A 130,505-nucleotide genomic window follows, 5' to 3' on the forward strand; every position below is an offset into this window, starting at 1 on the left:
AACAAAACAATGTATCCTAGGCTGGATTTAACATTTCTGATCCACTTGCCTTAACCTTTCAAGGACTGGGGTCTCTTTCTTAAGTGATAGAAACTGTAATTCTGAGTTTGTGTTTTAATCCCTCTTAAATATTATTTTTTTTTAATGGTTTTTCGAGACAGGGTTTCTCTGTGTAGCCCTGGCTGTCCTGGAACTCACTCTGTAGACCAGGCTGGCCTCGAACTCAGAAATCCACCTGCCTCTGCCTTCCAAGTGCTGGGATTAAAGGTGTGCGCTACCACTGCCCGGCTCGTGAATTTTTTTTTAAACCTGTGTATATGTGTGCAAGCAGAGTTCAAAAGAGTTCAAAGGACTACTTACTGAGAAAATATCCCAACCACAGGTCATCCAGTCTGTCAGGTTAAGCGTCAAGTTCCTTTACCCACCTTCCTGCTAACTCTTTTGTTTTTTTGAGACAGGATCCCATGTAGCCTAGGCTATCCTTAAACTTACTGTGTAGCTAAAGATCACCTTGACCTTCTGCCCCTCCTGCCTGCATCTCCCAGTGCTGGCCAGGTTTACCATCTTGTGCGAGCACATCTGGCTCCCACCCCTCCTCTCTACCGCCATGCTTGGCTTTTGGAATACTTTTCTTGAGTGGTTCTAAAGTTGACAAATGAAAATTCTTATTTGTTTTGTACGGCACATTATTTGGAAACTCATATAGCACAACCAAATGAAGTCTGTGTCTCTTTCTCTTTCTCAGTATGTTTATATGTTTATTGTATAACCTATTTTTTTTTTCTGGTGAGAAAATTGATCGGCTCCTGTTCTCCACCAATCCTGAGGGCTGAACCCGGGGTCTCAAAAATGCTAAGCAAGCACCTTTCAAATATTTTTTAGCAACGGTCTTACCTTTCCTTAAAAACATTAGGCAGACATTTTATTTCCAGTCCCATTAAGGATTATTACAAACATAAAGGAACTATCCTTCCAATGTATTCTAAATTGAACCAAAGACACATCATCCAGTTAAAGAACACTCCTGAGGCCAGGCAGGTGGCACACACCTTTAATCCTACCAATAAAGCAGCAGACGCAGGTGGATCTCTGTGAGTTCGAGGCTGGTTTAGTCTACAACAGTGAGTTCTAGGACAGCCTGGGCTACATAGATTATGTCTCAAAACAAACCATCCAAATAAAAACTATGACATGAGGAGTTCTCTCTGTAATATTTTTACCTTTTTTTTTTTTTTTTTTTTTTTGAAACCACTTTCAGTGTTTGGTGTGTGGGTCAGATTTTAGATTTTTTAAATTTTTTTTCAAATTAATAATTAAAAAAAAAAATCTATTCTTCTCTCATACAATACATCTCCACTGCAGCCTCTGTTCCCTCTACTCCTCCCAGGCCCCACCCACCTCCCCTCTTTTCCAAATCTACTGCTTCTTCATTTCTTTTTAGAAAAGGGCAGGCCTCCCAGGGATATCAACCAAACATGGCATAACAAGATAGAAAGAGACTAGACATATAAGATTGCCTCATATTAAGGAAGGGTGAGGCGACCCAGTAGGAGGAAAAAGGTCTCACAAGCAGGCAGAAGAGTCAGAGACACCACCGCTCCCACTGTTAGGAGTCCAACAGAAAACCCAGGCTAATGCTTTAAAAATACTTAATTATTTAACCAACACAATTTTAAAATGACAAAGTGGTTGGATTTATAGGATCTTGTTTCAAAAGTTACTATAAGATTTTAGAAATTAAACAGGGTGGTGTTGAGGAAATCGTATAAATATAGATCAATGGAAGAAACAGAGTCCATAAATAGACGACACACGAATGGGGCCAGCTGACTTTCAGAAAAGTGCAAAGGCAATTCAAGGTAAAAAGGACAGTCTTTCAAAAAGTGGTGCTGAGATGTACTGAGAACAGGCAGAAATCGCACAGTCACAAAGACCTTCAGTGAAAAGGGAACGGGAAATGGCTGGTTAATGGATAGCATAACAATTTCCATTTTAACCATGTATAAGTGTGCAGTCATGTAACATTAACTATGTGCACATGTATGCATGTAACTATCACACTATCCATTTCTAGACGGTTTTCATCATGCCAAATGAAAATTTAATGCTATGCAAATTTTACTATAATTTTTTTGAGTCATGTTATGTCTCCCAGGGTGGTCTTAAACTAATCTTGCCTCAGTCTCCCAAGTGCCAGAGTACAGGTGTGCCACTACATTCATATGGAGCATTTTGAGAGGGCTCAATGGGTGTCCTGGTTAGTTTTTGTAAACTAGACTCCACCTATAGTCACAGGGAAGGAGGGACCCTCAGCTGAAGAAATGCCCAGATTAGACTGGCCCATGCCAATAGCTGTGGGAGATTGTCTTCATTGATGATGGATATGGGTGGGTGCAGTCCACTATGAACAACACCATCCCTAGGCTATATAAGAAAGCAGGTCCACTATGAGCAACACCATCCCTAGGCTGTATAAGAAAGCAGGTCCACTATGAGCAACACCATCCCTAGGCTGTATAAGAAAGCAGGTCCACTATGAGCAACACCATCCCTAGGCTGTATAAGAAAGCTACCTGAGCATGAGCCACTGAGGAACCAGTAAGCAATGTTCCTCCATAGTCTCTGCTTCAGTTCCTGTGCTGACTTTCCTCAGAGACTGATTGTGTCCCAGATGTGTAAGCTAATAAACCATTTCCTTCTCCAAGTTGTTTTTGGTCAAGGTATTTATCACATCCACAGAAAGAAAACCAGAACAACAGGCAAAGATGCTTGCTGTCAAGCCTGGAAGCCTGAGTTTGATCTCTGGGATTCATACAGTGAAAGAGAACTGACTGACTCCTGCAAGTTTTTTTTCTGACCTCTATACCCAGTTATGGTATTGTGCATGGCCCTACCCTTAAATGCATGTACTAAATAATATTTTTCAAGGCTTTTAAAATGAGAGCTGGGGTTGTAGTTCAGTGGTAGAGTTCTTGCCTAATGTGTATGAGGTCCTGGGATTGATTCCTAACACACACACACACACACACACACACACACACACACACACACACACACTTAACTTTTTTTGTGTGTGTGATGTTAGGATTGAGCCCAGGGTCTCACACATATTAAGCAAACATTCTACCACTGAGATGTCTCTGAGTAACCAGACTCCCCCGAGGAAAAACATTTTTGACACAAAAACTAGAAATAAAATTTATTCATGAACCTTGAAAAGTAAAACTGTTGAGCTGAATGTGGTGGTATATACCTTTGATCCCAGCATTTGGGGGAGGGAGCAGGGGCAGGCAGATTTCTGTTCTCTGGGAGTTCGAGGACAGCCTAGTCTACATGGTGAATTCTAGGACAGCCAGGATTATGTAGAGAGACCCTGCCTCAAAAAAACAAAACAACCCCCCCAAGAAAACCAAAAAATAACCCCCCCAAAACAACAACAAAAAACCCCACAAATAAAGCAAAACCAACCAACCAAAAACCTGTTGGGAGTATAGCTGAGCAGCAGAGAGCTTACAAAGCAAATGAAGCTCCAGCACTGGGCAAATAGATGTCTAAGGAAGACAGGAGGGACAGGATCCAAAAGTATAAAACACAGGAGAAAAATTCTTTGGGACAGGCCCTCACTATGTAGCCTTGGCTGGCCTTGAACTCAGAACATAGATCAGGTTGGCGTCAAACACAGAGAGATTTGCCTGCCTCTACCTCTGGAGTAGTGGGGTTAAACTTGTGTGCTGTTGGGGATTGGTTCTAATGCTTTGATTTAATCGGGAATCTGTGTGTCCAAATGCTGAAGGTCCTTGTCCCCGATTGGTTTTTCTTCAATTAATAAAGATGCCAGTGGCCAATGGCTGGGCAAAGAGAGACGAGGCAGAACCCTTAGATTAGCTCAGGCTAGGACGAGGGAGAAAGGAGGAGAGACAGAATCGCCATGACTCAGGGGAGAAAGACAGAATCGCCATGACTCAGGGGAGAAGGATGGGACACAGGAGCTGCAGGACAGAAAACCAACCAGCCATGTGAGAATTCAGGTGGGTGGCCACTGGCCACTTCCCCCACTGGGCCTGGGGCAGCAGGGGAAGGTTTAGTGCCCAGCATTTGAGGTAGCCAAGGCATTTTAAAATTAGCTGTCATGTGTGTGTGTGTGTGTGTGTGTGTGTGTGTGTGTGTGTGTGATCCATCTGCAAATTCAGATAGGTCCTGGGCAGGTGTGCACATGTGACCTGCCAGGAGCCAAAGCAATGTAGCTAAACTCACCACTACAGTGTGCTGATACCAAGCGTAGAAACATTTTGTGACTACGATGTAGGTAAAGATTTCTTAGGTAGGACGCAAAGAATATTAACAATAATACTGAAAAAGAGAACTGGATTCTTTAATAGTGAAATGTTTAGCCAAGTATGGTGGCATAAAGCAGTAATCCTACGCCAGGATGAGACTAGACCACAGGTTCAAGAGCAGTGTGAGACATACTGGAACAGTGCTGAGATACACATGTGTACACACACACACACACATACACACATATATGCACACACACATACACACACACACACAAATGCCACACACCACACATACACACACAAACACCATACACACCACACATGCATATGCACACACGCATACTATACACACACGCATACACACGCTTGCACACCACACACCACTCCACAGTCCACACACACACATACATCACACCACACACCCACACACACACACAAACACCACACACTCCACACACACTCCACACACACACCACATACACACAACACACACACACACCACACACGCGTACACATACACAAATGCCACACACATACTCCACACACACACTACACACACACACACACACACACACACTCGCACACCACATACACGTTCATGCACACATGCATGCACACACACACAAACACCACACACTCCACACACACTCCACACACATACCACATACACACACCACACACACACCACACGCATACACATACACAAATGCCACACACATACTACACACACACACACACACACACACACACACATACTTGCACACCACATACACATTCATGCACACATGCATGCACACACACACAAATACCACCCACACACCACACAGACACAGAGACAGACACAGACACACACAGACACACACACACACACACACACACACACACAAAATCCACAGTGGGATGTGGTGGTGCACACCCTTAATTCCACCATTGCAGGTGGATGTCTGTGAGTTTGAGGCTAGCCTGGTTTATTTGGTCTATATATAATAAGTTCCAGGCCAGTCAGGGCTATATACTGAGACGTCTAAAATAAAACCCACAAGATTATTATGAAAAGGTGAGGCAAGAAATTATAGGTTTATTTCCTGTGTTTTAAAAATTACTTGGGGCCCAGGGATGGTGGCATACACCTTTAATCCCAGTACTTGGGAGGCAGAGGCAAATGGATCTCTTTGTTGAAGCTATCCTGGTTTACATGGTGTGTCTCAGGATAGCTAGGCCTATGTAGAGAGACTCTGTCTCAGAAACCCCAAATAAATAAATGAATAAAAATGATTTGGAAGGTTGTGAGATGGTTCAGTGGGTAAATGTGCTTGCCAACCAGCAATAACCTGATAACCTGAGTTTGATGCCTGGAACCCACAGGGTAGGAGGAGAGAACTGACTTCTGCAAGCTGCCCTCTGACCTCCACATGTTATATGGCCTAGAACTTTTAAAGATTTTTTTTTATGTGTATGGATGTTTTGTCTACATGTATGTTTGTACACTGGATATGTCCTATACCTGTGGAGGCCAGAAGAGGGCGCTGGATCCCTTGGGACTGAAATTCCAGGTAGTTGTGAGACACCATGTAGGTGCTGGGAATTGAACCAGGGTTCTCTGGAAGAGCAGCCAGTCAGTGCTTTTAACTGCTGATCCATGTCTCCAGCTCTGTTCTAGAACTGTTGATTCCCCTGCCTCAGTTTCTTGAGTGTTGAACTTCCCGAGAACAATATACTAAAACAAATATTTTGCAAAAGATACTTGGATGGCCAATATGCCCATGAAAAACATCTCAGTATCAGACCAAACCTGCTATTGGATAAGAACATGCACTATAGAAAGGATGAAGCCGAAGTCTTATGATACTGAAGAGAACAAAGAGGGGATGGGAGAAGCTGGAGTGTCAGTGTGCTGTCACTCCAGACAACCGCTGGGGCTTTAAGAACTTAGCCTGTATCTCCCTGCCTGCCATGCCAAAGTGTTGCGGCCCTCTCCACTCCAAGCTTGGTGGCCACTGTTTCCCAGCCCAAGCTGCTGCTCCCGTCTTCAGGTCAGGGGTGAGAGAGAGAGAGAGAGAGAGAGAGAGAGAGAGAGAGAGAGAGAGAGAGAGAGAGAGAGAGAGAGAGAATAAAGGGGAAGAGACACAAAGAATGGAGACAAGACAGAAGTTCTGATCAAGTCTCAAGTCTCATTTATTGAAGGGAAATCTGGGGTATTTATATGCTTTTGCTACGTGCCTTGCAGGTGTTGATATGGCGTAAGCCTTACAGGTGTGGATACCACGTGCACCTTATAGGCATGTATGGCATGGATAGCACGTGGACAGCACGTGAACTGCATGCCTTGCAGGCGTGGCTACCACGTGTGCCTTGCAGCTGGGGGCAGTAAACAGCAAAACAAAATATGTTGGATATCAGAGTGTGCTTCAGCTGTTGTAGGCTGTTGAAAAACAAGTCTCACGTCAGGGTATATGGCTCAAGATGGCTGCAAAGCTGATAGCCGCTTTCTGCTAAAAGTTGGCTCCCAACACCAAAGTCATGGCCATTCTCAGTACTGACCCAAGAGAAACAAGAAGTGTAAGTTTAGATCAAAACATACACAAATCTCCAAAGCAGTTTTACTCATAATTCTAAACTGGAAATAACTCCATATGGTGGTTTGAATAAGAATGGTCCCCAGTAGGCTCAAATACTTGAGAGTTGAGTTCTCAGTCGGTAGACTGTTTAGGGATAATTAGGAATTGTAGCCTTGTTTGAGGAGGTGTGTCACTGAGGGTTGGCGCTGAGGTTTCAAAAGGCCACTGTCTGGTCTCTCTCCGCCTGCTGCCATGCTCCCCACCATAATGGTCATAAACTAACCTTCAGAAATTATACGCCTCCAATTAAATCCTCTTTTACGAGCTGCCTTAGTCATGATGTCTCTTCATGGCAATAGACCAGTAACTAAGACACTCAGATGTCACATACACAGATAAACAGATAAGCAAGCCAGGTAGGTGGTAGTGGCATATGTCTATAATCCCAGCACTTGGGAGGCAGAGGCAGGCCGATTTCTGTGAGTTCAAGGCCCAACCTGGTCTACAGAATAAGTTCCAGGACAGCCAGGGCTACACAAAGCAACCCTGTCTAAAACCAAAACCCCAAATCCCCAAACCACTCCCCCAAAAGAAAAAATTTATTATTTCTTTCTCTTCTCCCCTCCTATGTCTCTCTCAGTATGTGTTCTTTCCACCCTCAGCCCCCTAATCTCAGATCCATGTAGTCCAGGTTGGCCAGGTTTTCATACTTGTGGTCTTCCTGCCTCATCCTCCAGGGTGCTGGATTGTGGGCTTTCACTGAAATGAATAACCCCCACTGGTTTCTCTACTGTCTCTGTGGCTTTGAGGAGACTTACTTAATCTTCTTTGTTAAATGAAGACGATGACAGTGATTTTCTCAGCGATCCTGTGCCACTGAAGGAATTAATACATATAATATACTTAGGATGGCACATTGAGTGCCCAGCATAGTTGCTGTTGCTTATTTCTTCTTAACTCAAGCAGTTTTCCTCAAGCTTTGTCAAGATCTGGTGAAAACGTCCCTCTCTGTGAAATAGTAACCATTGCCTGCCCTTACTAGTTTTAGAGTGGGAACTATATTACCCTTTGTGTTCCTCAGGGCCACATGAAAGATGTCTTGGACTAGTGGTCCATGACGGAAGGGACACATCGTAGTTGCTCAGGATTCTCACATAAATCCAAGCTGAGTATGAACTTACAACCCCTGAAGCATCAAGCCTTCCCTGGCACTACCTACCTGTCGCAGTAAGGTACTGCAAAAAATAGGGCAGAGTCACAAACGGTCACACAAGAAAACTAAAAATTTAACACAGATACACTTGGAAAGACTAAGAATGAAGAAAACCTCAAAACCAAATTCAAATGAAAGCCAAAAAGTAAAATACAATAAATATAAAAACAGAACACGAAGATTTACGAGTGTACCATGTAATGTTTCTAAAAATACAACAGGATTGACAGTGAATTAAACACAGTAAAAGAGAGAATTACTGCTACGGAAGTCAGATTTGTGAAAAACATCCAGAATAAAAAAAAAAAAGCTTCAAGGTGGGCTAGGGGTGTAGCTTAGTGGCAGAATGCTTGCTCAACATGCATAAGGTCCTGGGTTCAATCTGCAGCACTACAAAAAGAGAGAAGAAAAGACTTCAAAAACCTCTGAGTCAAATAACTATCAGTTTAGGATTGCATGTGTCAAATAACTATCATCAGTTTAGGATTGTATGTTGGCTCGGCTGTCATTCAGATAATAAAGGTAGACTCAGGCATGGTGGTATACATCTGTAAACATGGCAAGACAGATCTGTAAGCCTATCACTGAGGCTGAGACAGGAGGATTACAAGTTTAAGGCCAGCCTGGGATGCATGGTAAGACTCTGTGTTGTAGTCAGTATTCTATTGCTGTGAAGAGAAACCGTGACCAAGGCAACTATTATAAGAGAAAACATTTAATTGGGGCTGGCTTACAGTTTCAGAGGTTCAGTCCGTCATCATCGTGGTGGGGAGCATGGCGGCGTGCAGGCATTCGTGCTGCTGGAGCAGCAGTTGAGACTTCTACATCCAGATCCCGAGGCAGTAGGAGGAAAGAGACTCTGGCCTTAGTATGGGCTCCTTGAAACCTCAAAGCTCACCCCCAGTGAAACAGTTCCTGGAATAAGGCCACACCTTCTAATCCTTTCAAATAGTGGTATTTGAAATCTACTAGTATTCAAATCTATGAGCCTATTGGGGGCCATTCTCATTCAAACCACCACACTTAACTGTCTCTGTCTCAAAAAAAATTTAACGAGGCTAGAGAGGTGGCTCAGCCATTAACTGTGTGTCTTGCTCTTGAGTTTAGGTTGGCTCGAAACCCTCTTCTGGTGTCTGGGGTACCTATGCTCACATGCAAAAGCCTACACACAAACACACACATATGCATAATCAATAAAATATCCTGAAATGTCAAACCGAGGGCAGAACAAAGATATTTTAATGAAATACAAAGCGCTAACATTACAAGACAGACATGGGACATTTCTAAGGGATGTGCTTTCAAGAAGATAATTGAAGACTCAGAGAACTTAAAGAGTGAGAAGCAAGAAAGAACAGCCAATGAGGAAACTGGCCAACATGAGGTGAAGTCTAAAGGAGCACTCACTGTTTGACCACAGGCGTGATAACAAAGATGGCTAATTTTTAAGTCAAACAAAAATTGGGCAAAACCGTATAGACTAAGAGAATCAACTGGAGCTTACTATGAATTCTTTTTTCTTTTTTTTTCTTTTCTTTTCTTTTTTTGTTTTTTTTGTTTTTGTTTTTGTTTTTTTGTTTTGTTTTGTTTTTGTTTTTCAAGACAGGGTTTCTCTGTGTAGTCCTGGATGTCCTGGAACTCTGTAGACCAGGCTGGCCTCAAACTCAGAAATCCACCTGTCTCTGCCTCCCAAGTGCTGGGATTAAAGGCATGCGCCACCACCGCCCGGCATGAATTCTTTTTATGATATGAAAAAGGATACTAATTAGTGTAATGTTTATTAACTATGTAATTTAAGTGTAGTTGTGAATCTGATAAGAAAGGCTGCATGCATCACTTCCAAAACAATGAGAGGAAGGAAAGGGAAACAACGAAAACTTGGACAGTTAAATAGAAGGTAGAAATGAAGAAGAGAGCTACACAGAGAAAGAACATCACAAAACGAATGATAGAAATGAATTAAGATGATCCCTGGACTGAAGAATGAATAAACAAAAGGCAGTACCTCTATCTACACAGTGGAATAGTATTCAGCAATTAAAAAGAAAGACATTATGAAATTTTCAGGTAAATGGATGGAACTCAAGATTATCATCCTGAGTGAGGTAACCCAGACCCAGAAAGACACGTATGGCATGTACTCACTTATAACTGGAGATTAGCCATAAAGTGCAGGATAACCATGCTACAAGCCAGAGACCCAAAGACGCTAAATAAGAAGGAAGGTCCAAGCGAGGGTGCTTGAATCTCACTGAGAAGGGGGAATGACATAGTCACACAGGGGCAGATGGAGGAAGGGAACTGGGTGAGAGAGGGCATGGGGAGGAGAATGGGGGAGGGACAGTAGAGATGGCCAAATGGCCATGAGAATTAATGGAAATCTGCAACTGGCGGGGGTGGAGGGGTGGGGGGCAATTTGAGGACTTGACAGACACCTGGGATATGGGAGGTGCCCAAGAATCAATGGGGTGACCTTAGCTGGGACTCACAGCCTTGGGGGTACAGAACCTGAAGAGAAGACCTCCTGTAGCCAGGCAGGAACCCCAGTGGAGCGATACGGACACCAACCCACCCACAAAACTTTTCACCCAAAATTTATCCTGTCTACAAGAAATGAAGGAATGGAGCAGAGACTGAGGGGATGGCCAAACAATAACTGGCCCAGCTAGAGACCCATTCCACGGGCAAGCACCAATTCCTGATGCTATTAATGATACTGTTATGCTTGCAGAAGGAGTCTAGCATAACTGTTCTCTGAGAGGCTCCACCCAGGAGCTGACTCAGACCCACAGCCAGACAGTGGACAGAGCTTGGGGACTCTTATGGAAGAGTAGGGGGAGGATTGAAGGCCCCAGGGGGATAGGAACTCCACAGGAAGACCAACAGAGTTAACTAACCTGGATCCTTGGGGACTCTTGAGACCAAAGAGCATACAAGGAAGGGGTGGACCTAGACCCCCACACATTAGTAGCTGTGTTTCCGGGGAGAAGGCTGGCCCAAAAGCTGTTGCCTGTCTATGGGATATGTTCTTCTAGTTGGATTGCCTTGTCTGGCCTCAGTGGGAGAGGAACTGCCTAGCCCCACAGAAACATAATGGGGTGGGGGCAGCAATCAGGATGTAAAGTGAATAAATTAATTTTTAAAAAATGATAATATATATATATATATATATATATATATATATATATATATATGTGTGTGTATGTATGTATATACAAATACTCACACTGGTTTTCATTCTTTAATGCTTAAAAACATGTATTACATGTATTAAATCTTAAAAAAAAGATTTCAAACGATTTTATGTGTAGGAGTGTTTTGCTTGAACTTTATGTGTGCTGAATACATGCAGTGCTTATTGAGGCCAGAAGGGGGCATCCAAACCATTGGAACTGGAGTTACAGATCTCTGTGAGCCATCCTGTCGGTGTTGAGAACTGAACTGGGTCCTCTCCAAGGGTTGTAAATGGTCTTAATCGCCAATCCATTTCTCCACACTTTATTTGCTCTGTTTTTGTTTTGGAGACAAGAATGGTCTGTGTAGCCCTGGCTGTCCTGGAACTCACTCTTGTAGACCAGGCTAGTCTTGAACTCAGAGATCCACCTGTGCACTGCTATGCCTGGCTTGTTTTTTGTTTGTTTGTTTGTTTGTTTGTTTGTTTGTTTGTTTTGTTTTGAGATATAGTTTCATTATGTAGTCCCAGTTGTCCTAGAATATGTCATTTTTTTTCCTCTTTCGGCTACAAGATACAGGGAAAATCTTCACAAACTGCACAAATACAAGTATTGTCCAGCCCATCTTTCCTGGACAGGAAGAAATCATTAATAGCTAGCCCGAAAATATATAGTCTACATTTGGAAATGTAAATAAGCATATCCTGTAATCCCAGAGCCAAAAATGTAACAAAATTTAAAAGTGAAATAAAAATATTACATATCAACACTATAACTCAAGTGGTAAGTGGAAATTAACCGTGCTGAATGTTTGTGAAGAACTTAGAAAAAAAATGAAACACTGGAAATGAATCAGATAATATCCAGCTCAGTGAGTTTAGCAAAACTAAAAAACAATGTAGAGAAAAATCAAGATAGCATAAAATGAAAGAACTGAGGAAACCCGACAAACGTGGAGGCTGACGTACTGGTGGTTGAGGAAGCCTGAGATACACAGCAAGACTCTGTCTCAAACATCAAAGACCCAAACGCTGAATCTTAAGAGATTATTATTCCTAGAAAAAGAAAAATCAGACTCAAGATGAGATGGAATATGAATATAGTTTTAGATATTACATAATCGAGAGTAATAAATACACACATGCACACACTCACACACTCACACAGACACACAGTGGGGATCTAGACAGTCAATTGTAGTCGGTCAATTTAGCACTCAGAATTTCACCTACTCCGCAGCAAGGAGGTCTGAGCTGAAATCCGGTGTAATCTTCTAGATGACGGTTTAATCTCCGGCTTACTTATATAGCAAACCAGCTGCGTTGCACTATGTACCAGGGCTTGGACACAGCAGATCCAGAGAGGCTAAGAAGACCTGTCTCAACAGGGAGCCCACTTTCTGGCAGGGAAAGACAGACGCTAAGCAACCAAAAAAAAAAAAGAGAGAGAATCACAGTTCTTTGAAAGACAATGGCAGTTTTACAAAAGAGAAACCAAATCAGCTGAAGAGAGCAAAGAAGCATGGGGTGAGGTGGGTTCACAAAGGGAGAGATGCAGCCTGGGAGAGGAAGGCATCTAGGAGATGGTCTGGGTGAGCTGAGTTAACAGGAGGGAGAAGGGTGTCTGCAGGAATGATGGATGGAAGGAAGGGATTCCCATGGATGGGGAAGACAGGCAAACAGAGGAGCCTACCGGCCATGCAAGGTCAACCAGAGGGTCAGTGGGTAGGGATGGAAGTATGGATCACAGGCCAGAGTAGACTTAGGATGTGGAAGGGCTGAGCATGGAGATTGTCACTGTCACTGGAGATTTTGGGTCTCCAGGGGATGCTTAAGCAGTGGACCCTTGGCAATGGCCCGGGGAGCAGCTGCAGGAGCAGTGGGCTGAGGAGACCGTTGGGTATTTGCTCCCAATCCCGTCCACATGCCCGTGCACTGTTCTGGATGCACTAGTCACTGATCTTTCTCCACCCCCAAGTCTTTTGAAGCCCTGTAACCGAAAGTGCACCAGGAGGTGGGGAAGCAGTGTGGATAGTCAAAATAAGATCTTTCCAGAATTTTGGCCCTGGTGAAAGGAAGGAATAAGCAAGCCGCCCTGGCATTTGAAGGTAGAGCCGAGGCAGTGCCACTTTGCTGGGGGAGATGGGGGTCTGATGGGCCTGAGGGAGGACAGCTGGAGTTGCTCAAGAGGCTTGGGAGAGGTAAGGAGGAACCTGGAGTTGTTCTCAACGAAATAATCGCTAAAACACCTCTGTCTCATTAATTCAACCTCGGGGAACCCATTAGGAAGACATCCATGTTTCAGTGTTTCTGGGCATTGCTACTGTTTACTAGGAAGCAGGTTGGGGTACTGTGAGATTCACTAAGTGTGGGCCAGCACTGTGCAGGCCACAGGCTTGATGTCACCCTGAGAGTGTGAAGGCTAGCAGAGGCCAGAGATTGGTCAGTCTGCAGGTAGCTGGTTAACAAAATGTGAGACTTTCGCCCCCAAAGCTTGGCAACCCAAAAGAGGCCACCCATAATTAGATTCACTCCATAAGGGGAGGCTTAAGGGCTCCCAGGAGGTCCAGTTTAGGGTAGTGAGCCTGAAAGGGTAAGACCTAGGGCTCTGAGTCCATTCAGGTCAAGGACATGTTTACAGAGTGCCCAAGGCTGGCCTGCTGCCTGATTGAGGACCTGAGATTCCTCCATTCCTGTCTCCTCACTGGTGGATTCTGGCCGTCATTTTCCAAGCAGGCAGCTAGTTTAGGGGAAAAGGAGGCTGGAAATAAAGATGGGTGGAGGTCCTGATGGGAGGGATTGGGTTTAGCCAGAGGGAGTTGGGACATGGGTCAAGGTGGAGAGGAAAGAGTCAAGGGAGGAAGATGTTAGAGAGTCCAGGGTCAGGAAGCAGAGTTTCCTCTCTGGGTTGGAACACAGGAAACCCAGCCCTGAGCTTCCCAAGGTGCTTCCTGGAGATAAGGGAGACTCTTTCCTCTCCTGCCCCTCTTACATCCTGCCCTAACCCCTAGGGTACCCTAAGTTGCACCATTCAGTCACACCTTGGGAGGGGCTTGGAGGTCAGAGCCTACTGGGGCTTCACTTCTTCAAGCACGGAGGGGTCCACCCAGGCTTGAGGGTAGCAGGGAACAGACGCACAGAAGGGCGCTGGAGACTTAGCTCTGCCGGGTAAGCGGGTAAGCGGTTCTTTTGGGAGGTTCTTTAGGGAGAAGACTCTTCCTCAAGGGGTAGTGCTGTGGGAGTGAGCCAGGTGGTCCATGGAGGACAATGTGTGTGGTTGCGATTGGTCAGAGAGCCCTATATGGAGTCATGAAACATTTTGGGAAGGTGGTGGATCCGTGGGGGAGTGCAGGCTGTTCTGGGGGGAGTCTAACCAATCACTGTTCTGTGTGGGGTGAGGGCATTTCTAAGGTGACCCAGGTGGTCAGGGGGTGGGATCTGGGGAGGCGCTATCGTGTATAGGACCAGGGCAGTCCAGGGTTATTCCTGGGATGTGCAGGAATAGCCAGTTTTGTGGGCGATCCAGGGTTGCTCACGGAGAGGGTAGGAGAGGCTGTGGCTGAGGGGATGCTTTCTGCCACTGGCAGAGTTCCCGGCCAGGCTGCTCCACAAAAGCTGTCCAGCTTGTGCCGCCACCTATGAGTGGCTCTCTGGGGCCGTTGGGGGTGAGGTGTAAGTCTAGGTATGCGGGAGAATGCAGTGGAAGGCAGTAGACCCTACTGAGAGTAGGGCAATTCATCCATTCAGGGGGTGCACCTTTCTGGGCCTTGGGAGCTGGGCCCCCGTGCCTTGGGCACTTCCGTGGCAGCGCCGGGCTAAGGCTGGCACGCCACGCGGGCGGCGCCTGAGTTGGTTCACTCGCAGCTCTCCCCTCCCCGCCCACTCGTCACCCCCTCCCGCCGTTGCCACGACAACGTGTGAAACTAAAATTCAGTTCCCCGTCGCAGGTGGAGACTAGTGGCGCCCCCTCCCCTAAGCCTTTCCTCGTAGGTCGCACCCCCAGCCTGCTGTCGCTAAGGTGACGGGGAGGGGGCGACCAGCTGCAGGGTTGGGCCAGCCAAGGTGAGGGAGGCCGCAGAGTCCGGACAGACTCCCTAAACTCGGTTGCGGTGGGGGCCGAGAGGAACACCCTGGGCGCGGTTAGAAGGGTTGGTTTGGGGGACGCTTTCGTGGACTGCAGCTCCGCCCTGCCCTCGCCTGGGGTCTGCAGCTCTCCGACTCCCACCCAGCACGGTGCCCGGGTGACCCCACCACCTCCTTGGGGTCTAGAGTGGGGTCGGCAGACTGGGGAGATTTCTACCCCAGGACACCAATTTTCCTGCTTGTCTCTCTCTCTCAGTCGGCTTGTGGGTTCTCTAGCCCCGACGCGTCCCCCACCCAGCTCCAGAACCCTCCGTCACCCCAGTACGGTGGTCTGCGACGCTCGCCTGCAGCGGAAGCGCGGCGTGCCATCCCCCCCGCTGTGTCAGCCACTCCCCCTCGACAGCCAACCCCCCCCTCCGGCGCCGGCCCCCGGCCCCCGCCCTCTGCACCACACGCCCACGCCGCCCCGACCCCGCGGGGGACCCCAGTTTCCCGGCCCCGGGCTTCCCATCCCCGCCTCCGGCGCGGCCCCCTCCCCGCCTCCGCTCCGCTCCGGGCTCGGGCCCCCTCCCCCCCGCCGCCCCCGCCCCCGGGGAAGGCAGGCGCCGCTCGAAGCCGGGGCCGATGCAGCTAAACCGTGCCGCCGTCGCCGCCGCCGCTGCGCCTGCGGAGCCCCCGGAGCCGCTGTCCCCCGCGCTGGCCCCGGCCCCGGCCCCCCCCGGCCCCCTCCCGCGTAGCGCGGTCGGCGGGGCTCCGGCGGGGGGTCAGGGGGGGCCAGGGCGCCGCGCGGAGTCCCCGTGCGCTCCTCTCTCCGCCGGGAACAGTCCGGGCCCGGGCGCAAGCACCGGGATGGACGGCCCCGGGGCCAGCGCCGTGGTCGTGCGCGTCGGCATCCCGGACCTGCAACAAACGGTGAGCCTTTGCGATCTCGCCGTACCCCTGTGTGGCCCGCTAGCGGTGACCCCCGCCGGGCGCGCCCTGCGCCAGGACCCCCGGCCGTGGCCACTCGCCCCTCCCCCGCCGCCTCCGCGGGACCCTCCCCATCGCCGGGGCGGGGCCCTGGAAGCCCAGCCCCGGGGCGGGGCCTCGGCCTCTGCGCCGTGGCGCGGGGTCCCTGCTCTCGCTCCCCAACTAGCCCTCCAAAGCGGGGCCCGGGGCGCGGTGCCCTGCGCCCGCAGGTCCGGGCTCACGACTCGCTCCGCTGCAGAAGTGCCTGCGTCTGGACCCAACCGCGCCCGTATGGGCCGCCAAGCAGCGTGTGCTCTGCGCCCTCAATCACAGCCTTCAGGACGCGCTCAACTACGGGCTATTCCAGCCTCCCTCCCGGGGTCGCGCCGGCAAGTTCCTGGATGAAGAGCGGCTCTTACAGGACTACCCGCCGAACCTGGACACGCCCCTGCCCTATCTGGAGGTGCTGGGCAGACCAGTGTGGGGGTGGCATGGGGCGCACAGGGTGTGATCTTTGAGCTCCTTGGCTGGAGCAGTGAAGGGCAGGCCGGGAGGAGTTGGCGACAGGAGCGGGGGTGGGGGGGGTGCTGTGTGCAGCCTGAGTGGTGTGCTGAGAAGCCGAGGTGGGTACACCGAGGGCAGTGGGTAGGGTGAAGTACGAGCTGCATGTGTGGTTAAGTGGTGTGCTGCAGCTTAAAGCGTGGAGAACGGTTGGGAGCACGGTGTGGAGAGAGCGCTTTCAGCAAGCAATATGGACAGCACACAATGAGCACGGGACAGCACGGGCACACTCAGCGTGTGTGGTGTGAGCAGTCCGAGCCCTGGAGGGAGAGGTGTGTGAAGGAGTGAATGCGTGAGGAGTGCACGTTTGTCTCTTGCCTCTCACTCCCAAGTCTTCTGAGGTTAGCCCAAAATCTTAACACCATTTGTGACATGTAAAGGTGATTTGAGTGCCATTCCATAGAGACTGAGACTTTTAGTCCCAATAGGAAGGGTGTGTGTGTGTGTGTGTGTGTGTGTGTGTGAACACCAAGGTCAAAGTTGGTCTGACCCTCATGGGTAGCACCAGAATTGGGTTATTTCTACTTGGAGTGGAAGTGTCTAGGAAGAGAAGCTTAGTTTTAGATCTTGGGAGAGCAGTAGAGTTTTCTAGGTCTTGGCAGTAGAAATGAGGCAGGCAGGCTGTAGGCCCGCCAGGCCTTGAGTTGGCCAAGTACTTCTCTGGACTGCACATTGTTTCTGTGTAGTAGGTGGTTGGTAGCTGTTGGTTCTTGTCTGTCCACTCTGTGTGTGTCTGGGACTTGTATGACGGTGTGCTACAGTGACAATGTGGACAGGAGGGAGGTGAGCAGTGAGCAGCACGAGGTGGTAGCCACCACTTGCTCACATGGGCCTGTGTGGGTGCCTTCTCCCCGCCTTTTCTTTATCTGAGCAGTTTCGATACAAGAGGAGAGTTTATGCCCAGAACCTCATCGATGACAAGCAGTTTGCAAAGTTACACACGAAGGTAAAGAGGCGGTCCCTGGAGGGGACTTGCCCTGCATGACCACTGCTCCTAAACTACCTTGGTTCAGCCTGCTTTCCCTGAAGTGGATTTCAGGACTTGGTCCGGGGTTGGGCGCACACTCCATGCCCATGACTTGTCCAGCGATAGGTTGCAGTTTAATCAGATTTTGGCTGGTATAGGGGTGAAAGCCTTGTTAGAAGTTGGGGGGGGGAATAAGGGGGCATGAGAGGGAAGAAAATAAGCATCCAGTGTGTTGGCTCTGAGGGCAAGAGGTTGAATGCCTAGTGTTCCCTAGTATAAGGAACATACAATTAGGTATCTCATTAACTCTCTTCCAGGAGGGATTTGGTATACATCTTACAGGTGAGACAGAGGGGTTGAGTCACCTGCTGTGACTGCCCAGTGAAGCTGGCCCAGATCTGTCTGACTATTTAGGCCCTGTGGCCTGGGTATACTTACTTGTCCAGTGTCTTTGCTTCTGGGACCTACTCCCTGTAGGGCCCGGCTCTATTCACTTTTTTTTTTTTTTTTGAGGGGTATACTAAACTCCTCTGGGTGTCCAAGAGGCAAGGTGGATGTCATAGCCCCTTTCCAAATCCCCCAGCTCCCGTGGGCCCATGGGAATTTGTTCTTGGGATATTTCCTTGTTGGTCTCTGGAGTTTAGGGAAAGGTCTTTGTGACGCTATCTGCGGTCCTAGATCCTCAGGCTTCTGTAGCAGACTTTTCTGCTGCCCCAGAGCAAGTGACAAGAGTCAGTGGCCATGGCTCTATGCTGGGTAGAGACTATGTCAGAGAGGTCTCTGTCTCCCTCCATTGGCCCTTGTGTGACCCCGCCACCCTGGGTTCTGCAGCTTTTTTCTTAAGACAAGAACTACTTGCTTTTCAGAAAGTCATTTTAGGATGGACCCGAACTTCTAACTTCAGCCTTGTCCCCTGGCTTGCCTAGGGTCCAGCTCTCTGTTACCTTGGGGCTGGCTAAGGTCTTCCTAGAGGATTTGCATAGTTTCTTATATGGTTTCATCACCCTGACCCATGATACTGGTCCACGAGCACCCTTTCTTGTCTATGGTACATGCTGCTTGTAGATTCTTGGGCTGGGACCCCTTGCCCTATGTGGCTGATACCTGTGCCACCGGACAAGCCAGTGAAGCTTTGCCGGGTGAAGGGATAGGAGGCACGGTCATGTCATATGTGTGCCAGGGGTAAGATGGGGTGGAGGAATAAGGCCAGAGTTGTTAGGATTTGACACCTGTCAGAATGGCCTCAGTGTTCTTTTAGGCTGAGGGAAGGGACTCAGCTGGGGTCCATGACTAGGGTGACCAGGCTGGGATGGGAGTGGCCAGGTTCAGGCTGACAGTTGTTGAGGGTTTGCAGAGAAAGGCCTTGAAAGCACATGGGTCCAGCCAAGCTGGAAAGGGACTTGAGGTAAGACTATGGGGTTGAGAATGAGCAAGCTGGGTGACAGGTTAGACATATTGGGGTTAGGGATAGTGTATGCCTTACAGGTGGTCTGGAGCTTGCTGGAGGAAGGGGGTGATGGTAAGATGACCCTAGCTGTGGCACCCAGCTGACTGGGATGGCTGATGTTCTAGGCAAACCTGAAGAAGTTCATGGACTATGTCCAGCTACACAGCACAGACAAGGTGGCCCGCCTGCTGGACAAGGGGCTGGACCCCAATTTTCATGACCCTGACTCAGGAGGTGAGGAGAAGAACAGGGAGGGGCTGCATTTTTTACTGGTTGGGACCCTAACCTTTATTTATGTCCAAACCCAGAGTGCCCTCTGAGCCTTGCCGCACAGTTGGATAATGCCACTGACCTCCTGAAGGTTCTTCGCAACGGCGGTGCTCATCTGGACTTCCGAACCCGAGATGGGCTAACAGCTGTTCACTGTGCTACCCGCCAGCGCAATGCAGGGGCATTGACGGTTAGTGAGGGCAGGACCCTGGTTTGGAGGGACTCAATGCAGAAAGCTGGGCTTGGCCATGGATTCTGAGGTGCCTTACCCTCAGACCCTGCTGGACCTGGGGGCTTCACCTGACTACAAGGACAGCCGCGGCCTGACGCCACTGTACCATAGTGCCCTAGGGGGCGGGGATGCCCTCTGCTGCGAGCTGCTTCTCCATGATCATGCACAGCTGGGGACCACTGATGAGAATGGTTGGCAAGAGATCCATCAGGTGAGCAGGGAGCCTATGTTGGGTCCGGGCTGTATGCAGGTGATGCTGGCCTCTGTCTGGGCTGCTTCAATACCTCTCTTCTCCTCAGGCCTGCCGCTTTGGACATGTACAGCACCTGGAGCACCTGCTGTTCTATGGGGCCAACATGGGTGCCCAGAATGCCTCGGGAAACACAGCCCTGCACATCTGTGCCCTCTACAACCAGGTACACCATGAGAGGGTCCCTCTGTGGTAAAGGGTGACTCCGTGTGTGGATGTCTGCACATAGGTGACTGTACATCCCAGCTTGTTTGGGATACCTATACTCTTATGTGTATGTTCTGTGCCCAGTCTGGTTACTGGGTGGTAGTTACTGGGTGGCCCACTTAAAACACATCTGTTCTCTGAGCGCACATGTGTGTCAATATATCCCCATATATGTTCTTAACAACTAGCTCTTAGGTGAGAGCTACCTGCATAATTCTACCTAGCCTAGGTATGCACTGAAGAGGTGTGAGTTTGTGTGTGAGTGATTCTTGCGCCCTGTACACCACATGTGTCCCCACCATGGCCTGGCCCTCCCTTTCCTGCTGCCCAGTGTGACTGATGGCTTATGCCTCCCAACAGGAGAGCTGTGCGCGCGTCCTGCTTTTCCGTGGTGCCAACAAGGACGTCCGCAATTACAACAGCCAGACAGCCTTCCAGGTACAGACTGAGCCGGGGGTTTGCTTATGAGTCCTTATTGTCACTTGACTTTGAACCCTGACTCTTCTTCAGAGGGCAAAATGGGAGTGCTGACTGTCAGGACCGCCATTGAAGGGGGGAGCTGTGAGTGGGCTAGTGTGGGCTAGTGTGGTGCCCAGAATTTGAGGGCGTGTTTGGTGTGGTGGTTCCTCCTGCCATGGAAAAACATCTTATGACTCCAGAACTCTGGGAAAGAGCCAGATGGAGAGGGAAGAAAGCCGAGATGGGGAGATGGGTGTGAGCTCTACTACACCTGACTTGACCCAGGTTATATTTCTGAGCCATTTGTCTGCCAGGCTGGTTGGCACTGCCTAACCAGCTAGCTGTCATCTCTGTGGCCTGGAGTTTTGGAGGAGCTGAATGGGGGATACATGGACCATGAAAGCAGCAGGGGAGGGGGTGTCTGTTATTTTTAGTTGGAGCAGAGGCCCTTGAGGACGTCAGAGAGGTGAGCTGCTATGGCCATGTCTGGGAGGGTGAGGCAGAGGATGAAGGTTTGAACACACCCAGATGTAGGTACGTCAAGGACGATTAGATGTCCGGATTTGGGGGACCCAGGAAGAATGAGGGCCGAAAGGTAGAGGGCTGCGACTGAGATAGGAATTGTGCCTGCATATGGGGGCAGATTAAACGTTCTACTAGTGCGAGCAGATCTGTTCATGTTTTAACTCTAAGCCTTGTGTCCCAGAGGTACCCCAGGACTTAGGCAGATGACGGTAGTGGGCCAACCCTAGTTACCGGCATCCTTGTCTCTTGTCTTTAAGAAGCGATGTTCCTGTAGACATTGTGGCTGTGACTTGAGAGGAGAGTGGCTTTGGGAGGACATGCTCCACGGAAGATCCCAGTAGGAGCAGCTGGGGTGGGGTCAAATCTGGGTTACCGAGTCTCCTTCCTTACCCTTCATGTCGCCCCCTCTCTCTCCCAGGTGGCCATTATTGCAGGGAACTTTGAACTCGCCGAGGTAATCAAGACCCACAAAGACTCGGATGTCGGTGAGTTCTGCCCCACTCACAGATCATTTTTCGTGCTGTGCTTGTCATAGGCAGTGGTGTAACAGGACACCCTCCCACACACACACACACACACACACACACACACACACACCAAGACTGTTGTCACCTAGTGACCTCTGCTGACACAGGGAACGAAATAAAAAAGAGCCTGTGTGGGCTGAACAGAATTCTTGGTCAGGGCATTGGGCAGGTCTGGGCTCTGGGTTGGGATAGCCTTGGGCCTAGCAGTTAGATCAGGGATTGTGCTTCCCATTAAGTGCTAGGAAAGATCTTCTGGGACCATAGGGTGGTGGATCTCACTCCAGTCTGGAACATGACTGGGTTTAGCTTCCTATGGCTTTCCATGTGACAAGATCCCATGAACATACCTGATGAGAAAAAAATCCCAAGAGTGAGGATGAAGACTGAATGGGGGTAGGTTGGTGACTGGTGACTTGGCCAGCAGGTTTGAGCTCCCAGGAGGCAGTGCTCAAAACAGACTTGGCATCTGTGTAAGTCCTAGCAGGAGGGGCAGGAGCTGCACATATAGCATTAGCTTTAAGTCAGGGAGGCAGAAGGGTCTGGCCTGTTTCTGTGTACGTGTGTGTGTACGTGTGTGTGTGTGTGTGTGTGTGTGTGTGTGTGTGTGTGCGCGAGCGCTTCCAGAGCCAGGCTGGTTCATACTGGGTACAGGTGACTAAGTGTACAGGGTACTGTGTGCCCCTCCTCCAGGATAAGGTTGCTGTGTAGCTTCAGCAAAGCCTTCTAGCTGTAGGGATCTCTTAATGTTCTGGTAGGCTTTTCTGTCTGTGACTCTTTCTGGAACACAGAGCCCCAGGCTTCCCTTTCTTCTGAGTATTATTTGAAGTGTCCCCATTTTTTGGTTTCAGTTTTCAGTGACATCGGGCAGCAAAAGGCTGGGGGTGGCATGAAGCTTAGAATATTCCTTCGTTCTCTGTCAGTCTAGCCTGGAGGTTCATTTTTGGATGGGGTTAAGATTCAGGTCAGTTTCATGCTTAGGGCTATTCCCTGAGCTGCTTTCTGCTAATAAGGCTTGGTTAGGAGCCCTTGAACCTTGTGAGGTGGGGCCATAGTGATGGTTGAACTGAGCGGGGGTGGCTCTCACAAGAGAGCTGAGTAACTTCATGATCCATGGTACAAAGCTGGGCCCAGGTTCATGTAGAAAGGGCAGGATATAGTTTCTGGGTTGATATAGGGGCAAGAGACAGGTACAGTTTGATTTCTAATAGAGAAAGTATTAGAGACAGTGTTTGCTAGGATCACCCTGCTTGTGGATATTTGAGGTCTTGATTTACCTGATTGTCTATCTTGAGAGTACTGTTAACAGCTGTGACGCCTCACCATGTCATAAGTGAAATATAGTGTCTTAGAGTTCTCAGAGTCTTTGTTCACCTTGGTCTCCTATAGCATTTGATCCTGGAAGGGTATGAATTCTAGGAAGTGGCCTGTTTGTTTCTTTCAAGGCACGAGGAGCTTATATAGTGTCTAGCATGAGGAGTGGAAATATTTCTCTTCATTCAGGGGTCACCAGCTGAAGCTCACTGTCCGTTTTACCCAAGTGCGCTGGCTCAGTTGGGGTTAGGCACATGGTTGCTGAATAGAGTGGGCATGTGTGTTATCTGGTCCTGATGTAGGTATCTGCTCTCATTGCTACACACTACTTGATGTTACATTTTGCTACATATTTTGATGTTACAAGCCCATCCTTGTTAGTTGTCTATTGTTGTGGTAGAACACCATGATCAAAAGCAACTTGGGAAGAAAAGGGTTTATGTCAGCTTACAGTCCATCATGAAGGGAAGTCAGGGCAGGAACTGAAGGCAGGAACGTAAAGGCAGGAATTGAAGCAGAGGCCATGGAGGAGTTCTGCTTCCTGGATTGCTCCTCATGGCTTCCTCAGCCTGCTTTCTTATATAATCCAGAACTACCTGCCTAGGGGTGGCATGACCCATAGTGGGTTGGGCTCTTCCAATCAATCAATCGATAGGTTGATCAACCAATCAACTAATCAATCATCATCATCATCACTCCACAGACTTGCCTATAGGCCAGTCTGATGGGGGCATTTTCTCAATTGAAGTTTCTTCTTCTGAGATGACTCTGGCTTGTGTAAAGCTGTCATAAACACCTAGACAGCATATAACCAGTTGTCCCTGTGTAGGATGGTTTACTTTGAACTTTCTTATCTCAGTTTACCTCCCCAATATCCTTTTGTGAAGCTGATTATTGGGCCTCTTTGCAGAGAAGGAAGCCGAATTTCAGAGGGTTACTGACAAAACCCATCCTTAGACGTGGGGACTCAGGTCTGTCATCTGCACATCTGCCCACTGCCATGTGCACAAACTCACTCCAAGGACATTTCTTAAGTGATAGTTGTGAGTTACTGTGTCTCACCCTGGTCTTGGGGCAGAAGCCCACACATGGAGAGCTGTGTGGATGTCTCTGCCTATCCATCCTCTACTTCCTTCCTCAGGGTAGTGTAGGGTAGGCACTAATGTCATGCTTCAAAAGACAGGACATGTCCTGTGTCTTGGCACTTCTCTTTAGGGACCAACAGACCTTGGGCAGGACTTTGTCCCGTCAGTGGCTTTCTCTGCTTCCTTCTGTTTTGGTCACTAGGCTATCCTCTTTCAGGCAAGCACCTGTGCACACGAAAACATTCTATGTATATATGTTCTCATGGACTGTCTGTCTCATCTGTGCCTCTGGAAACGCACCTCACGGTGACGTCACCTGGAGAGCATGTACAGGGTAGGTTCTGAGTCTGGGCCTGGATGGAGCCTGTGTTTCTACACTGGTCGTCAGCTCAAGGTGAAGCTTGCTCTGCTGATCCTGCCTCTACTTTTTAATAAAGCTAGCAGGTAGCCAGCCTGCCCACTGCGTAGTTGTTTTTAAATTAAAGTGAAATGTTCCTTACCTAAAACTGATTACTCTTATTGGCAATCCAGGGGCATTCCTTACATTTACAACCTTGTGTGCCAGTTTTGTTGAATACCTAAATATTTCCATTGCTCCAATGAATACCTCAGATATGTTAGGTAATTTTTCTGTGTTATCCTCTTCTGCTAACCTGTCAGCTGAGAACATAATTTCTCTTTGCATTTAGCCATTACCGCTGTTTCATATCCATGGGATTATAATACCACGCTCTGTGTTGGCTTCTTTTACTCTTTGTCTTTTTGAGCTTCATCTGCGTTGTAAGGTCGGTCACGTCACTTCGTTCTACCTTAAGGCTAAAAAACATTCTCTTGTCTTTATGCATGGTATTTGGTTTACCTATTTATTGTCGGGTGGATATATAGGTTGTTTCTACATTAAAAGATATTGTGTGTGTGTGTTCTCACATGCACATACCTGCATACATCACATGCATAATACAGGTACCTTTGGGGCCAGAAGAGGGTATTTGATTCCCTGGAACTAGAAATACAGCTGGTTGTGAGCTGCCCAATTGGGTACTGGGAACCAAACCTATGTCCCTTGGCAAGAGGAGCATCCACTCTTTCTTTAAAAATTATTTTTATTTTGATCTTATGCATAGGAGTACACAGTAGCTGTCCTCAGACACACCAGAAGAGGGCATCGGATCCCATTACAGATGGTTGTGAGCCGCCATGTGGTTGCTGGGAATTGAACTCAGGACCTCTGGAAGAGCAGTCAGTGCTCTTAACCACTGAACCATCTTTCCAGGCCCCTTTTGCTTTCTTTGAGAAAGAGTTTCCCTGTGCAGTCCTGGCTGTCCTGGAACTAGCTCTGTAAACCAAGCTGGCCTCAAACTCACAGAGATCCACCTACCTTTGTCTCCTGAGTGGGACACCACCGCCAGGCTGAGCAGTGTAGCCTCTTAACAGCTGGGCCATCTCTCTAGCTGGTTCCTGTTTGTTGATATTTGAATATTGCTATCACCACTGCAAACATGTTTGTACATGTATTTATATGAATACTTGTTTACACTTCGTTTGGGTTTATCCCAAGGAGTGGAATTACTAGGTGATATGATAGTTCTTACAGTTGTGAGGAACTTCCAAACTGTTTCCCACCAAACTTCTATCAGCTCTGCATGAGCTAGCTTTCTTCCTGAAGCCTGTCTGGTGCTTTTTTTTTTTTTTTTTTTTTTTTTTTAATTGTAGTTATTCTGTTGAAAGTGGTGTGATATTTCATTGTGGTTTTGTGATTTCCTAATGCCCAGTGATATTAAGGTTATTTATGTGAGTGTGCTGTACATTTGTGTGTCTTACTGCTTTATTTATTGTTGGATTATAAGAATTCTTTATATATTTTGAATGTACAATGAATATAGGGCCAGCAATTTCGCTTAGTGGTTAAAGGAGCTTGCTGCCAAGCCTGGCAACTAGATCAACCTCCGGGAGACCCACATGGTAGAAGGACTTTTACCTGTGGGCCATGGAACATGCATGTGTTCCATATATATACATACACAAATAAATAGATGTAACAAATTAAGAAAAAAGTATATATATTGGTGGGGTTTCATTATAGCCCAGGCTGGTGTCAAACTCTTGACAGTTCTTCTGCCTTAGCCTTTGAGAACAGGGATTACAGGAAAGAACTCCTCTATACTACTCTGTTTCTTGGCCAGATTCATTTTGAATTCTGGTCTCAGGTGATCTCCTGCCTCAGACTCTTGAGTAGGAAGGACCATAAGCACTTGTCTTCATAGACACAAAAACCTGCTTGTTTTTATTTTTATTAAAACATTTTTTAATTGCTCATGCTTTTGATGTAGCAAAGAACTCATTGCTGATACAAGGTCATATAATTTATCACTGACATAAAAAATGTAAGCATTTTTAAGTTTTTAAAAATATTTACCTTCTTTATTTTATATGTATGTGTATTTTGTCTGCATGCACATATATGTGTACCACAGGCACGCTTGGTGTGATAGATCCCCTGGAACTGGAGTTACAGACAATTGTGAGCTGCAATGTGAGTGCTGGGAATTGAACCTGGGTCCTCTACAGGAGTAGCCAGTGCTCTAAACCATTGAACCACAGAGCCTTGAGTATTCTGCAGCTCATAAGTGGATGTTGTACTCTGTGAAGGAGGAGGAAAGGTCATATTTGTAGAGACAAGAAACGCTTTTTTTTTTTATTTTTTTTTTTTTTTTTTTTTTTTTTTTAGTTAGTTAGTTGGTGGTTTGATTAGTGTGGTCTCTGGTTTCAGATGATGGTTTACCATTGACTTGGTGTGTTCGGTAGGAATTTAAAGTGCCAGAGCCACTATTAATTATGGCATTGCAATTAGATGATTTTGTAAAATTTATTATTATTTTTTTTGAGACAGGTTCTCATTGTGGCTGGCCAGGAACTCTCTACAAAGACCAGGCTGGCCCCAAACTCACAGAGAGAACCAAGTACTGGGTTTAAAGACATGTTTCACCATGCCTGGCACTTAGAACAAGTTATCTACTTTGACCAGAACTTGGGGCATAATTGTTACCATAATGTGTCTTGGGTAAGATGTCTGACTCAAACCATATTGTGAAGATGTTGAAGTTTTGTTTTTTTAAACTCTCATTTTTGGTGCGAGTATACTGTGAATGGCCATGGAGACACATTTGAGACCCTAGAAAGAATGTAGAACACTGGAGAATTAGAGGAGTATCAGGCAGATGCCCAGGAAATAGAGCATATTCTTAGCTGATGATTCTACCAGTCAATATATATATATATATATATATATATATATATATATATATATATAGTTTTTATTTATTTGTTTATTTATTTATTTATTTATTTTTGAGACAGGGTCTCTCTATATCCTGGAACTCACTATGTAGACTAATGGGCTCCAATTTACAGAGACCCATCTGCCTCTTCTTTCAAGTGCTGGGATTAAAGGTGTACACCACCACGTCTAGCTCAGGATAATTTTTCTACAGGATAAAAGCATAGCAAAGGCAAATCATTAGAATAAACAAAATCAGTCAGAGTCCAGAAAGGAGTTAGCCAAGATTTCTGGAGTTGAGCTCGAAGCTTCCTGGCTCACATCTCCAATGCCTGTATTTCTGGCACTGCGGGGATAGCTGGCCTCCCCTGGTGGCCAGCACTCTGAGGTAGGGTTATCCTCTGGAATCGTATCAATGTGTCTCTCTCCAGCTTCAGAGTTTCAGGAACAGAGCAGTTCCTGTTCTTAGTGATTCTAAGTTGGAAATGTGGGGGAAAAATTCAAATGGAGGAATATGGAAAATCACTATCCAGTTCGGTCTATAGGTAATACATAGTAGTAATAAAAAACATTTCAAAGCAGTTAGCAGGGCCACAGTCTCAGAACAGCGTGCTGTAGTTTTTCTCTGAAACATAATTTTCTCCTCCGTAGCCACCTCATTCTCTTGAACCTTAGCCTATTTATACTAATTTAGTAGGAAAGACATAGGACATAGTTAAATTGGTAGGCTCCCTGCCCAGCTATGCAGAGCTCTGGGTTGTATCACCAGGACTGAATAAGGCAGACACAGTAGAACACACCTATAATCCCAGCCCTCAAGTGGAGACAGAGGATCAGAAGTTCAAAGTCATCCTCATGAAAGTGAGTTTGAGGCCATCCTGGGCTACATGAGACTATCTCCTAGCAACTGCAATAACAACACAACAGCCCATTTAGTAAGGAAACAGTTAACCACACAGGTGCTTCCTAAGCTTGTTTTGCTGAAATGCTTAATAAGGAGCCTCAGTTTGGATTTTTAAACAAGGTTCAGAAATAAAGTCAAGACAAACCTCAGACTTTCTCAGACCTCAGTAATTAATTGTTTTTTTAGGTCTTTCAAATACCTTCAAGTTCCTGGAGGAAACCTGGCAAGAAGTGAGATTTTACTCACAGTAAGGCTTGGAACAGCTCTTGCAGGTTGGCATCCTATGCAGACTCTCAAATCACGTTCTGACCAGAGCCTTGGTGGTAGAATCAGTCCTTCCAGTTGAACTCTATTAAAAAACCAGAAGTTTCTTACTGAACTTGTGCAGACAATTATATTACCACATAATAAAATACCCACGACCAGCTTTTCCAATGCTGGAGGATCAGGTAGGGAAAAGGAGTAAATATTTCAGTTTTAGTTTTCAAAAAGTAACCAATAGGCCACAGATAGCCTAAAGGACAAGAGAAGCATATTCCATTAAATCTTGAACATTAAAATGAGAAAAAACTCAAATACACATACAATCATTCACCTCATCTTTTTTTCTTAAAAAACTTTATTTAAAAAGTTGAAAAAGATGGGCAATGGTGGCACACGCTTTTAATCCCAGCACTCGGGAGGCAGAGGATGGCAGATCTGTGACGGTACAAGGTTAGCCTAGTCTACAGAGCTAGTTCCAGGACAGCCCAGAGCCACGCAGATTGAACCGAACCGAACCGAACTGAACTGAACCGAACCGAACTGAACTGAGCCGACCCAACATATAAAAGTTTAAAAAAAAAATCACACACTGAAATTACCTGGACTCAGACAGACACAGACAACTTACCTGTTTTCCAGTCTGTTTCAATAACTTTTTCAGAAGTTATTACTTCTTTTTCTGCTTGTTTATTATTTTGACACAGAGTCTTCTTATTCTGCATCTTTGAAGGCCTGGACCTCACCTTCTCCAGGTTGATCTTGTGTTTATGGTGATCCTCTTAGCTTAGCTTCAAGTGTCAGGACTTGCAGGTGTGAACCATGATACCAGGCCCTTGTCCCAAGTCTTGTTTTGCTTGGACTTGGTTAGCAGTCTCTCCAAATCACCAGGTATTTTTCCTTCTACTTCTTTTTCTTCTCTTTTTTTCTCTCTCCCCTCTCTAATTTGCTTTTCATTTACCCTTCTCTCCTCTTCCTGCCCCCACCTCTTCTCAGTGTTTTTATATTGCCCAGGCTGACCTTGGACTCCTGGGTTCATGAAGTTCTCTGGACTCAGCCACTGTTCCTGGCTTTCACTTCTTCATTACAGTTCTGAAAATTCTTATTCAAGCTAATGGTATGGTCTAAATGTTACTGCAAACTTGTATTCCACAGCACTTGTCTAAGTGCAACAATCTCTTTGAAAGAGAAATAATTTTGGGCTGCAGCTCGCTGCACACACCTTTAGAGAAGAATGACAAGAATAACTGTATACTCCAAGATGGAAAACAGCCATGGTTGAAATCTGACAATGAGGTCAGCAGAGAAGCAATTGCGTTACTTCTTATGGCTTACAAGATTTTATCACAACCAGACTTACTACTGAAAAGATGATACCAAGACAGGTCAAACTTCTAGGAATTCTGTGCAATTTTAAAATGTTTGTGTCAGGAAAGTATGTGAAAATATGGTTTAAAATTTGGTAGCTGGAGGGTGTATGCCTATGTTCCTAGTACTGTGGAGGCGTAGGCAGGATACTGACAAGTTTGGGTCCAACTTGGGCTATATAGGAATTTCCTGTCCTTACCCCCAGCCTCCACTCCAAAGGGATGTTTAGTATTACTCATGTGACAATGTTTTCAAACAATTTAATACATTGAACAAGTTTAATTAATTTAGTATCTCTTAATATTACAGGGGTCTTTCTGGATTGTCCCAAAGTCAGTTTAGGATTAAAAACAAATCTAGGAGTCAGGATGCCCCAGTAATTGAGAGGCAGAGGCTGGCAGATCTCTGTGAGTTCCTGGCCTGCCAGGGCTACACAGTGAGACTCTGTCTCAACAAACATACACACAAACAAACAACAGCCCACACCAAAAAACAAAACCAACCCCCCCCCCCAAAAAACAAAAATCCCCAAACAAAACAAAAAGCAAACAACACCCCCCCCCAAAAAAACCAAACCCCCGAATTACCTAGTGCACTCTGAAATCAGTCACATAATTTTTCTCTTGTCCTTAGGTCTTGCTGACCAGTAGCATGAGTGGGAAACACACTAGGAATGGCTTTCTATAGATTGCTAGCTTTTTCTAATTCATATGTAGCCTGTGTGTGGACCCCATGGGGGATTGTGGCCATGGCTGTGATCCTCAGGTGACACACTCAGGACCTACTGACATGGTTAGATTACATATGAGCTCAGCTTGGAAACTATGAGAAAGGCAAAAACATTTTTTATTTGGAGAGGAATACATCTATTTATTTCTGAGCTCAAGAATTTGATGAAAGTTTAACAGTGGTTAAAGAACAGACTGAAGAGCTTGATTTTGGGATATGTTGTAATTCTGGATGTAGGGGTAGGAAGATAAGAGACTGAAGGAAACCTGGGCTGTGAAGTGAGACACACACACACACACACACACACACACACACACACACACACACACACACAAAACCTGCCCATTGAAGTATGAAGTGAGACAGACACAGAAACACACACACACTGCCTATTGTTGTATGAAGTGAGACAGACAGACGCTCGTGTGCACACGAGCGCGCGAGCGCGCGCACACGCACACGCACACGCACACACACACACACACACACAGCCCATTGTGGTTTCTAAGCTGGTAATTTTTCTTGTTAAGATTTACCCTTTCTCTAGAAAACAGCAGGTCCTAAGATACAGTCCCAGGGACCGGGTTAAAATAATGTATTATTTCCTGTCTTCCTGGAAATTTCCTACTGAGATCTTTTCATTAAAACCCAGTTAGACACCCAAAGACTCCCTACAGAACTCACAACAGTTTTTATTTTAACTTCAGAAGTCAGTATGACTTCAGGAGCCACAGAGAGTCAAGAGAGTCTCACACAAAACGTAGAGCACAACAAGGTCTTTGTTTCTTCGTTTACTAGGTCTGATAAAAGAAAAACTTACACATGTTTATATTTTACCGAATTTTGTGACTCATAAATAGAGGGGCACACATCACTCTGCCAGAAGGAGAAGGGAGAAATTTTAAGGCATTTGTAGAAGCAAGCCAAGAAATACAATTTTGATCAGGTAGAAGTTTGTGGGTGCTTTCTAACTGGTCTAATTTCTGGTTTCAGTTCACGGTTTACACTAGTTGTTGGTTTTTGCTCAGGCGGGGATTTAAAGTTTGAGAGTCACCACATTAATGCCATTAAGGTAACATTCACCCCTCTTGCTACAGTTACTAAGTTTTCTTCTAAGTTTCATGGGTTCAGCTTTTTATATTTAGGTCACTGACCAATTGTAACTTAGTTTCTGTATGTTCTGTGAGTTCAATCAATTGTAACTTAGTTTCTGTATGTTCTGTGAGTTCAGAGTCAGTTTTCATGTGGATCTTTAGTTGTCTGGCGGTATTTGTTGGCGAGCGTTTTCTTCTTTCATTGTTTACTCATTGCTGGTGCATAGAGACAAGCTGCCTTTTGTACACGGGTCTCGGACTAACTTTGCTGTATTTGCTTATTAGCTTTAGTGGCTTTCTTGGATTATTGGGATTTTCTATACATAGGATCATTCTGTCTGCAAGTAGAAATCGATTTACTTTGTTTTTAAATTATTTTTTTCTGATTTGGATACATTTAATTTCTTTTATCCTTCCATCCTTCCTTCCTACCTTCTTTTCTTTCTTTGGGGTGGAGCCTCGCTACGCAGCCTTGGCTCCACCTGAGAATTGTGATTAAAAGCATTGCTGTCATTGCCAGCCTTATTTGATTTTGCTGCCTTAAACACTCTAGCCTTTATTTCTCTATGTTGAACAGGAGTAAGGAGAGCAAGCATCCCGGAGGTGCTCCTTATGTTTGGAGAGAGCTTTTAGTCTTTCCTCATTGAATGTGATGTTGGCTGTGGGTTATAAATAAAGACCCCTCAACATGTCGAGTAGTTTCTTCCTGTCAATAGTTTCCTGTTTTTTTGTTTTTTGTTTTGTTTTTTTTTTTTTTTTATCACTGAAGGACGTGCTATGACAACAGATGTTTTTTCTGCAACAGCTCACCTAGTGATGTTGGTTTTTCTCTCTGTTCTATTGATGCCCTACATTGGTTGCTGAAGTCTTTTAGTTTTGTCCTTGGAATGCCGTTCTCTAGCTTGGGCATCCGTAAGACAGAATCAGCCAGGAATTGTTTTCTTCTTTCCCCGACTCTTTGGAAGCATTTGAGAAGGATGGGCGTTGATTCCTAAGTGTCTGTAGTAATACCATCTGTTATCACTTTCCTGTCGTTGGTAGGAAGATTGTGATTTCTCAGTTTCTTTGCCTGTTTCAGGTCTGTTTAGGCTTTTCTGTTTCTTCTTGAGTCAGTTTTTAATCCGTGGATTAAAAAAAAAAATCCTACCCACCTAGCTTATCTAATTTGGTGGCAAGTGATTATTCATAATATCATCTTGTATTTTATTTATGAAAAATTGGTTATAATACCCTAAATCATCAGTTCTCAACTTGTGGGTCACAACTCCTTTGGGGGTGTTGAATAATCCTTTCACAGGGGTCTTCTATCAGCACATCAGATATTTACATTATGACTCCTAACAGTAGTGGAATTACAGTTAATGAAGTAGAAATGGAAATAGTTTTACAGTTAGGGGTCACCACAACACAAGGAGCTATATTTAGAGGCCACAGCATTAGGAAGGTTGAGAACCAATGCCCTGAATCATTTCTGATTTTAGATTTCTTTTTCCATGTTCTTAAAAAAAAAAAAAAAAAGTCAGTCAGGCTAAAAGTGTGTTGACTTCTTGGTATTTTATTCTATTTATGTATGCATGTATGTCAGTGCATCATGTGAGTGCCTGCTGCCAGCAAAAGCCAGAAGGAGGCTTCGGGATTCCCTGGAACTGGAGTCTTGGATGCTGTAAGCTATTTGAGCTACATCAGTTCAAATAGTGATGTTGGTTTCCCTCCTTGTTCTACTGATACTTTACATTGGTTACTGAAGTCTTTAGCTTTATCCTTAGATGCCTTAACTGGCTTGGGTATCAGTAATACAGAATTAGCTTTTGTTTTCTTCTTTTCTGTCTCTTCGGAAGAGTTTGAGATGTGGTGATGGAAATTGAACCCAGGTTCTCTGCAAGAGCAACAAGTGCTCCTAATGTTTGAACCAGTTCCCCTACACACCTTTTATTTTATTTTATTTTTCCAATCAGGGTCCTCTCTCTATGTAACTGACTGTCCTGGAATTCACTATATAGACCAAGCTGGCCTCGAACTCACAGAGAGCTAACTGCCTCTGTGCCACCACATCCGGTGTGCTGATGCTTTTGTTGTTGCTGAGAAATTATTGTTATGAAGTCCTGGCTGGTCTTGAACTTGCAGTGATCTGCCCACCTTGGCCTCCCCCGTGCTGGGATTATGGACATGTGCTAGCCTGCTTGGGTCTTTCTACTTTTTTTTTCTCAACACTGGGACTGGAATCAGACACTTGGGTATGCTAGACAAGCTACCACTGAACCACATCTCTGCTTTCTTACTGCTTTTTAAATGTAGGTGTTTGCTGTTAAGTGAAATGTCCTAGATGTGTTTGTTAGTCAGGTCTAATTGTCTTGTCTCCTATGACCTCATCCATCTTCTTTGATCTTCTGTTATTGGAAATGAATATTGAAGGTTTTGGATATTATTGTTGAAATGCCTATTTCTCTTTCTTAACCAGTGGTATTTGTTTTGTGTCTTGCTTTTATGGTCTTTGGTGTGTATATATTAATAATCATTAATCTTGATGAATTACTGTAACAAAAGTCAGAAAGACATATATCAGTATCTATCTATCTATCTATCTATCTATCTATCTATCTATTGTGTGTGTGTGTGAGTGTGTGTGTGTGTGTGTGTGTGTGTGTGTTTGTGTGTGTGTGCGTGCGCGCGTGCCTATGTAGGCCTAAGGTCAACTTCCAGTGGTATTCCTTGGTAGCCATCTTGAATCTTGCTTGTTGAGACATGGTTTCTTACTGAACTGGCTTGTCGATTAATTAGGCTGGCTGGCTGTTGAGTCCCAGGCATCTTCTTTCTGTCTCTGCCTCCTTGGCTCTGGGACACTGACTTTATGTGGGTTCTGGGTGTCGAACACCGGCATTCATGCATGTATATCAAGCACTTTACAGTATGAGCTATCTTCCCAGGCTTACTGTTTTTTCTTGTAAAGTTTATTTAGTCTCTACTCATCGGTTACTATTTACATGAGTTATTTTATTGCTATTATTATTTTAAACATTCTAACTGTAGCCAGGCATAGTGCCACATGGCTTTAATCCCAATCCCTGGGGATCAAAGGCAGACAGATCCTTTGGGTTTGAGGCCAGCCTGGTTTACATAGTGAGTTCCAGGACAGCCAGAGCTACATAGTATGACTCTGTCCCAAAATACAACAAGCAAACAAACAAACAAAAATATTCTAACTTTCAATATATTTGTGACTTTGGATCTAAAGTGATTCTCTTGTAAACAACATATAGTTAGATCAATATGTTATGTGTTTTTAAAATAAAGTTTTATTGGAACGTAGGTGAACCCATTTGTTTATATACTATTTGTGGCAATTTTCACGCTACTGAGATAGAGCCTGAGATATGGCAGTGGAGACTCCGTGGTTTGCAGAGCCTGAAATAGTTATTGCCTGATTCTTTTTAGGGTGTTTTCTGGCTCAGATTTAGAATGCCTTTTTTAATTTCCTTGGCTATAGTCAATAGTATATAGTGTCACATAGCAATAGTCTGATGAGATTTGTCACATGTAGCCTGCTTTATCCTGAAGCCTGTCGAACGGGAAGTTCTGACCACAGATCTGGGCATTCTGAGGTCTTAGCTGGTGGAAAAGAGGAGCAAGCTTCTATCTGTAAAGTCAGGGCTGGAGGGAGAAGGACTGGGATGTGGTCACCCAGTGGTAACTTCATTAATGTGCTTAACTGTTTGGATCTCCTGGGATTGGGACACTTCCTAGAACACATTTTACATTCATTCATGTGTGTGTAAACTTACATATATGCAGGTAAGTGTGTGTGTATGTGTGCTGAAGCCAGAAGTCAACCTCGGGTATTTTTCCTCAGGAGCTACCCCTAATTGATTTTGGAGACAGGGTCTCTTGGTAGGGCTTAAGACTCACCGATTATGCTAGGCAGGTAGGCCAGCAAGCCCCAGGGATCTATCTGCCTGTCTCCACACCCCTGGCACTGGGATTACAAGCACATGCCAACATTCCTGGCTTTTTATGTGGGTGCTGGAGATTGAATTCAGGTCCCAAGTTTTGCACACAAAACTCTCTAATGACTGCACTATCTTCTAGCCCAGTATTTTAGTTTTAAAAGATCAGTTGCCCTACGCAAAGAACTGAGGCATGCTGGGAGTGGATTAAATAGTCTTCCCCAGAGAAGAAGGCACTAACTGGTTATCTAATGTTAAATGGTCAGCCTAGAGATCATCCATACATATATCCATATGTCCAGCATATATATCCATATGTAATTATAAAATTTCAAAAAAATCAATGAATCGTAAGTCTCACCCCTGCCCCCCTCTACTCCAGTACCATTCAGGGAAACCCCCAGCTATGCAAAGCGACGGAGGCTGGCTGGCCCGAGCGGCTTGGCATCCCCTCGGCCCTTACAGCGCTCAGCCAGTGATATCAACCTGAAAGGTGATCAGCCCGCAGCTTCTCCTGGGCCCACTCTCCGAAGCCTCCCTCATCAACTACTGCTCCAACGGCTTCAGGAGGAAAAAGACCGTGACAGGGACGGCGAGCAGGAGAATGACATCAGCGGCCCCTCAGCAGGCAGGGGTGGCCACAACAAGATCAGGTAGGAGGGCCTGGAAGGGTCAGGGTGGGTCGAGAGCTATGATAGACCTGAGCTGGAAGGCAGGGAGGAAAGGTAGTTCATGATACCTGTGCAGTGGGCTGGGGCTGGGGGTGGAGCTCCCTGATGGTTTTACTCACAGTGATCTCTGGAAGAAGCTAGGGCTCACTCTGAGGATAGGGGGCATTGAGAGAGTTTTGGGTAGCCAACTTATGGTTAGGACGCTCACTACAGCATGAAAACTGGTGGTAAATTGGTTGGAAATGTCTTTCTTTGTAGGCTCAAAGCCTACAGGTGAGAGCTACGGTTGTCCATCCCCCTGCACCCCCTCCCCCGCTTCCCCCCACAAGCCTGGCCTAGCCCTGTATGATAACAGTACTTTAAACCTCCTTTCTGAGTTCTGGAACCTTGAGAAACCAGGATATTTACAGTACTGGCTTCCTTATAATCTAGAGTTGGAAGCAAAGAACGGAGACTTTTAGCCTCTGTAGGCTTTAGGGTGGCCATTGAGCTGGCTCCTCTACCAGTACAGTGTAAGGTGTTTCCTTTGAGAACCCCCCCCCCCCCCCCCCCCCCGCTTCTTGGACCCTCAGGCACTGCCTATGTTAACCACTGGTTGTATTAATTTCCCGGAGCTATCTTTCTTGCTTCTTGCCATTTCTCCAGAGCCAGGTATAGAGAAGGTGTTTGGAAGCCTGTTGGATACAGTGTTACATAAGCAGCATGTTGTTTTCACAGTGTCAGGCAGCTCCGATAGCCCTATGGGTTGATGTACCCACTGGGCTGAGCAGCAAATGCATACCACTTAGTTAACGTCTGTCACTTAGGCTGGGTCTGTCAACACCATTGTACAGGGTGACCCCCTACCCTCATGTGCCTGTTGGGTCAGAGACTTGTTTAAAGTCACAGAGCATAGGAAATCAGCCTTTGTGGGTACAGGTGTCTGTACCCACAAAGGCCTTTGATGTTACATACAGGAGGCTTTTCCTTCTGTGTTATCCCCTGCCCATACAGCCTGATTTCCAGGCTCTATTGGACCAGACTTATTGGACCCCCAAGGTTGTCTGTCCAGTTGCAAAATCACATTTCTCCCATGAAGGTTTTGCACGGCCCCTTGGGTTTTCTAGGAACTGAATGGGTTGGTGGCTGGAACCCCCCCCCCGCCCCCATCCTAAGGTGTTGCAGTTTGCTAGGAGGGTTGCGTGTCAGTGGAACTGCATGGCTGCTGCTGGTCCCTTTTATTTGTGTCTGTTGCAGCTGGCACAGAATAAACTCCTCTAGTCTAGGCTCTCCAGTTCACCTGCTTTTTGGGAGGACAGAATTATTTCTTCTCCACCTTTATTAGGTGACTGGAGTCAGCCAGATGTGTGTGCGCTCCCCCCGCCCCCCCGGCCCCCCTCCCCCGCCCCCCCCCCCCCCCCGTGTGCTTACCTCTGGCTCCCACCTCTACCTACTCCCCATCTCACAGCAGGGGTCCTGACTGGTTCTGAGGAGGTAGCTACCTGGGCTCCTAGCTGAGAAGCACTTAGATGAGTTGTGATACAGGTTAAGGGGGCTTACCTGGTGTGACAGTGGTCTGCCAGTCAGGATGTGGCAGAGCATGTTGGGTGTGCTGAGAAGGAAGAGAGCCTCAGGCAGAGGTTGCCTGTTTAAAAAAAAAAAAAAAAAAAAAAAAAAAAAAACCCAAAACCCAAAAAAAACCGGAGGTATTCCTGGACCCTGGTGGGGCTGCAGTGGCTCCTTGTTGCTCTCTGTTGGCTGAGCCTGGCATAGAGCCCAGAAATATGGTCTGCAGGTTCTGCCCCCCCCCCCCCCCCCCAGCACCAGAGTGGAGCCTGCAAGGGCAAATTTGAAGCCGGGGCAGTAACTTAATCTCTGGCCAAAAGGGCAGGGTCACAATTGTTTAGGTGGTGGGAACAGTGTAGCCTAGTCTCAGAGAGCCTGGTCATTGGCAGAGCAGGCGAATTTGGCCTGTCTGGGTACTAGGGAGCCCAAGCAGGCTTTTGGGTAGAAAAGGAAGATCAAGACCTCAGACTCTATACCTAAGCTGGAGAAGTGGTCTGGGGAAGGTGGCCAACATAGAATGACATGGGGTTAGGGGACAGCTGTCTAAGACGGCAGGAGCCAGGCCCAGAGGCAGGAGGACTGGGGCTCCCAGTGCAGGTTGCTGGTCAGGGTGTGAGGAGGCCGGACCACTGCGCCCCGCCTGCCCTTCCCTGGTTCCCAAAGCCTGGGTGCCAGCCCTTCTCCAGCTCCTACCTGGCAGTTCCGCCCGCCGTTGCCCAGTGCGCCCACCTTCTGGCCCTGGTTGTTTCTTTCCAGCCGCCCGCGTGGGGTCTGCGGGGGGCACCGCGGACTCAGGGCGCGCCGGCCGCCGCCGCCCGCAGAGGGAGGAGCTGGCGGAGGAGGCGGGGCGCGGAGCGGCCGTGGCATGGAGCGAGCCCGGCGCGCCCGGGAGCGCAGCCCCGCGGCCCCCGAGCCCTGAGCGGGCGCGGCTCGTGCGCTGGCGGGAGCGGGCCGGGCGCGGCGGCGCGGCCCATGGAGCGGCCCCGGGCCGGGCCCCCGGCGGGCGGGCGGGCGGCGGGCGGGCGGTGGGCGCTGCGGCGGCGGCTGCGGTGAGGCCGGCGGCGGGGCCGGGCCGTGCGCCATGGAGGCCCCGGGCGCCGGCTTCGCGTGCCCGCTGCCCCCCGGCATCGCGTCCGTCACCTACGTGTTCGTCTACAGCCCCAGCGGGCCCGGCGGATCCGGCCCCGCGCCCGGCCCCGGCCCGGCGTCTCCCGCGCCCCCCGCGCCGCCGCCCCGGGGCCCGAAGCGGAAACTTTACAGTGCCGTCCCCGGCCGCAAGTTCATCGCTGTGAAGGCGCACAGCCCGCAGGGCGAGGGCGAGATCCCGCTGCACCGCGGCGAGGCCGTGAAGGGTGAGGGGCGCGGGCGGGGTGAGGGGCGCGAGCCGGGTTGGGGGGCGGGCCCCGGGGCACGCGGCCTATTTCGTTGCCATTTGGGGCGGGGGTCTCTGTGGTTGGGGTATCCCTGGGTCATTCCAACAAGCTGCTGTGCCGCCGGGGTCTCAGTCTCTGGCCCTGGTTTTATGGGCTCCTGGCATGAAGCTCTGGCGCTGTCATGGTAGAGGCTTGGCTCTTTTGGGGCGGTTCTTGTTACGATGGGGGGGCCAACGACAACTGGGTCCTTGCGTTGGAAGGACCTTAACCCATTCCAGAGCTCCCACGCCTTGTGGGGTTCCTGTGTCACTTCTGGGGCTTCTTCATTGGCAATCCTTGGGATACAGGTGAGGGGGGCTTGCCATCTTCAGGGGATCTGTAACAGTTGTGGTTGTCTGTGTACAGCACACATTTCTTCCATGGTTGGGGAAGACAAGCCACCCCCCCCCCCCCATGGGGCTTTCTGCCGGTATTGGGTTCCTACCTTGAGCACTCTGTCTGTGAGGTGGAACTAGTTGTGGAGACCAGCCCTCCTGGTCTATAAGGTGGCTTGCTCCACCGGCTGCCTCATAATGACCCCTAGCTCTGGGCAGTGACTCGGATGGATGTCAGTTACCATGGTTGGGGGGGAGTGGTCACTGTGGGCAGGAGCAAGAGTATGGCCCCTGTTTCTGCCTCTGCCCTCTTCCAGTGTGTCCATCTGTGTCTGTCTGTCTCCCACATGTCTGTCCTTTGCTGAGGCCATCTGTTCAATTCTCTTCTGTGTGGATCACAGAATCTTCCCAGGGAAAATGCTAGGAGGGATGTTGGTTTGGAAAGAGAGCAAGGGTCAGGGTCGTGGGCAAGACCCGAGCCTCAGGTGGTAGGGAAGAGGGTACCCTGCAGTCTTCCTTTGCCCTGACAACCTGTCTGGCTTCTTTCCCTAGTGCTCAGCATTGGGGAGGGCGGTTTCTGGGAGGGAACCGTGAAGGGCCGTACAGGCTGGTTCCCAGCTGACTGTGTGGAGGAAGTGCAGATGCGACAGTATGACACCCGGCATGGTAAGTGACCCCAGTTTTTGCTCAGATACCTCCCAACGGGCAGGTGCTTCTAGTCTCCCTTTGGTCTTCTTGGTAACACATCTGGACATGTCACTAAGACTGAGAAGCAAACTCAGTGCACTCAAGTTGCATTCAGATTTGCACATATACACGGTGGGCAAGCATGCATGTTCCTAGGAACATGGTACGTGAACCTTTGCCATGCCGACTGGATGAATACACTCATGGTCATCCTCCGTCGGCCTGTTGGCACATGAGTTTCCCGTGACGGTGACCACCCCTCTGGTACATTCTTCACGGAAATACCAGGTTCGTGGAGCTCCCAATTCATAAGCGGCTGGCACCTAAGTAAGGAGGTCAGTGTGAGAAAAGAGGCGTTTTTCCAAAGTAGACAGATTGTCCAAGTGGGCAGAGCAGGAGGCATGGGCCAGCTAAGAGGAAATGAGGCCAGTTGGGCCCCAAGGAGTGGTTCGGGGTACCTGGGGTTGGTGTGGTCTAAGGTCAGCTGATGAAGGATGGCCCCTGTTCTTACAGAGATGTGAGGTCAAAGGCTGCAGCTCCTGGGGCTGCTGAGGAACTGTGGTCCAATCTTTCTGAATGCTTGGACTTCTAGGAAGGATCCCTTTGGGTTCTGGAGAAGACAGTCACTGGTCCTCTGGAGTCCCCAGTGTGGGCTGGTTTCGTGTCTGGGGTGTACTCTTTCATTGAGCCCTTGGGTATTCTGGGAGGCCACAAGATCGATTATCTTATTTCCAGCCCAGAGAGTGGGTAGAACAAATGAACTCTGGGGTGATTATCAATGGTATGTCTGGGTCAGGGTACGAATGTCCTTTTCTCTGTACATAGGAAGTTTGAGTCCTGGGTTGTGGTGGCTTCTACCCTAAGTTGGCAGTTTCCCAGGGGAGCCCACAATCATGTGGGCAGGAACCTTGGCCCTGTGTCAAACTTGATGGATGCCTAGGTTATGCTGGAACTCAGTTACTGACCGACTGCTGGCTAGGCGCTCTGCTTTCTTACATGGCTTATCCTTTCCCTGCCTTGATGGGTTTTCTGAGAGAATAGAAGGGGATTGTTGCATTCATTTGCTGCCTGTGGAAAGTAGATGTGGCATCTAGGGGAAAATGATTTCAGAGGCTTGGGGCCTAGTTCCAACAGGACAGAGTAAAGGACAAGGGGTAGGGGCTGTACACCTGTTGAATAGGAGCTAGTCTTGTGCTTTTCCATGAGGATGGGGCAAGGGTCTGAGAATTGTGGATCCAGGAACATTTGGACTTTGTTCTGAAGCCAAGGAAGGGGAGGGGTTTGAGTTGGGAGTCAGAATCCAAGAGGAGGAGATGTTTGTCAGTTTTGCTCCAAGCTGGACCTTGTGTTGGCTGTCAGTGGGTTATGGCAAGTATACCCCCAGATGCACAGGCCACCCAGAGGGGGAGATCCAGAGTTAGCCTCAAGAAGCAAAAAAAAAAAAAAAAAAAAAAAAAAGGCTGAAAGCAAAGGTGTTGTTTTAGGTTGAATTCTCTGGGTAGTTTGCCGATGGGTTCCTCATGTTTACAGAGATCCAACACAGTGTTCTAGAACTGTGCCCGTTGCCAGCTTCTGTATTTGAGCAGTGCCAGACATGAGTTTTAGCATTTTTATATGAATGAAGCTGTGGACCTATCCTAGCAATCCTGGGAGGTGGTAGCAAGTGTTTAGTATGTTTCTGGGATGTCATTACCCACAAGGGGTGGGAATGTTTATTCTTCGTTTTGCTACATAAGCAGTTAGCTTTGTGAGGAATGGCTAGGCTGGAGTGGAGAACATGAGTCTGGTCACCTGTCCTTGGGGTCAAGGTAAAGAATGATCTTGTAGCAGGAGCTGACCAAGCAGATATTTTAGGGCCAAGATCAAGATGTGGGCAAGGCAGAGAGGTGAGTAGGGTGTGTCAAGGTCACAGGGAAAGGAGAGGATCACAGAGCAGCTGATGTCGGGGTGATGGAGCTGAAGGCTTTCTAGCAATCACAGGACCCTTTAACAGGGCCATAGCTATCATAGACGACCTGAGGGAGTGGGGTTCAAAAGGACCTAGGTGATTGGGAGCTACATTGATGGACATATGGTGAGGGCCCTACTGGGGCTGCCTTTTGGGAGGTTATAGGAGCAATAGTGGCCTCCTTCCGACCCCAGCTACAATATCCATTCTGCTTGCTGTTCTGGGTAGAACTTCTTCTCTGGGACTCAGGCTGAGTTGTGCCAGAGAGCAGAGGGCGTCTTAGCAACAGGAACCTGTTTCCAATAGCCCTCGCACTTCCCCTCCCATGCCCCCAGACTCTGATTCAGGAACCGGAGGGGGAATGAAGGAGGACTTTGAAAGATCAAGGAGAGAAGCTGTGCTGGTACTGGGGTTAGGTCAGCATCTCACAGGACACAGGTCCTTATCTGTACCTGAGCAAAGAGGTACAAAGAGGTCTCCTGCAGCACTGAGGGAGTTGAGGAATGCTGAGGGTAGGAGATGCTGAGGCCAATTAGTGCAAGAATCTCAAGGCCTAACATACCCTCCCGTACCGTTTGCCTGCCCCTTTCCACTTGGAGAGAATGTTCCACTTGGGAGCTGGTGCTGGGCACATTCCTTTCAGCTGGCTTTCCTGTGTGTGATTAATAAAACCAGAACATGAATTCGTGTTATATAATAAATAGTTTGTCTGCTTGATAACAATTTAAAAAAACAAGATGCTTTGAAATAGGACCTGACCAGGATGAGGGTGCTTAACTGCTCATGTCTTCTAGGGTTAAGATCTGGGTGGGGCAGGGCAGAGAGGTGAGTAGGGGTGAGCCAAGGTCATGCTAGTGTGAGGCTGGTGGAGCCGGGGGCTTCCTGTCCACTGCAGGGCTCACAGACATGGTTCAGCTAGCATAGAGTATCTGCAACTGGGTTAGCCTGAAGAAGGGTGTGCTCGAGGTTAGGAGGGATTGAGGAGGACCACTTACATGATGGTGAGGTTTCACCTGCACTGGTCTCGGGACCGGACGGCAAGTGTACGTTTGTTTCTTAGAGTGGGACAAACGGGAGGGAATCAGTAAGGAAGTCGATGCGGCCAGAACGAGGCTGTTAGAACCTAATCAAACAGGCTGTTAGAACCCAGTGGCCTCCCGACATGAGGTTTCCTACTGTGGGAAGAGAGGTTCAGATGTTACGGTTAACTTATCGAGAGTCTCACGCAAAGCGGGAGGGACCTGAAGCCTGGACTAGTACTTTTCTTGATAGCCATGTCATCTGATGTGAAGATCCTCTAACCATTGCTCCACCCTGTCTCTGTCCATCTATCTTTTAACTCACCTACTCATCCTTCTGTCCACCTACTTATCCAGCAGACTGCCCAGCCCACCCAGCTTCCCCTTTCCTCTAGTCATGGATTCCATCCATACGTCCCTACACTCACGGATCTGTGTATCCTTCGGCTCATCCATTATTCCCTCAGACCTTCAGCATCCGACTCATTCGTCTACACAGTTGCCTTTTGGATTGTCTTCCTTCCCTTCCTACGTTCATCTGTTTGGTCATGCAGCGCCCACACACACACTCACCTAACCAGTTGTGTGCCTTCTGTTATATGTCAGGTGCTCTGCTGGCCACGGGGACCACAGGAGTTTATTACATCTGGTCTTTCGATTTAGAGAGCTCGGAGTTGCTGAGAAGCCAGGCCGTAAAAGAGTTGTCTATTTCTGCTGGGTACGGTGGCACGTGCCTGTAATCCTAGCATCCAGAAGATTGAGACAGATAATCCCAAGTTCAAGGCTCAGGCTGTATGTAGTGATAACTTGTCTCCAAAAAAAAAAAAAAAAAAAAAAAAAACCAAAAAACAAACCACTCCCCCCAAACAAAACAACACCCCCCCAAAAAAAGCAGGGTACTGTAGGACTCTGGTACCCACCACCTACATGGTTTTCTATAACCCCAGCTCTAGGGCATCCAGCTCCCCATTCAGGCCTGTGAATGCACCGGGCATACATGTGACACACATATATACGTGTAGGGAAACACCTGAAATTAAAAACAAAATCTTTTAAAAAGTCTAAACAGTATGGAACCCAACTTAAAAAAAAAATCACAGGTTCCTGCTGAACTCAGTTTTTAACCCCCATGCCTCCCTCTCCTCTTGCTACACAGACTCCGCAGAGTTCCTGTCTGCTCCAGATTAATGCCTTTGACATGGCTGTTACCTTGCCTGCCTCACCCCCAGAAGTCTCGCACCCTCATATCTGCAGGCTGCTCCCTCGACTGGACTGTCTGGGTCTTTGCTCAGCTCTTCTCTCTGACGAGGCCATGGCTATCCCTAGAATTGTACTTTGACAACCCTTCCCTGCTCGCTCTTCTCCCGCTAGCTGGCGTTTTATATTTATTGCTTGTCGATCCCACTTCTCAGAATAGCTTATTAACTCCTTAAAGGCGGAGACTTTGCTCTCTTCTAAATTAAACAGTGCCTGGTAGGTGAATGGTTGTTGAAGTTAAAAAAAAAAAAAAAAATTGAGTCTGGAGAAGTGCTATGCTATATAACAAGAGAGGATGAAGGAGGGAGAGGTGCTGAGGAATGAAATTGAAAACTGTGGTGGTGCCATCTTGAGGCCGTCTGAGGTACTGCAAGTGCAGCCAGAAGAGCCATTCTGAAGCTTAAGGTCTAGTTGTAGATTTGAACCTTCAGGAAATCTACAAGGCTAAGTGAGGTTCAGCAGGAGGTATGTCCTGGCCAGCTCCATAGTGTCCACGAAGAACTTTGAAGTCAAAGGACAGATATGTATATAGTCCTGTGGAATACAGTCAGGGCAGGGATCTGAACACTTTATAATCCCTTTCTTCTTCCTTGAATTTGTGTTCCTGGCTGTCGTGTGGAAATTGGTGGACACGTTCAGATGCTTCCATGCTGGTGCACATATAGGCCGATAGCACAGCACATGCATGAGCTCAACCCCTGTATGCACTGTGGGTTACACAAACACGTGTTTGTTACTGGATCCTGGGCTCATGCACGGATAGCAGACACGGCTCTTATTTGACACACACAAGCACCAACACAGCATTTATACCTGACTGCGAGGCACATATACACGTACCGTCAGCTCTAAGGCTTGCAGACTGGGCTAGCCTGGCCGTGTATGGTGTCTAGCTGCATGTTAAGTGAGGGGAGGTAAGCAGGATTTGCTTTTCCCTTGGCTTCCATGTATTGTTATCTGAGCCTTACTCCCTTAGGACTTTTGGGCCCTGGCTCTTAGGATTTGCCCCTACCCCTACCCCCACCTACATCTAGGTCTAGAGTGTATGGGAGCAGAGACTGATCAGCACAGTTGGGGGAAAATTCAGCTAGGTGGAGGGCCACCATCATCTCTTAGCCTTTGATGCTCCCTCCAGAAACCAGAGAAGACCGGACGAAGCGTCTTTTCCGCCACTACACTGTGGGTTCCTATGACAGCCTCACTTCACACAGGTATTGGCAGGGGTGTGGACACACAGGGACACTACCTGGGCTTTGTATGTCGAATGAAAGGGGAAGTCAGGGTATGGGGAGGTGGGAGGTTGGCAAGGGGTGGGTGGTTAGCTTCCTCTGCCTTTGTCATTCTGAGTTGTCTAGTATGGATGAGACTCAGTGGGTTCACCCTGACTGCCAGGCACCCCGCAAACTCCCCTCACTCAACCTTGCTTTCCTTTGTCAGTGATTATGTCATTGATGATAAGGTGGCTATCCTGCAAAAACGGGACCATGAGGGTTTTGGCTTTGTTCTCCGGGGAGCCAAAGGTAATGGAAGTAGGTTTTGGGGGTTGCATAGCTATCAATGTCTTCTGTGACCTGCCTCTGCCTCTTTCCCCTTTTAAAGCCCCGCCCCAATATGGTTGTATGTCTTGGTTTGGAGTATACTGGGGTGCAAGGCAGCGGGTCCCTCTCCTTTTAGCCTTGTGGGGATCCCTGTGGGGATCGGTACTCTTGGTGGAACAGAGATCTTTTTGCTGAGAGTAAATGAGGGAGTTCACAGAGGGATGTACAGTGGTGTGGGTATCCCTACCAGCTGCCTATCCCACCCCATTGCTATGCTTTAGAAGTCAGGTGGCTTTGCGGGGCTTCCTGACATGATCTCTGCTTGTGAATGCCTCTTCTCTTGCTCTCCCTGCAGCAGAGACCCCCATTGAAGAGTTTACACCCACACCTGCCTTCCCTGCGCTCCAATACCTTGAGTCTGTAGATGTGGAAGGTGTGGCCTGGAGGGCCGGGCTTCGAACTGGGGACTTCCTCATTGAGGTGAGGCCCGTCCTGACCCTGCCCAGCAGGAGGGGGAGAGGACTACTAACTCCCCGAGGTCTGAGGCTGGGACAGCTGGCCCACTACCTAGCTACTTGTCTATCCCAGGTGAACGGTGTGAACGTCGTGAAGGTCGGACACAAGCAAGTGGTGGGTCTCATCCGTCAGGGTGGCAACCGCCTGGTCATGAAGGTTGTGTCTGTGACCAGGAAACCAGAGGAGGATAGTGCTCGGCGAAGAGGTGAGGGTTCGGATTGCTGGCCTTTCAGACCTTTCACTTCAAGCTCACATTCCTTTCCCCATCTCTGATCCTACACAGCTGACATCACATTCCTACCTGAGATTGGATAAAATGCCCTTATTTTCTGCACAGGACCTCAGTGTTAGATGCTTGACCTCTGACCAGGCCTCTGACCCCTGATCCTAGATTACCCCTCCTCAGATCCCTCTCCCCTTCTGTGAATCCCCCCAGCCCTGGTGTGGCAGAGCCCTCCTTCCCGACGCCAGCAGCTGCCTGGAGGCCGGGTTGTCATGGCAACTGTGAGGTTGACGCTGCTGCTGCTGCTGCTTATTGTGCAGGGAAGGGGGAGGCGGCACCTGAGGGAAGAGGAAAAGCGTCTTCTCCCCGCGCCGACGCCAAAGACGCGGCACAGCCTGGGCCTAAGAGGCTTTGCTGCCGGCCCAGCCCAGGTGTGCCGCTTGCCCGGCCACACTTTGGTCTCACAAAGAGCAGTGGTGCCTGGGCCTGGGGTGCTTTAGGCAGCAGGAGGTAGTCTGGCAGGAGATCTACCCAGCCCCCATGGGTGGTGCCCACTCACTGGGGCCTTGGAGCCCGCAGGGTGGATCCTCAGAGGAGAACCAGCCAGCATCCTAGCCTTTGCTGGTGCTTTTACTACCATTTGAGGCCTTGGTCCTGGGAGTCTTAAGGGCCCTAGGGGGCCCAAGTGCCCTGGTTCCACTGCTCCCTGAGTGCCTCACGCCATGAAGAAGTTTGCATCTAGCCGCAGCCTGAACAAGATCTTGGCACAGTGTGACTCGTCTTCAAGAGAGTACGAGGAGGTCCAGGCAGTGGAACGCAAGTGGCACTTGCACCTGGCCACCCCGCGCCGCCTGCTGCTGGACCGGAGGGCCAAGGCCTCCCTCTTCTTTGCAGCCCCACCACCCCCAAAGAGGGCCCCCAGCACCACGCTGACCCTGCGGTCCAAGTCCATGACGGCTGAGCTTGAGGAACTTGGTGAGCATTTCGGGTGGATGGTGGGTGAGTGGCCAAAGTGGGGGTGGATGCAGGTGGATGGAAGGGCGGTGCTACCAAACTGGGGCTCAGACAGAAGGAGGAAAAGATGGGTTTGGAGACAGATCAGCAGTTAGGGGTGGGACTGAAGTGATGGGGAAAGTGGGTACCTTGAGTGAGGCGTGTGAGAGCAAGGGAGGAAATGAGGACTCAGGGCAGCGTGAGGAGCTGAAGTTGGGCAGGGACCATGAGGACAGATGGCTGGGGAACAAGGTCTGGCCCTGTAGCATGCCCGCATGCATGCACATGCATGTGTGTGTGAGCGCTGTCCCTGGTTCTGTGCTTTTCCACCAAGACTTTGCATTTCAATTTAGCTGGCAGAGAGCAGTGGTAGAGAATCCAGAGTCTGCTCCTGGATATGCCTGGCATGAGCCAGGTCACCTCTGTGTTTAGTTTTCTCGGTTGGTACCTGCTCACTTATCTGCTGAGTGAGTCTACTGACCCAATAGAGGTATTTGTGAACACCTCTAACACAGTGAGGGGATGGGGCCTTGTGAACTGCAGGAGGTGGACAGAAAGTATGTTAGCCTCTAATGGAAACAGTCCCAGGCTGACTACAAACCGCCTCGTTGTGGGTATATCCTGTTATACACGATCCCATCCTGACATAGGGCAGTTGCCAACTTTATTATGGCCATAACACATCCTGTATGCATGTGCACATGTAGGACGGTTACCAGCCTTGTTACAGGCATGTCTCGTGTACATGACTATGATGCTCTGACATGTATACAAGTATCTAGCCTCATCGTGGACATGTCCCATGTACGTGAGCCGCACATCACGACAAGTATATTAGTTACCAGCCTTGTCATGGGCATGTCCCATATGCGTGACATATTTTGACACATATGCCAGTTAACCTTGTCATGGGCATGTCTCATATTCACAGCCATGTCCTGATATGTGACATTTACCAGCCTCGTCATAGGTATGTCCTATATGCATGATCTCATCTTGACACATAGGACTGTTCTTTAGTCTCATCATAGGCATGTGCAGATATGTGTGACTTTATTGTCGTCGTGGGCATGTGCTAATGTGTTTGACTGTTAAGAGCCTTATTGTGGGTTCATCGTAACTGTCAACAGTCCCATGGTGGGTATACATGTGACAGGTTGAAAACACTCTTTGCTTTTGTGGACTGAGCCTAGTCAAATTCTCAGACTTTCCTCTGGTTTCGGTCATGAGAGGAAACCCTTATCCTGGCTCTCAGAACTGTCCCTATCTTTTGCTTATGGACTCAGCGTTGACCATGTCCTGGCTGTAGGCTGAGTTTCTATGTTCCAAGCAGGTGCCTTGACTGAAGTTTTAGTTTGATTTGGAAAACAGTTACCAGGATAGCGGGGCTGACATGAGCAGGATTTTCTATGATAAAACTTTGAATAAAATAAAAATTACAGATATGTAAAGGAGGAGGGACCCTCAGAAATGAAGCAGGAAATCAAAGCCGAAGGAATAAGGAACCTGGTGCCTCCGGTTCCTGATGGCGGTTCCCAAGGGCAGTGCTGGGGTCTGAAGCCCCTGTAAGACTAGAAGATGTGCAGTGGACTTGTAAAAATCAGAAGCAACCATAGACTCTGGGGTTAGCATAAAAACTGGAAGGGGCTGGAGTGTTGGGCCAGCACTCAGGAGCGTTTGTTGCTCTCCAAGAGGACCCAGGTTTGGTTCCCAGCACCCACACAAAGGGTCTCAGGCATCCAGCCCTTCTCATCTCTGAGATACCAGGCACGAACATGGTATGCATACATGCACGCAGACAGAACGAACATGGTATGCATACATACACACAGACAGAAACACTCAGAATAATCTAAAAAAAAATTTTTTTTTTGAAAAGAACTAGAGATCAGAGCATGGGAGTACAGCAAAAGGTTTCAGTTACATACAGGCAGGAAACGTAACAGAATTAGTGACATTAACAGGATAATACGAACGACAGCAGCAAGCAAGTTTGGGACGATCCTTAACTCATTGCAACAAACAAACAAACAAACAAACAAGAAAGCTACACACAGAAGAGTCTGTGTCGTGGAGATACAGAATCCAGGACTCACTAAAAAGCAAAACAAAACATAACAGTGAGTGAGGAGATGAGTCTGAGACCATCCAGAATCAGCTTAGGAAGCTGACGAGGTGGCCATCAAGGACCAGTGAGGGGACCTGAGGACAAACAAGGGGATCCCAACATCTACTCGATAGGAATGCCAGAGGAAATCAACAGAAAGGCTAAGGATCTCCCAGAAGCAAACAGAAATATGAGACTCATTTCTGAGGAAGTATGTCACAAATAAATGTGATCTGTCAGAGTAGAAATTTAAAATGCCAAAGACAAGCAGAAAAAATGTTTAAAAATACCAGAGCCAGTAGAGGGAGTCGGTGTCTCAGTGAGCAATGGTTTGACTTCAGCTTCATCAGCAGTGAGAGACAAGATGATGAAAATCATCCTAGCCAAACTGGTTGACGAGAGAGCAGAGACACCAGTAGCCTTCAGGCCCTAGGGTCTAATCTAACCCATGCCAGTCATAGAGAGCAGACCTATGGCATGGATCAATAAACCAATATGGTAGACAGCTGGGTCTGATTGGACCTTGGTGCGCAGACCTGGAGTCTCTTGCTAGAAGCTGCTCTATAACCAGGTCAGAAGGGCCCTTCCGACTTCCTGCTGAGAGGCGTTAGTCATCCTGAACTCTGCACTCCTAGAGGCATTGCTGTGGAAGTGCAAGAGCTCTGTCTGGCTATGGCTTTTGCCTGTAGAAGTGGAAGCAGGAGAGTTGAATGTTTTCCTCTGCTCCATAACTACAGCTGTAGTTGTAACTACAGCTGCAGACCTTGGTGGGCCAGAGGAGCAGGGTATCATGGTATTTCTGAGTAGAGGCTTGAAGGGTTGTGGGAACAGCTCAGCCTGAGCCTCTGCCTGTACTTCTGTACCCAGGGCCATAGCTATTGAAACTGGAACCAGGTTTTATATGGTCCTGTGTTTAGAGAAGAACCAAAGTCAGGGGCTCGGTAAGCTACCCTGATTCAAAGACAACTATCTTATCTTGAGAGGTGACCTGGTCCTTCTGGGAATGTCTGATTTGAGGAAGGCAGACCAGCATAGAGTTCTCCAAATCCCCAAACGTGCCCTAACCCACTGTTTATTCTTTTAGTTTGTTTGAGACAGGGTGGTTCTGTAGTCTAGGCAGCGGTTGAATTGCCTATACCTTTTGAGTTGTAGGATTACAGGCATGCTCTACCATGCCTGGATTTGTTTGTGTTTTTAAAAGGTAGAAGTAAGACATGTTGAGTCACCACTGTTATAAACATGCCTATCCTGCCAGTCACTGGTGGAACCCTTTAGGAGCCATGTTTGTCAAAAAGATAACCTGAACACCTGGGCAGAAGAAACCAGTGTGAGGTGAGGGGGGCGTGGGTTGAGGCTCATTCTGTGTAGATGAGGAGGCAGGGTGAGGTAGGAGGAAGGGGGTTGAGTTCTTGAGAACTAATAGAGTGAGCAGAGGTTGATCCAAATTAAATCAATTAATTAAATAAAATGGAAGTGGTGGTGTCTGACACAAATCATCGGGAGAATTCTGTGAAGTGGCACGTACCTATCGCTCAGGAGGTTGAGGCAGGAGGATTGCTGTGAATTCCAGGCCTGTCTGAACTCACAGAGTGAGTTCACGTTCGATCTGGACCACATCTCAAAAAAAAGTAGGGTTGTTCATAAGAGGCCGGGGAGCGGGGAAGAGGCACAGATCACCCCCTTCTCCGTTCTCTTTGTAGTTAGGGGTTCCTTTACTAAGTGCACCTATGGTCAGCTTGAGTCAGGGATGGATTAACAGAAACCCATGGCAGGGACCTAGTGTGGTCAAGCTGGTCCCGTTCATTTATGTAGGTCAAATTAAGACTTCCCTCAATTTCTGGGTCTTTCTTTTATGATAAGAGGTCAGCCTAGGTTTCTGCTACTGCCGTAGTCTAGAGAAGATTTCTTTACCAAATATGGATCCTGCTTGTCGTTACAAACCTGCTTTGGGATATGGAGGTGTGTATCCGTAGTGTGGTGCTTGCCCAGCATGTTCAAGGTCCTAGGTTCCATCTGCAGTACCGCAAAAACAAAACCAACAAAATCTCAGTACAGAGTGTTCAAAGGTGACCCACCTTGGTGAATAGTTCTGAACATCTGGCTGCTCCTAGTACAGTTTAACTGTGCACATCTCCGTGTGTGCATGTGTGCACGTGTGTGTGTGTGCATGCTTGTGAGTATGCATGTGTACACGGCGTGTCTTCCTGCTTTTGCTTGTTCTCCTCTAGAGGTTTAGAGCATTGGTAGGCTTGTTCTACTGGTCTCAGAAGGAGGCAAAGATGGGGGCAGACCTGTGTGGGACCTGGTTGTTGGGGAGGTGGGGATGTGGAGAACAGGATCCAGAAATCATTGTGCAGAGTGGCCCAGGGGCCATGTAATAAGGTCTTCCTCTTAACTCCCTTTGCTCTGTTTCTCAATTCTAAGCTTCCATCCGGAGAAGAAAAGGGGGTAAGTCCTCTGCTGTGATTCTAGGCCTGGCTTGCCTGTCCCTACAAAGGGGTGCTGGTGTGTGACGAGTCCAAGTCAGAGTGGTCTGGATTCTGACAGACTTGTTGCTGCTTGGGGATCTGGTAGAGACATGGTAAAGGAGTTCCCGGGGATATCCCTGGGAGTATTAGGGAGCATAACCATAGTCCTTGTGGATTCAGGCAAGCTAGGGCTGTAACCTCTGAGGATAGAGTGGTGGGGAGAAGGCGAGAGAACTTAGGATGAGGGCCCCTGCAAGTGTTGAGTCCCAGAGTTGGGGAGGGGTCAGGCTGTGCAATTTGGAGGAGTGAGGTGCTTGAGATGGGAGCATCAGGGTGTTCAGCTCTGCTCTGTGCTGTATCTTTTGTCTTCTCCTTCCCCTAAGTCAGTTTCATGCTGGAGAGTTGTAGACCAGAGCAGAGCTGTTTCAGATAGGAGTTTGAATCTGGCGGCTCTGGGAAAGGAGCTGAACTACCCCCCACTCAGAACCTCCAGCCCCACCCCTGGGCTGTTGAGTTCACTGTCTCTTCTTCAGGCTCTACCCCCGTGTCCTTGGAGGCCCTTTGTCATATGACTTGTGTGTCCAGCATGGCTGCAAGGAACACAGTGTCTATGTGGGGTCAGACACCAGGGCCTGGACTGGATACTGAGTCAAACATCTGGGAAAGTCTTACCTGGCTTCTAAAGTCACTTCTGCCTCTTGAGTGGATGGGAGTCAGGCTGAGATATGCCCAGAGCCTAGGGAGTGTGGATTTGTGCATCTAGCATCCTCTCCTTCTTACTTCTGATGTACTGGACTTTGCCTGGGTAGAGGGGCTACCTCTAGCTCACTGCATGTGACCGGTAGGTTCCTCCAATCTCTTCTTGTTAAGATCTGTATCCTAGCTCTGTAATAGTGGGGCTCCCAGGATGCTAGGCTGTGGTCACGCACTTCTTCCAACTGTGGGAGAAATGGCTGATTTGTCACTTCCACAGACCCTTCTTTTCATCCCTGCTTGGGTTCCCAACACACTCTGCCCTGCACCCAAGATGGGGTAGGCGTGGAAGGCTGGTGGGAATGCCTATACTTGGTTCCTAAAGGATTTTATTTAATTTTTAAATATCTAAAATCATTTAGGATTATGTTTTTTTCCCCTGAATTTTGTGGTGGATTTATGTTGGGAAAATGTTCAACTTTTCATATGTAATTTCAGTGCTTAAATTCTTTCTCCTGGAAATAATTCTGGCTTGGCCTTAGCACGATTGCATCATAACCCTAAACAGTTGCTTTGTTAGATGTTGTGTGTAAACTGCTTGGATATCTTGGATCTGTTAGGCTTTTTTAGTTAGAGACACACGATCTCTAAGTCCATGGCTCAGGTGACTGTGCCTTAGTAGGAAACGTCACTGTGTCATGGACTGTTCTTTCTCCTTCTGTCTTTACTTCTGTGGTTTCTGGACTGCATGGCAGTAAGGGTCTGTGATCTGGAGTGATGCTCTGTTTGTGACATTTTGTGCCCGGGGAAACAGGAGGACACAAAATGATAGGGTGTTGAGGTGGTTACAGTGGTAGTCCTTGGCACATAACTGCATATCACCAAGGGCTTGGCCAGGGTCGTGGTTTCACCTTTTCAAAAGGAAGTTATTCATTTCATTACAAAGACAAATAAGAAGACCTTTTGCATCTGTCTCTGCACTGTTACTTGATGGCACTGGAAGCCATGCTTGGGCCCTACCAGTCTCTCCTCAGTGGGAACATGTTTTGTTGGCTAAGTTCTGCATTGTTCAGTCCTCCAATGGGGCAGAGCATTCTCTTTCTGAGGAACCCATGAATCGTTAGTGAAGATGAGGCAACATCCTCATCTCTACTGTGTCCTCAGCATCTGCAGTGGCCAGTGTGGTCTGCAGTAGCCAGTGTGGTCTGCAGTAAACCAGTGTGGTCTGCGGTGGCCAGTGTGGGCTGCAGTCCCAGTGTGGGCTGCAGTAGCCAGTGTGGGCTCCAGTAAACCAGTGTGGTCTGCGGTGGCCAGTGTGGTCTGCAGTAGCCAGTATGGTCTGCAGTAGCCAGTGTGGTCTGCAGTAGCCAGTATGGTCTGCAGTAGCCAGTGTGGTCTGCAGTCCCAGTGTGGTCTGCAGTCCCAGTGTGGGCTGCAGTAGCCAGTGTGGGCTGTAGTAGCCAGTGTGGTCTGCGGTGGCCAGTGTGGTCTGCGGTGGCCAGTGTGGTCTGTGATGGCCAGTGTGGGCTGCAGTAGCCAGTGTGGTCTGCGGTGGCCAGTGTGGTCTGTGATGGCCAGTGTGGGCTGCAGTAGCCAGTGTGGGCTGCAGTAGCCAGTGTGGGCTGCAGTAGCCAGTATGGGCTGCATTGGCCAGTGTGGGCTGCATTGGCTAGCATGGGTGTGGGCTTCTCTGTGCTAATTTCCCCTAGACCTATATGGCATAGATGCTGCTCATGACTGTTTTATTACACGAAGGCACTGGCTCTCAGAGGTATACATCTAAACAGGGTCAGTGTACAAGGTGTGTGTGTGTGTGTGGCGGGGGGGTGTCTCAGTATGCTACATAATAAGATAGCCTTGGGAGTTAATTAACTTCTACACAACAACTGTTAAGTTAGAAACAGTAGGTGCTGGTGAGCAGCTGGGGGTTGGTATGTCCAGGCTGAGCATAGAAGTTCTTCAGCAGAGGCACTTTGAGATTGGAAGGGTGTCTAGGACAAATGTTCCCTGATGGTGGACACAGCCTTCAAGAATTGGATATGGTCTGGTGACAGGTGGAGCCTGAGGCTGCTGAGTGAGGTTAGTATAGCGGTCAGGAAGAAGAAGGCACTGCCCCAACCTATAGTGTTCACCTGTGCCCTGGCCCTGAGCAGGAGTTATAGAACCATGCCTCAGACAGCCTTCAGACACTTTAAAGGTCTCTGTAACCCTTTGCACCACTGAAATGGTTTTCCCTTGTAGTTCAGTCTGATCTCAAACTTGTAATCTTGCCTCAGCCTCCCAAAGAATGGGATTACAAGATTTCTTTTCCTGCTGCTGTGATAAAATACAGTGAAGTAAAATGCTTGAGGAAGGAAGAGTTTTGTTTTTATTTGGCTCCCAGTTTGAAGGCTTTTCCATCTCTAAGTCGGGAAGAAGAAAGTGGTCAACAGTCAGTGTTTTTTTGTTTGTTTGTTTGTTTTTGATCAGTTTGGAAGGAATGGGAGCCAAGGAAATGGTGCCACTGGAGTTTAGGGTGGGCCTTCCCACATCAGTCACCACAGTCGAGATAACCCCTCACAGGTGTGTCTGGAGGCTGGTCTCCTAGGTGACTGAATTCTATGTTAAGTTGACAGCAGTGACTATCATACACAGTATGCTGCCATACTGAACTCTGTACTTTTTTTTTTAAAGCCAAAGTACCACTTTTTTCCCCCCTCTCTCTTTTGAGGGGAGTGTGTGGTGTACGTATGTGCACACATGTGCATGCACCTGTATAGGCATGTGTGTAGGTCAGAGGTCTACCTGCTGAGTGTCTTCCTTGGTCATTCTCTCATCTTACCCTTGAGACAGGCTCTTTTATTGAATCCAGAGCTTACCCTATTGACTAGACTGCCTGGCCAGGGAGTCCCTAGGACCTATCTGTCTGTTACAGACATGTTCTACCACGCTCAGCTTTTTATGTGGGTGTTGGGGGTCTGAACTCTGGTCTTCATGCTTGTGCAGCAAGCACTTTACTCACTGAGCCGTCTCCACAGCCCCCAGAGTCCCATTTTAAAACCAGTAACTTTAATAATAATAATAATAAAAAAAAGACTACACAAAGGTTTCATTTTATAGCGGATGTGACAAGAATATGCCCGAGGCCGCCTGGTGCTTCTCAACCAAGCCCTTCTTAGGCATCAGCCTTAAATAGATCTGAAGTCTGAGGAGTTTGAGTAGGCTTTTGGAGAGGAGAGTCCTTTCTGCAGTATACAGATTTTTCCTCTTTCCGTACCTTCCATCCCATCGGAGCTGCCATTCTGCATGGGTAAGAGGGAAGGAGCTGTAGCCTTCTGTTTTGTATTGAGGCCATCTTAGATCTCCAGCCTGAGTTTTCTTCTTAGGAAATAGCTCTCCTCTACCAGGCCAGTCCTTGGTTATTATCCTATTTACCCATTCAGCATCTCTTGCTTGAACAGTGGTGTCTGTCCCTGGGGCAGTGGTCCCGCTAGAAAGAACTTACCATAGAAAAGTGGTGCCGGGCGGTGGTGGCGCACGCCTTTAATCCCAGCACTTGGGAGGCAGAGGCAGGAGGATTTCTGAGTTCGAGGCCAGCCTGGTCTACAGAGTGAGTTACAGGACAGCCAGGATTACACAGAGGAAACCCTGTCTCGAAAAACAAACAAACAAAAAAAAACCAAAACCAAACCAAACCAAAAAAACCAGACATGGTGTGCTGCCACACTGAACTCCAAAAGTACACCTCTCTCTCTCTCTCTCTCTCTCTCTCTCTCTCTCTCTCTCTCTCTCTCTCTCTGTGTAAGTATGTGACTTGCAGTGACCAGGGTCTTTTTAAGGACAGAGTTTGGCTGGGGAAGGAACTGGGATGTAGGGTCTGAGGAGTACAGATGGAATGCAAGATCCGCAAGATCCAGGTCTCAGGCAGTGAGAGACCCAGGGGTGGGCAGGGCTTATTGGCTCCTGTTAGTGCTATGAGGCTGGCATGGGTGGGTGTGGCAGCCCTGGGGCTGAGGTGGCATCTCTCTGGTTGTGCAGAGAAGTTGGATGAGATCCTGGCGGTTGCTGCGGAGCCGACACTGAGGCCGGACATTGCGGATGCTGACTCCCGGGCGGCCACTGTCAAGCAGAGGCCCACCAGCCGGAGGATTACCCCTGCCGAGATCAGCGTAAGCCAGCCTTGGGCCAGGGCTCTGGGATGGTCAGGTCCGGGCCTGGGGATCAGAGGGTCATGCACCTCTCTTCTGAGGTAAGAGTTCTTTATCTGGATCCCTCCTCCAGAGGAGGTGGAGCTCTCCATGGCCTCTCTGGGAGACATTTGGGACCATTTCGGCCCGTAGGGTGGCCGGCCATAGTTCAGCTTGCTTCTATGGTTACAGCTTTTAGTGCTTCTGACCTTAGTCAGATTCTGTGTTACTCTGGGATCAGGAGGGTCCACAACTTTGCTGAGCCTATGGTATAGCACGTCCCTATTCAGAAGGCATCTGTATCCCACCTGGCACCTTCTTTCCCTCTCTGTTCAGATTATGCCCAGGGTCTGAACTTTGTATTGTATGTTCATTTTACTATCTGTATACTGCAGCCCAACTGAACATGGGCACCAGTGCCTTTGGGGCATCTGTTGTATGGGGTGTCTGGTCTAGCTTAGGATGGGTGGGGCTGGATGGAGGAGTGGGTGCTCCAGTGCCCTGGAGCTTCCATGTTCCTCCCTGACCCCACAGTCATTGTTTGAGCGCCAGGGCCTCCCAGGCCCAGAGAAGCTGCCGGGCTCTTTGAGGAAGGGGATTCCACGGACCAAATCTGTAGGTATGGCTGGGCTGAGGGACTGCCTGGGGTTAGGGATGGCTGGGCTGGGTTGGGTGGATTCAGGGTTGGAGGACCCCATCTCTCTCTGCAAAAGTTCAAGGATGCCACTTTGTTTATGCGTCTGAGTTTGTTCGTCCACCCAGAGATGTGCCGTGGGAAGACACCTTTGAAGTTCTTTTCCCATCTGCCGCCCCCCCATCCCCGGCCACTTCTTTAGTCCTTCTCTTCCTGTCTGTCATTTCTGCCTCGCACAGACGACAGCTGCCACCAGCACAGCCATCTCCTGTCCTGTCAGCCAGAGCACAGGTCCAGTTTCTCAACCTAAAATTACTCTTCTCCTTGAACCTACTCCATCTCTCCAGGTAGCATCCTCTCCCGGTACCTTCATGGTCAGACCTAAAAGGTCACCCGTAATTGCTCTTTCATTTCCATATGCTCATGAATTTGAAGCAGCTGGGTCTCTTCAGAGCCAGATTGAAGCTTCTCCCACTAGGGTCAGCAGTAGCCTCGGGGCATCCCCCCTGGCAGGCACGATCAGCTTTCCTTCCACTGACCTCAGGTGGCATTCATTTCCCTGCTCCCTCCTCTGTGGAATTCCTAGGATTGTGGGAGTGAGTTTCTTGCTCTCTCCTCCTTTCTTGGCTGCATTTGTTCATCATATCCAAATAGTAGGGCAACTCAAGGCTGTGTCCGTCCTCGGGCTGCCTTCCTTCTGTCCATCCTACTGTGGTGCTTATCAGACCCTGGCCACCATTACACTTTACACCTAGTGGTGTCTTCTCCTAATCCCAGGCCAGAATCCCTAACAAGCCCTGCTGTCTATGTTTCTCAGGTATCTAGTCTCCTTGACCCACTCATCCGTCCACCTGTTCTTACACACCCTACTACACTCACTGTTTGTTCCACATCAGAGTAAACTTCTGCTCAGCCCATTACAGGTTAGACATGAGCAGCTTATGGGCACACTGGCTCGTTTGATACCTACAGTAAGCATGGGGGTGGGAAGCATTGATTTTACTTAAGGAGAGTTAAAAATGGCTTGCCTCAAAGTCAAATCGCTGCCCTGCCTATACCTCCTTAAGAATGGATACATTCTTAAGCCAAACAGCTGAGTGTGCCTGTTATCTATCCTGGGACTCCTGCTTACTGTAAGCTGGCCCTAGGCTGGATCTGGGTCTCAGTTGGAAGGTGACATGTCAGCAGTTAGGTCAGTCCAGCAAGTTATAATATTATAACTTATATATATAAGTTATAATATATATATTATAAGTAATATATATATATTATATAATATATATATATATATATATATATATATATATATAGAGAGAGAGAGAGAGAGAGAGAGAGAGAGAGAGACAGACTGACTGGGGAGGTCCAGACACACAGGAGCATCAGCATTTATTAGACTAGCTGGGAAATCAGACAGTTCCTGGGAATTCTGGGCCAAATGTGTGACAGAGGCCAGTGTGTAAAAAACACCGGTGTATGTAGGGCAGAGTCCTTCATGGGATGGCAGTGATACTTCTGTAAGTGGATGGGTGGAGAAGGGCAGCTGGGGAAGACTGCAGTTCCTGTGGAACCAAGAGTTGCTACTTTGTGTTCTTCCAAGCATTCTGGGCATCCTCCATGGCTTCTTTATTTCTTTCCCTACAAGCCTTACAGCAGGCTTGTCTTGAACCTGGTCCACAGCTTTGTCTTCCCCGTGTCCTCTTGCCACGGATCTGTTTTCTAGCCCATTTCTCTGGCAAAGGAAGCTTTCTGCAGTATAGTTATAACCTGATATCCCTCCAGCTGGTCCTGTGTGGGCTCCTTTTGTCTCGGGTCCCCAGAGCAACAGCCCTGTCCTGCTTCATCTGGGGGATCTGCTTCTGCCTTTCTGTTGGCATGAGTCTTTCCATATTCCTGTTGCCTGTCAGCCTTCTCTCTTTCTGGATGGTCTTTCTCAGAGCCGACTACTGTAGATCCAGATCTATGGACTTGTTGTATAAACCTCAAGCTCCTTGGCAAGCTTACCAGTTCCTCCTGCATGGTTACAGCTGAGCAGTGGGCTAGCAGGTGCTTAACTTTAGTTCCCCATAGCTGGCACACTGCCATGTGCCAGCAAGAGCATTGGCTGACTTGTCAGGTTCCTTGGACTCCCACCTCAGGTCCTGGCTGTATGTCCTCAGCATGTAATACAACTGTTGGGAATCCCAGGATAATAGTCTGCAAACATGGATACAGTCAGTAAAGATAGTTCAGGCTTCTTAAATATTGTTGCAGTAGTTGCAACAGCCCCTCCTTCCAGGCTCTGTCTGGAGCTCACACTCAGTACCCAGGAAACAGTCCTGTTGTGGACTGGCAGATAGAGAGGACCTTTCTTTAATCTGGTGTCAGCACCAGCCCCTATTCTGTGCGAGGCAGGTGATTTTTCTTTTTAATCCTCAGGCACAACCTACCATGCCATTGGTATTAAATTCCACCCCCTCTTTCACTGTCACGCATCATTCCTGTCTTCTGTAACCTTGAGGTCTCTGCGAGTTCTTCCTACATAGCTTTACCTGGCACACAGACTTGTGACTGTTCAGTACATGTTCCTGTGCTGTGTAGGAATGACATCAGGAGGGGGCCCAAGGGCAGCTAGGCAGACCTTACATCACTGGTAATGACCTCAGCCATCTTTCGTGGTGTTGCTACCTGCAGCCTTGAGCTGTAAACTGTAAATAGTCCCGTGAAAGGGCCAAGTAAGGCCCTGTGATGAAACGGACTCCTAAAGGCAACTTGTATGAAGCCGGAATTCAGGCCCAAGTTTGCAATACACCTGGCCTTGCTAGTTGTGAGAAAACAGAGCCAGAGACATGGAGAGTCACCGCCACACCTGTCTTCTACTCATTAGGTCGGGCTGCTTGGCATTTTCAAGCCTCACTGTGTAGGACTCTGCACCGGTGTCTACATTCTGTCTGAAATGACACGGGAGGTTCTGGAAGGATCTAGTGACATCTCTAGACAAGAGGATGGGGTTTGTTTTTAGGGAAGTGTACCTTTAAGAGAACAGGCTTATACCCTGGCCTGGGGTAACATTAGCCGGTAGGGGTAAAACCGGAACATGCCTTGGGTGCTTGATCTTCAATTCCAGTTTAGTTACCCATCCATTCTCCCTCCCATCTTCCTGCCCCAGGCTCTCTAAAGTTTAGCCTCTGGCTAGGGTACCAACTGCCTAGTTTCCTGCAGGCCCATCTGTGAGAGTCTCTCCAAGGAACCAATGAGTCTTCTTTCCCAGCCTCCTACCTTGGCTGGCTATCAGTGTCAGTTCTTGCAGATGCATGAGTCCACCCACTCTCTCCGTCCCCTCATTGATGTTTTACTTTTGGTGTGTGAAGGGGGCGACCTTCTTTCTGACCACCTTTCTTCTTGTCTCTAGTTGCCATCACGGTGTCAAGCAACCCCTAGGTCCTCGCTAACAGTTTTAGGAGGCTGCCTGTACCCTTCTGGTGTCTTCTCATGGCCTGCTCCATGCTCACAGGGGTGGGGAGATCTTGGCTTCAGTTCAGGCAGTCAGAGTTGGGGTCCTGTTCCAGATCCTCTGTAGGAGCAGCCCTCCACGCTGTGGGTGGGGTCCCTCCTGAACCCTCCATCAGAGCTCTCCCTACCTGCAACAGGACTTGGCATGGAGTGTGGGTGTCCTGCTCAGAGCTCTTGCTGTCTCCCTTCGCCTTTCATGGACCCTGATCCTATCTTCCTTGGTGGGGCTGTGGCCATTCTGGGGTGGATGATAGGACTAGCCAGTGGCGCTGGGTCCAGAGAAGCCTTTCAATGGCCAGCATCCTTGCCAGACTTACCTGGCCCCTCCATCCCCAGGGGAGGATGAGAAGCTGGCATCCCTACTGGAAGGGCGTTTCCCACGCAGCACATCAATGCAGGACACAGTGCGTGAAGGTCGAGGCATTCCACCCCCACCGCAGACAGCCCCGCCACCCCCACCCGCGCCCTACTACTTCGACTCCGGGCCACCTCCCACCTTCTCACCTCCACCACCACCGGGCCGGGCCTATGACACTGTGCGCTCCAGCTTCAAACCAGGCCTGGAGGCTCGTCTGGGTGCGGGGGCCGCTGGCCTGTATGATTCTGGCACGCCTCTGGGCCCGCTGCCCTACCCTGAGCGTCAGAAGCGTGCACGCTCCATGATCATATTGCAGGACTCGGCGCCAGAAGTGGGTGATGTTCCCCGGCCTGCACCTGCAGCCACACCACCTGAGCGCCCCAAGCGCCGGCCTAGGCCGTCAGGCCCTGATAGTCCCTATGCCAACCTGGGCGCCTTCAGTGCCAGCCTCTTTGCTCCATCGAAACCACAGCGCCGCAAGAGCCCGCTGGTAAAGCAGCTTCAGGTGGAGGATGCTCAGGAGCGCGCGGCCCTGGCCGTGGGTAGCCCGGGACCAGTGGGTGGAAGCTTTGCACGAGAACCCTCCCCAACGCACCGTGGGCCCCGGCCGGGCGGCCTTGACTACAGCTCCGGAGAAGGCCTGGGGCTTACCTTTGGCGGCCCTAGCCCTGGCCCAGTCAAGGAGCGGCGCCTGGAGGAGCGACGCCGTTCCACTGTGTTCCTGTCTGTGGGTGCCATCGAGGGCAGCCCTCCCAGCGCGGATCTGCCATCCCTACAACCCTCCCGCTCCATTGATGAGCGCCTCCTGGGGACAGGCGCCACCACTGGCCGCGATTTGCTGCTCCCCTCCCCTGTCTCTGCTCTGAAGCCATTGGTCAGTGGTCCCAGCCTTGGGCCTTCAGGCTCCACCTTCATCCACCCTCTCACTGGCAAACCCTTGGATCCTAGCTCACCCCTAGCTCTTGCTCTGGCTGCCCGAGAGCGGGCTCTGGCCTCGCAAACACCTTCCCGGTCCCCTACACCTGTGCACAGCCCTGATGCTGACCGCCCTGGACCCCTCTTTGTGGATGTGCAAACCCGAGACTCCGAGAGAGGACCGTTGGCCTCCCCAGCCTTCTCCCCTCGGAGTCCAGCCTGGATTCCAGTGCCTGCTCGCAGAGAGGCAGAGAAACCCCCTCGGGAAGAGCGGAAGTCACCAGAGGACAAGAAATCCATGATTCTCAGCGTCTTGGACACGTCCTTGCAACGGCCAGCTGGCCTCATTGTTGTGCATGCCACCAGCAATGGACAGGAGCCCAACAGGCTGGGGGCTGAAGAGGAGCGCCCCGGTACTCCGGAGCTGGCCCCAGCCCCCATGCAGGCAGCAGCTGTGGCAGAGCCCATGCCAAGCCCACGAGCCCAGCCCCCTGGCAGCATCCCAGCAGATCCCGGGCCAGGCCAAGGCAGCTCAGAGGAGGAGCCAGAGCTGGTATTCGCTGTGAACCTGCCACCTGCTCAGCTGTCCTCCAGCGACGAGGAGACCAGAGAGGAACTGGCCCGCATTGGGCTAGTGCCACCCCCTGAAGAGTTTGCCAATGGGATCCTGCTGGCCACCCCGCCCCCAGGACCGGGCCCCTTGCCCACCACGGTACCCAGCCCGGCTTCAGGGAAGCCCAGCAGCGAGCTGCCCCCTGCCCCTGAGTCTGCAGCTGACTCTGGAGTGGAGGAGGCTGACACTCGAAGCTCCAGTGACCCCCATCTGGAGACCACAAGCACCATTTCCACAGTGTCCAGCATGTCCACCCTGAGCTCGGAGAGTGGGGAACTCACTGACACCCACACCTCCTTTGCCGATGGACACACTTTTCTACTCGAGAAGCCACCAGTGCCTCCCAAGCCCAAGCTCAAGTCCCCGCTGGGGAAGGGGCCGGTGACCTTCAGGGACCCACTGCTGAAGCAATCCTCGGACAGTGAGCTCATGGCCCAGCAGCATCATGCCGCCTCTACTGGGTTGGCTTCTGCTGCTGGGCCTGCCCGCCCTCGCTACCTCTTCCAGAGAAGGTCCAAGCTGTGGGGGGACCCCGTGGAGAGTCGGGGGCTCCCTGGGCCTGAAGATGACAAACCAACTGTGATCAGTGAGCTCAGCTCCCGTCTGCAGCAGCTGAATAAAGACACACGCTCCTTGGGGGAGGAACCAGTTGGTGGCCTGGGCAGCCTGCTGGACCCTGCTAAGAAGTCGCCCATTGCAGCAGCTCGGTGAGCAGGGTGATGTGGGGAGGGGCCCGTCCCCCTGTCTTCTGTTCCTTTTGTTCATCTACAGGCTTCCCACTCTCATCTGTCCCATCTCTCATCTGTCTATGGCACGGGTTCTCCTCGTCCACCTTTTTATCTTTGTCTGGTTTTGCTTTGCAGTCTGAGATAGAAGGCTCTCTGAGATAGTGCAGCTGCTCCGTGGACCCCTTTTGGTGCAGGCAGTGGGACTGGGTACTTGTGAGACCCAGCTATGTCATGTGACCTCCCAGGCCCTGCTGGAGGCCCTGCTGTAGGCTTGCAACTTTGTATTCCAGCTTCTCGAGCTGCCTTCGCCTTAGCTGAGGATCTTCTTAAGTTGTGCTCTGGAGCCCCTGTCCATCTCAGCAGCTGGCTGACTGAGCCTACTGCCCATGGCTCCGTTTTGGTTTTCTTCTGATAGTATGGCTGCCCCATATGGCTGGTGTCGCCTCTCCTGGAGCAGCCTCCTCCCTTGATTCTTTTTCAGGCCAGAGTACATTGGTTCCTTTTCTTTAGGGACTTGATACAAATTTCTTATGTTCTGGCCTAGAAACATTTTGTGTTGTGGCACCTCTTAGGGCCCTTCAACACAGAATCCTGGATTTGATTTATAAAACTCCATCAAGAAGAGTTGGAAATCACACCTTCTCTCTCACCTACTTTTTCTTTCCTGTCTTGTTTGCCCCATCCCCCCCGTGGCGATGGAGAAGGGGGAGGTGATGAAGGAGGTCTGGGTGCTACTAAGGTTGTTAGACATTTTAGGCAGAAGCTGCCAGAGCCTTGGGTGGATCCCTCAGGCCCTTTCTTGGCAGTCTTCCCCAGGCCTCCCTGAACCTCATGGGTGCTGGTGACAGCTGACCAGTTTGTGACTAGCCTCTTGTCTGTGTTTCTCTAGCTGCTTCTGTCTCTGCCCCAGGGCTCTCCTGTTCTGGATTTGGATTGGGTGCCACTCCTGATTCCCCACTCCTTGGTTTCTAATGCTCTTCCTTGTCAGTTGTGGAGGACAGAGTTCACAGAGTAGCGAGCAGTGCACAGCTTAAGTCAGGACTTTAGGTCTTACTCAGAGGGCCTCCTGTTTTACAGCCTTCCAGTTTAGGGTCCAGTAGCTTGAGAAGCTCCCTTTGCTCTCTGAGAGGTTCAGGGACAGGGACATTTCTGTCCTTGTGACCTGTTCTCGGACATTCTCCCTTTTTGGCCTTTTCCATCTCTTAAGTCTGAAAGCCCTTTTCAGTACTGCAGTGATGAAGGCACCCTTAGAGTGGACAGAGTGGCTATGGACCAGTCAGGACACGTGGCTGGGGTCCCAGGTTTGTCTACAGAACTGGGTCTTCAAAGATAGAGGTGTCCTAATACGACTGTACTTAGACCATTTTCTTCCTTCTTTGTCTTTTCCCCACCACCAGCCCCTCTGTTTCTTTCTACCTCTTTTCTTGATGAAAGTTAAAAGTTACTTAAAGTACATAGGGTATTGCCTCACCTCAATAAACATTAAGCCAATGAATGGAGGAGGCTTGATGCAAGTGGCGTGTCCTAAGGCAAATTTCATTGGGAGCACAGATGGGCAAAGATCTCTTGGGTATTTAGTAGCACCTTTTGGTAACACTTGGTTTATGCTCAGTGACTTCACTTTGCAGAGGGAGACATTTGCTGTCTAGCACAGTTCTTAGGTATATAAGTGATACATTGTATCATGTTCATCAGTCATTAACCTCACTGAAGCACCTTGCACCTGTTCTTCCATTTGCCTCCCACTTACTTTTCTTCCCCCCCCCTTTTTTTTTTTTTTTGGTTTTGGTTTTGGTTTTGGAGACAGGGTCTTGCAATGCAGTCTGAGCTGGCTTTGATCCTCCTAACTGTCTCCACAGTGTGAGCTGTCACATCCTCGCACCTGGATGAAACAACGGCCATCTGGAGTGTGTCCTGCCACCTACCACGGCGCTTTTTTTTTTTTTTTTTGGCTGCAGGCATGGGGCACTTGTGGCTTTGTGTACATCTAGCTTATTTCAGACCTGGTCTTTTGTCTGGTCTTTGTGGACACCCTTACTTTGATGTCTATTGGGGCTGTGCCTCAGCTCTGGCTTTGTAGCCAGTGGGGGCTGGAATCTAGCATTTGGGTCTTACTTTGGGATAAAAATCACTAATGAGCCTTTCCCTTAGAGAAGTGTCCAATGTGTGTGAAGTCCTGATGTCTAGATGTGACTGTGTCCTTCTCAGGACCTGTCCTGGCAGAGGACACACCCTCGAGCCACATCTTTGGTCTGTGCATGGTGCCTGAGCCTTACTACCAGGTTCATCTCTGTCTTCTCTTGATGGAGTCCATCAAGGAAATGACCCTCTTTGTTCAGCTTCTCTGCAGATGTCTCAGGCCAGGCAATGATACATTCTTGCCATGGGTGCTCAGCAGCCCGAGCTTTTTGTAGACAAGTTTCCCCATGTTTCGTGAGAAAAAGCTCAGTAACTCGTAGATCAACTTCTCTATACTGGGCCTGTTGTTGGGATTTGGCTTGAAGTTGGAAGGTACATTGTTCTTGGTACTACTGCTGTGGTCTGTGATTCCGCCTGTCCCTCACTTCAGCTTGCAGGTCTTGCCCCCACTGAACAGATCCTCTGTCTACTGAGAGCCCTGGGCTGCATCTTATTTGTTCATCATTTAAAGCCCAACCTTAGGATCCACACCTGATTGTGGAGCTGCCTGTCAATCATGCGACCTGCGCCTGTCTCTAGTGCCACTTGTCTTCTGGGTCCCATGTTTGGACTTGAATCTTACATGTGGTTTGAAACCTACCACAGAGCTGTTTTGCTTTGACTTTCAGGGTCTTTCTGGGAGGGGCCCTGGGGGTTGAGCTCAAGGCCATGAGCATACTAAGCAAATGGTCAACCACTGTGTTACATCTGTGTTGTTTTATTGAGATATGAGACTTTTCTTACATTTATTGTACGTGTGTGTGCATGTGCACGTGTGTGTGCGCGCGCATATTATACACACTTCATGGTGTACATGTGGAAGTCAGAGAACTGCTTGTGGTAGTCAGTATTCTTTTTGCACTTTGTGGGTCTCAGGGATTGAAGTCAGGTGATCAGGCTTGACTGCAAGTGCCTTCACCAACTGAGCCAGCTCACCAACCTGAGATAAGAGTTATTCCATACAGCTTATGTTGGCATTGAACTCACTGTGTAGCTCAACTTGGCTTTCAGCTTAAAATAAACCCTTTGCCTCCCCAGTGCTGTTATCACAGGTGTGTGCTGGCATGCCAGCTGACTCAGTTTTATACCTGGCTGATTGTTACATTTTTTTTTTTTTTTAAAAAAGGTGAAATGGCTTTGGAAATATTTGCTGCAGTACTTTACAGAGCCTTTAATTTTTTTTTTTTAATTTTTTATCTTTTTATCACATGCTTGTGTGGGGGTGGTCAAAGTGTGCCCTGTTCTTTAGACCTGTTGAGGCCACTGCTGAGATTTCACAGGAGACCTACTTTCCAATCGGATTGCTCTACAGAGCCCTGGACTGTTTGCTATAGGTTCCACTTGCATGTTAAGGGCATGAACAAAGCCTATGTCCTGAGGCAGTCGTCATACATGAAGGTTCTTGAGTACAGTTGGAGACTGGGGAAAGGATGCATTGTGTCCCTGCAGAGCACTTGCATGAAGTCATATGCAGACACATTCGCTAAAGCCCCGAGCTCTGCTAGGGAACAGAAAGAGATCATAGAAGAGGAGACATAGGGACACTCGACCTGTCAGTGTTGGACAGGCCAGGCGATGAGGAGTGAGGCCAAGGCAGCAGAAGGGACACATGCAGAAGCTTCCGAGCCCTGCCTCTTCCTACTAAGAACTGTCCTGGAATGAGGCCTCTGAGTTGCCAAGGGCCACAGGCCTAGGTCTGACCCATGAGAGTGCAAAGGTGGTCATCCTGATGGAGAAGTCAGGCCCTTTTCTTGACTGTTGGTACCAGTGGGCTGACGGAGGTAAGGCAATCCTAGGAGGGTTTTTGTAGGGTGACATCATTTTTGTCAGTGTGAAGTATATTCCTGAGTTTGTGCTAGGCTCTTGGAGTCAAGGAAAGCCACCCAGAAGGAAGTGAAGGGCCCGGATATAGCTCAATGGTTAGAGGGCTTGCCTGGCATGCATGAGGCCTGCGCTTTGCGCCTAGCAGAGAAAAGGGGGGAGGGGGAGGAGAAGAGGGGAATGAGGAGAAGAAGGAAGAGAAGGGAGGGTAGATGCTGAAAGACCTTGAAACTATGAGGGTCCTGGACTCAGGTGACGAGGAAGACCTAGCTTAATGGGAGAAACCAATGACATTTCCCAAAGCTGAAGAGGTAGAGGAGCCCAGCCCTCTTGTGGGTGCTGCTCACTGAGGCAGGGTTGGACATCCTGTATTTTGTTAAACGCGGTTAGAAGATCCCAGTGGAAACCTTGAGCTCAGAAGGCACCGATGGGCCCTCGTGCACGGTGTTCCTGGGCTGGTTAGTCGTAGCAAACAATGGGTAGATGTCATGGGTTGAGAAAGTGCAGACCACGAAAGAGGGTGGGCTGGAGAAGCTATCCAAGGAGGAGGATGCTGAGGGAAGGGGCTCCTCCAAAGAAACAGGTCATCTCAGGGGACCCCTGCATGCAGCCTTGGCGAGTGCCAGGAGCGAAGGCCAGATCTCAGTGGCTTCGAGTTCCTGGGGGCAAGATCGGATGTCTTAGAGGATGTGCCAGTCCGAAGCACTTTGGAGGGTAGTGGACGCAGCCTGAGCAGAATGTGATTAGCCAGTCAGCTAATGGTAGCAGCAGCCAGAGATGGGTATGCAGAGATCTGTTAACATGTTAAACATGTGTAACATGTGTAAACATGTTAAAATCAGATTTGCACACTGCTGGGGTTTCTGTCCTGGGTACAGTGTGGGTAGTGTTCTTCCCCAAGATGGGGGCAGGGAACAGACAGTGATACCTTGACCACTCCTTCCTATACATACTCTTCCTTGGGCTTTTCTCCTGGGCCTCTCAACATCAGCAACACTGGTGGAGCTTTTGAGGTATACACCTGGCTCTGTCTCTACTCCAGTCTCTGAGGCTAGGTTGCCCTCAGCCCAGGCCTCCAGGTCACCCCTGCCAGGAAGGCAGGCTTTGGTACCATTCGGACAGGTATAGCTAGCTACTTGTCCTAGCTTAGACCTTTTGGACCTACGACTGCTCTGCTGCACTGCCTCATGGCTGTTTTGTACCCTGCAGTTCAACAGTATGCTACTGAAACCTAACCTTTGGGGTAGGCCTTGCCTAGATGTCTGTTCAGTGATACAGATGCCCATGCTGGGGTCAGCATGGATTCAGGGGGAAAGCCTGGCCTCATTGGGACTCTGTAGGTGGCCACAGTCTGACTTCACAGCTATGTTTCTAGCACTGCCTCCCCAAGGACCTCACTGCCTCACCTCTGCTGGCCACCGTACTTTTTGCCCCAAAGCCAAGATGACTCCATGAGGCCAGGTTCCATAGGAGTGGAAGTTTCTTCCGGAGTTTCTGCCTGCCTTTGTTTGAGAAACATCCTCAGGGATGTTTCTGGAGCCTTTGTGTTGGTGGCACTGTTTGGCTTGCTTGAGAAGCTCTGCCCTGGGTCTGAGCCCTTGGGAGGAAGCTGTAAGGGGCTGCTGAGGAGAAAGCTGTTGAAAGTGATTGAAGTGAGATCTCCAGGGAAGGACTGATTGGTGCAGGGTAAAGGTTGAAAGTTGCTTAAGGGTACATGTTCGTTAGCTTGCTCTTCTCTGCGACAGATTTCACCTAGCAGAAAGAATTTGAGGAGGAAAGGTGTACTTTGGTTTATAGTTTCAGGGATTTCAGTCTCTGTGGTGGCTTGACCCCCATTGCTGTTGAGAGTGTTATAAAATAGGGAAGGTTCAGTGAATCATTTCCTGTCAGCCAGGAAGCAAGATGGGAAAAGGAGGGGGGCAGGAATAGGACCATCAAATCATGGAACCATTTGTGTGTTGTTGTTGTGATCATTATTAATTTTTGGGGGCGGGGAGTGGGGTGGGGTGGGAGGGACAAAGTCTCAACATGTAGCCTTGGCTAGCCTGGAGCTTGCTTTGTAGACCAGGCTGGCCTCAAACTCTCAGAGATCTGCCTGCCTCTGCCTCCTGAGTGCTGGGATTAGAGGTGTGTGGCACCGCCACCCCAGACCCCAGTCGGTGTATTAATTCATCAATTCGGGCAGAGCTCTCATCATCTGACCCCGTACCTTCAGAATGCAAACCTTTTAGGGGGGATATTGCAGAGCCAAGCTATGTAACAAGGAGAGGGGTGCGTTGAGGGGACTCCTGCTGGTGTGGGATTCTGCCAGGTGGGTAGGAACTTAGGCCATCCTGAGAGAGGGGGTGTTGTGGGGGTGATGTGGCCGCTGGAGAGAAGTCGGTCAAACGTTCGATCAGACGGCAAGGCACCGCTAAGCAACACTATGGTCTGCAGCATACATTGGAGAGAGCCAGCGAGCTACTCCAGGGCAGGCAAACCAGATGCCTTCTATCCAAGCTGCCCAGGATACTTTCTCTTCCCCAGTCCATCAGCAGTTGATGGGCCTTACCTTCTGAATTCCGACCTCCATAGAGTGTCCCACAGGGGTCCCCGAACCTGGCTGCCCCATTGTGTGGTTGTGACTGAAGGCATTGTGGGCCTGGCCTGCTAACACTCTCTCTCATTGCTCTCTCCTGCCCATCTGCATGTGGCTGCTCTGTCTAGCTGCGCCGTGGTCCCGAGTGCCGGCTGTGTAAGTGAGCATGCCCATCCCATGCCTCTTGCAGTCCACATGCTGTGCCTGGCTGCCCCCTGGCTGCTCTGCATGGCTATGTGGGGCTTTTGGTGCTACTGACAGCTACCGAGGCTATCCTTGGACATAGCGAGGGGTAGAGATGGGGCTGAGGTGCTATGGGAGTAAGCTTCCTTTAGAGCAGCAGCCTCGGGCTGGCCTCCCCCTAGCCGGGCAGGCTGGGGCAGGGCTGGAAGTCCAGGATCCTGCAGGTGAGGCTGGGAAGTGAGGTACCATCTGCCTTGTGTGTCTGCCTGTGTGCTACTGCCTTCCTGTCAGTACTGCTGCATGTCCGCAGCACATGTGTGGTCACCATCGCTGCTGTGGTGTGCTCTCCTGTGCAGGGAGGCTGTCTTCCTGTTATGGTGTGCTGTTGCTTCACACCTTCTGGGGGTGTGAGCCCTGCCTGGTGTTTGTCTTCAGTGTCCATGGACCTATCACGTCTTGTACCACTGCCAGCCTTTACCATGACTCGGCCATCCCTGAAACAGGCCTTGGTTGCTCTGGGTCTCGTCAAGCTTGAGAACGGAGCTGTATGTGGAGAGTGGTGAAGTCATATTTGAAATCTTATAGTCCAGAGCAGCTGTGGATGGAACCCACACCCAGAGGCTGTGTTAGAGGCTGGCAGGGAGGGGCAAGCAGCTTCAGTCCATGAGAAAATTTCCTTTGGTGAACTGCCCTTGGGGCCTCCATGGAGCGCAGCGTGGGGCGGCAGTCTTACTCCTTAGAATCCAGTCAGTTTAAGAATCCCCCAGAGCAAGGCACTGGTCCTGTCCCAGGATGTTTTTGTTTTTAAAAAGAATGACCACAGGATATTCCTCCAGCCCTAGTCCTCCTGGCTCTGCTGCCCTCTGTCCATTCCAACTTTACTTTCCACCCCTCACCTGGCCCTCACCCACTCTCCCTCCGCAGGCTCTTCAGCAGCCTCGGTGAGCTGAGCACCATCTCAGCGCAGCGCAGCCCCGGGGGCCCGGGCGGAGGGGCCTCCTACTCGGTGCGGCCCAGCGGCCGGTACCCCGTGGCGAGACGAGCCCCAAGCCCAGTGAAACCCGCATCGCTGGAGCGGGTGGAGGGGCTGGGGGCGGGCGTGGGAGGCGCGGGGCGGCCCTTCGGCCTCACGCCTCCCACCATCCTCAAGTCGTCCAGCCTCTCCATCCCGCACGAACCCAAGGAAGTGCGCTTCGTGGTGCGAAGTGTGAGTGCGCGCAGCCGCTCCCCCTCACCATCTCCGCTGCCCTCGCCTTCTCCCGGCTCTGGCCCCAGTGCCGGCCCGCGTCGGCCGTTTCAACAGAAGCCCCTGCAGCTCTGGAGCAAGTTCGATGTGGGCGACTGGCTGGAGAGCATTCACTTAGGCGAGCACCGAGACCGCTTCGAGGACCATGAGATCGAAGGCGCACACCTGCCTGCGCTCACCAAGGAAGACTTCGTGGAGCTGGGCGTCACACGCGTTGGCCACCGCATGAACATCGAGCGTGCGCTCAGGCAGCTGGATGGCAGCTGACGCCCCACTTCCTCTCCTGTTCCTGCTGCGCCCTGCCGGCAGGGCCCCCACCCCTACTCCAGGCCGCAGGCTCGGCTCGCCCCCTACCACGGCGCCCGGGCCAGGAATGTTGCATGAATCGTCCTGTTTGCTGTTGCTTGGAGACTTGCCCTGTACATTGCTTAGTGCCCTCCCCTGCCGCTGAACCCCACCCAGCACACAGTAAGGGCGCGGACCAGGGGGGCTGGGTGGAAGGGGGTTGGGGCAGGGTGCTCTGGCCTGACCACCTCCTCCACAGCTCCTGGTGGCCATTCTTTCAGAGGGGGAACCTAGTCCAGCATGCGAGGTCAGGACACGCCTTGGTGACTCGGGGGGGGAGGGGGGAGACATTGGGGTTCTCGATAGGGGCCAAGGAGCCCCCTGTTTTACATATTTTAATCCACTCTATATTTGGAACGAGAAAAGGAACAAATATCTCTGTCCGTAACAGTTCCCGCCCTCTTCCCCTCTAGTCCTCTCGCTGGTCCCGCCACAGCTGCCCAGTCTTCCATCTCCGGCCCCTCACTGCCACCCCATACAGGGCAGGGGACACTCCAGCTGGCCTGGGGTTAGCCAGGGTCCTGGCAGCCCACCCTGGGGACCCCGGCTCAGCCCCCTTCCCTCGCTGAGCTATAGTATGCCCCACCCACCCTTTAGGTGCTGCTCAGGGGGACGGGTGGCAGGCATTGCCTGCTGGGCACTAGCAGGGCCAGGTGGCCTGGGAGATTATTGCCCTGGGGCTGGGCCCCGGTAACCCAACCCCAGCCATCATCTTCACAGGGTCTCTCCCAAAGGAGGGGTCTAACCTTTCCCACTTCTTGGGCAACTACAGCAGAGAAGCCTCCCTGCCTCGCACCCCAAAGACTCCCCAATTCCTGCCCTGTGTGTGTGCGCCACATATGTGTGTGCACGCCTGTGTGCTTGTGAAAACTGGGTGTGGCTGAGCGCATGGGTGCCCTGTATGTGCTTGATTGTGGAGTGGTCCCCAGGGGCTGTTCTGGATGGGTGGGAGGTTGTGGAAGCTTGCACAGGGTGCATGCATGGGTGTGTGCCTGTGAAAGGGCCCTGTCTTCTCCAAAGAAAGGCTGTCCTGCTGTTGGGTCCTGCTGATTTCTCAGCCTGTTCGCCCTGAGCCTCAGCCAGCTTAAGCAGGGGTTCTTGATGAATCCTTTCAGCTTTGGGAAGCCTCAAGGGCTCCCCTGCAGGCAGTACCCCTTTGGGCTTCTAAGGGAATTGTGGGGACCACTAAAACCAGGCCACAACAGCCCATGGAGAGAGGCAAAGACTCCTGAGGGTACCCTGGCCCCCTTACTGTGACTCCTCACACTCAGCAATGACCTGTGGGGTGGGGGGCCCTGGGGCATTTTTAAACATAGGGTTTGGAGTCTGGACTAAGCTCCATCCACGTCACTCACAAGTTTCTGTTTCTATTTCTAGCTTTTTTTAATAAAAAAAATATATATAAAAAAGACAGAAAACAGGTGTTTTCATGGCCCAGGGGCTTGGCACGCCGGTCTGTGCCCACCCGCCCCACCCTGGCCCACCGGCCCCATTCCCTAGACACAGAGTCACACCCACTAACCCTCTTACCAACAGAGCAGGTCACACACACAGCAGCAGTCAGTGTAACAGACTGCCACATACAGAGTCTCACATTTACCTGTGGGTTTTTGGTTCTGTTCAATTTGGGTTTTTAACTTTACAGGGTCAGTTCCGCTTCACCCCCCTTTTGTATGGAGTTCCATCTGGGGGCTTTCAACCCCCTGCTCCAGTCCTGAGGCCTCCTGACCCTGACGTTGTGATACACCCCACAGAGATCTATGTTTCTTATATTATTATTATTATTAATAATAATTATTATAATATTATGTAATAAATTTATAAGAAATGAAATCATGTCTTTGTTTGCTTGCTTAGGGTTAGGGAATAGGACCTGTTCCTCAGACAAGTCCCACAGACCCACAGCGTTGGCCCAGTGTGCTGTGGACTCAGCAGTATCTTTGGAGCAAGCCTTTCTAGACCTTCCTGTGAGACCTACCAACCTCCTCCAATTTGCTAGACCCTGGCTCAGGCTTTCTGCAGACTTTTTAACACCTCACTTTAAAAAAACAATTTCTCTTTTTATGTCTAACCATGTCTGCATAAGTGTATGACATGTGTGAGGGTGCCCTTGGGAGGTAGCTGGGGTTTTGGCAATTGGGAGCTCCCCGATGTGCGTGCTGAGAACCAACCTTTCTGGTCCTCTGCAAGAACAGTTGAGCGCTCCTACTGGCTGAGCCATCTCTCCAGCCCTGGTTAGCAACCTCTAGACTGATGGTCCTCTGGGAATCCCTGCCACTATTTCTTCTTTGCTTTGTGGTGCTGGGGATGGAACCCAGGCCAGGACTTTACCACTGAACGATACCCCCCTCCCTCCACCCCACTTTTAAACCTAGGAATTGGAACCTTCCTGTGGTGTCTAGTTGTTTATAAAATCTACTTTAAATTTCAAACCTCATGTTCCTTTCTATGTGCTGGTCCTCTGCTGCTCACTGTGTTTGGCCTCACTTCCCCTGGTGGATGCAGTGGTTTCCCACCTCCATTCCTACCTTCTGCTCCTCCCCCCACCAGAGGACAAATGGAGCTGATGATGGGTCCCCTTATGTCTTTCTAGCCCCTCCCATACTTTCTCCCCCCTGCTGTTCCCAGCTTTGCTGTAACCACCCCCCCACCCCCGTGACCTATGGCAGCCCTTCAGAGTTTTCTCCTTGCCTACATCACCCACCCTTCACCACCTTTATTATCTGTTTATTGTCTGTGCGCTCCGTCCATTCTTCCAGGGAGCCCTCCTTGCTCTGCTTTTCTCAGAGTCTGGGTTGGATCCTCTGGGCTCCGAGTATTGTCTCAAATTGGGAGATTGGTGCTTCTCACATCGCACCGAGTCTACTCCCTTAAGGGTCAGAGCTAGCTTCTCAAAGACTCGAGGCTTGCCTTTTTCTGTTTCTCTGAGCCATGTGCTAAACACAGACTTGACCCTCAAGAGCACGTTTACAGACAAGGCCAGCAGCCAGCTGTCATCAGCCAATCACATAGTGGGGAAACCCACAATTTGTTTTGTCAGGAGGTGTGGGCTAGCCATGAGCACAGTCCGGTGAGCAGGCAGGTGAATTCCTACCCAACAAGAAGTTGGAGAGAGAGCCAAGGCATCGAGAGATGCACCAAGTCTGAAGGGAGGAGCTTCAGAGAAGGCAAGCGGGTTAGCGGCTTGGGCATCAGGAATACAGACCACAGATTCTGATGCTCTAGAAGTTATCCTGGAGTCGAGGATGGAGCCTCGGAGTAGCTGGTTAGGGAACTGGAGAGCAGAAGTAATCCTGGATAGCAAGGGAAGCCTTTGGCCTCTTCACCCAGGGAAAGCTGGTGCCCCAGGTGGCTTCAAGGAGCAGGTGAAGTCTGGTAGCCTAAAGCATACTCCTTGAAAGGCCTGTGCTTCCTGGAAGCTTAATTACAAACTTAAACCTAGCTGGGCTATGCACCTCCCAGGTCACTTGGAGCCCCAGGGTGGGTACCAGGCTTACAGCCTGTTCTACAATTGGAGAGGGCTCATTCTGCAGTGACTTGTTGCAGTCTTCTGGAGTGTAGACACTGGGTCTCCAGACTCAGTCCTTACACACTTCCAAAATAGTTTAGATAACTTGTCTTTGATTTTAAAGTTTATTTTCAGTACATTCAACCATACACTTGAGTCAACGAGGCTGTGATGCCACACAATGGTGCACATAAACATTTAAAAACTTCTACCCAGAAGAATTGCATATAGAGCAGAAGCCCCTTCTCTGGGAGCCCCATCAGGCAGTAGTGGGCCACGCCTCTGTATGCCAATCGAAGAGATGGGTAGTGGTGGAAAGTAGAGAAAGCAGAGTTCATCGAGGGCCATATTGGGAAGGGGAATCAAGTTCTGACATGAGCTTTAAACAGGGCAGGTAGCGAGAAGCAGGTATATTAAGCAGTCCAGGTCAAGGGTGGGTCTACTGGATCACTGTCTCGAATTTAATTTTTCCGGGTGGCAAAAGAAGTCCTTATGGTGCGAGGGAAGCAGTGTGAAGATTCTCAGACTACGATGATGATTCCAGCTTTAGGGAGCAGCCTTTATCACCACAGACAAATGTCCTCCCTTCACGAGTGATCTGTCTGCAGGGCGCAGCTATGAGATTCATCCAAAGTGGCTGCAGGTTTAAAACGATGGCTGGGGACCTTCAGGGACCATTTTTGGGGTGATGGCTGGGGACCTTCAGGGACCATTTTTGGGGTGATGGCTGGGGACCTTCAGGGACCATTTTTGGGGTGATGGCTGGGGACCTTCAGGGACCATTTTTGGGGTGATGGCTGGGGACCTTCAGGGACCATTTTTGGGGTGATGGCTGGGGACCTTCAGGGACCATTTTTGGGGTCCGTGGCAGGACACTATAAAACTGACAGTAAGAGGCTGGGAAGATGGGTGAGTGGGGAAAGAATATGCCTTGCAAGCAGGAAAGACCTGAGTTGCAATCTCTAGAACCCGTGCAAAGCTGGATGCAGTAGCATGTGCTTGTAACCCCGGTTCTTCTACAATGAGAAACGGGAGGCAGACACACGAGATTTCCTGGAAGCCTGCTGGCCAGCTAGTACACAGTCAGCAGCGAACCACAAAAAGACTCTCAGACAAGGTAGAGGGCAAGGATTGCTGCCCAGGATTGTCCTCTGATACTGAAACGGGCAATGGGGCATTTGAGTGTCATACACTTAGGAATATTCAGGTATATACCCCCCCCCCCGACTCAATATTTGTGCCCTCAGCCTTAAAGGCTAATGTGAGAGAGGTGGGTATCAGTGGTTTTTAGACGCTCTGATATCCCCATGGGCAGAGTTGAGCAGGTGTCTGACCTAAAGTAAAGCGACATAGAGAACGAAGGCGGACATGCTAGGCTTCTGCTCTGCTTTAAGTTACTCAGTGGGTCCAGGAGAGGAGTCAGTTCTTTTTAGCGAAAACAGTTTCTAAATGCTCGTTAAATTTATCTCTTTATGCCCATTAAAATTCTTTTAAAATGCCTGGGTAGTCTTTTATTTGTAAAATATTATTATTATTATTATTATTATTATTATTATTATTATTATTATACTGATGTGCTACTGCTATACTAATGGGGTTCGTTCTCTTTTATTTTTTTTTTTTTTAAGACAGGCTTTCTCTGTGTAGCCCTGGTTGTCCTTGAACTCGCTTTGTAACTAGGGTGGCCTCAAACTCAGAGATCTGCTGGCCCTGCCTCTCGAGCGCTGGGATTAAAGGTGTGTTACCACACCAGGCAGGTGTTTATTATTACAGTTGTTAATGTCGCAGTTCTGGAGATGTGACCCAAGGCCTTGAACAGGCCAGGCACGTGCTCTGTAACTGAACTGTAGCCACAGACTTCACACTCAAAACTGAAGTTTAATGTCACTTTTTGAATTCATGTTGCCATGTTTTAAAAAAAATTTTTTACTTGTTTGTTTTATGTATGTGAGTACACTGTTGCTATTTTCAGACACACCAGAAGAGGGCATCGGATCCCATTGCAGATGGCTGTAAGCCACCCTGTGGTTGCTGGGAAGTAAACTCAGGACCTCTGGAAGAGCAGTCAGTGCTCTTAACTGCTGAGCCATCTCTCCAGCTCTTTTGTTTTTGTTTGTTTGTTTGTTTGTCTTATTTGAAAAGTATAGCCCTGGCTGTCTTGGACTTCACTCTGTAGACCAGGCTGGCCTCAAACTCCGAGATCTGCCTGCCTCTGCTCCCCGAGTGCTGAGATGAAAGACGTGCACCACCCCATCCCAGTGTCATCTCCTGTTTTTAAAACATGTTGTTGCATTTTTATTTATTTTGTGTGTTTGTGTGTGAGCTTGCGTGTCATCTTGCACAGAGGACAACTTGGGGGAGTTGGTTCTCTTCTCCTACCATCGTGTGGGTTCTGGGATTGACCTCAGATCATCAGGCTTGGTGGTAGGTACCTTTCCATGTGGATCCATCTTTCTGGTCCCCCTTTCTTGACTATTTCCCAAGCCTTTGGGCTGTTTATCAGGTACAACCTGGAACCCACTTACAACAGGCCTTCTCATACTCGGTGGGTAACTCTCAGGTTGGTGAAAAGGGACTATTATTTAGCCTTCATATAGAGAAAATAAGACTTACTATCTAACATAAAGGTTAAGAAAGAGGGACCTTACACTCTGATGCAGGAGAGAAGAAAAATATCTTTGTGATTCAGTAAAAGCTCCTGATGATGGTCAGAAGTACTTGAGAGCCCTGAAATTGACTTAAGCACTCCTTTACATTCAGATAGAAGAGGGACCACTTTATGACATGCAGACAGCAGAGATACAAACCTCATGACCCTCAGGTAGTTGTCCCCTACCCCCACCCCTTTCTAGTCTTGAACTCATTCTGTAGCCCAGGCAGGATTTGAACCTGTGGTCTTCCTCTTGCCCCAGTTTCCTGAGAAACTGGAACTACAAGCCTTCAGCGTGAATGAAGTTCTACTAGCATTTGGATATTTATGTCACAAATGACTTTTTGATTTGTATCATAAGATTTAGTTCCTAACAAGTAGAGTAAAAACAGAGCCATATAACAGAATTTGAGAAATTTGCTATTTGAAGGCTGGGCATTGGTTCACATTTTTCACTGAAGATGTCAATTTGAAAATGAACATTCAATATTTCTACAAATTAATAAGGAATGTTAGAAGGGGTGTCAGTCATGGGCAGAGATTATATTCACTCTTCATGTTAGCTATGTAAGACACACACACACACACACACACACACACACACACGTGTCTTCTCAGTCCCATTAGCAGTTATGTGGGATCAGATACATATTACTCTGACTGAGCAAGTAGACTCGTTCCTGTGGCTGAGAGGCACATGTTGGGTGAGTGTTAGAACTGAGGTCCCTTGACCTTTCCCACAGACCACAATGTTCTTATTCCAGTTTAGAGGCTGTGACATAGGGCAGAGCATCAAGGTGAGAGTTCACGCATTAGGGAGGAGGGTCTTCAAGCCCCTGAGGTCATGTCCTACTGACTTGCTTCGGAAACTAAGATCTTACTTTTACTTTGGAGAAATAAGACCTCTTGTTAGGATATAGGGAGAGAACATTCAATACTGAGGCAAGAGAGTTACATCATCCTGCCATTCGGATGGTGGTGATGAGGTCTTGTGAGTTCCTGGTGAAGGTAGATGAGATGTCTTGACCCAAAACATCTGACCCAGATGAGGAGTTAGGCACGGAGACACTCATGGCTCTTAACCATCAAGGGCCGTGATGGAAAGATGGCTCAGTGATTAACAGCACTCACTCTCCCAGAGGACCTGAGTTCGATTACCAGTTTCCATGTTGGCAGTCATAACCGCCTGTAACTCTGGCTTTAGTGGCTCCAGTGCCTTCTGGCCTCGGGGTACCCATATACACACAGCATAGCTTCATGCAGCCAGATACACATAAGTAAAAATAAAATAAAAGATTTAAACAAAAAGAATAATTTAGAAAAAGCATGGAGACTACAAGCGGAGATGTTAGAACACAGCCTGAGAGGAGGGCGGGCAGGAGGAGATGCTCTGGCTATTCAGGGGAAGATGGGAATTCTTGGTGCTGAGGTAGGAAAGGCAAGACTTAGCATTCTAATAGCAGAGATATGCTTATAGGCCAAGAGAGAGGATGAGACCTTCTAGTCACTTACAGAGAAAAGACATGACCTCCAAAGCAGCGGGTCTCAACCTTCCTGATGCTGCAGCCCTTTAATACAGCTCATGATGTGGTGACCCCAAACCATAGAATTATTTCATTGCTACTTCATTACTGTAATTTTGCTACTGTTACCATTTGTAATATAAATTTGTAATCTGACAATCAGGATACCCAATTATGCGACCCCTCCCCCCAAAGGGGTTTGCAAACCACAGGTTGAAAGACACTGTTCCAGATGAACAATTGAAGTAATGAGTCCTGATTGTCAGACACAAGATGCTCTGATACCCTGTGATACTCTGATAGGGTATGTAAGACCTCCTTATACTCAAACAGAAGATAGGGAATTTTGTGGCCCTTAGGCAGTAGGGATTACGACAGGCAGAAATGAAGTTGAGATGATATTATTGGAAAGGAGAGAAAGCATATGACATTTAGGTAGGAAGATGAGACTATACTCAAGCAGGGAGAGGAGACTTCTTTTAGGAGAAATTAATTCTTCTGACACTTCATTATGGGAGTTGAGATGCAGAAAATTCGTATAGTTAAGGTACAGTCTATACTCAGGTAGAGGATATAAGATCTCTTGATTCTGGTAGAGAAGATGTGACAAGGTACCAGTCAGATGGAAGAAATGAGACCTCAGGCCCTGATGTGGAAAAAGAACAGTTGTCCTCACATATGGAGACAGGAAGTTAGCTTTCTGATGCTTAGGTAAGATATTCAAGACCTTATTGGCCAGCCTTGGGAGATGTGACCTCCTGAAAGTTATATAATAAGATATGACCTTCAGTTAAAAGTACCCAGAGAAATCAAGATCATCCCATAAAACTCAACATACAGGGGAAAATAAAAATGTCTGGATGGAGCGTTGGCATCTTGTGACACCCCCTAGAGGAGATGTAACCTTCCCATACTATAACAGGCTGGTGGGGACTTACAGTCAAGAGGAGATGAGACCTTCTGACATCATTACAGGGAAGGAAGAGCATCATAGTATGTGACACACATCTGTTATACTATCTTCCGATAATCAGATATTAAAAAAAGATTTGATATGCAGATAGCCATGATGAGAATTCCCACTGCTCAAGTATCATATGTGGCTGGTCTTAGGTTCAAAAGAGGGGACCCGGAGAACTTCTAGAAGCACATGATATTCAGCAAGAAGGTAGGCTTCGAAGTCACAAGTCAAGAAACTTCAAAATGGCTCCTTGAAAATGTTCTGGTGACATACACTTCTCCCACCCCCCAATCCTACAGTCACATACTGAAGATCAGCCTCAGCCAGCAGAACCGGATTTTTTTTAGCTGTGAACATACCATGTGTACCACCTCATTACAGGAGGGCCAAGCTGCTCCCCAGTCCGAGAGTCTGTTGTGGTGTCATCCCCCAAAGAGCATATCCCAAGCATTCATAAAGTGAGACTCCAGAAGGCTCGCCAAGGATGAATGTGAATGAAGACCTTCAGACAGAAGAAATGGGTTGGTTGGACATGAATACCTCGCCACCCTGAAGTTAGGAGAATTTATGCAGGAAGTTCAGATGGCACTTCAGCACGGATCAGTTAATCCAGGAGGCCTGCCAGGCTTAACTGCTGGGGTGGGGGTGGGAGATCATCCTGCTGATTGGCCAGAAGGCCCTGGAGCTTTGTGAGGTCACAGCTTGCAGGCCAGGTTAGGGCAGGAGTATGGTAGAGATGCTGCCAACTGTCGCTGTGCTGGTCTTGGCAGTGTCCGTGGTTGCCAAGGATAACATCACGTGTGAGTAAGTGTTGGGCACCTTGGTGGGGGTAAGGGTCCTCATGAATAACAGGTCCTATCTAGACTCCCCTTGTCCAGGGCTAGAATGAGCAGCAAACTGAGCCTTAGCAGGCTCTGGATAGTTTCACAGTTCCTGTGACACACATCCCTAACTCAGATGCTTCCTGCTCCCAGAACTGCAATCCTAGAATCATTAGGTTTCCAGCTGCTCATGGCTTCCCAGAAAGCGGGGTGAGGGGAGAAGGATGATCCATTATTCCTAGATCTCTTTCCACTACTTCGCTGACTGCCTGTCAGGTATTGAGGCCTAAACTTTAGGAGCCCCTGTTCTCCTCTGGACAGCTGAGGCAAATCACCTGCATGAGAATTCAAAGGCATCATATGCCTTTGCACCTCCATCCACCTGAAGACTCTCATCCCTAAGGGTCTCACAATGCAAACAACTCCAAAACTCTAGGTAGCCTTTCCCCTGTGATAAGTTCCCAGAACTTCCAGTGTGACCCCAATGCCTATGAGGCACTGTATTAGCTCACTGTTATTTGCAGGTACTTTCTCCAGACCTGGCTCCATAGCCCTACAGCCTCCTTGGTCAAGTGATGCTTGCTTGAGTCTCCCATGCAAGATTGGTCCTGAAAACCATTACAACCCCTCCATAGCACCTTCAACTACCACTATGTCCAGGGTTTCCCTCAATACCTCTAGGGCCCATCTAGATATTTCCTGCAGACTGTGAACTCCTGCATACCCCTAGGCTGCCTCTCTTTCTCCAGAGTTCCTCCCCATCTTTCCCAACCCTGTGTCCCTGCCTCCCCCCAGGTGTGGAGGTACAAAGACTGGATCCCTCTTCTTGGTTTGAGCAGTTTCCTGGTCTCTCCTCAGTGGCCCCTGTGGGTTACGATTCAGGCAGAACCCACAAGCAGGTGTCCGGATTGTTGGAGGGCAGACTGCGCAGCCTGGGGCCTGGCCCTGGATGGTCAGCTTACAGATCTTCACGTCCCATAACAGCCGCAGGTATCACGCCTGTGGAGGCAGCCTACTGAACTCCCACTGGGTGCTCACAGCGGCTCACTGCTTTGATAACAAAAAGTACGTGTGGGGCTCAGAGAGGGAGGTCTCTAGGGTACTCTTAATGGAAAGGGAAATCCCAGGGGGTCATGCCCAGGGTCTCTGTGGAGCTCTGGGGTTACCAGACTCTGACAGGGCTCTGAGGTTCACGCTCACCACATGCTCCGGCCAGTCTGTGAATGAGACCGACTGGCGCACCTTTGTCTCCACAGAAAAGTCTATGACTGGAGACTGGTTTTTGGAGCACACGAAATTGAATACGGAAGAAACACGCCAGTGAAAGAGCCTCAGCAGGAGAGATACGTGCAGAAAATTGTCATCCACGAGAAATACAACGTTGTGACAGAGGGGAACGACATTGCTCTCTTGAAAATCACTCCTCCTGTTACATGCGGGAACTTCATTGGGCCCGGATGCCTACCTCATTTTAAGGCTGGTCCTCCCAAAATCCCCCACACCTGCTACGTGACTGGGTGGGGATATATAAAAGAGAAGGGTGAGTATGTATGGGGGCTCCTCGGTGGCCACTGGCTCCCATTCTCCTTGCTGGCTGTCTTTTCATGGCAGGGGTCATGATGTGTGGCTGAGCTGTTCACTTCTCACAGGATCATGAGTAGAGTCTGGCACAGACCCTTTCATGACTGGAAAATTCAATGCGAGAGAAGCTGAGTCTCATGTGTAAGGTCATGGTGTCCAGATTGTCGGAGGGCATGACTGGCAATAGTCTGGCTACCTATGGAAAGGCTGAACGGCGGGTACAAGTAGAACCTTGACATACTTTAGAGTGTAGCAAGATTGTGTGTGTGTGTCTATCAGCTGGACACTGCAAGCTTAAACTGAAGCAGCGTTTACAAAAGACCCCTTGATATCACTTTGTTGCCATGAGAAACACAAGGCGTTTTCCTCACTTGTGCTGAAAGTGAGCAAAGGGCTGGCCTTCCGGAGTTGAAGCATCCCCGACCTCTGGTCTCAGGGATGTCTTAATTTACCATCAGCAGTGGGTACCTAGGCGTTTTCCCTAGGTGGACAGTCATAGCACCAAGACTCACCTCTGCTTCCAAATGACTTGACATTTTTTTATGTAGACTGGGGTGGGGATGTAGTTGGTGAGTATACTTTTCTTTGGGCCATTAGTTCAAGACTCCTGGAATGGTCCGGCAGATCTCTTGCCATTCAAGATGAGGATAGCCACTTTTCTATCTCTCTGTCTTTATTTATACACCGATGCTCCCTGGCTCACACAGCACCAGGTGAGTGGAAGAATGTTTTCTGTAGCAGACAAGCTGGCAGGGATACAGGAAGTGTTCTAGAGCCATTGATGGCTCCACAGTTATAACCAGAGTCCTAGACAACCTCCCCACATTGTTAAAGTCTAAGGCCACTGTCAATACCAGACATAACAGGCTACTCTTTTAAGTCCCAACAGTGGGCAGCAGGGCATCCGTGGGAAGAGAGCAAATAGAACTTGTTCCCTGCTCATGAACAGTGCTTTCTGCTTCATGAGTACAAATTTTTGTTGCCATATTCGGGATGTGAAGTGTGACTGAAATTAATGGAGACATCAGTTCTTCTTTGATTTTTGGAAAACTTAGTCTTCCTAATTTGTGTGTGTTAAAGGGTTGCAGCATCAAGAAGGCTGAGAACCACTGTTTTTAGAGGTTTTCGACCTGTCCTGTCCTTCAGGGGATGGGGCCTTACCACTTCAGTTTTCGATTGCTCTTGCTGGCATGTGATGGCAACTCTCTGGGGGGGTTGGGCATCGCATCTGCTAGTGTTCCTGGCTCTGCCTGAGTGTGAGCACACACACATGATTCAGCCCCGTCTTATCTGCCTTCTGATCATAGACACAGCCTGTGTTCTCGTAGAGCTTGGGTGGCTGGTCTCTGGTTCTAGGATCCTCCTAAATCAGTGTGGGTATCATTTTTGTCCTGCAAGCATGTTTCCTATAAAGGCCTCAGTCTTTAAAAATCCCTAGGCCCCAAACTCCCATGCCCTGTTTATATAAGCTTGGTCTTTACCTCCTTTTTGAGTTTTGCTTTGGGGTTAGAAGCACTTCCCGGATACTGTTCCTTTAGACGGGACTTTGAGTTCTTATAGGCCTCTTATTTAAATGGTCTGATATTGAGAACATTCTGCTTCAGGACACCTGGTTTTTTCACAGTGATGTTTGTAACTTTCAAGACTGTGGCCTTAGCCATAGACCTAAAAATGTTATTTGTCTTAATGGCCAGCAAGTTTGGGTTGTTACTGTTTAACCTCAGGGACAGTGCTTGTACAAACCTCTCACTGATGCTGGGATGTGAGGGGAGGGGACAGCTCTATTGAAAACAGAAAATGAAATAAAATATCCCCTGTTTGACAAAAAAAAAAATCCTTTAAATACCCAAAGCTCAGGAAACATGTACTAAGCAGATACCTCCTGCCTGCCTGCTGAATGTTTAGCCCTGCATATACTGGCCCCATGCTTGTCCTATCTTATCCCCTGCACTGTCCATGACATCCAAATCTACAGTGCCATGGGAGGGGGCTGTCCGAGCTGGGGCATGTAACCAAGAGGCACGGCTGTGCTGGTTCCGAGGCCATGTCTTAAGTCCGATGCATGCTGGCTGCCTGAGCTGAAACATAACTTGTGTCTTTCCTAACCCCCATGATAGGGTCTGCGGTATGAATGAAGGAGGCCTTGACTCAGTTTTCCTCTTCCCAAACTCTCCTCAAAACAGATCTGAGAGGCTCTTGCCTGAAGCTGTGTGGAGGAGTTGTAATGGAGGATTAACCCCCCTCAAAAGAACCCCCCCAAGCCCCCCCAACCCCTCCGCTGCCCCCCCCCAGGGTGACTTGTAGATACACAGTGGAGAATGATGGAAGGTGTGTCTCAGTCATGGGTGTGGAGAGGGGCAAGCCTGGCCAAATTCCTGAAGTAGGTGGGTGGTGCTCCAGTCCCTGATCCAAAAACAGGAGGAAAAGGACCTCGGACTTAGCTCTCGGCATGTACTAGGTGTGCTTGTTAGAACTACAGCTAGCCTACACAGTTCCTGTCTATCATTAAGAGAGACATCATCTCTCCTTCCTTTCTTCCTCCAGGCAAAATTCTTTTACCTCTACTCCCACCTGTCCTTTCACTGTGCCTTTCTTCCCCTCAGGAGTGTGAGGTGAGCCTGAGGGAATCTTTGTTTAACCAGAGCACTGCAGAGGATGGATGGAAAGTTCACGGTGGGGGAGGAGGCGGGGCTTTCTCCGGCTCCTCCTTGAGCACTGACCACTGTGTGGCCTGGCTGCAGCCCCCAGGCCATCACCTGTCCTGATGGAGGCACGTGTGGATCTCATTGACCTCGACCTGTGTAACTCAACCCAGTGGTACAATGGGCGTGTCACATCAACTAATGTGTGTGCAGGGTATCCTGAAGGCGAGATTGACACCTGCCAGGTAACTTCCTTCTGGTACCCCAGACCCCCCTGGGTCCCTCCAGGGATCCTAGCCCCTGAGAAAAACCACATTTTAAGTCCCTGATCTCCATCCTCTCCTCCCCTTGCCCAAGGGCCAGCAACTCCAGTGACTTGTTCCCTGGAACCTTTCCTTAACGTCATCGAATCTACTATGGGGATGGTGTCTACCATCTGTTCCTACTGAGAACATGTCGTCACACGTAGCATTTGACCCCAACATTAGCATACAGAACATATTGCCCAAACCCGGTCCTTGAAGACAAGGCTTTTCTCATCCCCATAACACAAAGCGCCCAGAGGCACAGCGCTCATGCATGCAGGTAAAGCCACATGCATGTCTCTGTGCGCCCATCTTATTGCAAGGCATCTCGGGGCCCCTCCCCGACCCGCCCTCCACATCCCAGCGGATGTTTGAAGCTCTTAACCTCATCAGTTGTGTCTAAGGCAGCAGGAAACTATGTGGCTACAGACATTGTTCTCCTATAGCCCCATGAGCCTTCTGGGAAGGGAGAGTGGTTCAGGCTGAAAGTGACCCCTCTGTCCTTCTGGACAGGGGGACAGTGGTGGGCCTCTCATGTGCAGAGACAACGTCGACAGCCCCTTTGTGGTCGTGGGGATCACGAGCTGGGGGGTAGGCTGTGCCCGTGCTAAGCGTCCTGGAGTCTACACTGCCACTTGGGACTACCTGGACTGGATCGCTTCCAAGATTGGCCCTAACGCCTTGCACTTGATCCAGCCAGCCACCCCTCACCCGCCTACTACCCGCCAACCAGTCGTCTCTTTCCACCCTCCTTCTCTTCGCCCTCCTTGGTATTTCCAACACCTGCCTCCTCGACCACTTCACCTACGACCGCCTCGGCCTCCGCGGCCTCCGCTCCATCGGCCCTCTGCAGCTCAAACCTCAACACTCATGCCCCTCCTCCTGCCCCCAACCCCATCCCAACCTGCATCCTTTACTATTGCTACACACCACACGAGACGCCGCACCACGCTGTCTTTTGCTCGGCGTCTACAGCGTCTCATAGAGGCCCTGAAGATGAGAACTTACCCTATGAGATATCCCTCCCGGTACAGTGGACCAATGAACTACCACCACCACCTCTCCACGTTTGAGCCCCTTTCCTACAAATCCAGCGAGCCCCTCCTCCATTCCTGAGAAAAGAGAAATGAGTGAAAATAAAGCTTATATTTGTATATAAATATGTACACACGAGGACATGGTTTCTGGACTTCTATTTTCTCCAACTCAACCCAAATCCTCCTCCGTCAACTTCACACCCTCCCTTCCTCCCTCAGCTCCAATAAAATGGAATTGCTCAATATTGTTTTTTTTTTAAACGTTGAATTTTAGTGCTTGAATAAGCAAACTCAGTCCATAGGCCAACCATGGTCCTTATTTCATACTTTATTGATACTGGTAGGTGTTAAATGCCCCTGTATATGTAGCTAGAGGGTGGGGTGAAAGGGCTGTACCAGGTAAGCTGACCAGAAAGGAAGGGGTGGGATTTCACTAGGAGGGCATTCTCTTGATGCTACCATGAGATTGACCCAAAGAGATGCATCTGTGTGAAAGCCCTGGATCCTCAGAGAACAAGGAATGACCAGGCTGCTTAGCGGCCACAAGTGTCGACCACCACATAAGTAGCCTTCCTCGTGGCTGATCAAACATTACCTGTTCAGGGTTGTTACTGGCCTGTAGCTAAATCTACTAGTTCCAGGACTCAAGCCCATAAGAACGTATTTGCTAAAGCTTTCCAGGAATAACAGTGGAGGGGGCAGGTAACTTATGGCTGCACCCGAGTGTCGAATGACTTTTATAATCATTAGATGTTTTAAGAGTATCCATTGTAAGGGACAGAAACCAGTTTGAACCTTCCTAATGATACAAAGGTATGCAGGACCAATAGGACCGGGTCAGAAGCATTCTCAAGGAACAGTGAGCCCAGCAAGGTGTGGAAATGGTCTGAAGCTCCCTCAGAATGGCTGCTTGGGCTGTCTAGGTTGTCAGACTTGGCCCACACTGCTCGAGGCTGGGGTCAGCCCTCAGCCTGACCACAGTTGCTTGCTTAGTCCTGAGAAGGGTGCCCTAGTTGGCTCTGTTCTGCTCTTCATTCCAGTCAAGAAAGTAAACCCACCCTGGTGTTTGGATTAACCACTTGTGTTTATTAAAGATGGTAGGGCAGAGAGAGGCAACACTTCCTGAAATCCAAGTGTACTCACGGATGTGTTCTGTTCTCAGAAGCTGTACTCTGCTTTCCAGCTGTGCTGTTCTGGACTCAGGAGTGTAAGGCTTCTGACCACTCAGTGGGGCACAAGGATCCCTGTGAGTTAGGAATAAAAATCCCAGCAGGACTTCAGCATCAACCCAGCTTGATTTGGCAATGCCTATCCCTGTGAGTTAGGAATAAAAATCCCAGCAGGACTTCAGCATCAACCCAGCTTGATTTGGCAATGCCTATTCACCTGTGTGCAGAAATAACACTTACTGGCATACTTTGGATCATGTGGTCACTTTCTTGGGACCCCAGACCTATTCCTAAAAGCCTGGGACCCAATGTCAGAGACTCTCTGTGACCAAAGGTCCTGGGAACTGATTCCCATCCTGGGAGGTGCACCCTGCCACCTCATTGTCCTGGATATGGACAAATATCTCAGGCTCCTGAACTAACAGAACCCCCAAATTTGAAAATGAATTGGCAGCATTGAGATAAGGGGATTAAAGGAGTGTGGCAGCAACTAGGTAACTTCTGTGCACAAACCAGGGCAAGACAATTGCGCTATAGAGTATTGACATGGTTGGGCATAGATATACATATACATTTATATATACACATGAAACCAGTACAGGGGGGTTGAGTAACTCCCAGGAGGACTTGGGAAGGGAGGCACGAAGAGCCTTTGGTGTTCCCCTTTTAGTTCGTTAGGATGAATTTTGAGGTTCTGGGAAGACAACTTCTGAACCAAGAGATGAAAAAACAGAACGACAGTGGAAATAAAACTTGGAAGTATGAGCTGGGCGGTGGTGGTGCACGCCTTTAATCCCAGCACTTGGGAGGCAGAGGCAGGTGGATTTCTGAGTTCGAGGCCAGCCTGGTCTACAGAGTGAGTTCCAGGACAGCCAGGGCTACACAGAGAAACCCTGTCTCAACAAAACAAAACAAAACAAAACAAAACAAACCCCCAAAACTTGGAATTATGAATACTGCTTTGGTGGGCAGGACATCTAGAAGGTCATTTGAGTGCGACTGAAATATTTCATCCGATGGGAAGCGAGTGAGGGCTCCCGATCTCCAGTTCCAGCTTCCTGTGAGAGAAAAAGCAGTTTGGGTAGAGTTTGGATGGTATAGGGGGGTTCACACCAACTGCAGTAGTTAAAAGGCTTCTGCTGCCCCTCAAGGGTTATCACCATAGGAAAAGCAAGAAGGTTGAGCCTCTCATCAAGACATCACAGTTATAAGGAAGGAAAACCAGGCTCCCTCATAGGTTAAGCAGAAGCATAAACGATCTGAGACCAATAAGTAATCGGTCTCCCAAGGCACATGTTACAGTACTGGGGGAACAAAAGGGAAAAGAAAACCGATTAAGACTGGGTGTCTTAGGGTTTCTATTGCTATGATGAAACATCATGACCAAAATCAATGGGTAGGAAAGAGTTTATTTTAGCTCCTAATTCTCAGGTTTGTGTTTCATCATTGAGGGAGTCAGAGCAGGGCAGGATCCTAGAGGCAGGAACTGAAGGAGAGTCCATGGAGGAGTGTTGCTTACTGGCTTGCTCCTCATGGCTTGCTCAGCCTGCTTTCTTATACCAACCTGGACCACCTGCTCAGGGATGGCATCACCCACAGTGAGCTGGGTTCTTCCATACCAATCATTAAGACAATAGCATATAGACTTACCTCTAGGCTAATCTTACAGAGGCATTTCTTATGATTCTCTCTTCTCAGTAACAAATAGAGTTGTGCCAGGTTGGCAACTAGCATACTGGGTGTGTGAACTTATTGAACATATTAGTGATGAAAGACAAAGAGTGTGGAGGAGATGACTGTGATACTTGCTGGAGAAGGGACCCTGGACCCTCTTTTCTCTGATACAAAAGCAACAGAGTAAATGAGAGAAAAGAGATCCACCTTCTAAGGGGGATCCTCTGGATCACTTCTCTATCTCTGTGCTGGGAGCCCCAGTTCTGAACTGTCAGCTCAAGGTCCAGATATTTTGTATAACTCAATCTCTATTTTAAGAATAAACCTTGAACAATGGCAGAAAGGTATCCAAAATCTTCCCCTGTCAACAGAGGAATCCCCTTAATGGATGTTCTCATCCAGGGATGTTCTCTGTCAACATCCCCTTTCCCAGTTCAGAGGTCTTAGATTACAAAGGGGGCTAAGGCCTTTGATAAAACACCCATATGTGATATTTGGTCTATTGGATCAATATTTTGGGCCTCAGCTCTATACCTGGCCTGAGTTGATACTGATACTATTACTTTCTCTAGTGGACAGAGGGGTTGATAAGAAGAGCTGTTGCCACATACATACATGGAGGCAAAACACACATAAAATATCTTTAAAAAGCCAAGGTTCCTACTTAAGCAGAGATCACAATCTCTTTGAGGCTGGAGAAATGTCTCAGCACTTAAAAGTACTGCTGCTTTTGTGGATGACCTGGATTTGGTCCCCGGCACCCACAGGGTGTTTCAAAACCATCTTTCTAGTTCCAGGGGCTCTGACATCCTCTTCTGACCCTGAAGGTATCAAGTCCACATGCTGTACAGATGTACATGCTGGCAAGATACTCATACATGTAATCTTAAAACATCATCATCATCATCATCATCATCACCACCACCATCAACAACAACAACACAAAATGAACAATAAGAAAGGAATGCTGTGCCTGGGTGGGGAACAATGATGGGGATAAAAAGATCCCAACCAACAACCTACATGGAATAATAACAACGAGGTTTACAAGGCCACATGAGAAATTTTTGAAACTTGGCCATAAAGGGGATTTGAAAATCAGTACTCCAGTCTTAGATGGATACAAATAAAACATTTAATACACATTAGGGAAGTTAATATGTAATAGGAAAAGAAGAATGGCCTACAGTATTTCTAAAAAGGCAAAAGGATCAGATGAGAAAAGGGTTAACCATTAACGAGGGACGTGGGACGAAGTGAGACTTTATGAGAGACAGCTGGCCAAACACAGTGAAAACTTACAAAAGGCTGAGGTTTGAAAGGAAGAAGATTCTAGAGGCAGAAATGACGGGAGAAGGGATATTTCACGAGAGAATTCCCTGTCTTAAAATGAGAACAAGAAATAATATCCCACATGACTTTTGCAGAGGATTAAAAGACATTAATAAAATACCCTTTGTCATCTCAAACTGAAGTTCCAGGGCTAACATGGAGAGTTTTGGCTCTGTATGTGCTTTCTTTTCTGCCTTTTCTTGTTCTCAGGGAGTATTTATTCCCTCACGTCCAGAGTCATTTTGATAGAGTGCTAAGGCTCTTGTTAAAATGTGTATTTTTTTTTCTAACCACAGAAAAGGAAAAAAAAATGATTCCAAGGGAATTAAAAGCTTGCCTGAGATTCGAAACAGGAAAAAGCTTGATAATAAAATTATGGGCATAGGTAATCTTAATTCTCTATAGTGTGCCAGGTATTTGGATTTGGCTCTTATTTAGGGCAAGAAATAGTAAATGTGTGAGAGAATTATTGAGAAGGATATAAGTATGAGTTCATATTTTTGATGATTTTATATAATTAAACAAGATTTTTGTCCTAAGAATGAAAAATCAAAGTTTAGTTACTGTTTTATTACTATGGAGAGACATCTGACTAAGGCAACCTTGAAGAAGGAAGACTTTATTTGGGGCTTACAGTTTTAGAGGGTGACTGTGCTGGCTGCTCTTGTGGCAACTTGACAAAAGCTAGAGTCATCGAAAAGGAGGGAACCCCAATTGAGAAAATGCCTCCATAAGATCCAGCAGTTGGGCATTTTCTTAATTAGTGATTGATTGATGGGGAGAACCCAGCCCATTGTGGGTGTTGCCATCCCTGGGCTAGTGGTCTTGGGTTCAATAAGGAGGCTGAGCAAGTCATAAGAAGCAATCCAGTAAGCGGCACCCCTCCAGGGCCTCTGCATCAGCTCCTGCCTCCAGGTTCCTGCCCTTCTTGACTTCCTGTCCTGACTTTCTTTGATGATGAACTGTGATATGCAAGCATAAGCCTGATTAACCCCTTTAGTTCCTTTCATCATGGCATTTCATCACAGCAATAGTAAGCAAGACAGTGCGTTCATGACCATCATAGTGGGGAGCATGGCAGCAGGCAGGCAGGCAGGCAGGCATGGTGTTGGGCCAGTAAATGAGAACTTATATACTTTTTTGGCAAGTGGGGGGACCACAGAAAGAAGGGTAATTGGGCTTCTGAAATTTCAAAACCCATCTCCAGTTATATACCTCCTCCAATGAGGCCACACCTCCCAACCCTTCCCAAGTAGTTCTACCAATTGGGAACCAGGTTTTCAAATGTACCAGAGTGTATGGTGGCCATTCTCATTCAAACCACAGAAAGAACAAGTTAAAGCCAAGTCACAGAAGGTCTGAATATATTGTATAAGGTCTGTGGAGAATGGGACTTGAGGGTGATATATGTTTGATGATAAAGTTATTAAAATTCCTAAGATTATATTGATCTACTTGTGGTAAAATTTGCAATTTTTCCTTGTTGTTAAAATTTTGAGACAGGGGATCACTGTGTAGGCATAGCTACCCTGGAACTCAGTATATGGTCCAGACTGACCCTGATCTTTCAGTCATCTGCTTGCCTCTGACTCTTGAATGCCACCACACCTGGCTCCATGGTACTCTCAATAGATCAAAGTTGCAAACAGGTCAAATATTTACCAGTGAATGAATAAACAAATTGTTGAATATATACACGATGGAACACAGTCCAGCTATGAAAGAGACAATGTGCATGATTTGTGGATGAATCAGTCTCTCTCCCTCTCTCCTCTGTCTCTCTTTCTGTCTCTCTCAGAGACAGGGTCTCTCTTTACAGTCTTGACTATCTTGGGACTCACTTTGTAGTCCAGGCTGGCCTCTGCCTGGATGCTGGTATTAAAGGCATGCACCACTGTGCCCTGCTCTGGAGGAATCTTGAAAGTGGAAGAAAGTTAGACACAAAAAGTCACATATTATATGATTTCACTTATATGAAATATTCAGAATTAATAAATCCACAGAGAGAGAGAACACAGACACCACCAGTGCAGACTTCACTTTGGAGTGATGGGACCACACAGAATTGGCAGATATACCAACACACTGTGACTGTTTGAAATGCACCACAAGGTTAGTCATGAGCGTTTCACCTCTGACATTGCATTCCTATTTAGTCTATTTAATTTAGTCCCTTCAAAAACTGGTTAAATCATAAAGCGTGGCAATGGACTCCCTAAAACTTATAAAGATGTGGTTTGGTGACAGCTGTTGTGCAGTAGTGATCTGTGAGTCCTCTGACCCCAATACCAGCGCTGATGGAGAAATGCAGCTTCCCCTTTCCCCAGAGAAGTGTCCGAGCTGAAGTAGGAGCCACTTTGCCCTGGAGCAAACAAGCTACCTCCTGTGCCTCATTCGTGCACTTGCTGACAGTCCTTTGGTCTTCAAGCAGGACTAAATCTGTGACAGTTTGTCCTTCCTCCTGTCAGGGTTCGAGGTGGTGGTAAAGTTGGCCTCCAGCTGAGATAAGAACTTGCTTGGTTTCTCACTCTGCTCCACTCACTCAGCTGAGAAAGCATCCCCAGTGGCCCATCTAAAAAATGTTTTCTCAGGCTCTGCTTCAAGGAACCCTAATATAGAACAGCATGGGAAAGCCAATAATGGCACATTTTTGAGTATGTGAAATTTATCTCAATAAAGCTATTTACATAAAGAGAAATACCTACTGGCTGGAGTGTAGTTCAGAGGTAGGACACTCACTTAGCTAGTTTATGAGGTCCTGGGTTCAGTGCTCAAAATTGCCACACACACATGCATATAGGCATGCACACACACACACACACACACACACACACACACACACACACACACCCCTACATTATTCATCATTTACAACAACTATTGTTTTTCTTTTTAGGAAGAGTCTCACTTTGTAGCTATGGATAGCCTGGAATCCACTCTGTAGACCAAACTGGACTTGAATTCAGAGATCCACCCACCTCTGCCTCCCAAATGCTGGGATTAAAGGTATATTCCACTATGCTCAGTGACAAGTTTTTATTTTTCTTCTAAAAATCTTACTTCATCTGAGTAATGCATTCCTGAGAATCCCTGATCAGAAGTCAAAGTTGAACATGCAAGTATCACCTACTTAAAGGAGAAACACACTTGTTCCTCAGATCTCAAATGTGTATTTAATTAAAAAAAAAAAAAAGCCCCTGTAAACAATAAATTCTACTGAAATGGCCTCTATAGTCAACCAAGAGCTAATTTGGACTAGAGCATGTTAGCAGACCAAGGCGGTCTTCCTTCATCTAGTGGCTCATGTTTTCTTTGTTACTTCAGAACACAAAGCACTGATACTCAGTGTGGTGGTTTGAATGAGAATGGTTCTCATTAGTTCAAGTTTGAGTGCTGGAGCTGGTGGAGGTGTTGAGGAAGGATGAGGTGTGGCTTTGCTGGCGGTGTCACTGGGGATGGGCTTTGAGGCTCCAAAGCCCTTCCCATTCACCATTCCCATTGGTCCTGTCTGCCTTTTGCCTGTGGAACAAATACGAACCCTCAGCTCCTGCTCCAGCCCCATGCCTTCCTGCCTGCTGCCATGCTCCCCACAGTGACAGTCCGAGACTCACCCTCTGAAACTGTGAGCCCCATTAAATGCTTTCTTCTGTAAGTTGCCTTGGCTATGGTGTTTTGTTATGGCAATAGAAAGATAACTAAGACACTTAGTGTTTACGAAACTTAATCTTTATTGTAAAAAAGGAAACAATATAAACAAAATAATGATGATGCAAATAATGTTCAGGACGATCATCAAAGCAATCGAGCAAGCTGCAGAAAAGCAGGGCAGCTCTTCTCTGCTATTTGCTGCCACCCACAAAAGATGCAGTGTTTAGCTCGCCCTAGAGAGGTGGAGGAAAGCTTTCTACCCTGAGATGGAGGCTTTAGAGGAAGTTTTTTGTTCACATGGGCAACAGTAAGGTGTGTGTATAAGCAGATATGGCTAGACTTGTCTTCACTCCACTGCAATAGAGTCCTGCTCCCGTGCTCTCAACCAAACTAGAAGAGCTCCTGAAACAGTCGGTGCTAAAAAAACAAATCTGGAATTCATAGTTGTCTGTCAAAAATATTGTGAGAAAGTTGGTTGGGAGACAGGGACAGAGGTATCACGGATGGATTCTGTAGGGACACACAGTCCTCAAGGGTTAGCATCATTCTCTCGGCAGAAATGAAGGGACAGTCCCTGAGGTCAGTTTGGGAAGAAAGACAACAAACACCTAAATGTCTACTAAGAAGACGTGAGCATGTTCACTTTCTGCACTGTCAGGCTGCTGGGGTGGGGGTGGGGGGAATGTGAAAGACATGAATTCCTCATCCTGATGCAGGAAGCTGGTGGGTATCACGCCTGTCTAGTTTGTGTTGACCTCATCATGTACCACAGAACAGTGGGTTTGCAGGAAGTTGAGCAGGGGTAGCCTAGAGAGGTTCTCCAGAGATGTAGGATGTTCCAAATGGCTCCCAAAACCCCAACTCCGCCATGTATGGATGTCCTCAGGTTAGGAAGGAGATGGGCTCTTTGTCATGTCACCCCGCTCTTGGTCTGGTGTATCCTCTTCTTTCTGCTCCAACTTGAAGTTCTGTGAACAAGGTCATAGGTGAAGCCTGACCCTGTATTTGTCCAATTATAGTTTTGAGGCAGTTAGGGGTTCCAAAGGCAGGCAAAACCCTATGTGTTACATCTTATTGTACATCTCTGAAGAAATCATCTACTTTTTCTATTGTACCTGAAACTGGGCCTGACTTACCTCAAGCTCCTGTAAAACCTCATCCATGAAGTCCTGGGAACTTTCTTTGTAAGCTACAGCTAATCGAATAGCATCGTTGAAGAGCTGAAGGTGAGGCAGAAACGGTGGAAGTGTAGCTGTGGACCCCGTCTTTATAACCTGCAGTCTCACCCCTCACTGGCACCCTCTTATCACCCTAGTCCCACAGGCAGTGGATTGTCTCACCACATTTGGTCCTCCCAACCTCTCTCCTTTGCTGCACCCAGCCACGCCCTCTCCTTGCCTCCTCCTTCCTCTCCTCTCCTCCCCGAGATTCCAGGACTCCTAAGCCACTTGAGCAGACTGCCTCTGGGCTGCCATTACCTTCACAACATTGGTACCATCAGCAGCTGAGACAAAGTAAAGGGGTAGGGAGAACTTCTTGGCAAAACTGAAATTCTTTTGAGTCATCTGTATGTCTGCTGCAGAAAGAAGCAGGGCACTGGCTTGTCTACCCAGGCACAGAGAAGAGTTTGGAGGCAGGGTCAGTGGAGGCTCTGGGCTTGAGTGGGGAAGGGACTGTCAGGGACTGCCCTCGAAATGGGTAACAGGGGTCTGTGTCGTGGGAGGAAAGGGTCTTGCTGCTGGCCTCCTTATTAGAAAGGGAGTGTTTTGGGAAGGAAAAACAAAGGCTGCCCATTCTTTGAAAGAAGGAAATGTATGGTCCGTCCCCGGGAAATTCCTGTCACCCAGGTGCAGGGATGGCCCCACCATCAATTTTATTGGCCACCAGGATGCATGGGATCTCCGGCCTGAACTCCCGAAGTTCTGCATACCAGGTACCCAGGTTCTTATAGGTGATTTTCCTCTGGACATCAAATACCTACAGAAGGTAGAAGACAATTGTGTCAAAGTACTTTATCAGTTCCAGACAACACACACCCAAACAGGTGTATACAAATTCAGACCAGCACCTTCAGAACAGGGCCAGAGAGAAACTAATGGGCATGCATCACAAGTGGAAGTCAGTCTCAGACAGAAAAGAGGTAAGTTCAGATACAAATGCCAGAGCAGGACTGAAACAAAAATGGCTGACCCCCTGTGTGTGTGTGCGTGTGTGAGAGACTTCTGGTTCCATTCTTTCATTTGCCTTATTTTACATTCTTTTATTTAGTACCTTTGTTACTAGAATTCAGACTTTTAAGTTCTCAAGGGCTTTTGTGCTTCAAGGACTGTGGGGAACAGGTGCTGAGTCCCTTCCTTCCATGACCCCTCTGCTGTCGTCCTCTCTGTGCACACACCTCTGTCTGACTATGTGCTGCCAGTACTCAGAGTCCTGTGCAGGCACACAGGAAAAAGTAACAATGAAACATCAGAGGAGGCTGCACAGAGACAGTGGCATCTAAGCAGAGACTGGACCACTAGCAACATATCTGTTGAATGGGTATAAACTGCAGAGAGTTGAGGAAAGTGCAGGTGGGTGGGGGATGGTGAGCAGAATGGACCAGTCTTGTGCACCCTTTTTGTGGCACTCCTTATGGATGAGAGGATGGTGAGCAGAATGGACCAGTCTCCTTATGGATAAGAGGATGGTTAGCAGAATGGACCAGTCTATGGATGAGAGGATGGTGAGCAGAATGAACCGGTGTCCTTATGGATGAGCAGTGGTGTGCTTATCGTAGGAGGTGGGGCTAGGAGGGAGGTGGTGTCAGATGCTGTAAAGTTTGCCAGGGAAAACTTATATTGTGTAGCCAGACTCTCAACAATGGCGTCAACTTGTGTTCTTATCAGAGCTGTAGCACCTGCTTCCTTCGTGACTAGGGCCAGAATGATTTACAGAGCTGTCCCAACAATATGACATCTACCTGGGACTGTTTACAGACGCAGTCTTGAGGTCTAGTTGCCATTCTGTAAGCTAGTCCACATCAACTCTTACTGACAGTGTCCTTACTTGGTGCCAGTCCCTAGGGTTCCTAATTCAGAGAACTAGACTATGGGACTGGGGTAGCTCAGGGGTAGAATGCATACACGTATGCACAAAATCAGCCCTGTTTACTCCCTAGTACCAAACCCAATCAAAACCAAACCGAATCAAACCTCAAATCAGCCTACTGACTCATGTGTCACAGATGCTTGGTATTCATGAAAATGTCTTATCTGTGGATCAAAAGAAAAACATATTCCTTCTCAGCATGTAAGAGTGGTGGCCTAGAAAGTGAGCCTGGGAGCTCAGAGGCAGGAACTCCCAGGACACAGAGTTTTAGAGTCTCACTAGAGCCCTATGCACAAGTGACTTCTGGGGACTTTTGTGCAGCCTATCACCTAGGCCAGGTAACTATCCTAGATAGCACAGTGAGAGCCTGTGAGGAAGGTGAGGGCTGGTCTGAGAGGGAAAGGCCTTTCAGAAGCTGTGGGCAATAGCTGAGGTGCCCTTGAAGTTTCCCTGTGGGTGAGCTCCTGCAGTAACCAGCGATGGCCCTGCCTCAGCCATGTTTTCTTTGAACACTGAATGGCTAGGGGAGCCCAGCTTCTGTGCTGTCTTTTATCTGCCCCCATCTGAGGACAGCGTCTCTGGCACATTCTTTTCTAGAAGCTATGGGGTGGACCATCTGGGTGGCCCTAAACAACCCTCTGCTACACATCTATATTTGGGAGTGGGGCTGAGGACCATTGACCTCTGTCTCCTTACTCCTCAGGCCAGATTGCCCAGCGCCGGTTTTTTTTTTTTTTTTTTTAACTGCCTGGCGGGTTTCATACCATGATGCAGGCGTGAGCCTTGTGGTAGTAGGAGGCGTGCATGCTCTGGAACCGCTCCTGGCCTGCTGTATCCCAGAAGTCTGCAACAAGAACACAACTCTGTCTGCCCAATGGGGTTGAGGGGCAGGGAGACCCCAAATGTGCCGTGCATTTCCAAGCAGGTCTCTGTATAGAAACCTGAGTGTACTGTGAGACGTGTGTATGCAGTGGTGTGTGGAGGACAGCAGAACCAGGAAGAAGGACAGTGCAGATGGGGAATCCCAGAGGGAGGGCGGAGTGCAGGTGCCCCTTGTCCCCACACTCAAGATGGGATTCTTCATGATCTAAATTTCCACAGACGGTGGACAGTCAGGATATATGACCTGGTGACCACAAAGGAATGTCATGTCCTACATTTAAGAAGTGGTGAGGCTACAGATGTATCTATTTATACTAAGCTGAATGTTGATCCCTGCACTGAGAAGTTTACCCCCGTCAATGGCCTCTGTGCTCCTTTCAGTCTGGCAGAAACAGTCTTTCAGTGTCTGCTTCTCTAAATCCTGACCTGCACACCAGTCCTGGCCTGGGTGCTGTGAGGCTGTATGTCCTTGTGTACCCCCTTTTCTGCTTCCTGACTTCCAATTTTTCTTCTTTCACTCTCTCCCACGAACGAACCTCCTTCCTTTTCCTATCCCCTCCTGCACCCACCCCCACTCAGCGTGGCCTGAGGCCCATGCTGCTCACCCACAAGGATGGTCTTGCCGTCTACTGTGGCTGTGTGCTTATACAGAGTCAGCGCATATGTGGACAGTTGCTGTGGCTGGCTGGATCAGGTTAAGGATCGGAGGTGACTGAACAGAGGCGAGCAAAGGGGGGTGTGGGAAACAGGTCCTCTTCTTACTTAGTTTTTCTTTCATTTTTGAGGCAGGTCTCACTATGTAGTCCGGGCTGGCCTGGCACTCACTATGTAGACCAGGCTGGCCTTGAACTCACAGAGCTCTGCCTGGGATTACAGGTGTGTGCCATCACGCCTGGTTCTTTTCTGTTGAGACAGGTTTTCCAATGTAGCCTCTAACGTGGATATCCTGACTTTGTCCTCTTTATAAAGAAGTCAGATTTCAAGTTGAATAAATTCTACAGACAGACAGAGGTAGCTTCAGTGGCACAAGGTCTATGGAAGGGTCTCGAAGCCTGTCCTGGAGACCTGAGTGTGAGGTCACGTGGAGCGGGATTTTACAGAGAAGCGGTGTCACGATGCTCTAAAGTGTGACTGTGGATGCTTTGAGACTTTCACAGACAGAGTTCTAATAGGCTAGAGCATCATGACTGTCCCACGGTAGAAACCACCGACAGGCCAGGCAGCTGACAAAGCATTTACAAATGGAAGTTCATGTGTATGTGTGAAACACTAACAAAATTCCTGGGGAACAGCATCTTGTGAAGCTGAAATATGCTGGACAGTTTAATGAGCCACGCTGAATCAACACAAGTGGGCTTTGTATACAGTGGATGGCACAAGTGTCTGGGGCTATGGTCAGGGAGAGAGTAATTGGCTCTGCAGTTCTCCCATGTAGCCCTCAGGGGTCCACTTGGGGAACTTTTAAAAGATGCTCTAAGTTGCAGCCTCTTACTCTAAATCTGTAGGACACAACAGCTCAGAGGATGAGGGTAAAGCTGATACCCCACGATTTATAAAGCTTCTTTCTATTGAAGGAATAAGTTTTAGGCTCCAAGGAGAGAGGTTAAATAATTTACCCAAGGTCAGACCTAGTAATGAGGAGGCAAACTTTGTATCCAGGCATCTGATCCAGACTAATGCGTCTGCTATTCTTCCTGCCTTCCCGGTAGAAAGCAAGTTTCTGGCAGCAGCAGCCTGGATTGTATGGTGTGGTTTGGATCAACCAGTGAGGAGCCAGTGTGAAGGAAACCCACTGGTCTTCCCTGGGCCACTGGACTGGAGGTTATGAAGCATGAGAGTGGGAAAAGCCACAGGAACAAAGGACACTGCAAGCCTTTAAGGATACAATCCATCCATGAGAAACCTCTCCATGAGTCTGTAAGGGAAATGTGTGAGGTCACAGGTCATGTACCATCTCTAGCTTTTTGTCCCTACTTTGTCACCCCCTGAGCTGACAACTTGGAAGCGACCTGAGGCTTCCTATCTCTTGCCAACTCTCTGTCACACAGTTTCTGGTCAAGCTTGGGCCATGGGAATCACTAATACCAAGCCCCCAGAGCCAGACCACTGGCATCAACCCAATGGTCAGTCTGCATCACTTCCATCTCAGACTGCTACACACAGAATTACCCCTGCCTGTGTACGGGAAAACCGGGGCCCAGAAGACTGTATTCTTCATCCAGTATTCATCTTCCCAAGGCTCTGCCATTACTTAGGGCTTTGCTCAAATGTCATCTGAGCAGGATGGTGACTGTAATAGGTAAGAAGTCCCACCCAGCTTGTACTCCTTCATCCCTCTCTGTCTGCACAGAGCTCAACACGAACATTAAGTTACTGCAGTGATGCTATCAATCAGAATGGAATGCATGATGGAACAGTTTGTGAATCTTTAGTCTACTGCTACCTCCCCATGTCCAAGGCAGTGCACTGGTGCCCAGTCAATATTTGAATACATGAATGTGCATAGCTAATAAGCTTAATTTAGTATGTAGTTTGCAGCCATGGGACAGCCCTGAAACCTTGTTATTATAACCACTGACTATCAATCAGTCTATATAGTAAATCTACACAGAAAACAACATAACAAACCTTGTACCTCCCTGAAAGACATTAAAATCACGCACGCACGCACGCACGCACGCACGCACACACGTATATGGAACAGCATATATACATTTTAAATAAGAACAAAAACAAGATTTTAACACTCCTATGGTGGATAATTTCAAACGTCAACATGATGAGGTTTGGAATCACCTGGGAGAGGGCCTCTGGGCACAGACATACTGAAAACTGGCAGAGAACTCCTGAGTCCCACTGAAACTGAACAAGGTCTTCTCACCCACCAACCTTCCTCTAGACACAGAGTCTACTGCAGTCTCTCTCTAACATTCTGCTTAAGGTATGAAAGGGGTGGGAACTACTTGTCTTCAAAATGTCCTAGAGGCCAGAACTGTGTTAGTCTTTTGATGTTCTGTTAGCTACTTGGATTTTTTAAAAACTGCATTAAGTTAGGTTAGTGCTGACTTGGGCCTTCCCTGGACTTCACACCAGTCCACATTTCCCTAAAGGTCTATCAATTATTAAGCCAATAACTGGTCTCCCCTTGCTTGACACTTCTGTTCTCTGTGTGGACAAAGGGCTGCTATTTACTGGGTAATCTTCCAAATCCTTACTTTGCATGTGATATTGTTGAGGTTAGAGCAACTGTAAAATACTACAGCCGAGCGTCAATGTAAGACAGAGAAATGAATGTCAGTTCAGGAAGCTGGTGCCAAACTAGCAAGGCCCCTGGGAAGCATCATCGCTCTCTGAGTCTGACATAGAGTGTGAGGTGATCTGCGGACTCAGGGGGTGGGAGACTAAAGTGGACATTTACACAGGAGCAACTCTCCCTTCATCCTTTGAAGGCAGAAACGAGCATGTACTCTCAGCACCCCACCCTGAATGGGTGAGAGGCAGGATGCATAAGCTGAAAGGAGTGCAGATCTCCATGTGGAGATGTCTATGCCTGCATAGGCAGGCACTGTGCAGAATAATCCAGTCATTTACACCATTGGAGTAATCGTTCAACCTCAGGGCATCCCTCCAAGGAAGCATCTTTCCTGCCTTTATTCTCCCTGTCCTGCTCTGCTCCATCCTACTGCGCTGCTCCAGGTACCCAACCTCACGTGGGCAGTAATATCTCACTTGCTACCCCCCAACCTCATGAGGGTAGTAATATCCCACTTGCTACCCCTCTACTAGACCAGTAATCTCCAGGGTGATCCACTCAACAGCTCCTGCAAGGACTCAGAAGGCTCCCTGATTTTATCTCTCTGACTTTCTCCCATTTCCTCCTGAACACAGTTACTGACATGATTCTGATGTCTGCCCATGCACACCTGGGCTCCAGTCAAGGCCTCCCCCCCCGCCCCCCGCCTGCTCACAGAAACCACATACACTCTCTTTACCTCTGGAAGACTTTTCTAATCTACCCAAAGCTGATCTGGGATTGATTTTCCTTCCCTGATTTTCTGACGTACTTGGACTTGCCCACCGCACTGTCCCCCAGACAGATGATCTTCACGCTCTCATGAGCGTCGTGCTTCTCCTGGTCCAGCTCACAGTGCTTGCTTCTGTCCCCTGCCATTAGCTCTTGTCCGTAGACAAGTGCCAGCCCTGGAGTCTTGTCACTGTCTGGAAAAGTCAACAAGAGTCCACTGTTAGAGGTGAGAACTCTCCTCAACTGAATCTACTTTCTTCTTTTTCCTGAACAGCTGATGAGAGAGAACCCAAGGACACATATCCTAACAACTTCCACACACACATCCAGCCACCATGTGCTGAGCCTGAGGGCTCTGCCTCTGTCTCTAGAGTCTCCTGTCATTTCCCAATGCAGGTATGTTTGGGCCACACACCTCTCTTCCTACCTTCCATTCTAGATTTTATAAGTTCATCATATATGACTTCTTACTTGTGAAACACAAGCAACAAACATCAACAAAGAGTGCCCAAGGCACACGGGAATCTGATATTTGGTAAAAACAAGCAGATGCAAACCATACAATCTATGATGCCTGACCCATATTCACCATCACCTTCCTTTCTCTGTCCCCCTGTTGCCATCAGCATCTGCCTCGAAGTCCCTTCACCTTGGTAAATCCTCAAAAAAAATTTTTTTTTGCAGGTGTTCTTTTTAAACCTCTAGTACAGTGGCTTTCAGCCTCTCTAATGCTGCGTGCGACCCTTTAATATAGTTAGTAGCTCATGGGGTGGTGACTTCCTCAACCATAAAATTATTCCGGTTGCTACTTCATAACCGTAATTTTGTTACTGTTATGAATAGTAATGAAAATATCTGTGTTTCCTGATGGCCTTAGGTGAGCTCTGTGAAGACTCCCAAAAGGTTAAGAACTACAGCGATACCTTACTCGATTCCTAAATGTAGATGATACAAACGATACCGTGTCAAGATTTTGCTCTGCACTGCCTAAACTCGGATATTTAACTGTTCATGAGTTTTGTAAATAGGAGACTAGGGCATCTAGGAACCTTACACGTTAAACGTCAACACTACGTTAGTTCTGTGCACACTTCTCGTATTCCCACAAGTAAAAGACAGGACTACTACCTAGTGTCAACACCGGTGCGTAACATCATCTCCAGCCTGGTCCACTCTCTTCATAATCAAATACGACTTGGCAAACACTGCTTCGAATGTACAATAATCCAGACTCTTTGCCAGCTGGGCGCACTGCAATTACACCACAGCTTGTACAGGGAGTGGTCCCTTCGAAAGCCAAACCCCGACTATCGACTCACAATGGAAGCCCTCAGTGACTGTCACTGTCTTCACGCTTTACGGGGTCAAACTCTCTTTCGTGTGACAAACGTTTTTAGGCGCCCACCAGGCCTAACCACCATCTCCCGTAAAGGACCCACGATCTGCGGTCGAGTCTCGGCCGGGTCTCCGCCTTCCCTCCGCCCCACCTCTCGGGCGGGTTCCCCAGGCACTTTCGGCTTCGCGAAGGCTTAGAGGGACCCGGGACACCGCAGATGCGCTCGCCCACCACAGCCCCTGGACCGCAAAGGCAGCCGGCTTACCTGCTTACAGGAGACGGTAGTCGGGTAGCCGCTCGGTCGCGTCTCTGCCGCTGCTACGCGACCGCACCAGGACCCCGAGCAGGGCTGTCCCTCAATGGCCCGAAGGACCCCAGCGAGGCGCGGGCTGGCTAGCGAAGTGCCTGTCCGTCTGGCACCTTCCAGGATGCACATCTGTTCCACTGACCAGGGGCTGACAGAGTGGGTGCACTGGGCTACTGGCCTGGGCTGGGCGTGGGGACCGCAGATTAGAGAGGCATCTGACCAGGTTGCTGCAGTATGTGATGCCTTGATAGGATAAACCTAAATAAATTTCTCAACTTTTTTCCCCCATCAATTTATTCATCACTGCCCCTCCCACCCGACTCCCTCACACAATCTTTTCCTCCATCCCCTCCTTTTCTCTGAGAGGCTCCCATCTCCCACCTCCTTGGATATTTCCCAACCCTGGCACACCAAGTCTCCGTGGGGCTAGGTGCTTCCTTTCCCACTGCTGCCAGATAAGGCAGCCCAACCAGGGGAATGGATTCCACAGACAAGCGACAGCTTTAGGGATAGCCCCCCTCCAGTTGCTGGGGGAACCACATAAAGACTGAGCTTCACAGCTACTGTGTGTTGTGTGTTCAACCTTGTATGCTCTTTGGTTGGCGGTTCCTGAGAACTCCCGAGGGTCCAGGTTAGTTGACTCTGTTGGTCTTCCTGTGGAGTTCCTATCCCCCTTGGGGCCCAAGGGGGATCATTCCCCCAACTCTTTCATAAGGATCTCTGAGCTCTTTCTTAACCTGTGGTCTGTCACTATTCTATTTATTCAGTCCTATGAATGTGTGGGTTGTGGAAAAAATTGATAACGGTATAAAGTCTCTGAACAGCAATTGAATGGAAATAAAAAGGAACTAAAAAGTAAGCACATGACTGCTCCAGGTATGGTGGAGAAAGTTTATTGTAGATAGAAGGGAGAACATGGCCAGAGGCAGGGACATCTGGGGGAGTCCAGAGTGAACATGACCCTGAGGCTGGCCGTGTGAGGAGAGGAAGGAGTGAGTAGCCAGGAGGTCAGGAGAGGCTAGTAAAGGCTAGACAAAAGGACTGGGTAAAAAAAAAAAAAAGTCTGGGTTATATAGGGAGGGGCAACTGGGGAAAAATGCCCCTCCCCCCAGCCCTTGGGCTGGAGTAGTTTAGTGTAGGGGCAGGAGATGCTAGCCCTACCCTCTAACAGGTAGTGATTGGGGATGCTGGGAGAACCCAGGTCTGCATTGATATGTTAAATAGGCACTTCAGTTAGCCATTTGCTTGAGACCTGACAGCAGTGATCAAAAATTATTTCATAATAAAAAATGTAATGTATCCGTGGTGTTTCTGGGAGGCTTCTCTTTGTGGACTCTTTTGGATTTACCTCAGTTTTACTTCTGAACACATCACGCTGGTGCTACACTGCCATACAGAGTCCAGAACACTGCCTGATATACTCTCCGTTCAAAGCCATTGTGCTATGAACCTTGGAGTGTTTTACTGTACATGTAAAATATAATGGTTTAATTTCAGGAAGCAAAAGTCCCTGCTACCAGCATTTCAACCAGCATTTATCAGATTAGTATATCTTTGGATTGTATCGTGTTAACATATTTGGTTTTAGAAATTGGTGTTTTTGAGTTGTTGACTTGAGTTTCATTTGAAAAAAAAAACACACTAAATTTTGGCTTGGGATGAGGACAACATTTCCAACAAATTTTGAGATTACTCTATAAACATACATCTGCTGCTTTGTGGCATACCAGCATTCTCAGCATTAATTATATCTCAACTATGAAATCAGCTATGAAAAATGTAGCATCAAATGTTCAGCCAAGATTTAATATTTTATTAAATAAAGCACATCTAGACTTTGCTTTTGTCTTAAATAAATGGCAAAATGAGATGCATATCAAGGAATTGTAAAATAAAATTAAAATAAAATTCTATATAGTTTATAATGTTTGAGTTGTATATCTATATTATATACCTATATATCTGGGTTCACCTAAAATTTCTGGGGTGAAAGGAGCCATGAGCAGAAAGCATTTAAGAAGCTTTGGCCTAGATGACCTCATGTGGGCAGAAATTAGGAGAGGACCCCCACCCTGCCCCCAGTGCAGTTACAAGTTTACCTGGCAGATATTTATGAACGGAACCCTTATGCTATGAACTTCCTAAGACTAGCTGCAACTGAGTCCTCCTAGAGTAACTGATGGGGTTGTGAGACTGCTGTCAGGTCCCAGAGAAGGCTGGAGGATTGGATCAGATGCAACAGAGCAGGGCAGACAGCATACATGGACATTTGGGCTAGAAAGCCTTTGTAAATCAAAAGCTTGAGAGAAAGATGGAGAATAGTTTCAACTGAGTCAGAAGAAACACCTGACCACCCAGTGGCTCCATTTTTATCCTGAGATCAGGGTGCTCCTTAGAGATTAAGGGAAGGAGCCCACGACCAGGTCTATGTTTTTGGATCCTATTAGAAGCTGCTGGGTTGAAAAACATTTAAAGGCAAAATTTCCAGGGAGGTGTGATGTCAAGGATGATTTAGACATCTGGTAATAGTATCTTTCTTCTGGTTACTTGCTACTTGTAACATTAGAGGGAGGTGTAGCAGTACCCAAATAATGACTCCTCAAACTGATACTGACAGCTGCAGTATGCTCCTTCCTACCTGTCCCAATGTTCTTCATTTCCGAATGAAAGACACACACACACACACACACACACACACACACACACACACACACACACACACACAGGCTTTATATTTTGATATGCCTAAAACGGCTCAATGGTTGGGCTACTCCTTAACCTCCAGGTGGCTAATCCACTTCCCTCCAATATTCCTGACTTATTACTTACTAAAACCTATATTCCATCTTGGCTGCCCTAGACCCAGACGTGCAGCCCTCTTGGGCTGTGTTCCCCCAGCTCCTATATGGTGGCTATGCTGTCCCGCATCTCTTAGGTGACTATATCTTCTAATTCCTCTCAAGTAGCACCACTCCTTAAGGACCAAGTATTCAAATAAATATATAAGCTTATGGGGGACATTTTTATTCAAACCACCACAGATATCAATGGGCTAATATTTGCCAATGATTTGGATAACAGGAAACGTCTTCGCACCTACAAAAGCTAAAGTGTGAGCATTTATAGCATCTAATGTAAAAGAAAGCAAGGGGAGATGAAGAGATGGCTCAGAGGTTAAGAGCACTCACTCTCCTGGAGGACCTGGGTTCTATTCCTGCCACCCACCTGACACCCTACAATTGTCTACAACTCCAGTTTCAGTGGGGGACCCAAGACCCTTTTCTGGCCTCTGAATGCACCAGGTATACATGTGGTATAGAGACATACATGCAGGCAAACCACTTATGCATGTAAAAGTAAATGGGGACACCACAATGTGAATGGTGGAATCATATTATCTGATGGCTATCATGGCAATCGCATTGGATCATTGTGTCAGAACAGCACTCCCATGTGACATCACAGGACTCCTTGTGATGTCACAAAGGGAAAGTGATATAACTCAAGGCTCCATTGTGCCACCATGTGATGTTGTGATACCGCAGAACTCCTGTGATATTGCAATACCCCATGGACACCAGAATGTCCACTATGACAGTATAGTGCCTCATAATGTGCTTCTGTGCATCATCACATGCATCATACCCTCATAGTGCTCCACTGTCCCATTGGATCAGTACAATATTCTACTGTTCCATTGGATCAATACAATGCTTCATTGTTCCATTGGATCAGTACAATATTCCATTGTTCCATTGGATCAATACAATGCTCCATTGTTCCATTGGATCAGTACAATATTCCATTGTTCCATTGGATCAATACAATGCTCCATTGTTCCATTGGATCAGTACAATATTCCATTGTTCCATTGGATCAGTACAATATTCCATTGTTTCATTGGATCAATACAATGCTCCATTGTTCCAGTACAATACTCTGAAGTGGAAACTTAAGGGTTCTTTGGAAAGTCAGCTGTGTTGGATGGCAATTTGCTTGGGCAAACACGTGAAGGAGTGTTTTCCTGAAGTGGACACGGGCGTGAAAGGCTAAGGCAGACTTTTGAAGAAACGTTTAGCTGAAGCAGACACAGGTGAAAGGATGTTCTGCTAAAGCAGACACATGAAAGGACACGTGATGAGGATTCTTTGCTAACACACATGTATTGGTCTGCCTTACATTGTGCAGTTCATTTGTTGGAACTCCGTAAAGAGAAATGCACCAAAAAGCTTCTGGTGGTATGTTGCAGTTTCTTGCTGCTTCTGTGGAATCTGGCTGATTTGCAGAGCGATATCAGTTGAGACAGAGACACATGCTCCGTGGTGACCCGTGAAGGACATGTGATGTTTGGAGAGTATAAATAGAACTGGACGGACAGTGAAGGAGACAGAGCTTGGCTTGCTGGTACAGCTAGCTGTACAGTGTCTGTGGGTCTCAAGTCTTCCCTGAGAGGCACAGTGAGAACTTCTCCTGGCATCACTCCTGGTCCCTTCTACTGAGGCCTAGCTGTCTCTGCTAAGTCATGCCACTGCTGCTGATTCATGTCTGCTATCCTGACTCTACTGAACTGGACTGCTGGTGTATCTGTGAAGGGTTTGCAAGTGGATCGAGCTGCTGCTGCCACCCTGTGAACTGAACCACTGACTTCCTGACAACACAGATGGGAGTTGCTCCAAAGAACCTTTCTAAACAGCTCCACTTCCCTGTATCTTTTCTTTTCCACTACCTCTGGTAGGTGAGGGCTACAAGGGAGGTTAAAGCATTTAAGAACCATCATTAAAAATAGGTTTTGAAAAAATAATAAAATTACAATACTCCATTGAATCATCACCATGTGATTGTGGCACGACGATGCTGAATTATACCGTCCCAACCTTAAATTATGACATCACAGTGCACCATTGTCCCACCAACTGAACTGGGAGATCTTAAATCATGATCGTGACACAGGAGAACCCGATCATAACATCCGATGTTTCCTTATAATGTCACAATCTTCGAATACTATGTTACAGAGCTTTACTGTGACACCGTAAAGTGAGTTTTGGTTTCTCAGTGCTGGGCACGGTGCTATTACATTCCCTAATTCTCAGGAAACTGTGGTAGAAAGATGGAGAGTTTTAGGGTCATAGAGAAGGATCCTTTTCAAAACAAAAATGGAAAACAGACTGGAGATTATCTTTGAAGTGTGCCTGTCTGGCACGCTTGAATCCTTGGGGTTCAATCGTGCACAATGGAGGCGGGAGGTTTTGGAGTTCAAGGTCATCCTTAGCCATATAGTGAGTTGCAGAGGAGACCTTATTAAAAAATTAAAGAAAGAAAAAAAGAAGATAGTAAGAAGTAGTTGAACCCTTGGGTTTCTGCCTAAGCACCAGTGCTCTCCAGTAATAGAAGTATGAGATCGTAATTTACAGTTTTTTTTTTTTTTGCACTGTTTAATGTTTATGTGTGTTGGATACTATTGTAAGCTTATTAAACGTTTATTAACGGCTTTGGTTGTCTCTCACTCCTGTCTCTATCTCTGCCCTTGTAGCAGAGTATTTCCCCCACTACAGTTTACAAGAAACTCGGTAATTTGGGAGGAGCTAATATGGGAGGAGTAGGGAGAGGAAGAGGAGGAGCTAGGGAGAAAGAGATGTAGGAGTCATCGAGGACCACTCAGGTCCTCAATGGCAGTCCTGGGTATAAGCAACCTTATATCTAGGTTAGGTAATTGGTTAACACTTCTAAGTGTGTGGGCATCTTGTTAATTGAGCATTTCCAGATATATAAAGCCATTGGATACTCTTTAAGCATTAGAGTCTCATTTCTACCGGGTACTGTGTGGATGGCAGGATGGTCTGGGCTCAGCCAAGTATTATGGAGACAGCGTGGTAGATTGGCAGAACCATCTCCCACACTGGCATCTTGTGGGTGACAGGGTTGGTGCTTCTGGCCTGCCTGAGCTGGCGGCCTGGGCCAAGCAGTGGCGTGCTCCCCGGGTGCCACCATTTTAATTATTAACCGTAACATGCCTTTTTATCTATCTCCCTCTCTTTCTACCACTTTCTCTACTTTTTTTCACCCCGCCCCATGTGTATGTGTGTATATATTGGATGATCGTGTGTGTGGTTGCCCACACAAAGGGTTGGGGGTAGTGGAGGCCAGACATTGACATTAGTGGCTTGTCAAACTGTGTGTGTGTGTGTGTGTGTGTGTGTGTGTGTGTGAGAGAGAGAGAGAGAGAGAGAGAGAGAGAGAGAGAGAGAGAGAAAACTTAGCTCATGAGACTTGTAAGATAAGCACTTCTCCCTGTTAAGTCATCTTTCCAGTGCTCAGTCTTATTTTTTGAGACAGACTTTCTTGCTGAACCTGTAGCTCAGAATTTTAGCTGGACTGGATGCCACTGAGTCCCCAGAATCTACCTGTTTTGGTTCCTGTCTTAGTTACGGTTTTACTGTTGTGAACAGACACCATGACCAAAGCAACTCTTATAAGGTCAAGATTTAATTGGGGCTGGTTTACAGGTTCAGAGGTTCAATTCATTATCATCAAGACAGGAGCATGGCAGTGTCTAGGCAGGCATGGTGTAGGGGGAGCTGAGAGTTCTACATCTTCATCTGAAGTCTGCTAGCAGAATACAGGCTGCTAGGATGAGGGTATTAAAGCCCTCCCCACCCCACCCCCCAGTGACACATCTACTCCAACAAGGCCACGTCTACCAATAGTGCCACCCCCTGGGCCAAGCATGTGCAAACCATCACAGTTCCCAAGTGCTGGTTTCAGGCATGTGTTGTCACACCTAGCTGTCAATCTGTATTCATGCTTGCAAGGCAAACACTACCCAATGAGCAGTCTCCCCAGATCTCATTAATTGATTAAATGATAATAACCCTACGAGGCAGCTGTTACTATTTTTATCCAAAATAGGAGATAATCGAGGCACAAGAGTGTGGATAACTTGTCTAGCAGGCAGTGAATGGTTCCCCAGGGAAACTGACTCAAGCCTTCTTTCTTTCAATGAGACGAGCATGGTGGCTGCAATGTTCTTAGCAGTGAAAAGGAAAGACACAGAAATGTTGTGTGGATGAGGTCTGATGATTCTCTGAAGTCGGGACTGAAATGGGGCACTGTGGCAGTTAACCACAAAGGGAGGACAAGACTGCCCGTTTAGGTTCTGTGATGACTAGTTTTATGTCAGCTTGACATAAAGCTACAGTCATCTTTGAGGAGGGGAACAAATGCCTCCATTAGATTGGGCTGTAGACAAGGCTGTCTGGCATCTCTTAATTAGTGGTTGATGTGTATGAAAATGTAAGCAATATTCACCCTTTCTTTCCCGTTTCTTTTGGCATGTTAGTAGCTACCTTGAGGACTACAGGGCCTCAAGATTAACAGCAGTGTACCACTAGGTGGTGGTAGAGCCTAAGAACAGTAGTTCACTGTCAGCTGCTTTTACAGATTGGTAAAAGTACAAAATAATTCAGGGATTTATATTCTGATGTTAACCCTTTCCCCTGGGTCTCCTATATTCCAAGCCAGTCTCAGACTAGTAATGTGGATGAGGATGACCTTGAACTTCTGATCTTCCTGCTTCACCCTCCCTAGTGGGATTGCAGATGGGTGTCCTGCTGGTTTTGCCATTCTAATAGAAGAATGGGAATCTGTGCCATCAGAGATGTTACAACTCTGGCCAGATGGCCCCAATTTTATTATAACCCTGGTTATAAATAAAGATGCCAGCTCTGATGCCTGGGAACAAAACCTCCATCCATTTGATACTTGCCCAACATGGTTTCTGTCCAAATGTTCTGGCATTAAGCCCATTCTTCTCCAGAAATCTCATTCACCATTCTTCTGAGGTCTGGGAGTCTAAATGGGCCAGAGTTGAGGTTGAAGTGGGGAAGCAGGACCCAAGAGAAACTCTCTTCCACCAGCCAGCAAGAGAATGTGATACTGAGGGCAACGCTACAGGGTGGTCATTGGCATTTTTTTTTTCTTACGGAGGAACATGATGTTTTTGTTCTATTTATGCTCCAGAAAATGGTAAGCATTGTGGATGTTTATCTGCTTGATTTTGAGAGAAAAAATCTCTCATAGCCCAGGCTTGCTTAGAACTTGAGGTGCAGCTAAGGCTGACCTTAAGCTCCCAGTCTTTCTGCCTTCACCTCTTCAGGGATGGGAACACAGGTGTGCATCACGACACCCTTGGCTGTTGGATTTTTGTTTTGAGACAGGGTCTCCCTGTGTAATCCTGGATGGCTTAGAACTCACTACTGCAAGAAACAAAAAATGGCGAGCCAGATGGTTCAACTGGAAAAATAAGTTTTATGCGCTATGGCAGAAGTCAAGGGCCTGAGTGTGACCCCTGGAATCCACAATGGAAGGGCAGAATCAATCCTAAAATTAGTCCTTTAACTTTGTGTGTGCGTGCACACACACACACACACACACACACACACACACACACACACACTTCAACAAAATCAAATGTTATTTTTGTGTTTGTGTAAATAAATTTTTGTATTTAAAACTTTTTTGTATTTAAATGTATCTAATGTATTTAAAATTTTGCATGTATATGTAATATATGCACACAAATTAATTTTATGTGTGTATTTATTTTGCCTTCATGTGTGTAACTGTACTATGTGTGTGCTGTGTCTGATGAGGCAAGAAGATGGTATCATGTCCCTTGAAACTGGAGTTACAGTCAATTGTAAGCTGTCTTGTGAATGCTGGGAATTAAATCCAGAATGTGACTCTTGCGGCAGGAGCAAGGGGCCTCCCTCCTCTTCCTCACCTTCTTCCCCTGTTTTGTTTTATGACTGACTGAAACTCACTGTGTAGAACAGACCACCCCAGAGCTCCCAGACCCACCTGCCTCTTCCTCCTGAGTGCTGAGGTCAAAGGCCTTTTCGATCCCACACTTCACTGGAGTTATCTGTGCTTATAGGTTAAGGTACAAGCTTAAGAAAGTAAAGCCTGATCCTAACACATAGTGTTGAAAACTGTACTGTCACGGATGAGCCCCAGAGCAGTGGGCCACAGTACACAGAGGCTGCAGGGGACCCCAGGCCATCCCGAAAGTCATTCCAACCAACTCAGGAAGTGGAAGCCTTGCTTTGAATCTTCCGGTTAATAGGGGTTACAGCCTATAAGCAGAGCTTCCAAAAGGAGAGCAAGCACTTTCCGAAATCCACGGAGGGATGCTTGTCACCTATGTTGTTAGGAAAATTCGAGGAAGCCCAGTATACCTTTGCCACCCAAGTGTAGCCATGGGGATGGGGGAGGCGGGTTCCTCCTTCCTGCGTTGTCTTACAGAATTCAACCTCTCTTATTTTGGTAAAGGATTCCACAAGCTGCCTGTCTAGTCTGCCTGCCTGCCTGCCTGTTTGTCTGTCTTTGTGTGTGTGTGTGTGTTTGTCTGTCTCTGTCTATCTGCCTCTGTCTGTCTTTCTGCTTGCCTGCCTGTTTCTCTTTGTGTTGGTCTGTCTGTCTCTGTCTCTGTCTCTGTCTCTGTCTCTGTCTCTGTCTCTGTCTCTGTCTCTGTCTCTGTCTTGTCTCTGTCTCTGTTTCTCCCACCCCTCACCCGAATCTCCCCGGAGATCAACAAATCACTGTCAGTGAGAAATTCCCACGAAGCAGCAGGGCTACCAGCTCTCTGGAGCACTTGCGTGCAGTGGATACAGGAGAGCAATCAACAGCTCCATCTGGATGCTGCCTGTGTCAGGAGCTTCGAGCTTCTTTGATGTTAAAACAATCAGATCTTTCAAGCAGATGCCACAATCCCAGAGACAGTGCTCTTCATTTTTTTCTTCAGAGAGTCTAGTTTTCAGACAGCTATAGTCTAGTTTTCAGACAGCTATGGTGGAGGACGCCTGTGTTAATCCCACCAATTGAGAATAAGACCGATACCACAATCTTTAAGCCAAATTTGAAGCAAGCTTTATTTAAATACTGGCCAGGAGAATGGGCTTTGTCCTGGTCCATTCCCAGGTTCTCAGAAAATGGTGATGAGTCACATTTTGCAGAGGCCTCAGAAGACAATCCCACAAGGCCACTGCACTTCCCATAAGGTCCAGCCGGGCAAGCATGTCTCCTGACGTACTCTCTGCCTGGGTCCTCCCTATCCCTCACCCAACTCGGGGCATATCCTAGTGTATGTCCTGCCTGCATACCTCCCACCTACATGTGATCAAGCATGTCCTGTATAATTGAGTCACACTTGTTTAGGGGAGTGAAAACACGCGGTTTGTTATTTCCCATAAACAACAGACGCCAGCATTTCAGGAAGTATCTGCTCTTGGGCAAGGGGCTTACAGGTCAGAGGCAGGTTTGTGTCATGGGCTTCTTAGGTACAGTAACTAAAACTTAAAGCATAACTGTGGCTCTCACACCTGTAATAAAAGCAGTCAGGAGGCTGAGGCAAGAGAATGGCTGAAAGTCTGAGGCCAGCCTGGGCTATATAGCAAGACATTGCCTCAAAACAAAACAACTCTGTCTCTCTGTCTCTTGTTCTCTTTGTCTCTGTCTCCTGGTCTGTCTGTGTGTCAGTCTGTGTGTCTGTCTGTCTTTTATCTGTCTCTCATGTCCCCACTCTGGGATAGTTTTTTGCTCCTCTCCCCAATAAATCTCTTGTGTTAGATATGTTGTGTGGTGTGAGATCTCTTAGTGGCACACCTTGGCCCCAAATGGCCAAGGGACCTTATCTGAATAATTGGAGCCTACTTCTTAAAGATTCCAGCATATACTGAGGAAGCTGAGACATCTAGCCTTGTGGACTGAACAACTACTAGATTCTTGGACCGTCCTTTGGTAGACAGCAATTGTTTGACTAGCAGGACGACAGCCTCTAAGCCACTCTAATAAATCCCCCTTGTTTCTCTTTCTATAGGTTCATTCTATAAGTTCTGTTCCTGTAGAGGATCCTGACTAAAACAGCTGATAGGGCATGGGCCATGCAAACCTGAGTGCCAGAGTTCAGACATCTAGAACCCACATAAGTGCCGGACACATGGTGGTGACTCACCTGTAATCCCAGCAGCAGAAGGTAGAGGTAGAGATATCTGGGAGCAAAGTGGCGAGCTAGCCTAGAGGGGCAGGTGAGCTCTGAGTTCAGGTGAGAGACCCCACCTCAAAATATAAAATGGAGAGGATTGAAGAAGATACATATGTTATGGGGTGCCCACTGGAGAAGAACACTCAGACACAGTCTATAGTCAATTGAACATCTTTATTCCTACCAACGGGACTACGCTTAGGTATTTTGGGACCCACGTGTAATGTCGAGCACTTAGAGTAAGGGGTTTTAAAAGGCAAAACCCATATTAGGGATCTCATTTAGCAGTAGTGGGGTGGGGGGAGGTTTCGCATAAGCAAATAGGTCAACAGAAGCCAAAATAACTAACACAAGGGAAAATAAGTTAGCTGAGACAACCTGACCTCAGATTCTTAGAATAGGAGTTGGGTAATTTTCCATGAGGCTTCCCCTCAAGGAGACCAAATTCTAGTTAAACTTGAAATGGCCTCAGTAATAATACAAGATGGAGGAACCTCTGTCACATTCCCCTCTGGTTCTATAGGCATGAGTCAAATTATTGACTCATCCTGCTTTTCGGGAGCATTGTTGGTCCCAAGAACCAGGAGCTTAACTGATATATGTTTGATGTAGTTGGCCTTGCAGTTGAGGATTCAATGTCCCACAGTTGGTCCAATTAAGGTAAAAATTAACAATCCGGCTAATGCTGGTAGTAGGTGGTCAGCCATAGGGATCAGATGAACAGAGACCGCCTGCTTTTCTCTCTCAAAAGATAGCTCTCCATAACTGTCTCTTCTGTAGTTAAAAGAACAAAGGTCGGGGGCTGGAGAGATGGCTCAGCAGTTAAGAGCACTGACTGCTCTGCCAGAGGTCCTGAGTTCAATTCCCAGCAACCACATGGTGGCTCACAACCATCTGTAATGGGGTCTGATGCACTCTTCTGGTGTGTCTGAAGACAGCTACAGTGTACTTACATACATAAAATAAATCCTTAAAAAAAAAAAAAAAGAACAAAGGTCTATATGGAACTGGGCTTGCTTATCTGTAGTGAGATTGATTCTCATTTTTGCTGAGTATGTTATTCTTAATAATTATTCTTAATTGGGAATGATGAATTCAGGGGACGACACCAAGCACTTTCAGAGCAGTTGAGGTGGTGAGGATAGCTGGGTAGTCTCCTTTCCAGTCAGGTTCCGGAGTCTAGACAGGGATATTCTTTATCCAAACCAAGTCTCCTGACTGGAACTGGTGGCCATGTTGTGGGAGATAGCAGGGTTCCCTTGACTGTCTGGTCAACGGCCTAGCAAAATTCCTGCAAAATCTGTAGACTTGAGATGGGCATGGTTAGACATTTCTGCTTGGGGACTATCTCAGAGTCTGGGGGGAAAGGGAGACGGTCTTCCGAGTGTAATTTTTAAAGGAGTAAGCCTCTCTCAGTAAAGAGTACATCAGACCCTGGGCGGGGCAAAGGGAAAGACGGAAGACACTGGCTTTAGTTGTCTGATGACATCAGTATCATGGGACTCCCTAGCCATACCGTGGGTCTGAAAGGCCTTCAGACTTTTGCCAGATTGAGGGGTAGCGTGGATCTCACTGGAGAGTGAACGTGTCTTTCCTTCTTGGCGGGGGTTGGCTTTCTATTTGAGAGAAGAAATGTGTCTGTGGTGAGCGTGACTCTGGTGGGCCCTGATGTTGATAGCCTGCGTTCAGATGCACTACACTCTTGCTTCCACAAGGTGGCAAACCAGGCCTGATGTGCGTATCCTCATTCCCCAGGACAAGCACATACATACCTTTCACTAGAAGAGGTCACAGAAATGCCTTCTTTCAGGTCCTCACCTGTTCAGTGAGGAACATCTTGATACCCAGCACAGAGCTGTAGTTAGAGTGGAGGAAGGTGACATGTTAAGCCCTGTAACTAAGCACAGATTGGAAGTTGGCATGGGGACCCTATTTTATCATACAATGTTATATTGAAATATTTATTTAATACTTCCTAACATAGAGGCACAAGAAAAAAGGTAAATCATATTTATCTGCATATGGTATAATAGTATCCATTTTTATTTTTAAAATTTATTTTTATTAGTTCTCTCTCTCTCTCTCTCTCTCTCTCTCTCTCTCTCTGTTTCTCTCTCACCCCCTGTGCGTGTGTGTCTGTGTATGTATGTGTTTGTGTGCACACATGGTGCAAGTAAATAAAGTGCCACATGATCTTATTCTTAAAACATACTGCAACCTGCTCAGAGACCTATGTTCATCTAAGGCATTATTCCATGTGGCTCTGGCATGGAGTATGCACTGAGCTATTCTCTCCCCATGTAGAAAAGTTGCCTCAGGCTAACACTGGCAAATATAACAAAGCTTATTTTGTTTTTGTGTACTTGTAAATTATAACTAAAAAATTATTTTTTTCTTTGTGTCCACTGGAGCTATAGATGGTTGTACCCCACCATGTGGTTGCACCCCACTGTGGTGGATAGCCCTAGCCTCTTGTTGTCATGGTAACTCCACTCCTGGGAGGAGCTGCGAAGGAGGAGTGAATCTTGTAAACCTTCTGTCCAATCAAATTTGTTAAATAAAGGCTACAGCCAGTGATTGGGCAGTAGAAGAGGAGTGGGAGGAGCCAGAGGCAGGAAAAGAGGGGAAGAAGAGGAGAGGAGAGGGAGAAGCGGCGGAGTCGGCAGTTGGTCGAGGCAGAGGGCAGTTGATGGAGGGAGAGAAGATGAAGAAGGCCTTGACCTAGGAAACCGCAAGTTGTTAAGAGCTCTCTTAGCCAGGGAAATAGTGTAGTTTAATGGTAAATCTGCCCAATCTAGGCATGCAGCATTCATTTGATACTTATTGACTTGTGTCGTTATTCTATGGACTCCCTATGGGCAAGAGATTTACTGCAACACCCCACCATGTGGTTGCTGGGACCTGAACCTGGGTTTCTTGCAAGAGCAACAAGTGCTCTTAAGTCCTGGAGCCATCTCTCTAGTGCCATTGTCAGTTCTAAAGTACAAAAAATATACGCTCTGGAAATATCCCCCTAGTCACCATGCCTTTCCCTTGTACCCTTCTCTGTTTCACAGGATCATTTTGATTCTTTCTAGAATTTCCTGCCATTGTTTCACAAACACAAGCAGAGCTATACATCCCAGAATCTCACCTCAAATGACAGTACCCTATGGACATCACTCTGCTCTTCACTTTGTCACTGACACTGTCTCAAAATAGCCTTTGCCTGCCATTGCGTGACCAGTATGTGTGATTCAGATCTCTGCCACCAGAGAGCAGAGGAGAATCACTTTCACAGATAGAAGATCTTCCAGGTTTCTGTATAGTGTGCTTTTTAGCCTGATGACACTGGACACGGGGGGGGAATTTTCCTTTTGACACTAGCTGCCAGCAGTACCCCATCATGTGCCCTGGAGTGGATTTCAAGATAAATAAGGAACAGTCCTCGATTCTCTATTTTTTTCATATGATATATTTTGCTTAGTTTCTCTTCCCTCATCACAAATCCACACCTTTTCTCCTCTCTCTTTAGAAGGCAAACAGCCAAATAAAACAAACAAATAAAAAGTGAAAATAAACAAAAAAGGCACCAGAAACATATAGATGCAGACAGACAGATGCACGTGCAAACATACACACACACTAAAAAATCATAGAATATATATATTCTATTGTGTATATTCTATATTGTACACACACACACACACACACACACACACACACGACCAGTAAGGTAAAAAAAAATGCCCAAAGCATCATGAAACAAAAATATCTTCAAAATACCATTGAAGATCAAAGGTGAGGTTATGGCAACAGATAAGAACAACCTGCATTGTGGAGGTTAAGAACTCCTGAGAACTAGGGTGACTCCATATGCATAGATCGCATTCAGGTTGAAGGTCACAGATTCAAAGCGAAAATGTTTCCATCTTGACAATCAAGTCAAAATACATCGGCCTCTTGCACACATGTTTTATTGAGGCGAGGATGGATTTTGAAGAACTTTGCTTGTGTGCACCGCAGTGCATGTGTGCACCACACTGCATGTGTACACCACACTGCATGTGTGCACCACACTGCATGTGTAGGTCAGAAGAAAACCCTGGAGGTCTGTCTCATGCACTGTGAGTCGTATTATTTTCCTTTCTCAGTTTCCAGTGGTTTTTCTTTGTTCTGTATATTTAGTGTTTTAGCTATAACATGTTCTGGAGAGACCTTTTTCTGGTCTTGTCAGGCTGGGTTTCTGTGTTCCCCTTGTATCTCTATGGGTGTTTCTTTCTTTAGTTTGGGGGAGTTTTCATCTATCTTGTTGCCATTGTCCTGGGATTCTTTTCCTTCATCTATGTCTTTAATTCAAAGATTTGATTTTTTTTATCCTTTTGAGACTATACTATAATTATATCATTTCTCCCTTTCTTCTTCTCCACCCAAACCCTCCCATAGATTCCTCCCTGTTTTCTTTCAAATACTGGCCTATTTTTCACTATTGTAGTTACATGCATATAGGATGTTTGTACTCATATATTCCTAAGTATAGCTTGCTCAATTTGTATATTTGTTACTTGTATATATATTTTTTTATTTAAAAAGTTTTATTCTTCTCTCATACAATACATCCAGACTGCTATTTTCCCCTCTCCACTCTTCCCAGCCTCCCCTGTCCCCCAACACCCCAGATCCATTTCTCCATTTCCCTTCAGAAAAGAGCAGGCCTCCCAGGAATATCAACTGAATACAGTGTAACAAGGTACAATAAGACTAGGCACAAACCATTATATCAGGGCCGAGTGAGTGATGCTGGCTTCATCATTAATGCTGTAATTGCTTTTATAACTTGATCTGGGAATGTGCACTGTATTCATCAGCCGTGTGCCTGGAGTGAGAATCTGTCCTTCGGTAGATTGGGTCAGTGCAGGAGCTGCATGATTAGAGCTGGGCTGGGTAAAGCTGGTGAGTGAGCCATTTAATTGGACCAGGAAAAGATGTCTTCCAAACCATGGTTCTGGAGCTGGGCCTGTGGGAGAGGAATGAACATCTCACAAGCATGGTGGCTCCCGGGTTCTTTTCAGAGTGTTTCCCTAGCCCACCATCTTGAGGAAATACTCCCTCTAGAAGTTTCAATGTTTTGGATTTAAATTAAAGTCTTTGATCTTCTTGGAGTTGATTTTGCACAGGGTGAAAGATATGGGTCTAATTTGATTCTTCTGTTGGTAGATGCTTAGTTTCCCGTTTTACCAGCACCATTTGTTGAACCTCTATCCCACTGTATGTTTTTGCCATCTTTACTGGTGGACCCGGGCTTGCCAATTTACTTCTGGGTTATTCTGTATACTGATCTGTCTATTTTTATGTCAGGATCATGCTGTCTCTGTCATTATTAGCTTTGTAGTATAACTTAAATTCAGGTATTGTCATATCCACAGTTGTGTTCTTCCTGCTTAGAAAACTATCACATCTAATAACTAATTACAGTGAGGTTTCAGGATATAAAATCGCTATACACACCAACAATGAGCTCTCAGAGAAAGAAATTAGGAAAACATAAGTCATTAATAATAGCTGTAACAAATATACAAAGTAACAGTGAGTAAATCAATGTAAAGAAGTGAAAAGACTTCAAGATATTGTAGAACGACGTTAAGAAAGATACAGGACTATGGAAAGAACTTCCATGCTCCTGGGTTGGCAGAATTAATATTGTGAAAATGAGTGTACTACCAAATTTAATCTACAGATTTCACGGACTACTCATCAAGATTCTCATGGCATATTACACAGATCTAGAAAAAACAACCCAAGAGTTCACAGGAGACCACAAAAGGCCACAAATAACCAATAATTTTTTTTAATACTTGTATTTATGGAAAGGTTTTTATAAACTGAGTTTTTTTAATGCAGTTGCTTCATCACAATTTTGTGTTACATATTTTAAAAATTCAATGTGACTATAATATTTCTCAAGAGTAGGCTCTATGGGTGGTGGAAAAGCATTGATTCAGAACTTATTTTGACTTGAGGTTCAGTTATTTTCCATCTGTTTCCTCTTGGACAAGTTGTTTTACCTTTCTGACACACAATTTTCTCCCTTATTATGGTGAAATTGTGGGGAAGCAAAGGTAGAATAGCATTTAATGTGGCATGGACTTTGTGCTTGAAGTGATTATTATTTTTTTTTAATCAGACAAGAGAGGCAAAATTATGCTATGACAATCAACAGCCCAACTCCCTGGCATGTACTAGGATTTTTCCTTTTGGATTTCATGTCTAACACTGGCTAGCAGGGCTTGAAGATTTGACGGACTGACTCAAGCACACAAAGTGATGGGGACATTTCCACACGTGCTTCGCAAATGCAGAAGCAGCAGAGAAGCAATCTGGCAAATGATGCGTTGGCTCTTACGATGTCTGCCCGGCAGTGACACACTTCCCATTGACTCACTTTCACTTGTTCCAAGCGAGGCATATGTCCATGCTTAATTTCAAAACAAGCAAGCGGTGTGAACTCCATGTATTCTTAAAGGAGAGTGCCGCAGACGTTTTGTTGGTTGACGATGAATATATGGATCATAACACCTGTAGCATTCTATATACAACACATTCTCAGTGAATGGATGCTTATTGAATACTTACCGAAAATTGGGGCGGGTGTGTGTGTGGTTAATTTAAGCCTACCATTTTCTAAATTTCTAAATCACAAAAGGAAGGGCCAGTTTTGATATGAAGATAGAAAATTATCAAGACCTTTATTTTGTGAATGGTTCTGTCTTCATGCTGTGACATGTCATGTGTCTCTGTCACAAGAGCCCTGTGTGTGGAGGCAAGACACTGACACACTGTCTAGTTCAAGGTCATAGCCAGTCTTCCTTTATGGTTCCTCTGTTTCAGCCCTTCTGTTGATTACATAAACTGAAGCTTTAGCTAGAACTTCTTACTGAAATACATTTCAATGAGGTCTTCTTAGCAAGCTTATATCACACAGCATTTTTCTTTTACTTTTCAAATACTTCAAAGTTTGGCTCTACTCATAAATCTTGATACGGTGCTAACACCTGGTAGCACAAAAGGCATTATTAAGAAAATAAAAATGATCGATGCTTTATGCGCCAACTGCTAGGTTGCTTTAATGTGATTGTTGTCTATGTAATGTCTATGCTTTGTCCCATTTTGGCAAATTCTGAGACAAAATATTACACTTTAGTTAGGAGCATGCCAGGTGGTACATAATGCCACCGTGGAATATGCCGTTGCTATGGCATCCAGAACCCTCTTCCAGCTCTATGCTTTTACTGTCTTTCTCTGTTTTTTTTTTCCAGAGTGATAGAGGCAGCTGCAAATCAGATTTTAATATTTTAAATATGGCCAGGAGGTTTTGTTCTTTATCAAAATAGATGTTCTTTTCTACTGCTCCCCTCTTTGTGGGTAAGCGGTACCATTGTGTAATCTGCAGCATTCTTGGCTGTTGATAGATGCATTCTTGGGTAGAATATTTTAAGTATTATCATTCTTGAGCCAGAGAAAAGCAACAGCATCTGAGAAACATATGAGTCAATGGAGGGTTGCCAAAATGAAGTGACTCTCAGTTAAGAACTTCAGGATATGTAGGTTGTATAGCTGGCTCCCTAGACTCTGAAGGTTTAGCAAGACCTGCACAAAAGATACCAAAGTATAATTCTAGACACAAAGGATTTAGGATTTTTAGATGTTTTAATTAACCCCTAAACCATATGGTGGTAACCTACCAACAAAGCGTAATGCTTGATATGATTTTTAAGAAAGAGGGAATGGAAGTAGGAGTCTTACAATCTGCATTCCCTAAAGTATGTTTGAAAGACGAGATTAAACATTACACAACAAAATAATTTTGTTGAGAAATGCTAAACTAGTCAAAATTCAGCTCAATGTTTCAATGTGAATCCCCAAGAACTGCTAAAATATTTTTGTTCTCATTCTTCCATGGAAATCACCATTATAGGTATCTTCTTTTTTTTAAAAAATTAACTGTGTGTGTGTGTTCACATGTGTGCACATGTGTGGTGGTCAAAGGACAACTTTCAGGAGTTGGTTCTAAAGGTTATATTTTTTAAAACCTACTTTAATAAGGGTCCTTAAATGCCTTAACCTCCCTTATAGTCCACAGAACAAAGGACAAGGAGATGTGGACCTGTTTAGAAGAAATTCCTTGGGGCGATTCCAATCTTTGTTGTCCATAGTCCAGTCTATGAGCAAGGCACCAAACGTGAATCAGCAGCAGTAGCCCACTCCAGAAGAAACCAAGAAGCTCCACTAACTGGCAGAAGTCTGCTGAAGCAGCAAGAAGCACCTGGGACATGTTCTTTGGTGTGCCCTTCTCTACAAAGTCACAACAATTAAAGATCAGTGAAGAAAGCAGGTGAACCAATGCACTAGCGTCATCAGTGAAGTCCAGCATCAGGAAAGCCCAACGAAGACCAGCAAGGTGAACCAATGTCGTCCACTGTCTACTGGGTTATACTTATACTCTTTCCAAACATCACGTGTCTTCTCAAGTGTCCACTTCAGCAAAACATCACAAACCCTTTCACTAGACACTTCCAGAAAAACATCACATGTCTGTTATCATCAAAACATCCTCTTGTGTCTGCTTTGGCAAAACATCCTCTGGTAAGACAGCTTCCAGGAAAACATCATATGGCACAACTGAGTCTCCAACAAAACCAGAAATTTCCACTTCATGGTTCTTCCTTTCTACCATGTGGTTTCTGGGGTTCAAATTCATGTGGCGTGGCTTGTTATCCAGGCACTTTTTACCGGCTGAATTATGGATTCACCCCATACCTTTTTTGTGATATTGGTAATTGAACCCTTGTATCTCAATTGAACCTCACACAAGCACTGCATCTTCTAGCCCTCCCCCTGCTTTTTAAAGAGTATTTTAATAACTTCTATTATTCAAAACAAATGTCAAGAAAGCCTGCTCTAAATGTATCTTTTAGTTTTGATTTTCATATGTACTTCCTAAATAAAGCATCTCAGGCTTAATTAAGCAATGTGCTTATGGTTAGATAATACATAATTATTGTGAATAACAATGTATTATCCACACCACTGTCACTGTCAGACATGCCATGACAGATGACTGAAAGAACGGATCCAGGCATAAGAGCAGGTGTAAGTTCAGGTAAGAGCATAGTTATTAGGACGTTGGATGTCTCATGATTTCATAATGGAACTGGCTGGCTCTGCACACAGCATTGTGTGAGGAGTTCATGCATAATATTATTTGACCTTGCTTTGTTTATGTTTTCTTTGGAAAAGTTGGTCTAACACATATGAAAAGAATACCAGCATAGGCACATGTTGGATTGAGTTCTAAATGTGTTATGTAAACATCAGTGATGGGTTTGGAGGATGGAGGGTGTAGTCGATTGTTTGGAACACCTTGGTCAACAGGAAACATGGAAGAGCTGTCAACAATAAACTAAGATTTTTAAGTGGCTACATCTGACTTTGAGTTCAGTACCACTCTCCTCTCTTTCCTCATATCCTCTAATCATCTAGGTGATGATTTTAGACATGATACAAGGAAAAGACCTTTAATCTGAAATCTCAAATTTAAAATGCTCCCAAACTTGAAGCTTTCTGGGTACCAACATGATGATCTCTGTGGAAAATCCTGCATTATGAAAGGGTTTTGTGTGTGTGTGTGTGTGTGTACAAAATTACTGAAAATACTACAAAGAATATCCTTGGGGCTATGTGTAATATATATATGATGTATATGTGTATATGTATATGTATATGTATATGTGTGTGTTTGATATTTAGACTTGAGTTCCTAGTTGTCTCATTATGTATGTGAAATATTTCTGTCTGACTATCATAGTCTGACAAAACTCTGATGTCTTAAGTCCTTTTAATCACTAGCATTTCAGATCACTCAGGGCTTGTACATGTAATTTAGATTATGCCTAAAAGCCCTCGTGACATCCTATATTGTCACATAACATTGATTAACATAAAAAATAATTGCTTCTCCTAAAAACTAGCATATAATTTCATTATTGATAAAAACAAAGAGAGGGCAGAGAAATCACTGTTAGTGTAGATACTTGTGTACTTTTGGGTATCTGAAAATAATCTGTATTACTAGGTTCCTGTATCTGACACACCACATAAGAAAAATTGGTGCAAACTTCAAGCTATATGGGTTTATAAAAATCTTCTAGTTACTCGTACAGTTAACATAATACTCACTGAACAAAATACAAAAAGTAACAAGTAAATTTAAAATTGAAACAAAATTCTAGAAAACACCAGATATAAAGCAAACACATAAAAAATTATATAGATGAATAAGACAGTTTATATCTATTCATAAATGAACCTGTATTTATATATGGAAGACCATACAATATTAAAATGCTTACATTTGGTTTATAAATTTAACAATGGGGTTATATTGATATCAAAGATGCACTGTAGAGGACAGAATTGAGACCTTTGGAGAAACTTAGTTGATGAGATTTATTGACAGAAAAAAAAAAAAAAAAGAAGGGATGAAGAGGGATCAAGATTAAGCAGGGAAATCTTTGTCTTGAATTCAAGATGGAAAACAATCTTACAATTGCCACTCCTGTCAACCCACAGGAATAGAGTGGGGTAGCTCCCTTCATGTCTTTCTACTTCACTTGAGAATTTAATTCAGAGGCTTAATATTAAGTATTGATGTTCTAAGCTTTGTTGGATCAGCAACCTGGGAATGCTTAGACAGGCTGCCAAACAGATCCTCATGCAGAGAGATGGCATGATTATAATAGTCTCCTTAATTTAGGATAGTTAATAAGGTGGAGGGATAGCTCCCAGGGATTGGTGTTTTCAGATAATTTTTAAAATACATCATTCATCAAATAGACTTTGTAATATGAACTCTTTTGAAATTGTATCAACCAACAGACTCTTAACACTGAAACAATAGACATGTCCTATACTGATTAGTTTTATGTCAACTTTACACAAGCGAGAGTCATCAGAGAGGAGAGAGCTCCAGTTGAGAAAATGCCCCCATACGTTTCTGTTTGCAAGGCATCATCTTAAAGATTGATGGAGGAGGTCCCAGCCCATTGCAGATGGTGCTATCCCTGAGCTGGTGGTTCTGAGTTCTATAAGAAAGCAGGCTGAGCAAATCATAAAGAGCGAGCAGCATTCCTCTATGGCCTCTGCATCAGTTCCTGCCTTGAGGTTCCTGCCCTACTTAAGTTCCTGTTCTGACTTCCTTTGGTGATGAACTGTAATGTTGTGGTAAATATTTAAAAGCCACTCTATGCTCCTGGCTGGTGTGCACTTGGCTCTGCACCTACCCAAGAGCTCTGGATTAACAAATGAAAGACATGTACACACAATCTTTATATTTACTAGCCTTAACTAGCTCAGTCCCCGAGGCTAGCACCTACTCCCTCTGGTATTCCCAAGTTAACAGTTTTACATCTGTGTTTTATCTTTGCTGCCTTGTTTCCTTCTGGGCAGCCTTCCCATGGGGTTGCTTTCCCTTTACACCTACATTTCAGTCTTCTCACCCTCCTGCTCCTTCTCTGTGTGGTCTGTCCTATGACCCTCTCATGGCGGAATCCCTTTTTCCTCTCCCCTGTGTTTCTTAACCCGGAATCCTAAAAGTCCCGCCTCCCCCCACCCCCTCGTCTAGCCATTGGCTTCTGGCTCTTTTTTGACCTGTCAAAAGACCAACTGTTGGCAGGGACCTGCAATGGATGTGTGAATTCCCAGATAAGCACAAATCAAACACCCAACACAGTAATATGGAAGTGTAAACTGAATAAATTCTTTCCTCCTCAAAAAAACTTGTTTTTTTGGTTATAATATTTTGTTGCAAGAACAGAACCTCTAACTAAAATGTGTTTTAAAGACATGTCCTAAACACTTAGCCCCTTTCCCTTACAAACTTACATTATTAATAAAACAAAACAAAACAGCAAAAACCACTGTTGTGGTCTTTCATTATAATAGGAGATACATTTTCTACTTTCTAATATTTATCCTATATATGAGATGAGTTATTATAACTAATTATAAAGTTAAAAGAGTATAATTTAATATGGTAAATAAGGAGTATCTTCTTGGGACAAAAGAAAGGCAATGTAAGTGACCACACAGAAGTGGATATTAGTTTTTTTCATTTAATTTTTTAAAAATTTGAGACAATTAAATTAATTAATTAATTAATTAACTTCTCTTAAGTGCTCTTGAATTTTCTCTGTTAGCCTTGAATTTGCTGTGTAACAGAATGAATACCAACTTCTGATATTGCTGCCTCAGTTTCCTAAGTTCTGGGTTATGAAAATGCACCATCACTCACAGCTTCTGAAGTGCTGTGGATGAAACCCAGGACTCTGTGCAGACACTATACTGACTGAGGCACCACATCTCCAGCCTGTGGGGGCTTTTCTGATGAAAGCAAACTCTTTCAATTACAGAATTAAGTTTCATACTTGAATTTCTTGGGTAAACGTTGCGAACCTTTTCTTTGTCTCAACGCTTTGAGGCTAAGTGCTCTGGTCAAGAGAGAGAGTGGGGCTCTTGGGGCTGGTGACGCGAAGAATGGAGACAAGACAGGGTGTGATCAAGTCTCAAGTCTCTTGTCTCAAGTCTCTCTTATTGAAGGGAATTCTGAGGTATTTATACGCTTTTGCCACGTGCCTTGTAGGCGCGTGGATACCACGTGTCTTGCAGGTGTTGATATGACATAAGCCTTACAGGCGTGGCTAGTGTGGACAGCATGTGCACTGTGCGCCTTGCAGGCGTGGCTACCACGTGCACTTTGCAGCTGGGGGCAGTAAACAGCAACACAAAATATGTGGGATATCAGAGTGTGCTTCAGCTGTTGTAGGCTATTGAAAACCAAATCTCTTATCAGGGTATATGGTTCCAGATGGCTGCAAAGATAATCTAGCCGCTTTCTGCTAAAAGTCGGCCCCCGACAGGTCAATATGTGTTTTAAAATTTAAAAATATTTTTATTTAATTAAAGTATAATCATACCATGTCCCTCTCCCTTTTCCCCTCTAACACCTCCTATGTCTCCCACTCTTATTCAAATTACACACACACACACACACACACACACACACACACACCCTGCTGAGTGTTTTTGGTATACAAATCTTTTAGGGCCAACCACTTGGAATTGGATAACAATTTAGGAGGCTCACACCTATGGGGAAGACTAACCCTCCCACCCTCAGCAATCTTTAATTGCCTTTATTCGTAAGTAGCTCTTTATTTAGGGATAGGACCCTGTGTGATTTCCCTTTTTCACATTGGCAAGTGTCTTAGTTACTTTCTTTTCTTTCTTTTTTTCCTGTTATTGTGGGTCCCTGTTCCTGAGGGCTTCCCACGAAGATCTCCGGCCTGGCTGGGTGTGGAGGTCCAGGCTAAGGGGATGGGGTGCGAGCAGGGAGGGGGAGTCACTCACATCCACTGCCTCTGCTGCCTCCGCCCTGCCTCTGCCCCTGTCTCCGTGTCTCCGCTGTTGTCACCCAGTTGCTCCCAGGTGCTGCACCTGTCTCTCTGTGCTGAACGGTGAGAGGCAGGCTAGCAAGGAGGGGAGGGTCCTGAAGGCACTTCTCTTCCTAAGTGTTACAGCTCTTAGGACAGAAACAGGATGATTCTCGCACACATTTTACTTCTCCCAAATAGGGCTCTTATATACAGTTTTGGGGTGGGTTAGGGTCTGGCAGCAGATAACCCCTACTGGTTTGATCTGAGAGCTTGGAGATACCTCATCTACATGTGAGAGAGCCCCTTCCACTGTTTCCACGTGACTGATGGCCATAGACCTCTCTGTGGGAGGGTCTGTGGAGGGCTCAAGCTAAGTGAAAGGAACCAGGGGCCCAGGAGCAAAGACAAACACCTACCAACCGATTAGGGTCCCGGGTTTGAGGCCTGTACTCAACCAGGCGCCCAGCTGCCTCTCACAGCCCGCTGCCCAACATGTTATGTCACAACATTGTTTACTATATGATTTTTTTTTTTTTTTTACAATGCAAGCAAAAAAGATGCAGGTATGCGATATATGGACTCAGCTACACGCAGAAGGATGACTTTTTCCTCTTCAAGAGGCCATGCTTCCCGTTTCTACTAAAACAAAGCAAATGTTGGCCATAACAGGTTGGTTGTTAGCTTCACAGTTTGCCTAGAAAGGGTCTTCAAATGCATCCGACTCCTGATATTTACCATAAAGCATAAAAAGGAGGTCAGAGAGATGTTTCCTTGTTGATTCCTACCATATGAATGATGCCATGTTCTATTTTAGCAGGGGCATATATGGAGATAACTAAGTTACATGTTATTAAAATGAAGCAGTAATGAGATTCTGGCTAAAAGAGCACTCAATTATATGTGTTAGACTAAATACATTGTTATATATCCTGTACCAAATGGAACCTCCGTATTATTGTAGAGAAGTATAATTTGCACCTTATTATGAAGATTTATCAGAAACCTTCCAGAGTCCTTTTGTTTTAGAATATTCTATAAAAAAAAAACTATCAGAACATGATTGTACAACAGGAAAATGTTTTCATGTATTAAACTGAAGACATCTTTTTAATTAAAAAAGGAATATTGCACAATGGTACTTTGAGATGTTAATTTCTAGGTACACAGTGTCCT

General features: G+C 47.4%; 3 protein-coding genes and 1 long non-coding RNA gene across 15 annotated transcripts; 2 read left to right on the forward strand and 2 right to left on the reverse strand.

The window, feature by feature from the left end:
• Positions 1-11,697: 11,697 nt before the first annotated feature.
• Positions 11,698-12,659, reverse strand: LOC143434143 (uncharacterized). Its single transcript, XR_013103423.1, has 3 exons — positions 12,457-12,659; positions 12,193-12,279; positions 11,698-11,854 (listed from the first exon to the last, which is right to left on the reverse strand). It is a non-coding gene; the product is annotated as an uncharacterized LOC143434143 (long non-coding RNA).
• Positions 12,660-15,915: 3,256 nt separating this feature from the next.
• On the forward strand, positions 15,916-74,168 carry Shank3 (SH3 and multiple ankyrin repeat domains 3). Of its 6 annotated transcripts, XM_076911903.1 has the most exons (23): positions 15,916-16,218; positions 16,514-16,717; positions 17,690-17,761; positions 19,355-19,463; positions 19,538-19,689; positions 19,775-19,942; positions 20,031-20,147; positions 20,549-20,626; positions 21,591-21,657; positions 36,052-36,322; positions 39,044-39,237; positions 40,185-40,298; positions 45,679-45,754; positions 45,981-46,063; positions 46,437-46,561; positions 46,670-46,802; positions 47,715-47,795; positions 52,345-52,368; positions 57,099-57,229; positions 57,782-57,866; positions 61,707-63,963; positions 70,690-70,717; positions 71,669-71,834. In XM_076911903.1, the coding sequence occupies exons 1-23, from the start codon at positions 15,931-15,933 to the stop codon at positions 71,687-71,689; spliced, it is 4,878 nt and encodes a 1,625-aa protein (XP_076768018.1). In that variant the 5' UTR covers positions 15,916-15,930; the 3' UTR covers positions 71,690-71,834. The 6 variants fall into 6 exon arrangements, with proteins under 6 accessions (XP_076768018.1, XP_034373083.1, XP_076768017.1 ...); XM_034517192.2 differs by lacking the exon at positions 70,690-70,717 and having other exon boundaries at positions 71,669-74,168; XM_076911902.1 differs by lacking the exons at positions 70,690-70,717; positions 71,669-71,834 and adding an exon at positions 71,895-72,107.
• A 7,406-nt stretch (positions 74,169-81,574) lies between these two features.
• Acr (acrosin) lies at positions 81,575-87,604 on the forward strand. Of its 3 annotated transcripts, none has more exons than XM_034517011.2 (5): positions 81,575-81,781; positions 82,657-82,863; positions 83,055-83,338; positions 86,121-86,266; positions 86,840-87,604. In XM_034517011.2, the coding sequence occupies exons 1-5, from the start codon at positions 81,705-81,707 to the stop codon at positions 87,440-87,442; spliced, it is 1,317 nt and encodes a 438-aa protein (XP_034372902.1). In that variant the 5' UTR covers positions 81,575-81,704; the 3' UTR covers positions 87,443-87,604. The 3 variants fall into 3 exon arrangements, with proteins under 3 accessions (XP_034372902.1, XP_076768020.1, XP_034372906.1); XM_076911905.1 differs by having other exon boundaries at positions 86,869-87,604; XM_034517015.2 differs by having other exon boundaries at positions 81,699-81,777; positions 86,840-87,557.
• Positions 87,605-95,242: 7,638 nt separating this feature from the next.
• On the reverse strand, positions 95,243-105,065 carry Rabl2b (RAB, member of RAS oncogene family like 2B). Of its 5 annotated transcripts, XM_076911906.1 has the most exons (10): positions 104,781-104,796; positions 104,308-104,430; positions 103,220-103,373; positions 101,041-101,070; positions 99,761-99,840; positions 99,038-99,117; positions 97,052-97,163; positions 96,665-96,762; positions 96,323-96,406; positions 95,243-96,154 (listed from the first exon to the last, which is right to left on the reverse strand). In XM_076911906.1, the coding sequence occupies exons 3-10, from the start codon at positions 103,324-103,326 to the stop codon at positions 96,074-96,076; spliced, it is 672 nt and encodes a 223-aa protein (XP_076768021.1). In that variant the 5' UTR covers positions 103,327-103,373; positions 104,308-104,430; positions 104,781-104,796; the 3' UTR covers positions 95,243-96,073. The 5 variants fall into 5 exon arrangements, with proteins under 5 accessions (XP_076768021.1, XP_034372896.1, XP_034372899.1 ...); XM_034517005.2 differs by lacking the exon at positions 104,308-104,430 and having other exon boundaries at positions 104,781-105,065; XM_034517008.2 differs by lacking the exon at positions 104,308-104,430 and having other exon boundaries at positions 96,665-96,759; positions 104,781-105,059.
• Positions 105,066-130,505: the final 25,440 nt, after the last annotated feature.

This window comes from Arvicanthis niloticus, chromosome 13, assembly GCF_011762505.2.
Source record: "Arvicanthis niloticus isolate mArvNil1 chromosome 13, mArvNil1.pat.X, whole genome shotgun sequence".
NCBI lineage: Eukaryota > Metazoa > Chordata > Mammalia > Rodentia > Muridae > Arvicanthis > Arvicanthis niloticus.

What these genes read in the sequence shown, in the direction of transcription:
- Acr (XM_034517011.2), top strand. Translation starts at nt 81,705, where the DNA reads ATGGTAGAGATGCTGCCAACTGTCGCTGTGCTGGTCTTGGCAGTGTCC. An exon ending in CACTGCTTTGATAACAAAAA is followed by an intron (nt 82,864 to 83,054) that starts GTACGTGTGGGG and finishes TTGTCTCCACAG; the next exon opens with AAAAGTCTATGACTGGAGAC. An exon ending in GGGATATATAAAAGAGAAGG is followed by an intron (nt 83,339 to 86,120) that starts GTGAGTATGTAT and finishes GCCTGGCTGCAG; the next exon opens with CCCCCAGGCCATCACCTGTC.
- Shank3 (XM_034517192.2), top strand. Translation starts at nt 15,931, where the DNA reads ATGCAGCTAAACCGTGCCGCCGTCGCCGCCGCCGCTGCGCCTGCGGAG. An exon ending in CTGGGGACTTCCTCATTGAG is followed by an intron (nt 46,562 to 46,669) that starts GTGAGGCCCGTC and finishes TGTCTATCCCAG; the next exon opens with GTGAACGGTGTGAACGTCGT. An exon ending in TCGCCCATTGCAGCAGCTCG is followed by an intron (nt 63,964 to 71,668) that starts GTGAGCAGGGTG and finishes CTCCCTCCGCAG; the next exon opens with GCTCTTCAGCAGCCTCGGTG.
- Rabl2b (XM_034517005.2), bottom strand. Translation starts at nt 103,326, where the DNA reads ATGGCAGGGGACAGAAGCAAGCACTGTGAGCTGGACCAGGAGAAGCAC. An exon ending in ATGGTACCAATGTTGTGAAG is followed by an intron (nt 96,407 to 96,664) that starts GTAATGGCAGCC and finishes CCTCACCTTCAG; the next exon opens with CTCTTCAACGATGCTATTCG. An exon ending in AGGTTTTACAGGAGCTTGAG is followed by an intron (nt 96,155 to 96,322) that starts GTAAGTCAGGCC and finishes CCTTGTTCACAG; the next exon opens with AACTTCAAGTTGGAGCAGAA.